This window comes from Chaetomium fimeti (genome assembly GCF_033439085.1).
Source record: "Chaetomium fimeti strain CBS 168.71 chromosome Unknown B0H64scaffold_3, whole genome shotgun sequence".
NCBI lineage: Eukaryota > Fungi > Ascomycota > Sordariomycetes > Sordariales > Chaetomiaceae > Chaetomium > Chaetomium fimeti.
The window spans coordinates 4,500,514-4,625,274 of record NW_026944331.1 but is presented as its reverse complement, the minus strand read 5'-3'; the positions used below and the strand labels follow the sequence as shown (position 1 = coordinate 4,625,274).

General features: G+C 48.8%; 31 protein-coding genes across 31 annotated transcripts; 15 read left to right on the top strand and 16 right to left on the bottom strand.

The window, feature by feature from the left end:
- Nucleotides 1-15,034: 15,034 nt before the first annotated feature.
- Nucleotides 15,035-15,532, bottom strand: B0H64DRAFT_441503 (uncharacterized protein; the record flags this gene model as incomplete). The annotated part of the gene is made up of 1 exon (XM_062806577.1): nucleotides 15,035-15,532. The coding sequence occupies one exon, from the start codon at nucleotides 15,530-15,532 to the stop codon at nucleotides 15,035-15,037; it is 498 nt and encodes a 165-aa protein (XP_062661618.1).
- Nucleotides 15,533-16,187: 655 nt separating this feature from the next.
- B0H64DRAFT_393917 (PLC-like phosphodiesterase) lies at nucleotides 16,188-18,749 on the top strand. The gene is made up of 2 exons (XM_062803673.1): nucleotides 16,188-17,099; nucleotides 17,230-18,749. The coding sequence occupies exons 1-2, from the start codon at nucleotides 16,648-16,650 to the stop codon at nucleotides 18,560-18,562; spliced, it is 1,785 nt and encodes a 594-aa protein (XP_062661617.1). The 5' UTR covers nucleotides 16,188-16,647; the 3' UTR covers nucleotides 18,563-18,749.
- A 98-nt stretch (nucleotides 18,750-18,847) lies between these two features.
- B0H64DRAFT_393915 (YhhN-like protein) lies at nucleotides 18,848-19,664 on the top strand. The gene has a single exon (XM_062803672.1). The coding sequence runs from the start codon at nucleotides 18,943-18,945 to the stop codon at nucleotides 19,630-19,632; it is 690 nt and encodes a 229-aa protein (XP_062661616.1). The 5' UTR covers nucleotides 18,848-18,942; the 3' UTR covers nucleotides 19,633-19,664.
- Nucleotides 19,665-21,488: 1,824 nt separating this feature from the next.
- Nucleotides 21,489-22,389, top strand: B0H64DRAFT_416899 (putative GNAT family acetyltransferase; the record flags this gene model as incomplete). The annotated part of the gene is made up of 3 exons (XM_062805202.1): nucleotides 21,489-21,888; nucleotides 21,977-22,306; nucleotides 22,370-22,389. 3 exons carry the CDS (start codon nucleotides 21,489-21,491, stop codon nucleotides 22,387-22,389), a joined length of 750 nt encoding a protein of 249 aa, XP_062661615.1.
- A 369-nt stretch (nucleotides 22,390-22,758) lies between these two features.
- On the top strand, nucleotides 22,759-24,630 carry B0H64DRAFT_431897 (uncharacterized protein). The gene is made up of 3 exons (XM_062805989.1): nucleotides 22,759-23,737; nucleotides 23,807-24,109; nucleotides 24,170-24,630. The coding sequence occupies exons 1-3, from the start codon at nucleotides 22,889-22,891 to the stop codon at nucleotides 24,332-24,334; spliced, it is 1,317 nt and encodes a 438-aa protein (XP_062661614.1). The 5' UTR covers nucleotides 22,759-22,888; the 3' UTR covers nucleotides 24,335-24,630.
- A 173-nt stretch (nucleotides 24,631-24,803) lies between these two features.
- Nucleotides 24,804-25,700, bottom strand: B0H64DRAFT_321060 (uncharacterized protein; the record flags this gene model as incomplete). The annotated part of the gene is made up of 1 exon (XM_062800488.1): nucleotides 24,804-25,700. A coding segment is annotated over one exon (897 nt), but the record flags the coding sequence as incomplete, so codon positions are not given.
- A 973-nt stretch (nucleotides 25,701-26,673) lies between these two features.
- B0H64DRAFT_340248 (uracil phosphoribosyltransferase-domain-containing protein) lies at nucleotides 26,674-28,855 on the bottom strand (the record flags this gene model as incomplete). Its single annotated transcript, XM_062801226.1, has 1 exon — nucleotides 26,674-28,855. The coding sequence occupies one exon, from the start codon at nucleotides 28,853-28,855 to the stop codon at nucleotides 26,825-26,827; it is 2,031 nt and encodes a 676-aa protein (XP_062661612.1). The 3' UTR covers nucleotides 26,674-26,824.
- Nucleotides 28,856-30,514: 1,659 nt separating this feature from the next.
- Nucleotides 30,515-32,578, top strand: B0H64DRAFT_137634 (amino acid/polyamine transporter I). The gene is made up of 3 exons (XM_062798238.1): nucleotides 30,515-31,275; nucleotides 31,385-32,162; nucleotides 32,226-32,578. Exons 1-3 carry the CDS (start codon nucleotides 30,670-30,672, stop codon nucleotides 32,447-32,449), a joined length of 1,608 nt encoding a protein of 535 aa, XP_062661611.1. The 5' UTR covers nucleotides 30,515-30,669; the 3' UTR covers nucleotides 32,450-32,578.
- Nucleotides 32,579-32,706: 128 nt separating this feature from the next.
- Nucleotides 32,707-34,689, bottom strand: B0H64DRAFT_474098 (uncharacterized protein; the record flags this gene model as incomplete). The annotated part of the gene is made up of 4 exons (XM_062808032.1): nucleotides 34,401-34,689; nucleotides 34,268-34,305; nucleotides 34,013-34,206; nucleotides 32,707-33,948 (listed from the first exon to the last, which is right to left on the bottom strand). Exons 1-4 carry the CDS (start codon nucleotides 34,604-34,606, stop codon nucleotides 32,707-32,709), a joined length of 1,680 nt encoding a protein of 559 aa, XP_062661610.1. The 5' UTR covers nucleotides 34,607-34,689.
- A 651-nt stretch (nucleotides 34,690-35,340) lies between these two features.
- Nucleotides 35,341-36,311, top strand: B0H64DRAFT_137631 (uncharacterized protein). Its single transcript, XM_062798237.1, has 2 exons — nucleotides 35,341-35,768; nucleotides 35,840-36,311. Exons 1-2 carry the CDS (start codon nucleotides 35,531-35,533, stop codon nucleotides 36,073-36,075), a joined length of 474 nt encoding a protein of 157 aa, XP_062661609.1. The 5' UTR covers nucleotides 35,341-35,530; the 3' UTR covers nucleotides 36,076-36,311.
- A 157-nt stretch (nucleotides 36,312-36,468) lies between these two features.
- Nucleotides 36,469-37,337, bottom strand: B0H64DRAFT_358369 (uncharacterized protein; the record flags this gene model as incomplete). The annotated part of the gene is made up of 2 exons (XM_062801644.1): nucleotides 36,469-36,580; nucleotides 36,641-37,337. The coding sequence occupies 2 exons, from the start codon at nucleotides 37,335-37,337 to the stop codon at nucleotides 36,534-36,536; spliced, it is 744 nt and encodes a 247-aa protein (XP_062661608.1). The 3' UTR covers nucleotides 36,469-36,533.
- Nucleotides 37,338-39,719: 2,382 nt separating this feature from the next.
- Nucleotides 39,720-40,263, bottom strand: B0H64DRAFT_441492 (uncharacterized protein; the record flags this gene model as incomplete). The annotated part of the gene is made up of 2 exons (XM_062806576.1): nucleotides 39,720-40,155; nucleotides 40,232-40,263. The coding sequence occupies 2 exons, from the start codon at nucleotides 40,261-40,263 to the stop codon at nucleotides 39,720-39,722; spliced, it is 468 nt and encodes a 155-aa protein (XP_062661607.1).
- Nucleotides 40,264-40,707: 444 nt separating this feature from the next.
- B0H64DRAFT_441491 (uncharacterized protein) lies at nucleotides 40,708-42,062 on the bottom strand (the record flags this gene model as incomplete). Its single annotated transcript, XM_062806575.1, has 3 exons — nucleotides 40,708-40,900; nucleotides 40,968-41,176; nucleotides 41,259-42,062. The coding sequence occupies 3 exons, from the start codon at nucleotides 42,060-42,062 to the stop codon at nucleotides 40,708-40,710; spliced, it is 1,206 nt and encodes a 401-aa protein (XP_062661606.1).
- Nucleotides 42,063-42,717: 655 nt separating this feature from the next.
- On the bottom strand, nucleotides 42,718-46,111 carry B0H64DRAFT_137458 (uncharacterized protein). Its single transcript, XM_062798235.1, has 3 exons — nucleotides 44,433-46,111; nucleotides 44,087-44,370; nucleotides 42,718-44,028 (listed from the first exon to the last, which is right to left on the bottom strand). Exons 1-3 carry the CDS (start codon nucleotides 45,887-45,889, stop codon nucleotides 43,106-43,108), a joined length of 2,664 nt encoding a protein of 887 aa, XP_062661605.1. The 5' UTR covers nucleotides 45,890-46,111; the 3' UTR covers nucleotides 42,718-43,105.
- Nucleotides 46,112-47,565: 1,454 nt separating this feature from the next.
- B0H64DRAFT_373346 (histone-fold-containing protein) lies at nucleotides 47,566-48,398 on the top strand (the record flags this gene model as incomplete). Its single annotated transcript, XM_062802282.1, has 3 exons — nucleotides 47,566-47,676; nucleotides 48,005-48,136; nucleotides 48,210-48,398. 3 exons carry the CDS (start codon nucleotides 47,566-47,568, stop codon nucleotides 48,396-48,398), a joined length of 432 nt encoding a protein of 143 aa, XP_062661604.1.
- A 706-nt stretch (nucleotides 48,399-49,104) lies between these two features.
- Nucleotides 49,105-50,409, bottom strand: B0H64DRAFT_137608 (uncharacterized protein). The gene is made up of 2 exons (XM_062798236.1): nucleotides 50,263-50,409; nucleotides 49,105-50,174 (listed from the first exon to the last, which is right to left on the bottom strand). Exon 2 carries the CDS (start codon nucleotides 50,161-50,163, stop codon nucleotides 49,183-49,185), a length of 981 nt encoding a protein of 326 aa, XP_062661603.1. The 5' UTR covers nucleotides 50,164-50,174; nucleotides 50,263-50,409; the 3' UTR covers nucleotides 49,105-49,182.
- A 1,694-nt stretch (nucleotides 50,410-52,103) lies between these two features.
- Nucleotides 52,104-54,658, top strand: B0H64DRAFT_137441 (uncharacterized protein). The gene is made up of 3 exons (XM_062798234.1): nucleotides 52,104-52,716; nucleotides 52,795-54,289; nucleotides 54,350-54,658. Exons 1-3 carry the CDS (start codon nucleotides 52,354-52,356, stop codon nucleotides 54,403-54,405), a joined length of 1,914 nt encoding a protein of 637 aa, XP_062661602.1. The 5' UTR covers nucleotides 52,104-52,353; the 3' UTR covers nucleotides 54,406-54,658.
- Nucleotides 54,659-55,759: 1,101 nt separating this feature from the next.
- On the bottom strand, nucleotides 55,760-57,240 carry B0H64DRAFT_137436 (uncharacterized protein). Its single transcript, XM_062798233.1, has one exon. The coding sequence runs from the start codon at nucleotides 56,986-56,988 to the stop codon at nucleotides 55,906-55,908; it is 1,083 nt and encodes a 360-aa protein (XP_062661601.1). The 5' UTR covers nucleotides 56,989-57,240; the 3' UTR covers nucleotides 55,760-55,905.
- Nucleotides 57,241-57,289: 49 nt separating this feature from the next.
- Nucleotides 57,290-58,231, top strand: B0H64DRAFT_393885 (uncharacterized protein). Its single transcript, XM_062803671.1, has one exon. The coding sequence runs from the start codon at nucleotides 57,375-57,377 to the stop codon at nucleotides 58,071-58,073; it is 699 nt and encodes a 232-aa protein (XP_062661600.1). The 5' UTR covers nucleotides 57,290-57,374; the 3' UTR covers nucleotides 58,074-58,231.
- A 754-nt stretch (nucleotides 58,232-58,985) lies between these two features.
- Nucleotides 58,986-59,492, bottom strand: B0H64DRAFT_307906 (uncharacterized protein; the record flags this gene model as incomplete). The annotated part of the gene is made up of 2 exons (XM_062800131.1): nucleotides 58,986-59,136; nucleotides 59,287-59,492. Coding segments are annotated over 2 exons (357 nt in total), but the record flags the coding sequence as incomplete, so codon positions are not given.
- A 178-nt stretch (nucleotides 59,493-59,670) lies between these two features.
- B0H64DRAFT_137384 (uncharacterized protein) lies at nucleotides 59,671-61,112 on the top strand. Its single transcript, XM_062798231.1, has 5 exons — nucleotides 59,671-60,198; nucleotides 60,262-60,458; nucleotides 60,536-60,751; nucleotides 60,808-60,986; nucleotides 61,049-61,112. Exons 1-5 carry the CDS (start codon nucleotides 59,785-59,787, stop codon nucleotides 61,090-61,092), a joined length of 1,050 nt encoding a protein of 349 aa, XP_062661598.1. The 5' UTR covers nucleotides 59,671-59,784; the 3' UTR covers nucleotides 61,093-61,112.
- A 1,210-nt stretch (nucleotides 61,113-62,322) lies between these two features.
- Nucleotides 62,323-66,115, bottom strand: B0H64DRAFT_137391 (Sodium/calcium exchanger protein-domain-containing protein). Its single transcript, XM_062798232.1, has 2 exons — nucleotides 65,760-66,115; nucleotides 62,323-65,612 (listed from the first exon to the last, which is right to left on the bottom strand). The coding sequence occupies exons 1-2, from the start codon at nucleotides 65,887-65,889 to the stop codon at nucleotides 62,413-62,415; spliced, it is 3,330 nt and encodes a 1,109-aa protein (XP_062661597.1). The 5' UTR covers nucleotides 65,890-66,115; the 3' UTR covers nucleotides 62,323-62,412.
- Nucleotides 66,116-67,230: 1,115 nt separating this feature from the next.
- B0H64DRAFT_441484 (P-loop containing nucleoside triphosphate hydrolase protein) lies at nucleotides 67,231-68,482 on the top strand (the record flags this gene model as incomplete). Its single annotated transcript, XM_062806574.1, has 2 exons — nucleotides 67,231-67,465; nucleotides 67,548-68,482. The coding sequence occupies 2 exons, from the start codon at nucleotides 67,231-67,233 to the stop codon at nucleotides 68,480-68,482; spliced, it is 1,170 nt and encodes a 389-aa protein (XP_062661596.1).
- A 244-nt stretch (nucleotides 68,483-68,726) lies between these two features.
- Nucleotides 68,727-72,401, bottom strand: B0H64DRAFT_137359 (uncharacterized protein). Its single transcript, XM_062798230.1, has 2 exons — nucleotides 70,340-72,401; nucleotides 68,727-70,271 (listed from the first exon to the last, which is right to left on the bottom strand). The coding sequence occupies exons 1-2, from the start codon at nucleotides 72,260-72,262 to the stop codon at nucleotides 69,090-69,092; spliced, it is 3,105 nt and encodes a 1,034-aa protein (XP_062661595.1). The 5' UTR covers nucleotides 72,263-72,401; the 3' UTR covers nucleotides 68,727-69,089.
- Nucleotides 72,402-73,018: 617 nt separating this feature from the next.
- On the top strand, nucleotides 73,019-74,094 carry B0H64DRAFT_393871 (uncharacterized protein). Its single transcript, XM_062803670.1, has 2 exons — nucleotides 73,019-73,784; nucleotides 73,856-74,094. Exons 1-2 carry the CDS (start codon nucleotides 73,279-73,281, stop codon nucleotides 74,028-74,030), a joined length of 681 nt encoding a protein of 226 aa, XP_062661594.1. The 5' UTR covers nucleotides 73,019-73,278; the 3' UTR covers nucleotides 74,031-74,094.
- Nucleotides 74,095-74,755: 661 nt separating this feature from the next.
- Nucleotides 74,756-75,304, bottom strand: B0H64DRAFT_373339 (bladder cancer-related protein BC10-domain-containing protein; the record flags this gene model as incomplete). The annotated part of the gene is made up of 2 exons (XM_062802281.1): nucleotides 74,756-75,215; nucleotides 75,288-75,304. 2 exons carry the CDS (start codon nucleotides 75,302-75,304, stop codon nucleotides 74,756-74,758), a joined length of 477 nt encoding a protein of 158 aa, XP_062661593.1.
- A 957-nt stretch (nucleotides 75,305-76,261) lies between these two features.
- On the top strand, nucleotides 76,262-82,244 carry B0H64DRAFT_474085 (uncharacterized protein). Its single transcript, XM_062808031.1, has 2 exons — nucleotides 76,262-81,601; nucleotides 81,665-82,244. Exons 1-2 carry the CDS (start codon nucleotides 76,715-76,717, stop codon nucleotides 81,875-81,877), a joined length of 5,100 nt encoding a protein of 1,699 aa, XP_062661592.1. The 5' UTR covers nucleotides 76,262-76,714; the 3' UTR covers nucleotides 81,878-82,244.
- Nucleotides 82,245-84,151: 1,907 nt separating this feature from the next.
- On the top strand, nucleotides 84,152-84,842 carry B0H64DRAFT_318767 (uncharacterized protein; the record flags this gene model as incomplete). The annotated part of the gene is made up of 2 exons (XM_062800406.1): nucleotides 84,152-84,597; nucleotides 84,683-84,842. 2 exons carry the CDS (start codon nucleotides 84,152-84,154, stop codon nucleotides 84,840-84,842), a joined length of 606 nt encoding a protein of 201 aa, XP_062661591.1.
- Nucleotides 84,843-85,223: 381 nt separating this feature from the next.
- On the bottom strand, nucleotides 85,224-86,538 carry B0H64DRAFT_393861 (uncharacterized protein). Its single transcript, XM_062803669.1, has 3 exons — nucleotides 86,219-86,538; nucleotides 86,000-86,144; nucleotides 85,224-85,947 (listed from the first exon to the last, which is right to left on the bottom strand). The coding sequence occupies exons 1-3, from the start codon at nucleotides 86,373-86,375 to the stop codon at nucleotides 85,362-85,364; spliced, it is 888 nt and encodes a 295-aa protein (XP_062661590.1). The 5' UTR covers nucleotides 86,376-86,538; the 3' UTR covers nucleotides 85,224-85,361.
- A 743-nt stretch (nucleotides 86,539-87,281) lies between these two features.
- Nucleotides 87,282-88,782, bottom strand: B0H64DRAFT_458819 (glycoside hydrolase superfamily; the record flags this gene model as incomplete). Its single annotated transcript, XM_062807425.1, has 2 exons — nucleotides 87,282-88,080; nucleotides 88,157-88,782. The coding sequence occupies 2 exons, from the start codon at nucleotides 88,780-88,782 to the stop codon at nucleotides 87,282-87,284; spliced, it is 1,425 nt and encodes a 474-aa protein (XP_062661589.1).
- Nucleotides 88,783-108,615: 19,833 nt separating this feature from the next.
- Nucleotides 108,616-108,912, top strand: B0H64DRAFT_320545 (uncharacterized protein; the record flags this gene model as incomplete). The annotated part of the gene is made up of 1 exon (XM_062800472.1): nucleotides 108,616-108,912. The coding sequence occupies one exon, from the start codon at nucleotides 108,616-108,618 to the stop codon at nucleotides 108,910-108,912; it is 297 nt and encodes a 98-aa protein (XP_062661588.1).
- Between the last annotated feature and the right edge of the window lie 15,849 nt (nucleotides 108,913-124,761).

Genomic DNA, 124,761 nt, shown 5'->3' with positions numbered 1-124,761 from the left:
GGTCAAATTGGAGCAACCCGAGAAGTACGGGGGCGACCAGGAAGCCTTGCCAGGTTGGATCACGGAGATGCGGAACTATCTCGACCACAACTCGCACCAGTTCGCCACTGAGGAATCCAAGACCAGATACGCCGCCACCCGACTCAAGGACAAGGCCCTCAAGTGGTTCACGGGAACACTGAGTGATTTCCTCGGCGGAGCAATCCACAAACCCTTCACCAAAAAGGTCTTCGAGAACTACTCCGAGTTCGAGAGTGAGATTCAGAAGGTGTTCGGCGACAAGGACGAGAAGTTGCACGCCCAGGAACGGCTAGGACGGCTGAAGCAGACTAGGTCAGCCACCGCCTACGCCACGATTTTCCGACAAGACTCCATGAAGGCAGAGATAGACGACGAGGGGCTGATGCACCTGTTCTACGGAGGACTGAAGGAGGAGGTCAAGGACGAGCTCTACAAGGAGAGCCGACCTGACACGCTCGACGAGTACATCGCCATGGCTGTCAAGATTGACGACCGACAGTTCGCCCGCAAACAACAGAAGAAGGGCAGCGAGACTCAGCGATCCGCAGGCTACCACAAACCCAACGACAAAAAGAAACGCCAGCACCAGAGCACGTCGTACGGCACTCACTCGGGACCCATGGACGTCAGCGCTGCCCAGGCACAATGGGCAGGAAAGAGAGATGGTGCCAAGGACAAATCAGGCATCACTTGCTACAATTGCGGCAAGAAGGGTCACTTCAAACGCGACTGCCGCAGCAAGAAAGAGTGGAGACCGGTTCCAGGGAAGGAAGCTGCCACCATCGACCAAAACACGGTCGGAAGAAGAACCCGGTTTCTGGAGGTCGCAGCCGCCAGCTACACGCAGGACGACCTCGAAATCGACATTGACCGAGTCATCGAGCAGGACGATGAACTCACCGACTCGGATCAAGAAGACTTGATGAGCAGCAACCACCAGGAGGGAAATGACACCGCCCATCACGCTTTCATCGAAACGGATGACGAGGGAGAACTGGCTCCCCCGCGGCACATCCGACAAGTCGCTGAGGACTGGGGCATCACCCTGGTTCAGCAAGAGGACGGGCAATGGCGAACCCACGAGGGTGAAGGAGGAGTCAGCCCGAACCTCATTTTTCTGCAACAGAAGGTCCTAAGCCAACGGCAAAGGATCGAGGAGTTGTCAAGAGAGAAAGAAGAACTCGAGCAACTTCTCCAGAGAAGGAACGACCAGTACGGACGACTTTGCGCGGAACTCGATTTCGCCAGGGAACGAGTCCAAGAGATCACCGAGGCCAACAACAGGGCCGGGGATCACGTCGAAAAGACATTAAGAGAGGCACAGGCCTTGCAGGACGACATCCGCCAGGCACTTCCGCACCACACACCGTGGGATGGACCCACCGAAGAGGCGGAAGGATACGAAAACGGAGTACGATACCCCGAGCAACTTTTCGACTACGCACAGGAACAGAATGCGGCGAAAGGAAGAAAACAGCAGAGCTGGGAAGAATACTGGACGCGACATCAGCACATCGTGCGCGCCGGGCGACAAACCTCCGACCTCGAATGGTGGGGTTCCCGGGGCGAGAACAACACGGAGGGATTCCAGTTGTTATCAGAAGACCACGAGCGGGTGGACCCACGAAAAGAGAACCACATCTACCTGCCCTGGTTTCAGTGTATCGCGCACGAATGTCGGTACCATTTCCAGGACAAATTTCGCAACAGTTTCTGGCCCACGAGGGAAGAAAAGGGGATGCAACCCCTACCCATCAGATGGGTATACGACAGCGGCGACGCTCCCGCAAGCATGTTGTGGGACACACAACGCACTCACGAGGGCAGGCTGAGGGTTAAACCCAAGGCAGCCTGGCCCCGACGCTGTCTAACGGGCGTAGGAGTCAACGAATGCCGAAGCGCAGACTGCCTATCACACGCCGACGAGAAAATCTGGGGATATATGGAACAGCAATCCCAGAGGAAGCCACACCAGAGGACAAGAGCGTCCCGAAGGAACGAGAGGCGCCCAACCGAGGCGTGGGTGGCCCAATGGCTCCAAGAACACCAGACGATTGATGCCGCAAGCCAAGGTGCGGACAGGGACGCCTTGAAACACCACGAGAGCTTGGGAAACGGCTCAGGGCCCTCCGAGGGGCCCGGAAATCTCTAACTCCACAACAGCGGAGACAGGCTGCGCAGTACAGGAAGAACTGGCGCAAACAGAAGCCTTACAACGACCTCCCAGCAGACGAACACGAAGTAGCTGCTGTACGAAGCACCAAGCCAGACAACAGGCTCTGGATCACAGCGCGATGGGGGAAGATCGAAGCCCTCGCGTTAGTGGATGGAGGAGCGCAGATGGACCTCATTGCGCCCACATTTGTGAATCAACTCAGAATCCCATGGAGGATCAAGAAGCAACCACACGTCGTCAAGGGACCATTCGACACACAATGGGTACGACGAGAGACAGAACCACTCGACATTGAGGTGGAAGGAAAAACCACCCAAGTGGTGTTCGACATCGTGAACATGGGGCCGAAGAAAGACATGATTCTCGGACGCCCATGGCATGAGGATTACGACCCAGACATCAGTTGGAAGGGAGATGGCCATCTGCGACCGCGGGAACAGCGGGAGCATCCGACCAACTCGATGGGAGAACGCGCAGAACAGGAGCCACGGGAGAGCAGCGGGTCCGAACGAACCCCCTCTACGGGCCCACCGCAGGAAGCAGCCAGTGCAGAACCACGCACTCTGAAATCCGGAAGAAGCGGCACACGACGAAAGAAGCAGGCACGGGAGGAACGAACCATCGCCGTCGTCTCAGTCGACGAGCACGGAATGCTCAAACACGAACAATGGGTCAATCAGCTCGAAGCGGCAAGCATCGAGCTGGCAGCAGAAGAAGTCAGGGAACTCGAAGCAGCGAGCATCGAGCCTGGGAACAACAAGTTCGCGTACTACGAGGGTACAGCGAAGAACGCAAAGACGGGGCAGATCCCAGACGACTACAAGGGGCACCCGGCGTTCACGGCAAAACATCTTGCAGGGCTACCAGACCACGGACCTTGGGATCACGAGATCAAACTCAAGGAAGGAGCCCAGTTGAAGTTTTTCAAGGTGTACCACACCAACGAGAAGCAAGATGCAGAGTTGAGGAGTTATCTCGAAAAGAATCTCGAGATAGGACACATCAGACCATCGACATCTCCAGCAGGCTACCCAGTCCTCTTCGTTCCAAAGAAGGATGGGAAGCTCAGGATGTGTGTGGACTACCGACAGTTGAACAACGAGACGGTGAAGAACCGCTACCCACTGCCACTGATCTCGAGACTCCGAGATCAACTGTCAGGGGCACAATACTTCACGCGCCTCGATCTTCCGACAGCGTACGCCCACATCCGCATCAAGGAAGGAGACGAATGGAAGACGGCTTTTCGGACACCCTACGGGCACTACGAGTACCTCGTCATGCCGTTTGGGTTGACCAACGCACCAGCGACATTTCAAGCCGCTATCGACCACGCAATACGACATTGCCTCGATAAATTTGCAGTCTGTTACTTGGATGACATTCTCATCTACTCCAAGACACTCGAAGAACACAAGAAGCATGTGCAGCAGGTGCTGGATGCACTGCATGAGCACAAGTTGTCAGTCAACAAGGACAAGAGCGAGTTTCATGTCAAAAAGACAGTGTTTCTGGGTTACGAAATCTCCCCAGGATGGGTCAAGATCGAACCCGAGAAACTGGAAGCTGTCAGGACGTGGCCGACACCAACAAACGCCACAGAGGTCAGAGGATTCATCGGATTCGCCAACTTTGTCCGGATGTTCATCAAGAACTTCGGCGACATCGCGAGACCTCTACACGAACTCACGAAGAAGGATGCCACATTCCAGTGGAAGCAGGAGCACGAGCAGGCTTTCCAGCGGATCCGCGATGCGATCATCGCCGACCCGGTGCTCATGCTGCCCGATCCAAGCACGCCTTTCGAAGTCGAGGCTGATGCTTCGGACTTCGCGATCGGAGGACAACTTGGTCAGAGGGACAAGGACGGCAAGCTGCATCCAGTTGCGTTCTTCTCCAAGAAACTCGAAGGACCAAGGCTCAACTACCCGATCCACGACAAGGAGCTTCTCGCAATCATCGAAGCATTTCAGGAATGGAGACCATACCTCAGCGGCACGACACACGAAGTCCAGGTGTACACGGACCACAAGAACTTACGATACTTCACCACCACGAAGGTGCTGAACGGACGACAAACTCGGTGGGCAGAATTTCTGTCCGAATTCAACTTCATGATCCACTACAAGAAAGGCTCAGAGAACGCACGAGCGGACGCCTTGAGTAGGAGAGCGGATCATCACGACAACACGTCTGAAGCCTCACCACCATTGCTACATCAACAGACAGACGGATCGCTACGGCACGCTTCCCAACCGACTGAAGACTACGAGATCGCAGCACTTCAGCGACAGTCGGAAGATCCCGAAGCTAGGCCTCTGCAACCGTTTGTAGAATGCTGTGCGGCCTTCAGGGAACAACGATTGGAACAAGATTTCCAAGGAGTCATCGCGGACGGCGAGCGCGATGCATGGCAAGAAGAGCCAGAATCCAAGATCGCGGGATTGCGACTTGATGGAACGAGACTCTGGTACCACGACAAGGCCTACGTCAGGCTTGGTGACCAAAAGGAGCTCATTCGAAAGATCCACGAGTCGAGACTCGGAGGACACATGGGAATCAGCAAAACAATTGCAAAAGTCAAGCAGAATTACGACTTCCCAGGAATCAAGCAGGCGACAGAAGCAGTCCTAGCAGAGTGCGACCTCTGCGGACGAAGCAAACCAGGACGACACAAACCATATGGGCTGTTGCAACCATTGCCAGTCGCAGAACGACCATGGAGCTCGGTGACGATGGACTTCATCACCAAACTGCCAGTCTCCAAGGACTCAGTAACGGGAGTGGAATACGACAGCATCCTCACAATGGTGGACAGGCTCACCAAGTGGAGTTACTTCCTCCCTTACAAGGAGACATGGTCAGCAGAACAACTCGCAGACGTGATCTATCGCAACATCACCTCGGTCCACGGATGGCCGGAAGAATGGATCACAGACAGAGACACGAAGTTCGCATCAAAGTTTTGGCAAGCTCTGATGACGAAGCTGGGTACGAAGAGTAAGCTTTCGACTGCTTATCACCCACAAACGGACGGACAGACGGAACGACTCAACCAGATCGTTGAACAATACCTACGGTTGTACGTCAACTTCCAGCAGGATGATTGGGTCGAGCTGTTGCCAACGGCACAACTCGCCTACAACACCACCGTCACGGAGACCACGAAGGTCACACCATTCTTCGCGAATTACGGCTACGAAGCAGATTTGCGACAAGGGCCCGAAGTCTCGGTGCCCAGAGCGGCAGTCAAAGCCGACAAAATGAGCTCGCTGCACGCGATGCTCAAGGAGGAACTCGAGTTCGTACGAACCAGGATGAAGAAGTTCTACGACAGAAACAGGCTCGAGGGACCTCGCCTAGAAGAGGGGGGCAAAGTTTACCTCATTTCTCGAAATCTTCACACAAAGCGACCAAGCAGGAAACTCGATTTTCGCAAAATCGGACCGTTCAAGATCGACAAAAAGATTTCGGAGAACAATTACGCACTCGCGTTACCCTCGACAATGCGACTACGGACCAACGTTTTCCACATCTCGCTTCTGGAACCAGCACCCAAGAACGCACGACTCGACAAGGACGCTGAGGCAGAAGACGAAGAGGAGGAGTGGGACGTTGAGGAAGTCCTAGATTCACGCATCACGAAAGGACAGTTGGAGTATTTGGTCAAGTGGCTAGACTTCGGCCCAGAAGACAATTCATGGCAACCAGCTACAAATCTCAACTGCCCCGAGAAACTTCAGGAGTTCCACCAGAGGAACCCGGATCGACCAAAGGAAACCCCGCAGATAAGTCGACCCCGGCGAGGAAGGGGTCGTCCGAAAAGCTAAACACGGTCAACCGGGGGACCAAAAAAAAAAAAAAAAAGAAGGGGAAGAAAGAAGGACGCACCCCTGATCCCAGAAGGGACCGGAGGAGGGGACAGCAACAGCACCCGAAGACGGCTGCGCGCCAGAAACCTCGCGGCGCTCTTGCTCCGCCAACACTTCCCCCTCCTGGTTGAACATCACCAGCGCTCTGTCCTCAAGAGCACGACGCTGGATACGGAGGCGGTCCGCTTTCGCCATCAGCGTGCGGATCGCATCCGCAGTCTCTTGCTCCTCACGATCGAGATTGCGCTTCTCAATCACCATACGCTCGACAGCGGAATCGTGGTAGCCGAATGCGTCACACGAATGGTTACCAACGGACAAGCAATTACCACAGACGTCGGAATTGTCGGTCGCCTTACAAGTTGCAAGTTTCTTTTCTTTGCAACGAGTACACTTCACCATTTCGGTACCAAAGAGCTCGGAGATGCGCGCGCGTGTACGACGGCGTTCAGTGCTGGATTTTTGTTTTCGTTTCGGTTTCCTTATGCCGTCAGTCATGATGAAGGATGGTGTGGAAGGAAAAGGAGGAAGTTGCTAACCAGATTGGATTGAGGACTGTTGGCGCTATTTCAGGAGGTTGGCTGGGGATGCGGCCGACGGGACGTCAGCCCTGGAGGAGGGGCATCGTGTCACGGATATGCCAACATGTGGGGCCCAAGGCACGGGACGCCCCGGGCCAGTCAAACCAATCAGGGATGCAGCAGGGTGATCAGTGAGCTCAGTCGCCAAGCAGACTGAGCACAGTGAGCACCGCGATCCCAATCACCAATCAGGATGAACAGGACGTTCTAAGTGATCAGTGTGATCAGTGTTCAGAGGAACTGAGCACACTGAGCACTCAAGAATTAGACAGGTATATAGTCACTCGTCCTGGAGAGCTCTGGGAGTTCTCCAGTTAGCAATCACAACTACAGTTCGCTACAAGCTCGAGAGCCTACTGTTGAGACAAGTCTTTGTTGTGCACCCTTTGGCTGCACCGAACCTACGCACCCTTGAGAGAATACCTTCGACCGATACTGAACCCTAACAGGACGGGTCCAGAGACAGGTTCGTCACAGAAAGCTCTAGAGGTAAAGACTATTATAGATACTAGCCTAGATGTGACGAACCTGTCTCTGGACCCGTCCTGTTAGGGTTCAGTATCGGTCGAAGGTATTCTCTCAAGGGTGCTTAGGTTCGGTGCAGCCAAAGGGTGCACAACAAAGACTTGTCTCAACAGTAGGCTCTCGAGCTTGTAGCGAACTGTAGTTGTGATTGCTAACTGGAGAACTCCCAGAGCTCTCCAGAACGAGTGACTATATACTATCTAATTTCTGGGTGCTTAGTCTGCTCAGTTGCTGAGCACACTGAGCACACTGCTCACCCTGCTCAGTCGCTGAGCACACTGAGCACACTGCTCCTTGGTCATGTTAATGATTGGTCCGGGGCGCCCCGCGCCCCACTCCTGTGCTTCCAGCTCAGTGGCCGTGACACGATGCCCCCTCTCCGTGGCTGACGTCTCGGCGGCCTAACCCGCTACTTCTCTTCTCTCCGGCAACGCTGGTTCATTCTTCCCTTAGTGAGTATTCCCCTCGTCCCTCGTTGCCCACCATGTCTAACCGAGTGGTTAAGAGCTCGAAACGTGATTCCTCCAGTACCCAACGCCGCAAGGACCTTGCTCGCGACATCTCGTTCTTTGGCATCGACATGCTTCCTTGTTCTTATTGCGAGGCCAACGATCTTAAAGACTGCCGAGCCTTGGATCGTTCCGTCAAGTGCAACAATTGCCTTGAGCTTGGTCGTCCCGATTGCGACGTCCATGGTCTCACGCGCACCTTATCCGCCTCCTTTCGCCGTCAGAAAGAGAAACTGGACAAGGAGGAAGCAGAGGCGAACGCCGTGATCCTCCAGGCCGCTTCTAAGTTAGCGCGCCTTCGGACTCAGCGTCTTGTTCTGTCGGAGCGCTTTCACAAGGCGGCCGCCCGTGAGGAGCGCATCATCGAGGACCAGGAGCGGGAAGAGGCATTGGCCACTCTTGCCCCGCAGCCTGCCGATTCGTCTGGGGCCCAAGAGTCTGTCGTCCTCTCCTTGATATCGTCCTCTGACTGATTGTCCTCTAGGCCCTCCTTCGACGATTGGCTCGCCGGGGTCGATCCTTCTTTGGTGTTTCCTGTGGCCGGTCAGGGTTCCTCTGGTGGAACTCCTGAAGCTTCTCGGGGCAGTTGAGATTCGTAGCTGGTTGCCATGAATTGTCTTCTGGGCCAAAGTCCAGCCACTTAACCAAGTACTCCAACTGTCCTTTCGTGATGCGTGAATCTAGGACTTCCTCAACGTCCCACTCCTCCTCTTCGTCTTCTGCCTCGACGTCCTTGTCGAGTCGTGCGTTCTTGGGCGCTGGTTCCAGAAGCGAGATGTGGAAAACGTTGGTCCGTAGTCGCATTGTCGAGGGTAACGCGAGTGCGTAGTTGTTCTCGGAAATTTTCTTGTCGATCTTGAATGGTCCGACTTTGCGAAAGTCGAGCTTCCTGCTTGGTCGCTTCGTGCGAAGATTTCGAGAAATGAGGTAAACTTTGCCCCCCTCTTCTAGGCGAGGTCCCTCGAGCCTGTTTCTGTCGTAGAACTTCTTCATCCGTGTTCGTACGAATTCGAGTTCTTCCTTGAGCATCGCGTGCAGCGAGCTCATTTTGTCGGCTTTGACTGCCGCTCTGGGCACCGAAACCTCGGGCCCTTGTCGCAAATCTGCTTCGTAGCCGTAATTCGCGAAGAATGGTGTGACCTTCGTGGTCTCCGTGACGGTGGTGTTGTAGGCGAGTTGTGCCGTTGGCAACAGCTCGACCCAGTCATCCTGCTGGAAATTGACGTACAACCGTAGGTATTGTTCGACAACCTGGTTGAGTCGTTCCGTCTGTCCGTCCGTCTGTGGGTGGTAAGCGGTTGAGAGCTTACTTTTCGTACCCAGTCTCGTCATCAGAGCCTGCCAAAACTTTGATGCGAACTTGGTGTCTCTGTCCGTGATCCATTCCTCCGGCCAGCCGTGGACCGAGGTGATGTTGCGGTAGATCACATCTGCGAGTTGTTCTGCTGACCATGTCTCCTTGTAAGGGAGGAAGTAACTCCACTTGGTGAGTCTGTCCACCATCGTGAGGATGCTGTCGTATTCTACTCCCGTTACTGAGTCCTTGGAGGCTGGTAGTTTGGTGATGAAGTCCATCGTCACCGAACTCCATGGTCGTTCTGCAACTGGCAATGGCTGTAGTAGCCCGTACGGCTTGTGTCGTCCTGGCTTGCTCCGCTTGCAGAGGTCGCATTCCGCCCGGACCCCTTCTGCTGTCTGCTTGATTCCTGGGAAGTCGTAGTTCTGCTTGACTTTCGCAATTGTCTTGCTGATTCCCATGTGTCCTCCGAGTCTCGACTCGTGGATCTTTCGAATGAGCTCCTTTTGGTCACCCAGCCTGACATAGGCCTTGTCGTGGTACCAGAGTCTCGTTCCTTCAAGTCGCAATCCCGCGATCTTGGATTCTGGCTCTTCTTGCCATGCATCGCGTTCGTCGTCCGCGATGATTCCTTGGAAGTCTTGTTCCAATCTTTGTTCTCTGAAGGTCGCACAACATTCTACAAACGGCTGCAGAGGCCTGGCTTCGGGATCTTCCGACTGCTGCTGAAGTGCTGCGATCTCGTAGTCTTCAGTCGGTTGGGAAGCGTGCCGTAGCGATCCGTCTGTCTGTTGATGTAGCAATGGTGGTGAGGCTTCAGACGTGTTGTCGTGGTGATCCGCTCTCCTACTCAAGGCATCCGCTCGTGCGTTTTCTGAGCCTTTCTTGTAGTGGATCGTGAAGTTGAATTCGGACAGAAATTCTGCCCACCGAGTTTGTCGTCCGTTCAGCACCTTGGTGGTGGTGAAGTATCGTAAGTTCTTGTGGTCCGTGTACACCTGGACTTCGTGTGTCGTGCCGCTGAGGTATGGTCTCCATTCCTGAAATGCTTCGATGATTGCGAGAAGCTCCTTGTCGTGGATCGGGTAGTTGAGCCTTGGTCCTTCGAGTTTCTTGGAGAAGAACGCAACTGGATGCAGCTTGCCGTCCTTGTCCCTCTGACCAAGTTGTCCTCCGATCGCGAAGTCCGAAGCATCAGCCTCGACTTCGAAAGGCGTGCTTGGATCGGGCAGCATGAGCACCGGGTCGGCGATGATCGCATCGCGGATCCGCTGGAAAGCCTGCTCGTGCTCCTGCTTCCACTGGAATGTGGCATCCTTCTTCGTGAGTTCGTGTAGAGGTCTCGCGATGTCGCCGAAGTTCTTGATGAACATCCGGACAAAGTTGGCGAATCCGATGAATCCTCTGACCTCTGTGGCGTTTGTTGGTGTCGGCCACGTCCTGACAGCTTCCAGTTTCTCGGGTTCGATCTTGACCCATCCTGGGGAGATTTCGTAACCCAGAAACACTGTCTTTTTGACATGAAACTCGCTCTTGTCCTTGTTGACTGACAACTTGTGCTCATGCAGTGCATCCAGCACCTGCTGCACATGCTTCTTGTGTTCTTCGAGTGTCTTGGAGTAGATGAGAATGTCATCCAAGTAACAGACTGCAAATTTATCGAGGCAATGTCGTATTGCGTGGTCGATAGCGGCTTGAAATGTCGCTGGTGCGTTGGTCAACCCAAACGGCATGACGAGGTACTCGTAGTGCCCGTAGGGTGTCCGAAAAGCCGTCTTCCATTCGTCTCCTTCCTTGATGCGGATGTGGGCGTACGCTGTCGGAAGATCGAGGCGCGTGAAGTATTGTGCCCCTGACAGTTGATCTCGGAGTCTCGAGATCAGTGGCAGTGGGTAGCGGTTCTTCACCGTCTCGTTGTTCAACTGTCGGTAGTCCACACACATCCTGAGCTTCCCATCCTTCTTTGGAACGAAGAGGACTGGGTAGCCTGCTGGAGATGTCGATGGTCTGATGTGTCCTATCTCGAGATTCTTTTCGAGATAACTCCTCAACTCTGCATCTTGCTTCTCGTTGGTGTGGTACACCTTGAAAAACTTCAACTGGGCTCCTTCCTTGAGTTTGATCTCGTGATCCCAAGGTCCGTGGTCTGGTAGCCCTGCAAGATGTTTTGCCGTGAACGCCGGGTGCCCCTTGTAGTCGTCTGGGATCTGCCCCGTCTTTGCGTTCTTCGCTGTACCCTCGTAGTACGCGAACTTGTTGTTCCCAGGCTCGATGCTCGCTGCTTCGAGTTCCCTGACTTCTTCTGCTGCCAGCTCGATGCTTGCCGCTTCGAGCTGATTGACCCATTGTTCGTGTTTGAGCATTCCGTGCTCGTCGACTGAGACGACGGCGATGGTTCGTTCCTCCCGTGCCTGCTTCTTTCGTCGTGTGCCGCTTCTTCCGGATTTCAGAGTGCGTGGTTCTGCACTGGCTGCTTCCTGCGGTGGGCCCGTAGAGGGGGTTCGTTCGGACCCGCTGCTCTCCCGTGGCTCCTGTTCTGCGCGTTCTCCCATCGAGTTGGTCGGATGCTCCCGCTGTTCCCGCGGTCGCAGATGGCCATCTCCCTTCCAACTGATGTCTGGGTCGTAATCCTCATGCCATGGGCGTCCGAGAATCATGTCTTTCTTCGGCCCCATGTTCACGATGTCGAACACCACTTGGGTGGTTTTTCCTTCCACCTCAATGTCGAGTGGTTCTGTCTCTCGTCGTACCCATTGTGTGTCGAATGGTCCCTTGACGACGTGTGGTTGCTTCTTGATCCTCCATGGGATTCTGAGTTGATTCACAAATGTGGGCGCAATGAGGTCCATCTGCGCTCCTCCATCCACTAACGCGAGGGCTTCGATCTTCCCCCATCGCGCTGTGATCCAGAGCCTGTTGTCTGGCTTGGTGCTTCGTACAGCAGCTACTTCGTGTTCGTCTGCTGGGAGGTCGTTGTAAGGCTTCTGTTTGCGCCAGTTCTTCCTGTACTGCGCAGCCTGTCTCCGCTGTTGTGGAGTTAGAGATTTCCGGGCCCCTCGGAGGGCCCTGAGCCGTTTCCCAAGCTCTCGTGGTGTTTCAAGGCGTCCCTGTCCGCACCTTGGCTTGCGGCATCAATCGTCTGGTGTTCTTGGAGCCATTGGGCCACCCACGCCTCGGTTGGGCGCCTCTCGTTCCTTCGGGACGCTCTTGTCCTCTGGTGTGGCTTCCTCTGGGATTGCTGTTCCATATATCCCCAGATTTTCTCGTCGGCGTGTGATAGGCAGTCTGCGCTTCGGCATTCGTTGACTCCTACGCCCGTTAGACAGCGTCGGGGCCAGGCTGCCTTGGGTTTAACCCTCAGCCTGCCCTCGTGAGTGCGTTGTGTGTCCCACAACATGCTTGCGGGAGCGTCGCCGCTGTCGTATACCCATCTGATGGGTAGGGGTTGCATCCCCTTTTCTTCCCTCGTGGGCCAGAAACTGTTGCGAAATTTGTCCTGGAAATGGTACCGACATTCGTGCGCGATACACTGAAACCAGGGCAGGTAGATGTGGTTCTCTTTTCGTGGGTCCACCCGCTCGTGGTCTTCTGATAACAACTGGAATCCCTCCGTGTTGTTCTCGCCCCGGGAACCCCACCATTCGAGGTCGGAGGTTTGTCGCCCGGCGCGCACGATGTGCTGATGTCGCGTCCAGTATTCTTCCCAGCTCTGCTGTTTTCTTCCTTTCGCCGCATTCTGTTCCTGTGCGTAGTCGAAAAGTTGCTCGGGGTATCGTACTCCGTTTTCGTATCCTTCCGCCTCTTCGGTGGGTCCATCCCACGGTGTGTGGTGCGGAAGTACCTGGCGGATGTCGTCCTGCAAGGCCTGTGCTTCCCTTAATGTCTTTTCGACGTGATCCCCGGCCCTGTTGTTGGCCTCGGTGATCTCTTGGACTCGTTCCTTCGCAAATTCGAGCTCCGCGCAAAGTTGTCCATACTGGTCGTTCCTTTCCTGGAGTAGTCGTTCGAGCCCTTCTTTCTCTCTTGACAACTCCTCGATCCTTTGCCGTTGGCTTAGGACCCTCTGTTGTAGGAAGATGAGGTTCGGGCTGACTCCTCCTTCACCCTCGTGGGTTCGCCATTGCCCGTCCTCTTGCTGAACCAGGGTGATGCCCCAGTCCTCAGCGACTTGTCGGATGTACCGCGGGGGAGCCAGTTCTCCCTCGTCATCCGTTTCGATGAAAGCGTGATGGGCGGTGTCATTTCCCTCCTGGTGGTTGCTGCTCATCAAGTCTTCTTGATCCGAGTCGGTGAGTTCATCGTCCTGCTCGATGACTCGGTCAATGTCGATTTCGAGGTCGTCCTGCGTGTAGCTGGCGGCTGCGACCTCCAGAAACCGGGTTCTTCTTCCGACCGTGTTTTGGTCGATGGTGGCAGCTTCCTTCCCTGGAACCGGTCTCCACTCTTTCTTGCTGCGGCAGTCGCGTTTGAAGTGACCCTTCTTGCCGCAATTGTAGCAAGTGATGCCTGATTTGTCCTTGGCACCATCTCTCTTTCCTGCCCATTGTGCCTGGGCAGCGCTGACGTCCATGGGTCCCGAGTGAGTGCCGTACGACGTGCTCTGGTGCTGGCGTTTCTTTTTGTCGTTGGGTTTGTGGTAGCCTGCGGATCGCTGAGTCTCGCTGCCCTTCTTCTGTTGTTTGCGGGCGAACTGTCGGTCGTCAATCTTGACAGCCATGGCGATGTACTCGTCGAGCGTGTCAGGTCGGCTCTCCTTGTAGAGCTCGTCCTTGACCTCCTCCTTCAGTCCTCCGTAGAACAGGTGCATCAGCCCCTCGTCGTCTATCTCTGCCTTCATGGAGTCTTGTCGGAAAATCGTGGCGTAGGCGGTGGCTGACCTAGTCTGCTTCAGCCGTCCTAGCCGTTCCTGGGCGTGCAACTTCTCGTCCTTGTCGCCGAACACCTTCTGAATCTCACTCTCGAACTCGGAGTAGTTCTCGAAGACCTTTTTGGTGAAGGGTTTGTGGATTGCTCCGCCGAGGAAATCACTCAGTGTTCCCGTGAACCACTTGAGGGCCTTGTCCTTGAGTCGGGTGGCGGCGTATCTGGTCTTGGATTCCTCAGTGGCGAACTGGTGCGAGTTGTGGTCGAGATAGTTCCGCATCTCCGTGATCCAACCTGGCAAGGCTTCCTGGTCGCCCCCGTACTTCTCGGGTTGCTCCAATTTGACCTTTGTCTTGGCCGGGTCCTTGGTGTGGACCTCGGTCGCCGCAAGTCGGGCTGCCAATGCCGCGTTGCTGGCCTTGGTCTTCGCAAGCTCTTCTTCAGTTTCATCGAGTCGTTCGGTGACTCTCTGAAGTGCGGCCGTGATCTGGCCCGGCGTCGGTTGAGTTGCCATGTCGTTTTACCTTCGAGCCTGAACTGTAACAGATCAAAGGGAGTTAGCAACGTGTGACGAACCTGTCTCTGGACCCGTCCTGTTAGGGTTCAGTATCGGTCGAAGGTATTCTCTCAAGGGTGCTTAGGTTCGGTGCAGCCAAAGGGTGCACAACAAAGACTTGTCTCAACAGTAGGCTCTCGAGCTTGTAGCGAACTGTAGTTGTGATTGCTAACTGGAGAACTCCCAGAGCTCTCCAGAACGAGTGACTATATACTATCTAATTTCTGGGTGCTTAGTCTGCTCAGTTGCTGAGCACACTGAGCACACTGCTCACCCTGCTCAGTCGCTGAGCACACTGAGCACACTGCTCCCCCTGCTCAGTCGCTGAGCGCACTGAGCACACTGCTCCTTGGTCATGTTAATGATTGGTCCGGGGCGCCCCGCGCCCCACTCCTGTGCTTCCAGCTCAGTGGCCGTGACACTAGATATACTACCTCTATGCTTAGAAAGTATCGAAAGGTAGTTCTTATAGTAGCCCAATATAGCTATAATAAGGTTAGTTATATAAGGAACTATTTAATAGTTTATATACTAAACTAGGGTGTTGGGCTCTCTCTAATCAGAGAGATATAGGGTCTGGAATTTCGTATTTCCGTTGCTTCGTTGCGTTTATCCGCCTAGGACGTCCTTGTATTTATCGGGTGGACGGGGCGCAGTACACAACCTCGAGCGCCGTGAGACGCCCGCTCTGAGGATCCATCTTCCTCAGAATGCCCTCGCATCGGTATACAAAACGTATGGGGGTCAATGTGCCGCAGTCGTCCAGCAAGCTCTTCAATGTGATGCTTTGTGGGCTGATGACTGTGGAGAGGTCGACAGGTTCTGTAACCAGGCGATCGCCCGATCCCGCTTGTACCATGACCTTTGCGCTGGTGTAGCGCATGATCTGTGTCTCGTGGATGTTGGTGAATCGACCAGCATCCAACTCGAGCCTGGCCGAATTCGCCACAGTGGTGCCGCTCTCTGCGTCTATGGCCCTGCGAAGCACACGCATGCTGTCCAAAGGCCCGGCCGCCGCATTCGACTTTAACGCCCGGGTCTCGGAGGACTCGACAATCACCGGGTCCAACACGCTGCGACTGATGAGGATGATGAGATACCAAGAAGGATCAAACCGCCCCTGCCACTGCATGCTTCCAACTCAGCCATCAATATGTCGAGAGTCTTCTTCATGATCGCGTATTTCCATTTTCCAACCTTTAAAAACCTCGGGGTCTCGGGTACCGATCCGAGGGAAGAAGCCGCCATTTCCAGCTGCGAGATTGCTTGCAGCAGCGCGCCGTTGAATTCTGAAGCAGCGTGAAGTGGCATTGGGCCAATTCGTCCATCAAGTGCCCCCGGCCCGCCACTCAGCGCAGGAACCTCAGCTGGGTTTCCAATTTCACCCACACGGTCTCCAAGACGGTCACCTTCTTTGCCATATCTTCTTCGGCATGTTTATACGCTCTACATATCGACAAGGCCTTATTCGCGAGCCTGGACGTCGTACGCGTGAGTCCTCAAGACTGGGTAACTGGCGCGGGCCAAACGCGCCAACTCACTTAATGCAACCGTCTGCAACCCCGACAATGGCAAGGATTAGTTCAGCAGACATGATCGTTGGGTCTGGTGATTAATGTGTCAAAGAGAAAGACAGGGGATGTTTGTGGTGCGGGAACTCGATGCGTTCGATGATGTATTGACAACCTGGAACCTATCTCTTTTTGATGTTAATTAGGTATTCATTGCAACTGAAGACGCTCACATACATGCCACATTGTTTGGCTACGCCGTTAATAAAACTGAGACTAAATTGCTATTTTGTGCGGTAGCTGAGCTGGAAAGTGGTATATTACTGCGTTCCAAGCCCATTCATTCAACTTGTCTTGCCACCAGCCGAAGCAAACGGTTGTTGCACACCAAGTACTTCCTTGAAACCCTGGAAATCCTGTTTAATTATGTTCATTATTATTATTTTCGCTCCCTTTTCTTTTGCCTTTTTCACTGCTTCAGCTTCCCCCTTCTCGGCGTGAGCGGGAAAGGGAAACTCCTCCCCGACTCCACCGAAAGGGGTTGGCACCATGGAAGGCATGCGTCTTGTCTTGTCTTAGCCAGGTAGGGAGTTACCCCGCTAAGGATGACTTACCCCTCAATAAATCACGCAGGATTCCAAGATCGACTTCTCTCTCATTATCGCAATCGCTACCTAGGTACTCAAAGGACATCATAACGAGGTTCCCCTCCGAAAGTAGTGGAAGACTTCTCACCATGTCTGAGTCAAACCCCTCGCGGCTGTCGTCGCGCATGTCCAAACTAAACCCCTTCAAATCCAGAGGGAGGCGGGAAAATGATGAGGACGACGCAGGGGAGGAAATTGATGCCGCCACCTTCGCCGGCGGCGGTCTCAGCGCATCAACCGGCATCGCTCATCATCCTCTACGTGTCAGCACTGCCCTTCAATCCTTCCTCTTCCACGAGGGCGTATTGGGTAACGACGATGCCGACGACGCCAAAGGGCCGTTGTTGAAAACCCTTCTCGACAAACCGCTCGTTACGCCGCCAGCCCACCTCGTGGACAGATCGCATCCCCTGCCCGAGTATTTTATCAGCTCCAGTCACAACACGTATTTGATGTCCCATCAGCTTTTCGGCGCATCGTCAGCCGCCGCATATGAAACGACGCTCAAGGCTGGGGCGCGGTGCATCGAGATTGACGCGTGGTGAGTACCTATATCTCGACTGCTTCTGCACTCCAGTCTTACCCCTCCCCCAGCCACCCTCAGCAACGCGTTCGACAAACCAGTAACAAGTTGCGGGAATAGACAAAGATTTTATTAACTATTTTCTCAGGGACAACTCCGATGACGGCATGGAACCAAAGGTGACGCATGGCTACACGCTCGTCTCAAACATTCCCTTTCGAGTAGTGTGTGAGACGGTACGCGATGTCGTCGACCACGAAGAAACGGTCTCGCGAGCCCGGGGGTATGCCCCGGCGCCAATCCTGGTATCACTGGAGAATCACTGTGACCAGAGCGGACAGCTCCGCCTCGTTGATATTATGAAGGAGGTTTGGGGCGACCGGTTGCTCAGCGCCCCGGTTCGCCAAAAAGGCCATGAAGAACAAGAAGGCGGCGATCCCGTCCGGCTCGAAGATCTGGGTTCCAAGATTGCCGTCATTGTTGAGTTCCATCTGCCAGATGAGGTGGACGACTCCAGCGCCTCCTCATCCAGCTCCAGCGACTCTGAGGAGGAGAAGCAAGCGCGTCAGGAGTATAAAACAAAGAAAAACGCTGCGCCACCGCCTATCATCATCCCTGAACTGGCCGAGCTCGGTGTCTATGCGCAATCCGTCAAGCCACGCGATACTTCCTGGTACATCGAGGGCAAAGTCAAGGATGGCCCTCCTGAGCATCATTTGATCAACGTTTCCGAGTCGGGGCTGGCCAAGCATACTGGGGATCACGCGCCGGAGATCGCGCGCCACAATGCCCGTCATCTCATGCGTGTGTACCCTAAAGGAACCCGGATATCATCCCGTAATCTTTCCCCGGTGCCGTTCTGGGCCGTCGGCGCCCAGATTTGCGCTCTCAACTGGCAAACATTCGGCGCGAGCATGCAGATAAACGACGCCCTCTTTGCTGGCACCGCTGGATACGTACTGAAACCCCCCGCTCTTCGCCACGGTGGTAGTGGTGTGCTCTCGTCCCACAGCCGCCGGAAGACGATACGGCTCCACGTTGCCGGTGCCACTGATGTTCCGCTCCCTGCTGATCGTGAAGTTGACGACCTGAAGCCGTACTTGACGTGCACACTCCTCCAACCGGGGACCGGGGCTGAGCTAATCAAAGTCAAGCGGAAAACGGGGATATATCACAAGCGAAACGCCTTGACTCGCTCATTCCTCGGTTCCGTCGGCGGTACCGGTGAAAATCCCGTGGCAACGGACCCAGTATGGGACGAGACCCTCGAATGGGAATTCGATGACAACGAGTTGGTATTCGTCAGGATGCTCATCAAGAGCGATGCGACCTTCTCAAGCAACCCCATTCTAGGCGTCGCCGCGGTTCGCCTGTTATACCTTGATCCCGAAGCTGGCTGGACGTTTGTGCGGATGTTGGATCTCAAAGGTCACGAAACTGGGTGCTCATTACTTGTCAAATTCGACATCCAAGATGCGTAGTAGACTGGGTCGTTCGGGGAGAGTGTAGGTCTAATGGCCGGAAGGATAAGACCAGAACCGAGACGGAGTGAACTGATAGAGCAGGTCTGTATTTGGCTAGAGAAGGAAATAGCTGAAAAAATACGAAGCTTTTCGGGCTTTGTTCCCTAGTACGAGCTTTGACATGTTAATCCCATCTCTCCCTTGATTATCACATGCAGTGCCAAGACGATCCGCAAGGTTTGTTCCTCGGTACCTGTAGTGTATCCTAAATTACCTCCGCTCCTCACTTCCCAACTTGTTCTTCTCCTCCTGCCTCCCACCTCGTCTTCCTCGGTGTACAAGCCTACCTAGGTACCTAGTCGTCCACTTTCACTTTTACACCACATAATCGTCGGACTATGTCTTCTTTACGGGTACCATTTACGGCCGACTCGACCGTGTTGGCTTGCTCCATCGGCGCGAGCATCGTCTACCTCACCATGGTCCGCTCCCCGCCGAGCGGCCTACGCATGATAGTCAAAACGGCCTCGACAGCGCTGCTCTCTGCCCTGGTATTCATCCAAGGTGGGCCGCTTCTCTTGGCTGGAGCGCTGGCGCTAGGATCAGTAGGCGACGCCTTTCTTGCGTGGGACGACGACACTTCTTTCCTCTATGGGCTTGCCAACTTTTTGGTTGCCCACATCTTCTATATTGTTCTGTTCTTCGGGAGGGACACCGACCGATCCGTATTGTTCCAGAGCTTGCTTGGAAGCTGGCGAGCCGTGGCTGCGGGACTTTTGTCCTTGTTGGTCCCCGTCATGATCGCTTTGTTGATGCCGCGGCTCGATACAGCACTCCGACTTCCAGTGGTTCTATACTCGTTTACCATTTTTGTCATGGTCCTTACCGCTCTCACGTCAAACAGCGGCCAGGTCATTTCCGGCAGCCTCATGTTTTCAACCTCAGATGCCATCCTTGCAGCAGATCGGTTTTTGGTTCCCAGTCCCTCGACGCACCGCGCCTGGATGCAACATGCCGTCTGGGTCCTCTATTATTCCGGTCAGTTGCTCATCGCCCTGGGAGTCCTGGTCCCTGGTACGGTATTGTGAGCGGCAAGAGAGGGAGCAAGACCGGCCCGGGGGGGGGGGGGGGGGTATGTCGTTCCAGAAGGGCCCAGGACAATGAAATGCTTCGGCATGCGTCCTTATGAATATGGTATATATTAGCCAATACTACCGCGTAGGCCTTTGGAACCTAGGTATTATGGTAATTTATGTTATCACCCAAGGTCTTGGAGATGTAGTCACGGTCAGCTCTTCAGGCTGCCAGCTGACCACATGAATTGTTGCTGTTCCCATACGCCCCCACCCCTCCTGCCTTGCCCGCTAGAAACCGCATCGCTCACCGCATTCTTCCTCTACCTTACCATTCTTCGCTACAGTTGACACGAAATGTGGGCCATAGCTTCTTTCACAAATAGCGCTCTAACTTCCTTAAAGATTCCCCAAGCACCTAATATGAGCCCCTCTCCCTCTTATTCCGTAAACATTGTTAGTGTTGGCCTGACGTTGTTAGCATGGCTCTCGCTGAGTTATCTTCGGAGACTAGTGCACGGTCTCCTATGTTTGTAAAGACCCTTAAGAGAAGCTGCCTAGGACTTAGGAGGTAGGAGCAAAGTGCCCGTGCGCTTACAGGAGAAGAGACTCTTGAAATTCACACACCTAGTTCTAGTTCGGTTTGACGTGGGGAAAAGCATTAAACGCGGTGCCAATCCCGTTCCATCTAGTGGGCAAAATGACGAGAGATGGTCCAGCTTCACCGGGTGAGGTGCTTCATCGTGAGCGTGACACTCATTCCAGAACATTTAGAACATATCAGGCGGTTCAAACACACGAGAAACGGGAAGGGGGGTCACAGTCTGCCCCATGATGGCCTCTGTGGGCCACCATCAAACCTTTCCGCCGAGTTCATTTTTTACAAGTTCCGCTATTCAGGTCCCAGCTCACGCTACCACTAAACGAGATGCAAAGAAGGGCAAGGTGGAAACGAGGCCGGTGGAGCAAGACCATGGCCTGAACCCTCAGATCCGACATCGGCTCGGGAACGACCGGCTCGGCCAAAGTTCCTTTCGAAGAAGGCCCAGGCCACATGGCAGTCCCGAAATAGAATTCGCGCACATCTTATCTGATCGAGCCCTGGTCCTGTGGGCGGGGGTAGAAGTGGGGTAAACAGGGGATGCCGGATCTGATAACTATAAACGGAGCATCGAAGCGAAACGAGAGCAACTTCAGCATGCCGAGGCCCCCACCAGTCTTGACCACATAGGTATGACAAATTTCACTTCTTCCGGCTTGGCCAGTGAATTCATGTGCAGGCTTAGGTAAAGATAACACCCGATAGCCGGGCTGTCTCCCATTCATCTCAGGCCTGCGTGATAATGTAGATTCGATAGTCTGATTCTAGCCGGTCGGCGGCGGTTTTGGACCGGGGAAACAGAAGTACCGCGGTACCTAGGTGGGTGGGTGCTAAATTCTGCGCCATTTACGACGAAGATGTAGAGACAGAGACGGATACGAGCGAGAATTACTGTGTAAAATGTGCGATGGGCTACGGGACAGGGTTACCCGATGATGCTGCGAGGAACCGGTCCACTCCTCATCTTAGCTGGGCCCGGGTTTGTGGTCAATGGTAAGCTTGTTGCAGATGGGTCGACGCATTGGGTTTGATGTAGGATCCGCCTGACTGGTAGGAGCTGGGTGAACGATGGGCTGCATTCCTTTCTAGGAGCAGTACCCGAACCAACCAACCACCCTGTGATCGGCCATGTCGTTTTCCAAAAAGTCTCAAAACAATTCGAAGGTCCCAAGCTCTCTCCAAGTTCACGGTTCTCATTACCGCACTCCCACGATCCCCTCGATCCATCTGTCCCTTCCGCCATCAACCGCTCCGGTCCAGTCCAGTCAACATGGTCCACGCCGTGCTCCCCGCGCTGATCCCGGACATCCGGAAGATCTACGAGGCCTACTTTGCTTCCTTTGACAACGAGCAGATGGGCAATATTATGTTGGGGATCCTATTCCCGGGCGGGGTCGATTCCGAAGAGTTCCGGGCCGCACATGCGGCGGGCACCCTGGATTGGTGGCACAAGAGCGACACGCAATACACGTACAAATGCGTCGACATGGACACGGCCGAGATTGTGGGTATGGGTCTCATCGACGTGTACATCAAACCCCGAACGGAGGAGGAACGCAAGAACGGGGGCGTTCCGTGGTTGGCGGGCGAGCAGCGGGAGCGGGCCGAGAAGGTGTTGAACCCGCTGTGGGAGGTGCGCGAGAAGCTGTTCGGCGGGCGACCGTATATCTGTGAGTTGGTGTCGGAAACAAATGGAAAAAAGACACACAAAGCCCAACACATCGGACTGTACTAGACACTCGCTAACAGCACCTTCAGATACTCATGTCATCGGCGTCGCGCCAGAGCACCAAGGGAAGAAGGCCGGGGCTGCCATCGTGTCATTCGGAATTGACCTTTGCAACCGCACCGGGCTGCCCATGTACTTTGAAGCCTCTCCGACCTCGGTTAACATGTATGAGAAGTTCGGTTACGAAAGGCTAGACGAGACCATTGTTCACAAAGCGGAGCTGCTCGGTACCGAGAAGGACGTCGTGGTGCCCCTCATGGTGCGGATGCCCAAAAGAGCGGGCGGCATGACCTTTCGCGAGTGGAGGGAGAAAGGGTACCCCGACTTCGGCAAACTCGGCACCCCGGCAGCGACCTCCGGTTTCCCACTTCTCAGCTGGAAGCAATTGTTCAAAATAATGTTGGCCAAACTGGGTTTGCAAGGTTTGTGGCGTCAGAAATAATGAAACGATTTGGGTGGGGGTTTATGGGTTTATTCTCCCAGGGGTAAATAGATACCTTGTGTGTGTGTCTTTTCTTGTCTCGGTACCTATGTAACTGTTACTGGCGCGTGTTCAACCCGACGAGGAGTCACACACGCCAGGACTTGTTCCGGGACTCGCCGGGATCATTTATCAGATCATCAGATATTCCGAAACTGTATTAGCGCCGGGAAAGGTGGAACCCTGAACCCTGTTGTCATGCATGTGAAGAGGGCGCATCAGTCAGCGGAGGGCAACAATATCAGTCAGCGGGGTGTATCAGTCACCGAAACTCGTGTACTAAGCGGCGAGATACTGACTGGCTTGGCTGCCTCCGTGGCCTCGACGCGCGATCACTTGCGTAAGTCGAGCTTGGTCAACTTTGGTTTCGCTTTTGCTTTAACCAGCGTCCTGGAGTGCTGGGCAGACTCATCACTCAATTAAATCTCCCCACCATTTCCTCTGTCAAAAAGCACCAAGCATGGCACTCGAACGCATTAAGAAGGTGGCCCTCTTCACCCGGTTAATCGCCTACGGTTTCCGTATCTATTTCGGAGTCTTGCGTCGCGCCTTGTCAGGCAAGTTTGCTGCACTCACTGCACCGAAGGCAATCCCGCCCGCCGACCCCTCCGAAGTAAAGAATGTGGTGGTTGTCGGCGCCGCCTTCGCCGGCTACATCGCTTCCCACATCCTCGCCTCGTCGCTCCCACGGGATGGCCGGTACCGACTCATTGTCATCGAACCAAACAGTCACTTCAACTTCACATGGGTGCTGCCGCGCTTCTCGGTGATCAGCGGCCACGAGCACAAGGCATTCATCCCCTACTCCCCGTCATTCTTTTCCAAGAGCCCAAAGGGCATGGTTCAGTGGGTACGAGACCGGGTGACAAGTGTGCGGAGCCACAGCGTCGTCCTGCGCAGCGGCGATGAGATTCCCTACGAGTTCCTCATTATTGCGACGGGGTCAACAGTCCCGCACGGGTTACCGTCCCGGATTGGCGCGGAGAACCGGGAAGACGGCATAGAGATTCTCAAGGCGATGCAAGCTCGCATCAAGGCAGCAACCCGAATCGTTGTCGCAGGGGGGGGTGCCGCCGGCGTCGAGCTGGCCACCGATGCCAAAAATCAATATCCGGATAAATCAGTCACTCTCGTGCACTCGCGACAGGCGGTGATGCATCGTTTCGGACCAGGGCTTCAAAAGGGTGCTTTGGACGGCCTGCAGAAACTGGGCGTCGATGTTATCCTCGGCGAGAGAGTCGATCCACAAAGCGTCGACGGCAAGTTCATCACACTCGCCTCCGGGCGCGAGATCGAGTGCGACTGCTTCGTAAGTACCCCTTATGAGGTTTGCCCCCACAGGAAGGAAGGTCGCGTTGGCTGACACAGCAACGGACAGATCAACTGCACGGGTCAAAAGCCGGCATCAGGGTTAATCGAGGACCTCGCGCCCAAGACCATCACCTCGTCTGGCCACATCCGAGTGAAACCGACACTACAGATCGACGATGACTCGCTTCCCAACATTTTCGTATGCGGCGACGTTGCCGATACCAAGGTCGCCAACATGAACTCGAGAATTGCAGGACAACAAGCCGAGATCGCAGCAGACAACATCGTCCTAGCCGCCAGGGGGAAGAAGCCGAGTTATACGTATGAACCGGGGTGGGCCGAGCAAGTCATCAAGTTGACCCTTGGAATGGTGAGCGCGACCTTCCGGTAAACGTCTTGATCCCCCAATACTGACCGTGGTGATGAACAGGGTCATTCTATCACTCACTTTGGGGACGGGAAGTCCGAGTTGTTATTTTCCCACCGGGAAACCGATCCCGCTTTGATGTGCGCCGGGGCTTGGCGATCCCTAGGGGCGAAGCCATTTGAGGACACAGGCGTGTATAGTAGTCCTTCATACGAAGGTACGAAGTAGAGAAGGACCTTATGTAACTCAGGATGATATCCCAAGGCCGTGGCTGGTGGCACCGGCCGACGCGCTTGGCGGGGGGGATGCTAGAGCCTCCCTTTCGTTTTTCCTTCTATTTCCAACTTTCCCCCTTTATCATATAAAGTAGTAGCAGACTTTCTCACCCAACCAGCCTAGCCCAAGCACAGTCGTCGGTAGGTAGTAGTGTAAGTGGATGGCGCTTGGCCTTGTTGTGGAGGGCAGCCGTAACGTGTTTTCCATCATTAGTATCACGCAAAGGCCACAAAATACATTATGCTACTTCCTAGACAAGCGCTGGATGAGTGGTCATTGTACAAGAATGTGAATTCGGTAGGCAGGTATCTTCTCTGTTTCTCATGGGTAGGTAGGTGGTTATCATCCAGTTCCAGTTGGGCATTGTTTATTCACTTGCGCCCCAACGCTTTCCTCTCTGTCATCACAATTGAAGTCCCACTCAAGCAGAGGAACTACCCGTCGCCAGAATATCGCTGCGCCTCTTGAGCCACTCAACCTGTTCCAACTCCAGGATGGATTCCGGCTCTGACCAGCGGCTGAGAAGCTCTGCTGCAAAGTCCTCGAACTTCTTCTGGAGGACCTGGAGGCACGCCGGATGGAGGACTCTCGGCGCGGGAACGCGCCCAGGCTGCAAGCCGTGGATACAGCGAATCGTGTATAGCAAATCGCTAACGGACGAAGGGAAATCCTTGACCTGCGGTGGTATGTTTTCGGCGCCGACCTCCTTGATACGCTCCGAGATATACATGTTTATCGTGATTCCGCATAGTGGGCGATACACCGAGTCACGATCGGAAACGGATCCGATCAGCTCCTCAATGGCGGCGGCCGCCACAGGAGTATACCCGGGAATGGACGAGGGGTCAAATATAGGCTGCCGGCAGGGGTCGTCGTTGTTAAGGTCGTTTATCATCTGACCGAAAAAGTCCAGGGCGGCCTGGATGCCCGCCTCCCGGCGCTTTGCCGCCACGCCAAACAGTCCTGGAAGCGCCGGGAACCTATCGACCGGGCACTTCCGCGCCTCGGCGAGCAACTCCTCCACTATCGCCGCTGATATGTTCGAGTCGTAGACGAGCTTCCGGGTGTAATCCTCCACGCGCCCCACGGCTCCCAGCTGCCAAGCCAGGTTGAGCCGCTCCGCGATCTCGGGATCGATGGCGTCCTGGCCGCCGATGCGAGAGGGCGGGAGGGCGTGGACGAGCCAGTCGGAGACGAAGGGCCGGAGGAGGGGCAGGACGCCGTACTTGTCGGCCGCGGCGACGATCTTGGCCATCTCCGTGCAAACACCGTGCTCGCTGGGGTCGGACCACGTCGGCACCCAGCGCGGCTGCTCGTGGTGGCTGTGGCACCGTGGGCCCCGGCGGCCTTGCGGCGATTGGTCTTCTTGGCGCTTTTGCGGGCCATTGTAGGTCAGTTGGCGGTTGTTTGGAGATGAAGGTGGGATCAGTACGATGATGAGTAGGAGCAAAGACTGACGATCTGAGGAAGTGTGGTCTAGTCTGGTTCTGAGCCTTTTTTTGGTTTGTTGTGGGAGTAATGGAGGGAATTTATATGCGAGGATTCATGAGGGGTCTGATGTTGTTCTGTGTCTTCTTGGGAATCAAGTTTTGGTGCGCAGAACAAGTGTGGCGGCTGTTGTGGTCGTGGACACTTCAGTTGTGTTCCGTTTGCCGTGGGGATTGGAAACTTCCAGTCAGATAATGACGCCTGACCATGGTTTCATCAAGGATCATATGGTTAATGGAATCAACAAACCTGCCGGATAACCAATGGAAATGCCGGCTGTAAACCGGATGCCCGCTTGTTGATTGCCTGACTTTCTGTCGACAGGCTTTCGTCCGATAAGGTCACCGCCCACCACCCACAAGTCCCCCGAATTGAGCCCACATTCATTGATTGTGAACAAACACCGCTTGTAGATTAGGTTCGTTGGGTTGCCGTTCGGCAAAGTCCTTAGCTACCTAGATGCCCCAGCAAACGAAATCGCGGCTATGGAATTTGTGCGGGCAAATACCACCATCTCAGTACCCAAGAGTAGGTGTCAACCTACCTATCTTGATTTTAATTAGGTACGCGGTCCAACTCACTTAATAGTACCGCATATTTACGAGCCACGGCCCGACGGGTCAGCCCATATTCTTATAGCGCAGGTCCCGGGGACGGTACTTTCCTCCACCCCCCCCCCCCCCCCCGGAAATGAAAGGTACCTACCGAAAGGAGCGTGCTGCCGGGGAGGTGATCTGGCTGGGGGCAGGGTCCTTTGGATATGTGTAATCAAGCAATTGATGAGACTATCAACCTATCCCTATCCCAATCTCGCCACCTGGGCGTCCCCCCTAACAAACGAACACCCAGGTCAACAGGCGAGTGCGGCACCCGGCACTACTATCCAAACTAAGAGATGCCACCGACCCCCGCCAGACCCTAGTCATCTCTTTCGCTATGCCAATCACAGCCTCACTAATCGAGATGAGTCGTGTTGAATAACCGATTGCCAGTATCAGTGCCTCCTCGGCCCTGGAACCGATTCTCCGAAAGGCGCAATGCAACCATGCTCAGGGCCCTGTCCGTCTCGAGGATTCGGCCCAGTAGCCCCTCAGGCGCGATCGACTGTGACTGGACGACGCCAGCAATCGCCACAATGGCGATGGTCGCGTCGAGGCTGCGGATCCGCTGCACGAATTCCACTATCGACTTCCCGCTATTCACCACCGAGTCCACCAGCACGACTGTTCGCTGCCCCTTGATGTGCTGAGGTCTCAGCTCGTCCGGCTGCTTCGCGTGAACAAACATGGCGCAGGGCAACGCGTCATTCACTCCCTCGGCCATGGGCTCCCCGCCACGCATCAACGCGACTATGGTCGTCTTATTCTCGTGCCGGACGCGATGCCCCTCCGTACCGTGGCCTTGCACGTGCGGAATATCGTACTGTTCTAAGCCAACGAGATCGGCTAGAAACGATGTTGCCAGGTACCATCCGACCCGCCTATGGACCCTCCGCAGACCGGGACCAGACACTCTCACGTCTCGAGTCGGTGTCATAAGAAGCTTCGTCGCCTTCTGGTCTGTGGCGTGACGGATGCGGTCCTTGGCGCCACGGTGGCGAACCAGCGCTTCGAGGAGCTCCCCATCTGTGAGTCGCACCTGCGGAAGCCTGGTTGTGTCCAACCGCGGTGGTGCATCGCGCGGCAACAGCACCTGGGAAGCTCGGAGACCACGCTCGTCGATAGCGTTCTGCAGGCGCTCATCCATTGATCTACTCCGTGAACACTCGTCTCCCACCACAACAAGAGCCTGGTGGGCTTCATGCATCATCGGAAGATCCAGCGGGCTGTCTCCAACAGCCCAGGTATACAGTCCATGGACGTCACGCATCCGGGCAACCAACGCTCCTTTAACCTCGGCCGTCATGACAAAGCCATCCGGAATGCGGCCGCCGCCGACCACCTGAACGGCCTCGGACAGTCCCACCTTGGCCAACACCATTTCCCAAACGAGGCGCAATCCACATGTCACCACCACTGCCACAATATGACGATGCTTCGCTGCATGCTTCAGGAGGGACAGCATTTCCGGGTGCAGCGTCACAGACGATGCGATAGTCTCGCAAATAGCGTTGAACTCGTCTCGGGAAGTATGCTCTTCGTAAAGAAGCATTGCCTGGCGAAAGGCCGTGTAGGTGTATCCAAGCGGACTGCCGAACAAAGCACTCAAAGAGCCAGCATCTGCGGTCGAGAAAGCCAGGCGAGAAGTAGATTCGGCGATGGCTTCCCAGAACAGGAGCCCTGTGTCATCGGGCGCCAAAGTCTTGTCGGCATCCAGGACCAGTGCCGTCTGCAGCTCGGCGTGCTGCTGTTGATGAGCATCAAGGAGACTGTCAAGGCGGTCTTTGGCGCAGGCAAGGTTGTGCTCTTCGGTGTGCTGGCGGAAGTCTAACATCATCGCCGCAACCGCATCAATGTCCTCAGTTGGGTAGGCCACCGACGTAAACAGGATTCCGTGGTTGCGACAGAGACGGCGCAGCTCCATCTTTTCAGCCTCCTGCCAAGTGTGCAGGTGCTGAACGGAGGCGGGCTCCCGTGCCCGTGAGTCGTCCAGCTCGCGCCATCTTGCCACCGTCTCCGGAAGGGTGTTGAGGTAGATGATGTGTGTGTACGTGTCCAAGTCGCTCTGCGTGTGCACTGTGTGCCCGATCCCGTCCCCTTCGGGCCAGAACATAAAGTGGCCGGCGACAATGGCAGTCCGCCCACTTTCGGCACTTTCCTTTCCGATTGCCTCGATAGCAACCTGGCGCCATCGTGTCTTTTCCTCTTCAGTGGCGCGCTGAAAGTTATCGAGGCCTCCAGGGACAAGTGAGGCGATCACGGCGGATCCGTCAAAGAAGGAGAACTGTGTATCGACCAGCTTGCTCTTCAGATTCCGCAGCAGGGTCGATTTTCCAGCTCCAGGGACGCCATAGAGTCCAATCACAATGGGTTTTGTCCGAGACATGGCAAGGTAAAAGGGGTTGGAATAAGTCAAGATGTGCGAGTAAGTTCTAGGCGCAAGCTGGCTAGCAACGACAAGGTCTTCCTGGTGTCGCGCTTCCCTTCACTTTATACTGCTCTCGTCGCCGGTCTGGTCGCCAGAGCCCCAGGCAGCCTCCCTTCTACGGCGTCGGCGTTTGTCAAACGGATGTTGCTACAGTGTAGGCCTCCCTGCTTCTAGGCAAATCAAGACAACACACCAACAAGTGGGCTGCCGCTTCAGGGGTAACACGATGCCGGGCAACGGCTCAAGAAATTAATCTGCCAATGAGTGAGTCCATGGGCCGTCAGCCTCGTGTCAGCGTAGTACGTAGAAGCGGGAGGTTCTACGTCGGTGAGAACTTAAGCCAACCCGTGGCGTCAATGTCCCCTTGTTCACCATTCACCGTCATCGTGCCACGTCCCGAAAGCCCGATGGTCACACATGGCTCACCCCCGGTCCGTTGAGGCCTACGAGGAAAGGCTCAACTCGCCTATCACTCATCATGAAGTAATTATACTCGAGGCGATATACTGTCGCCCACGGGTTGCCAGACACCATGAGACCAAAGAGGATATGCAGCCACCCAGAGCATATGATTTCCGAAGTGCGCAACGTTGTCAGAATTGATTGTCGTCAAACGGCCACATGTCCAGGACACCACTAATTAGTGGCTTGGTTAAGAGGGAACTCAAGAAGCCTAGCTGGGTCAACGGCCTCGCACAGAGAGAAGGCGGACATGCCAAGACATGGGCATACTAAAAAAAAAAAAAAAAAAAAAAAAAAAAAAACAAGAAATTGCATGTTGTGTGGTTGTTATCTTTTTTTCTCTCGGCCGTTCTTTCTGGGATTTCCTGGCTTGATCCACACACGCGTGCCTCGCCTGCGCGCCTGGCGCGAGTTGGTCTTGCCAAGCAGCACGGGAAGACAGGGGTCAGAGTGGACAACCAAACACGGGTTGCGGCACGACAAAATTGATTTTGTTCATTTCATCACCCCCACACTCAAATGCAAGTCAGCGCGTTGGCGTCCTTGGCCGCTTGAATCCTGGCACCGGACGTTGAAACCGAAAATGGCCGTGCACCGATGACGCAGAAGCGCAGGATCGCAGGCAGGCGATCAGGAGCGCAAGATGGAGAAACAGCACGTGCTGTGTTATTTTTACACGAGTTGGTACTTCGGAGACGAAACCCGCGAGTGGAAGCGATGCTACTGATTGAAGTTTGGGATCTCGAACGGACTGACTGTTTCGACTCGAGTCCGTCCTTCGCAAATCGCGATGCAATCTTCAAAGTGCGTTTGGACCCTTTCGTCCGCGAGTCCAACGTCAACCCTCACACCCTCATCACATGCCACCCCGTCCGTCTCGAGCCCGTTCCCTCACTCGCTCCTCCCCGACCACCCTCTTCTGGACGGGCAATCGGGTGTGGGCTCCCACACGGCTGGGTTCGGGCCAGTCTTGAGCCAGTCTCCAATCGACCCCACTGAAATGCAACAATGAGGGACGAAGCGAGCGAAGCAGCGCCCAAGTCCGATCCTCACCCCTGCCAGCAGGAACCTGTTATCAGTACGTAATTGGTAAAAGAGTGGAGGAGCAGGGCACCATCCTTTGCCTCGGGGGAATTTCTGCATTCAAGGAAACTGGAACAAAACCGAACGGTCGTTGCCTCAAATACATCAGCCCCGGAAGAGGAGAAAAAAAGAAACAAACAAAAAAAAAAGGGAAAAGAAATACACAGTACATATCACATACGGGCCACAACGACCTCCATCACCACTTTTCGCGCCGTTATCCCGCCATGAGCGCCCACGCCGAACCCGCCCCGCCCAGCGCCATTGAGGCGCACGGGTCGTCTGGGCACGAGTCGTCGGACGATGGCGATGCGATGCTCGCAGCCATGGGCTACAAGGCCGAGCTGGTGCGCACACGATCAACCTGGCACGTCGCCTTCATGTCGTTCGTGCTTGCCTCTATCCCCTACGGCCTGGCCACCACACTGTACTATCCTCTGCAGGGGGGTGGGCCAGTCGTCGTCGTCTGGGGTTGGCTGCTCGTCAGTCTCATCATCCTCTGCACCGCCTCGTCCTTGGGCGAGATCACGTCCGTCTACCCGACCGCCGGCGGCGTCTACTACCAGACCTTCATGCTCGCCCCGGCCAACTTCCGGAGGGTTGCCGCCTACATCTGCGGCTGGGCCTATGTCGTCGGCAACATCACCATCACCCTGGCCGTGCAGTTCGGAACCACCCTCTTCTTCGTCGCCTGCGTCAATGTCTTTGAGAAGGAGCCCGACGTGGGCGTGTGGGAGGGCGAGACCTACCAGGTGTTCCTGGTCTTCCTGGCCATCACTCTGTTGTGCAATGCCATCTCTGCTTTGGGCAACCGCTGGCTGCATCTGTTGGATGTAAGCCGCCCCGACCCCCTTGCCCCCCACCCACCCCCATCACCTGTGAAGTCGTGTCTTTGTGTTGGCGTTGCTGCAGTGAATTCCCGGCTGACAGAGACCCTTCTAGACCTTTGCCATTTTCTGGACTTTCGCTGGTCTCCTCGCCATCCTCATCACCGTCTTAGCCGTTGCCAAAGAGGGTAGGCGCCACGCCGATTTCGCCCTCGGCGGCTTCGAGGTCACCTCTGGATGGCCCGCCGGCTGGTCTTTCTGCGTCGGCCTGCTCCACGCTGCTTACGCCACCTCATCGACCGGCATGGTCATCTCCATGTGCGAAGAGGTCCAGCACCCGGCCACCCAGGTGCCCAAAGCCATGGTGATCACCATCATCATCAACACCATCGGCGGCCTGCTGTTCCTCGTGCCCCTCATGTTTGTGCTACCTGACCTTGCCATGCTCGTCGCGCTCCCCTCAGGCCAACCCGTACCCACCATCATCAAGTCCGCCGTGGGCTCCTCGGGCGCCGCTATTGCGCTGCTGATCCCCCTCATGGTGCTCGCCATCCTCTGCGGTGTAGCTTGCACCACGGCCGCCTCGCGCTGCACCTGGGCCTTTGCCCGTGACGGCGCCATCCCGGGCTCCAAGTGGTGGAAGCAGGTGCACCCCAAGCTAGACCTGCCCCTCAACGCCATGATGCTCTCCATGGCCATCCAGATCGTGCTAGGCGTCATCTACTTTGGCTCCTATACCGCGTTCAATGCCTTTTCGGGTGTCGGTGTCATCTCCTTGACCGTGTCCTATGCCGCCCCCATTGCCGTCTCCATGTTGGAGGGGCGCGCCCACGTAAAGGGGGCCAAATTCTCCCTCGGCAAGATCGGCTGGTTTTGCAACACCATCGCCATTGGTACGTACTCCATTCTGCGTTATTTTCTTCCTTCTACTGGTACTTCCTGCTAACGGGATCCAGCCTGGTCGATCCTCGCCGTCCCCCTTTTCTGCATGCCCGCTTACCTCCCCGTCACCGCTGCCAGTGTCAACTACGCCCCCGTCGTGTTTGTCGGCTTCGTTGTCATTGCATTTGCGTGGTACGCCGTCTGGGGCCGCAAGAACTACCGCGGCCCGCCGACAGAGAGTCTCGGAGAAGACCCCACGCAGAGTGAGCATACCGTTGGCGGGCCCAAAAAGGACTAGCAAGGGCTACTTCCTTGTGCCATGTATAATTTCCGCGTATTATGTTTCAACGTATGATAAGTCGCGAGGCGTTTTGGCGTCGCATGTCGCATGTCGAAGGGGTCCATTCAACACACCGCGGGCCCGTTTCCGAGCAGATACCCCCTTTTTTATTCTGGGACCATTCAGGTCAATCAATAGAGTAATAGTATCATACAGAACCCGGAAAACCCATGCCGCTCCCCGCCCTGCTCAGTGGCCCGGTTCCACGACCCCCCCTATGCAACAAGGCCCTTGACCTGCTTGTCTTCGAGTTTGACATCCCTCCAGAAGACGGTTGTCACCAGCGCCCCACCAAGAAGGCACACGCTCGTGATGAGCATGTAGCGCTGGGCATCGGCGTATGCCAATGAGATACCCCTCCGCATCGGACTGCCAACGGCGTACCCGAGCTGCGGGTAGATACTGCTGTAGATGGTTTCGATGGGCGCATCTTCAGGGAGGTGCCGGCGCAAGGCCGCCGGGAACGTGCCCGTCCAGATAGATGCCGAGACTGTGGACCCGACGGCATTACCCACGCTGCCGAAGAGGTCCAGGATGGCCAGGATGGCGGCGATCTGCTGGTGACCGACCGTGGACATCATGGCCAGCTCGACGCAAATCACAATGGGCCCGCCCGCAAAGGCCACAAAGATCTGAGTCATGATAACGTATCCGATGTTGGAGTCGGGATGACGGAACTCAATCATGAGACCAACGCCCAGGATCATGAGCGGCAGGGAAAAGTACAGCGCCGCCCATTTGAAGCGTCTGGTGTACCGGATGAGGAACCCGATGACCAGGGCCGAAAAACACGATCCCACCCGGTAGATGTTGGAGATGTAGGTTGCCTCGGTGATGGTCCGGTTCCACACTACCATGAGCATAGAGTTGAAGTAGCCCCCCCACACGGCCGAGTTAAAGAAGACAAAGCCCAGCCCGATGCCCGAGAGGATCACGTTCCGGTCGGCCAGCAAACGCATCGGGACAAAGTTGACGGGGGCGAGGAAGCATTCGTAGAGCGTAAAGGCGACGATGAGCAGGACGCCGAAGACGATGAGACAGATGATGAGCGGCGACCGCCACTGCTGTTCCTGGTAGGACCAGATGCTCAGGGGCGTGAGAAACATGCCCATGCCAGCCGCGAGCAGGACTATACCGAAGAGGTCAAACTCGATGACGAACTTCTTGACCGAGGCAACGCTAATGCGCTGTTTCTGGGTCGAAATGACGCCCATCTTCTCGGCCCGGTGCTGGTTCCAGAAGAACAATGCGATAAGGGGCACAACCACGACAGGGGTAATGATGGAAAAGACACCAAACCCCCATCTCCAACCAGCGCCCCCCATGAAAGCTTCGGAGAGGGGCCCACCAGCCCATGTTGTGACGATGTAGGGCGATGTCGCGAAGGAGAGCATCAGGCCTCGATTCTTGAGGCTCGACGTGTCGGCAATGAAGACGGTCAAACAATAGCTCACCCCCTGGGCGCTAAAGGTTTTTGTTCTAGTTAGAATGGCACCATATCCGTTGAGATTGAGACCTCACATACCCGACCATAGAAAAGACCTGTGCGGCCGCATATGTCTCGACGTTCTGGCATGCTGCCATCATACAGAAACCGATTACCCAGATAACCAGCATAAGAGTCATACCCTGCGGCCGGCCCCAGATATCGAGGACCTTAGCTAGGGGCAGCTTGGACAGGCCGGCGATAATGCTCGCAAAAATACCCGTCGCAGCTGTCAGGGAGTGCATCGAGAAGGAACTGGTGACGAAGGGCGTGAAGGCGCGTGTCGCAACCTCCTGCAGCGAGGGTGACGAAGTAGATGAGCCATATTCTGCGTAGGTAGGTAGGCAGGTAGCCAAGGATCAGCATCACATCCTGATTTCACCGGCGTACCGCAAGACATTAATGGACGACACGAGCACTCACATCCCATAAGCCGCGACCAGATGCCACTTGGTCCAAACGGAGGCCGCGGCCTCGATGTTTTGAACGCCGGGCTGTACATTGTTCGAAATGCTGTCCGACTTTTCGAGATCTGACTCTCTCGCCGGCAGGGAATCGACTTGAGGGTTCTTGGAGTCGTCCGAGGGGCTAATGGCATCGCCCTCGGGCCGTGATAGAGGCGGTTGCATAGCTAATGTCGATGTTGGGTCACGCACTCAAGCTTCTCTTCAGCCGCAATGGCAGAAGAAGGGACGGGAGAGAAAGGTGAGGGGAAAGGCCGAGGTGACATTGTTCAGGTCTCAAGTGCCCATCCAAGGCCGCCGTCGCACCAACTTCTATAATTAATTACCGGGGGATCTCGGCTCTCCTCGCTCAGTGACAGTCCAACGGCCGCCGTATCCCCCCCATTTACACCCTATCTCCGCCGGTTGCGCAACAACGATGGGGACGGCGGAGACTGGCGTTCGGCAAGTGAGCTCCATGATTCGACCAGGCGAAGACGGGACCAAGGTCGACAAGGGGAGGACGGAATGGGTCTATTCCCGTTCAGGGCAACCCCCCGCGTCCGCGTCGGGTGCGGTGGGGCAGATTGATCTTATCAGATCATCAGACCATCTGATATGGACGCGCCCGGAAAACTCTTCCCCTGGACCCCAATCCCGCCAAGGAGCTGGGCCCGCCCGCAGACCCATTCTCGAGCCATTAAAAGATCCTTTCCATGTGACGGCATAGACGGGGACCAGCCTGTCCCCGTGAGGAACAAGCGAGATCGGCCCATCCTTGTCCCAAGGCTCCCAACACGCACAATACTGCAGAGGGGGAGGGAAGGCAGGGGCGGGGTCGAGGAAGCCCGATGGGAGCAGTTCGGTTCACCCGGTTCGGCTGTCGGTGTGTGCAGGACAGACGTGCACGCATACTGTGTACATATACCAGGAGGGCTTGCCTCTGCAGCAGCAAATATTGGTCCTGGCGTTGCATTGCGTCTCTCGGTCTGAAACAGTTTCGCAGCATCATCAGTTACTCGTCGTGGGCTCGACAGACACTAGACAGAACAAAGCATCCATATCGAGATTGAGAAGCCCCCCGGACGCCGAACTCAACCGCTCGCCAAGATGAAGTGCTTTCCTCTCTTCCTCAGCGCCGTCGCTGTGGTCTGCGCTGCGGCAGACTCACTCAGCACCTACATTCCCAAGTGTGCTGTTGGCTGCTTGACGACGGCTATTGACACCGTCACCTCTTGCAAGGGGCCTGAGGATCTCGAATGCTTCTGCATCGCCGACAACTACCGAGCCATCTACGACAGTGGCGTAGCCTGCGTCCTCCAAGCATGCGGCAACGACGTCTCGGTCGGTAAGTCCTCTTTTCCCGGCATCCAGTCGTCCGAGTGTCATTGTTAGCCAACCTTTCGGTTCTCTCTACAGGCGAGGTTCTACCAGCAGCGGCAAGGATGTGTGAGGAAGTCACCGGGGCCGGCGGCAAACCTGTCACTTCGGTGGGCTCCCTTACCACAAGTGCCACCACCCCTGGGCCAGCGGCCGCGAGCACAACATCGAGCTCACCGAGCCCCAGCACGAGCATCAACTCCAATTCAAGGCTCAGGGCTCACTTCTTTCAGGGTATTGCCCCATTGGTCCTAGGGGTGGCCGTGAACGTCTAAGGGGGGGTTGATAAAAGATGATGTATTCTCGTATAATTTTCAGGGCATGGGAGGTACTCCATGATGGCTCGCCACGGGCGACTACCACTCTCATCGTATTCCAGAATGTTTCATACGCACCCAAGCGCAGACTGAAACCCACCATGGCACATCCACTCAATGAGCCCCGAAACTGCCGAGACTCAGAAGGGGTTCCAAACTCCTCGGACCATTTCATGTTCTCATCTCGTGAAATTTAGCTACCTACCTTGAGCAAGTTGATTGTCCCTGGTTCTTCCATTTAACCCAACCAAGGTTGGCAGGCCCAGCTACCTTAACAGTTTCGGCGACCGAGTTATTACAACGAGCCAGCTTGGCAAGCGTCTGGTTTCCGGAACTCCCTGTTCCCTGAGCCGTAGACGCAAAATCTTGATCAATAGATCGGCCTATCGAATAGACGACTCCCCACCGCTGAATACCTAGTAGTCAGAGACATACGCCTCTCCCCACGGTTGCATCCAGGTGTCTGTCGGAATCAGGTCAGCGTCCATTCTATCCCGGAACGACAAGCAGAAAAGTTACTCACCATAAGTAGAAGCAGGCTTGGTATTACAAAGCCAGACAATGGTCTCGTTTAGACCATACCGCAAGTCGTCCCTTGGAAACTCCTTGACCACGGCAGCGTATTCTTCCTCCGTTATACCCAGTTGAGGGCCATCGAAATCCGTGATAATGCCCTTATGCACTACCTGGACATCCAGTTCCTTGAATAGGGCGATGCTCTGCTGGGTATGCAACGCAATAGCGTCCCAGACCAGCTGCACTCGCCGCTCTTCCCATTGTTTACCGTCCCGGTGGTCTCTGATAAAGTCCCGAGCAGCGATCGCGCCATCAACCTCAAACCGACGGTCGACGCTGACTACGGGCGAGCCATCGTTCCGATCCCAGCCCAAGTCGTGGAGAAGCGCGGCCACCGCATGAACCTCGAGATCGATGGTGGCACGCAGCGTTTCGTTATGATGGATGACGAGTGCGCCGAACAGCCACGAACGCATGATATGTTTGTATGTGAAGTCCTGGCCGTTCTGTCTAGCGAATGCCTCAGCCGCCCGCACAATCGGAGTATCGACGACAGAGACGCCCCCCAAGGTACGTTTCGGATAGGGGCTCAGTCCTCGGCCGCCGAGGAGGTTGCTCGGGATCAGGCTGGCTTGTGAGAGAGAAGACAACAAGCAAGCGGCAAGAATAAGCCGCAAGCTGGAGACGAGGGTGATGGCGAACATGTTGGCGACCTATCGTAAAGGCGGTTGGGGTAAGACGGCGATGGATGGTTGTCGTCAAAGAACACTTCATTGCGAGCATGAAGGGCACGGTCTTAAATAGACATTTAGTCCAGCCAAATCACACATACTCGACAGACCTACAGTTTACCCGTGTGGCATCGGATCTTAGTTTGTACCCGAAGAGCTTCGGAAGTTGGCTTGCCTACCAGCCATGCGGCATGCCTCGTAGTCTCCGAGTTTTCCGGCTTACAGCCGTGAACATTAATAATGCTTGTCGGAGTAAATATTGAACACTGGTTGGTGTCACCTCATCAGTGACTTTGTCGATGTGTTCTAGATTACAAACCGGCATGGTATCGGATTATGAGTCGATTTGCATCTAACGACAGAAGCTGCACTGAGGATAGCATGACGGCTCTAATCACTTACCGCACCAAGGCCAAACACGAGCCGTGTCAGGGCGCAACATGTACAAGGTCCGCATCTCATCACGATAGCCGTTGTTGAACTGACCGTGGCATCCGTCCACATTAAGTACACGGTTACCGAGGTATCTGGGCTACCTAGTCAACAGGCTGACGCCCCCCTTACCGGCTCCGCCGCCGCCGTGGACACGCCCAAGATCGTTGGAAACCTGGTATGGCCGTTAGCGAGAACCACGGGATGCCCTAGCAGACCCGGGGTTTTGCAAAAAGAAATGCCATCAAAAACATAAACTATGGGAGATGGGCAGGCCAACCAACCCAACCGCCTGGCACGTGTGAAGGACAACTGTGCACATCTTCCACACCCAGATAGAGATGTACCTACCTACCCAGTAGGTCGGCCAGCTCCCTCTCTCTTTACACACACGCAACCATATACAGCCATGGCAAAGGCAGTACGAGTCATAGGAGCTTTATCCAACATGGCCTACCCATACGGTCGTGTTATGTCATAATAGAGAGAATGCAAACTACGAAAAGGAGCACAAGCCGTAAACACTAGCATGTAAATTCTGATGATAATTCAACAACATCGCACCGGCTGTCGAAAGTTTAGCTATGTAGCTACATGTTGACTTGTCCTGTCTTCGACTCCTTGTCGCCAAACTCGCCACTAGAAGGGCACCTAGCCAACCGCAGCCTACAAAACCTAGGCCAGTGGGATAAATCGCTCAAGATTGTTGACCCGGTTGACCAAATTCTCCACGTTATCGTGAGTCTCGGAGAGCTTGTCCAGAAGAACCACGTCGTTAGACTCAACGGTGAGAGTCTTTGTACGACCTTGAACCGTCTTGTCATTCTTCTCAAAATGCATATCAAAACGGCTGTCTGCCTGATAAATGGCCTCTCCCAGCGCGACGGTATTGCCGTAGCGTGGGAAAGGTCCAAGGCATTTTTGCCATTGAATTTAAGACTGCAGTTGAAGATGTTGCCTTAAACAAAATGCTCCTTGTTTTCGAGCTTGAGAGGAAGTCGTTCGCTCATGGTGGTGATGCTTTCCCTAATTATCAAGTTAGCATATTATAGACAAACAGGCTTTCTTTTTGAATGACTTATTACCTGTTAGGGTAGTTCGGTTATGGACGGCGATGAAGCAGGTAAAGAGGTGAAGCAACTGGGTAGCTTGGTGCAGTTAGAGAAAGGGAGATTCGTCTGGCGGCACCGGAGCTTTCTCCTTATTGGGAGGTGATTGATTACAGGGTAACTAGCACACGCACATGCCACTTCGGGTTGTACATAAGGAACGTCTTCCCCAGTAGCGAACTCAAAGCTCGTGAAGAGGGGCGCGTGTGCTCGCCGCACATGGTTGCAAACGGGTTTACTGCTTTCGGCAAAGGCTGCATAGGTAGGTAGTAGATCGAACCACCACTGACCCTACTCGAAGGAGTTGAAGATGAAACCCCCACCCTCGTGACAACTTTCGAGTTGTCGGAGGTACCTACGAAATCCCGGCTCTTGGGGTTAGTCCTCTAAACGTGGGCTGCCCGGCCACTGGCGACACCTGATACCCAAGGAGGTCGAGATGAGCAAGCGATGCAGCGAGGAAGACCCCGGCTCTCTAGGTGGGAAAATTGATGACTTGTACTCGGTACTTCTGGGTTACGGGACGCTTGGCCTTTCCTTTTCTTGCTTTTTCTTGTTACTTCTTTTTTAGGAAGAGCTAGGGGTCATCGCTGGCGACGAACAGTGGCCGACTATGTTTGTCTCCCATTCCGATTGTAATGGCAGGTAGTACGGAGTACATTGTTGTTATAACTACAGCCACAACCCTCTTTACTACCAAAACCGCTCCGACCAAGACCCCTCAAGGCCCATGAGTGACGGCCCACGATCTGATCTACCGTAATAATATATCCCTGCTTCAGGCAAGGAAGCCGAGCCCAGGCCAGCAAGTACCCTACCATAACATGAACGGCACTCGCATCCGCCCAGCCGCGTTTGTAGCAATGGAGCTCGAGCTCGTAGGCGCGCCGGTGGTCACGGTGCCGTTGGGGGTAAAGGTAGTCGTGATCGGCTCCGACACCGTCGTGGGACTCGGACCATCAGTGGCACAACCGTCCATGGTGACGATAGCGTAGCTGGTCGAGCACCAGATCCCGTCACACCCTGCTTCGCAGGGGAAGTCAAGGTGAACCGTCGGAACGGGGGTTGGGCATCCACAGGACTGGGTGATAGTAGATACTTCCAGACAGGCTGGGACAACGCAGGTCGTGCAGAGCTCCCGGGTGGCTGTCACCGACGCACAGGCAGGGGCTGTCGGAAGGCTGGGGGTCGGGGTTGTGGTGTTCGGCTCGTCGTCGGGAAAGCTCGACTGGGCGAGGATAACGGGGGCCCTGACCGCAGTGTTAGTCGTGAGAGCTAGGGAACGCCGGGGGGTGTCGTCGAGGTATTGAGGAAAAGAATACCTACAGAAAGGCCACGGCTGTAACAATTGACTTCATGGTATGTTTCTTCCGGTGAATACTTGGAAACTGAGGGCTACACACAGAGAAGGCTGTGTGAGTCTCGTATATTTTCAATCGTCTTTCGTCCATTTATGCATGTCCAAACCTTGGCGTAGCTTACCCTTTGGCGGCCAAAGTTTTGTCCGCACCAGTTTTCTGGGACTTTCTCGGCCTCGGCAGCAGAGATTCCTATGAAGCTCATTCGCTTGGCCAAGCTTCAAGCTCGTATTCAACGTGATTATCTTGACAATGGGGTACCAAAACAAGCCACCGGGTCTCACCAACATGGTTGATGTGACAATGTGACTCAAAAGCCGTCTAGTCCGAAACAGGACGGCCTGTGAATTGAAGAGTTGTGTGAGGTGACTTCGGCGGCAAAGGTCATCGAAAAATACGAGCTTGAAGCCCAAGCGTGTAGGTTTCTATCATCCAATGGAATGATCACATCAGAACCGAGTCTCCGTTTGGCGGGAACATCTGCTCCAACGACTGAGGGCAAGTCCACATGACGAAGGCGGTTGCCAGATAGTGGAACAAACGCTTCCAAACCGGGATGTCGGACCAGTTCCTTTTAGTTGTATCGAAAGCGAGGAAAATCACGAGATTCCCGACAACGTTCATGAGCCGGAAAGCCCTGTGGCATGCCTGTCAGCGTTGTCTGGATGAAATACCGGCGGTGGGGTGGCATAAAGCCGGCCTACATATTCAGGGCAAACATGGCAAGGCTGGCCTGCGTGCTGCTTGGGATTGGACCGCCGCTCGCAGTCGCTATCTCGGAAGCAACGTAGTAGATGGGGGGAACCCAGAGTCCCAGAATGACCAGCTCGAAGCCCAACATGTAGTGGTATTTCCCCCACGTGTGGGAGCAAGCGAGCAGGGCTAAGGGAATCCACAATATAATAAAGCTGGCCTGGCAATAGACGTAACGTTAGCACAGCTGGTCGTTCCCCGTCAAAAAACGAGGCCGCGCTGCGGGAAGCCGGGCAACTGACCACGGTGGGCGCAAACACCAAGATGGCGTGCCGGTAATACCTCCACGCAAGAGCGGCAGCAACAATTCCCAATCCGAGCTGGGTCCAGCCGATCCAGAAGAAGACGAAGAGAACATCATTGTATCGCTTGTAGCAAAATCGATGCATCTCGGCGCATCCAAAGGCGCCCCCATCGATGATGGGTGTGCCGCACCAGCGGCACACCCGGGCGGTGTCGAGATTGGCCAAGTCGATCATCTTGCCCACGCGGACGCGGGGATCGCGGGCCTTCATGGCGCAGGTGATGCAACGGCTGGCCAGGGGATACCCGGGGTCCGCACGGGTTGACCGCAAAAGGTGAGAGCGAAAGGGATCGTACAGCAGGCAGACCTTGCAGTGGCTGAGAAGCTGGGCGTGCAGCTTAACTGGGCCCAAGAGATCGCGTATCTGCTTGGGGTCGGCCAAGGTGCGGAGCCGCTTGCATGTCCTGCGCAGGCGCACGATGTCGGCGAAGGCGAGACGCTCCAGGATCATGAGCCAGATCTCGTGCGGCAAATTGAGAAGATGGCGGGGGCACGGCTCAGGCGCCGGAGGTGGTGATGGTGGTGGTGGTAGCCGGGTCTGGCCCGCATGGGGGTGACCGGTCCTCACTTCGGCAACCACGCCGGCGTCGGGCGGTGGTGCGGGAGTCACATTGGTACCGTATTCTTCCCGCCTAGTCAAGGAAGAGAATGAGTTCCGGACCGTCTCGCGGAAGCCACTGGGTGAGAGACCAATGAGCTCGTGAATAAAAGTGCCACCTTGGGTGGCTGGCTCCGGTGGCATCGGGGCCGACGGTGAGGTCCCGGAAACGGGAGTATTCCCGACGGAGTCGGTCGGCGGCAGTGGCTTTTCTGCGACGGGAATCATAGGGACGAGAGGAGGCGCTATGGCCCGACACTGAAAGAGAGGAGTCGGGTTGCGGGTGAAAACAAGGTAATGAATATGATAATTGATAATGATTGATAATGAGGAGCCGGGAAGCCCCCCCAAACAATGTGGTGGGCAAGGAGGTATGTACGTGTACCCCGTTTTGCGGTCACCAAGGACCGGACACCAACCAGTCCTAGAGTCCTAATTTAATTTTCCAGGTCGCGCGAATACAGGACGCATCGTTAGCCTGGTGTCTGCGGCTGATGGTGAGGGCCTCGCCACTTGCAAGAATCAGGCGGGGCGCAGGCGGTCAGGAACTTGGGCTGCTTCCAGGCTGCCGCCCACTCCGGTTGTTTGCTCGGTTGCAGAAGAGCAGACGGAAAACGCCACCCACCCAATGTTGCACCGTGACGGCTCTTCTCGCGGGTCTAGTCAATGTGTTAGTTAGAGCCAATTACAACAACTCAAAAATATCAGCAATGGATGCTGCCTTATGAAGTTGCTTTTGAGAGGCACTAAATTCTTCACGCGGTCATCAATGCGTTGCCATGACGTCGGGTTACGAAAAAAGCTGCCAACCTCAACAGCCGCACACACGAGGGACCGCAAGGCCTGACAGGGTTCTGGGGTTCAGGCAGCTGTGGTCCGCTCGGGCAACGGTCGGCCGGGCCTCAGGCGGTCGGTCCCCGGACCCACCCGATTTGACCCCACTTCCATCGGGCAGCTCGTCGTGACTTCAAGTCGGGTTGCAGGCCACGCGAGCACCGGGCAACCGATAACTTGCGCGATACAAATAGGTGCCTTAGGTGTATAGACTGTGTAGGTTGTAGGACTATGAAAGTTCCACAGGAAATAACATACGCGTGTACTAAAACAGGCCCCTTTCAAGTTCTAAACGGAAGACACCTCAGGTACCTCCCGTCCTTCGTCACTCCTCGCAATCAACGCATCGACCGTCACATCCATTCGCTGTTCCGGTGAACCAGCTCATATCCATCGTCATCCGGGTCCTGCGTGTTATAATACGTGGTATTTGTGATGGACGGGACCATGCCCTGGTCCGTCGGCGAGAATACCTGGCCCTCCACGCCCTGTATCCCCTGTAACCCGGACGGGAGGGGTCGCAAACAGAGATCATGCATTTGCTGCCCAAACGCCATGGGAGCATAGGAATTCTGTGACCCGGGCGGCATCACAGGCGAGAAATTTGTTGCCCGCTGGCCCGGGAATGCAGTGTCGAGCGCCAACCCCGAGTCGGTCGGTAACAACCGGGGTCGCTGCCCGTGTCCGAGCTGTCCGCCTACCGTGCCAGCTGTGTTTTGATCTTGGCTACCAAACCCCAAATGGACCTGCATCGGCGGTGGGACAGTAACAGGTTGGCCTGCTTGGCCGCCGCCTGTGTGGTTGCCGGAAAAAAAGCCCAGCATCATTCCCCCGAGGCCATCCACGCCGCTGCTGGGGTAACCGCGGGTGGTGGGCGGCAAATATGGCGCGTTTGGTTGTGGCTCCGTCATTAACGGTTTGTCGATGTTTCCAAACATGTTGGTACTGTGAGGAGTAGCAACTGGTGATGAAAGGGTGCTCTCGGAACGTCCTGAGCCCTGTCTTCCGGGGGTAAGCAGTACCGAGCTCCGCCGACTTGCCATCTGTTGTCGCGACGTGTGTATCCGTAACCGTTTGCGACTGCTGGCCGCCCCACCAGAATTCAGTCGGCAAGCCTCGAAAACCGAGTCGATATGGTTCTTGAAAACATCCAACAGGGTCTCGGCGTTTCCAGCCACTCCCAGTCCCTCCTGAATCCGTTCCCGCAGCTGACCCATGGCATAGTCCGTGTTGAGCTGAGCATACACTTCATCCAACTCAGTCGGGGGCACAAAATCTAAAAACACAAGCCGTTAGCTCTCTGACGCGAACGGTGCTGGTAGAATTTGCATTACCGGGCTCGGGGATGTCAGCATCCCCGGGGAACAAGCAACCCCACAGACCCGTCCAGCCGTCAATCTTGCCGTCCGCCTTGCGTTCATTGAGAGCCTCTTCGATCACCGGCGTGATGCCGTCTTCTGGGTCCGCACTGGGCGGCACCGCCTGGGGGTCGCAGATCTGATCCTTGCCGACAGAAATATGTTCATCCAAGGCCTTCTGTGTCCCCATAGCCCGCCGACACCGAGGGCACGTGAAGGGCAAAACCGCCGTCTGCTTATGGAAGTTTTTGACATGGCGCCTACCCCAAGTTAGATGGCGGCCCGATAAGGGCTAAAGCCCGGTGAGGGGTGCGACACTTACTTGAGTTGAGGAACATCCGGGAATGACTGGACAGCACAATTCTGGAAGTCCCGGACATTGAAACGGACCGGATTCCTCTTGCGGAACGGGCAGCTGAAATGCATATCGGCCAACGGTTGCTGGGCTTGCGTAACCTTCTGCCGTTTCCCGCCACCGGGACTGCCGTCGCCAGCACCGCCGCCATGGTCATCCCCAGCGTTGAACCGTTTCCGACTCCCGCCGCCATTGCCCTGACCTCCGCCTCCCCCGCCACCGGAACCGATCCCATCCGCGACGCCCCCGGCCGGCCAAATCGGAACAGCGTTAGTGTTCGTTCTACCCCACGTTGACTCGTCGATGACTATGCCGGTATTGCTAAGACCGCTGTTGAGGACGATGTGGGAGAGCTCGTCCAAGCAGTAGCTAACAGATTCATAGACCGACGAGGCGGTCCCCACGAGCGCAACGTCGTGAAGCTGAACACCGAATGCCTGCTGGAGAACCAAGTCGCAAACCTCGTGAATTATGTTGTCCTGTGGTTTGGGCGTCGACCGCCCACTTCGGTCCTCGCATCGGTCCGATTCCTCGCTACATATTGAGCTGCGCCGCACACGAGGCCCGGGAGTAACAGCGTCTGCTGGCGCTTCAGCTTCTTCGCGCACGCTCTTGCTCGGGGTGGTCTCGCCGGAGGTCGCCGCCTCATCCTCCACTTCGGCATCAGCATCCGTTTCGTTTTGTCGTGCCGCACTCTCCTCGCCAGATGTCACGCCCATCGTGCCGGGGCCAGTCCTTTCTCCATCATGACTGTCCGCGTGTTCTGGGATGGCGTCGTCCGCCGTAATCCAAGGCTCGATGGCCCAGGTCTCTCGGGCGCCCGAAGAGCTCGATTCCACACCAGAAGGCGGTTTGTCCGATGTACCAGGCACCGTGTATTGGCTGAGGCTCGACTTCCTCGAGGCCACTTGTTCCAGACGACGGTGTCGAAGAGTTAACGCATCGGGCGATGAGCTATAGGGTGATGCTCGGGATTTATCTGCCTCGGAGGAAACGGCCGGGACACGAATTGCTGGCCGTTTCTGCAAGGCTATTGGACGAGGGAACAAGCCGCTACGCCGTGGTGACGACGCGTAAATCTCCGCTTCGATGTTGGAGCCTTCGTCAGCGAAGGCGACGTCGGGGCTGTTGAGATCAGTCAAGTCGGTGGCTGTAGACCCCGCGATGGACCAGTCGGTATTGCTTCGCTGCGGGCAAAAGTCGGAGAGGGAACTCTCAGCGGTATCCCGTCTCTCAAGTCGAGCATCCTCGATTATGTCCTTGTCTCGCCTCACAAAGGGCCCGGTCCCCTGGGATGCGAAATGCTTGGGCGCTAGTTGAGGCTCTTCCGTTGCAGAACTTTCAACGCTCTCACCCTGATCTTGCACCGCCGAGGCCGTCCGGTGTCCGGCCGAAGGCGAGGGCGTTCCAGAGGGGCGCTCCATCGACGCGGTTTTCGAGAGCGCGAGGAGAAATCCTGGCTGGTCGGTCGTTTGGTCCACAAAGTGCCCGGTCGGTGGTCCACAAGTTCCGCCAGCAATATCGTCTGAAGACTGCGAGGTCGCCGGATCTGCGAACCACCTGTCGTGAATTTGGTCCGATATAACTACCAGTGCCGTAGCAAGACCAGTGCGCGGACCAGTCGGGACGCAAGCGGCCAACCCCCCTCACCAACAGGCCGAAGGCTGTGGAGGGAGCAACAACAAGGGCAACAAGGGCGTTGGCAGGCTGCCGCCGACCGTTTCAGCGGGGACGCCCCTTTGACCCAGCCTCAAATCAAAGCATCAGACTATTGGCTGCGGTGGCTGCAACTCGAGAGTCTCTGCAAGGCGGCGGCGCTGTTCGGCCTTGCAGCCGATGTTGGTTCCAACGCCATGGAAATCAGGGGCATCATTGGCTCAGATTGAAATTCGGGAGCGCTAAATTGAAAGCATTCAAGCAATCCGCACGGTTGGTTGCGTCACGAACCAGAGGTACGAAGTAACCCAGGGAGGCGGTTGCACAACTGACAACGTCGGGCGCGCCCTAGGCAACCCGCCTCTTGCATCTCATCGGGTTCATCACAGCTGCCAGTGGGTCGCAGAGGGAAAAGAGCCGAGTGCGCGAAGTCAAGAGCTCATGTGGGGCCCAACCTGGGGAATTCCAAAGCCGGGAGGCAGCCGCAGGCAACAATGGGAGCTGGAATGCCACAACCACGGCGGGGCCGCCGCTGGCCAAACCCGGGCGGTTCTTTGAAGCCAATCAATATTTTGTAGCAAGTGTGGCCTGGGCACTGCAGCCACAACCTGTCAGCTGGGGTGGAGCCACATCTGGGCGGGGTTGGCCAGCGGCATTGACGGACTGCGTGACCAAAGCTTCCATCGAGTCGCCTTGGTTTAGCCCAAGAGCAACTTTGAAGCATATTCCCATCGCAACATCCCTCGCCGGAAAAGCCTCTTCCGAGCGGGCGAAGATGGAATCCTGCACATTCCGTCTGAATGACTCGCCAGCCTCATTTCCCTTCCCTCCCTGAGCCCTGGGGCGGTTCTACCGGCCGCACCAACGCAACAGCCCGACCTTGTGCGATGGCCCCTCCCCTGACGCCGCCAAGGCAATCCGGACAATCGCCTTCGGTGCTGCCTCTACGGGAAAAGGAATCATAGCGAGTGGCAAGAGACATCACTCAGAACGCTTGGTAGTAGGATTTTGGAAGATGCCCGCTCTTCGTGTTATACACACGCAGGCTGCTGCTGGGCTGCGCCTGACCGAAGAGTGCCCGGAACTGCGTTCCTGGGCGCTGCCGCCCACCGTACGACACTTCAGGGTGGGGCGCCAAGCTAACAGAGCTTGCTCCGCAGCAGAGGTACCCTCGAGCTCTGGCTCTGCCGCGCAACAGCGACCTTGACCTTGAACAACATCAGCAAGCCATCGGCCTTTTGAATTTTTGCCTCGTCAACACCAACCACCACCGCGACCCGAACCATCCTCAACCATTTACAAACTCCACCACATCAACGCGAAACCCCCGACGTCGCGTCATCAACATCGGATCCGCGCATCACGCAAGATATTTTACAAAAGCATCGTTTCCGACTTTTAAACCCAGCCACCCCGCGCACCATCCACGTGCATATCAACAACAATGGCCGGTGGTAAGGGCAAGTCCTCTGGTGGCAAGAGCTCCGGCGGCAAGACGTCCGGAGTCGACAGCGCGAAGAAGCAGCAAAGTCATTCGGCCCGCGCCGGTCTGCAGGTATGTCCCGTCGCTGTCGAATCTTGCATTCTCCCTGCGCTTGGTGCCGGCGCACTGTCGGTGCACACGAGGAGGTTATTGTCAAAGAGTTGCAACCCCCCCCCCACCACCGCGCGTCTCCCTCCACCCCCCGGGGCGACCGAGTGTTTCTACGACGACTTCCCATCGTGTTATGTCGCGCCGTTGCCATCTATGCGCAACATGCAGCCAGCCGCCCCCAAACACTATGCGACGACGAGTGCCACCGATAAGCCCCGCACGGTCGCCGGCGCATTGCGCACGCAGCCTTTCTTTGTTCCTGGATCGTTGCTAACCCGTTCCATTCCAGTTCCCTTGCGGCCGTGTCAAGCGTTTCCTCAAGCAAAACACGCAAAACAAAATGCGCGTCGGCGCCAAGGCCGCCGTCTATGTTACTGCTGTGTTGGAGTATCTGACCGCCGAAGTGCTTGAACTTGCCGGGGTAGGTCTTGTTTTCGCGCTGCTCCTCCTCCCGCTCCATTCTCGCCTTTTGCTAACACTATGCCCTACCACAGAACGCCGCCAAGGACCTCAAGGTCAAGCGCATCACTCCCCGCCATCTCCAGCTTGCCATCCGTGGCGACGAAGAGCTGGACACCCTCATCCGCGCCACCATCGCTTTCGGAGGTGTCCTTCCCCACATCAATCGCGCCCTTCTCCTCAAGGTCGAGCAGAAGAAGAAGGCCAAGGCGCTGGAGGCATAAGCGATTGAGATGATTGGCACGGAGTTTTTGACAGGAGGAAGACATCTCTTGGTCGCCATTTTTGGCAGCACGGTTTGGTTTGGCTGGACGGTTTGGCAATCGTTTTTCTGTTTGTTTACAACATCGGGTCTTCCCACCATTCGGCCCCTAATTTCCTTTCATGCCGCGACCTGTGCTAGGTTAGGCCTGGCCGTCCGGGGCTAGCTATGCGCGATTGGGCACTTCAATGATGCCCGCGATATCATATCAGAGCAGATGAGGGGGTTCCGGGAAGCAATGGCCGGCGTTGGTCTGGGATGGAATTCGTGCGAGAGAGCAAGAGCGTCGACGATTTTGGCCGTGGGCTCTCCCCCCTACCTGCTGTTGGGGGCTCTGATATCTGTACCAACAGTCTTGTCCTTTCCTGGGCTTATATGACGCCCATGGGTGCCGGTTTGATGCCTCGGGCACCCGCATGACCTGGCCCCGGGAGGCACAAACCTTGACCTCTAGCGGGGCGTTGGGAACCGCACAGCTGCTCACGAAGCAAGACAGGACAATGGGATCCGAGAAGAACAGACAGAGCACAATTACTTTCTTCATTACGTTACTTGGCAGTTATTCGTACAGTATCAAACGTGAAAGCTAGAGCCGTCTGCGTTCGCCTGCGCCGTTGCTATCGAGGATGAGCCTTTTGGGACCTATGTCCATATTGTTACTCAACTCAGCCTCCCGAGATTCGTTTCGGCCTCCTGCTAGTCAATACGAGTTTTGGGGGTCAGATGTTCTCTCTTTTTCCCCGGATCTACCTGTCCCCTTCCATGCTCTCCCGAAGCATACTGCCCCTTCTCGTTCCGTGAGAAGGTTCGGGGTGTGCCACATCCTTCTTCCTCTTCTTATTACTTCCTCCTTCCTCGGCTCGACTTGCTTTTCCCCTTTGCCTCCTACTGGATTCCTGTTTTTCGTCGGACCGGCCGTCGAATGAATGGTCCCCCCCAGAAGAGCGAGCCCTACCCTCAGCCCAGGCCCTGTAGAGACTGCGAACGCACTCGGTAGGGTAGTCACAATGCAGCCAGCAGCTGTACTGTCCAGAGACGTACATTTTCTCCTTGCGGCGATGCGCCCCCTGCTGGGCGAGCCTCGACAGCGGCCGCCACACGGATCTCCGGGTATCACTCTCGTACTGCCTGTAGTCGTCCGTGGTTAGCTCGAACTTGGCAAAGGTATCATGATCCGTAGCCCCTATATCACAGCCTCGTTTCCGCTTCAGGGACCCCTTCGTTTGTTCACAACTTGAGTCCACAGCGGTAATGACGCCGTTCCTCAGTATTCGACTGGCAGCAACAGACCGACGATATGCACCCCACGCAGCCCAGCCGTAGTAATCAAACTCGGCATCACAACTATCCCTCTCCCCGGGGACCCCTCGTTTTATGCGTGCGTTCGTTTGGGGTGCTGTACAAAAGCGGTGACTACAGTACAAGCATCGCCGGGTCACGGCCAGGGGATACTCGGAATCGCACCCGTGACATCTCCAGGTCCATGGGTAAGGGGTGGAGGGCGCCGGCGGCAGGGGCAGCGGTAGCGGTGTTAAACCCGCAGCCCGTAAAGGCTCGGGGCCCTTCGGCAGACTTCTCGGGGTTGTCGAATGTGTAAGGCGTTGTGGCGACAGTGTGTTGTGGTATTCTGTAGCATTAGCCACTGCAGTCGCTAGTTCCGCAAGCATAGCTAACCGGCTAGCTGTACCGCCCTGGGGGTCAGCCTTTGGTGATGTGTTTTCTAGCATCGATTCGGCGCCTACCTAGGTAGGTATGTCAGCGTTGTGAGTCCCTAGAAACTCGGAGCCAGTGGGTCGAATCGAGGGAAAGAGAGGTAAGGTACCTACCTAAGCTAGAATGAAAATGAATAATAAGGATCGCGGTCTACCTCACTTCGGGCTTGTAACACACAACTCGGGAGGCGTTTGGTTTTATCCCCGGCCAATACACACGGCCAGCTTTAGCTTCCGGGTAACAGACATTGCCCTTGTCTTCGTTCCTAGCCAAGCCCATTGTTCGTGTCTTTGTTACCGAAGAAGCCCCTCGGGTGCGCGGAGATACTCACAAAGCGGGCCCCCGAAGTCTGGCTACCTACTACTTCCGATCAAAACAAAGTCCTTTATCCCGGCAAGGAAACGGCTAATAAAGGGGCTTCAACCACAGCATAGCCGGTGACAATGGAAGCCTGCGTGATCTCCATGCTCAGACACATGAACACGGGTCGAGAAGGTAGCAGGTGATTCGGAGTTGAATGCCACTGGCCCGCCTTGCAACTACATGTACTGTCAGGAGGCAGCTAAGTGGTTACCTACCTCGACTTCCTTACTTTCGCGGCTAACCAACTACCTATGAATCAATGGCAATGTGGAACCACAACGGCAAAGACCGTGCACTCATCGACAACGTAACGGATAGTCGTGATCCGTCGGAGTATTCAGGTTGAGTCTCCGTCAGGCCGTAGTTATCAAGAGGCGTCCTTGCAGCGCTCCGTCGACGGCCCGTGCCATGGCTCGTTGAGTCAGGGGTGAAAATGATGTTGATGATGATCGGCTTCGTCGGCCGTTGCTTCTTTCCATTCAATCGAAGTTCTCCAACTGTCGGGTCCCAGTTGATCTTGGCATAACTAAACCGTGTGGGCCGCTCATTCACTGCCCGATTGCAATCCAGAGTCACCTCACTGACGAGTGCAGCCCCCTGCTCGCTGTCAGCCTCGCCGCTGTCATGTGTTATGGTGTAATCTGTACAAGTACACGTACTTGTACTTCGTACATAAATAAAGATCCGTTTTTTTCGTATGCAGGCTTGATATTTGATGTCATCCAATCCTCACCGTTTGTGCCTGGCAGCCTGCCTGCGCTGCTGGGCCCCTGGTTGGCGCGGTGAAAGCCGCAGCCCAATAAAAACATTCAGGCGGCCTGACCTGGCTTCGTCTGAACAAACGAGTTAGCGCTGGTGGGGCAACTGACGGGTGTCGGGTCTCCTCCCGCAAGCGCATCCACGTTTGCCCTTTTTTTAGGGCGCTCGCCATGCCGACGCAAGCAGCAGATGGAGACCGGACGCACGCAACATGAATATCGAACAAAACAGGGTCTTTCTTGCATGCAGCATCGTTGCCCGGCTCAAGTATCTAGGTACTTGGTAGTTAGTGTCTACCGTGTTGATATTATGAATACCATGTTGCCACCGCAACCTCCTTAGGGGGGGGTTCCCCTTTTTAACCTTCGAGCAAAAACTCGGGTGTTCCACACCGAGGGAGCGGCACCATTCCCCCCTGTTCCCCGCTGCCCCGGCTGTGGGCGAGGACTCAACAGTGGGTGGATCTCGCACAAAAAAAGACGTCGCTAGCACCAGACCGCCTCCCGCTTCAGCTCGACGGGTTCGGGCAAGCAGGCGCACCTGCCAGTTCACTTTCTCAGCGCCGCATCGCCTCCAATCCATCCTCTCCCAAACCAAATCAAATCTCCAACCCTCCAACCATCTGGACTTCGGGGGCCTTTACACCACCTCACGACATCCATGAAGCTGCGGACGACGTGATGACCTAGGAACATTTGATACGCACCTGCTCAGCGTCCGCTTTCCCTGTCTCCGCACCCCCTGGGAGACCCCCCTAGCGCTGTACTGTGGAGAGTTTTTGTTGTTCGTCCCTTTTTTTTTTCTCCATCGACGTCTGCAGCCCGGACTTTCTGCATCATCGAAAAACCACGCGCCTCTCCACTCGAAGAATCTGCACTTCGGCTTCCCGCGTCGAGAGGGGGCAGCCGACACTCGACTTCGGATTCAGAGACGGTCACTTTGATCTCAACCTGGAGCAGCCGGCCTTCCGTCTCCCAGAAGCTTCAATCCGCCCTCTCGGCGAAGACGAGTCCGCCCCCGGCCTTGTCCTGGTTCACTGGACCTCGATGCCAGCTGCCTCGAACTCCAGTTAGCCCCCAAATATGAACCAACAGCCCGATCTCTACTTTCCGGCATACGCGATGAGTGCCGCAAACCGGTCCCCCCGCTCTTCGAGGCCGGGCTACAACACCACCACCGGTCATCCCGGCCTCAACCGTTTGGACCAGCGGCAAATGGACCCTGCCGGCCAACCACCCACGGCCCTTTTTACCGCCGATGATCGCTTCGGTTCGTACGATGGCAACGCCTTCAGGCACAACAGAATGCAACCCTCCCCAGGCTTTGTGGCCGACAACTTCATGGGCAATGCTCAGGCTTGGGCGTACAACTCCGGTGCAAGCACCGTGACCGGAGCGCTGGGCGATGGAAGGCTTCGTTCAGGCGCCCGGCGGGCAATCCCCCAGGTTAGCCTCCCACGTGTTGCGCCCCCGAGCTCCCCGTGACCCTGCAGATGAGCCGCTTGCTGACGTCTGCGCATACAGGAGTGGACCATGCCCGAACAGCCCGGCCTCGGAAGCCAGCCCCCTCCCCCCGTCCCTTCTGCTCAGTATCCTGCAGTCGGTAGCTTCAACCCAGCCATGAACATCATGAACGGCGACGGAGCTTTCCCGAGCGAGCGGCACGGTTACCCGACCAACATGTACGACCCTCGCCATGAGCCCAAGGCGTTGGGCAACGACCTGATCCCGACCGCCATCGTTATCAAAAACATCCCCTTCAACGTGAGAAAGGAGATGCTTACGACCATCATGTCCGAACTAGGGCTGCCACAGCCGTACGCATTCAACTACCATTTCGACAACGGCATCTTCCGTGGCCTCGCCTTCGCTAATTTTCAGAACCCGGTCGACACGCAGACTGTTATCGAGCAGTTGAACGGCTACGAGGTCCAGGGCAGGAAGCTGAGGGTCGAGTACAAAAAGATGCTGCCCGAGCACGAAAGAGAGAGGATTGAGCGGGAGAAGCGGGAGAAACGCGGTCAACTCGAGGAGCAGCACCAGCCCATAACTCTCCATTCGCAATCTTCGATGCATTCGCTGAATGCCGCACACACTTCGCGAACTCGGAACTCGCCGTTGCGCAAGTCTCCTGCAGAGGCTCCCGCGAGAAGCGCGGCCCCGAACCCCCATGCGGGTCCTGGGGATGTGGACCTTAACAACCCAGACACACTGAGCTTCTACACCGAGTTGATGCTCTTCAAGAGCGATCCGAGCCGGGAGATCATTGTTTTCCCCAGCACCATCACCCCCCAGCAACGGCGCACTGTCCACATTCTGGCACACAACATGGGTCTCGAACACCGGTCGGTGGGCGAGGGACAACACAGGCAAATCCATGTTATCAAGGACACTGGAGCCGCGCCAGCCATCCACATGCCTCCGGGGGTCTCTGCCGATGCCCACCGCCGGGGCCTGAGCCGCGCCGCCACGATTGACTTTGCCGAGACGCGCGGCAACGTACCCGGCCAGTACAATACTCTAGGCAGACAGGGTCGCCATGGCCCAACCCTAGAACTTCCCGACAGCCCGGATGGTGGTCTGAATGCGCTGCGCGGTGTCAAATCGTTTGCCGACCTCCGGTCCTACACGCCGAGCCCGTCCCTGTCGACCGCGTCCGGATATCCCCAAGGGAGCGTCGCCCATGCGACGAACGTGGCTCAGTATGGCGAGTACAGTGCCAGTCTCGGCCAGCCCAGCGCCCTGACGACGCCGACGACGCCGGGCGCTGCGTCAAATAACGACCCCTCCATGTTGATTGGCGAGTTGGGGTCCCTGAATCTAAACGAGTCATTCAATGGCAACCGGCTTCGACCTAGGGAGACCCCCGGCGCCATCGGAAGCCAGCGCCCTGGCCTAAACGGAACCAGCACCCGGAGCGTGCCCGAGCGCCAGCCTCACGGGCCCAGCGGCGACTGGGGCGAGAAGATTGGTTTTGGGGGACGAGGCCGGACCAATGGCCACATCCAGCGGAGCAGCGGTAAGTGACCACTTAGACAAGTCGGCCTACAGAAACCCACATACTAATCAGTGCGTCTAGACTCGTCCGACAACGGAGTTCGCACGACATCCTCCTCGGCGTCAAGGTTCCAGTAGTGTGGATCCCCGCCGTGCTCCACCCGGCAGCAGCGACAGGAAGCTTTGGCGAAGACGAGGTTTGCATCCGCAAGAGCCAAGGTCCGCGATGCTTCTGGCCCCTTAACGCCGTACGGTCTTGTCCGCCTCCGTTCGTTCGTGTCCTCTTGGTGGATATATGGCTCCCCCCGACCGAAACCACCCGCTAAAGGTGCTCCGACGTTGTCTCAGACGCAGTCGGGTGGCAGTTGGTCAAGCCCAACGTCAGCCGGCCACCGCGCGTTCTCCAATCCCAAACCATACAAAACATTGTAATATCTTTTTTCTTGCTGTTTCCCAAAGCCATCGGCGCTTTTTCCTACCTACTCCAGGCCCGTTTTCCTCCTGGGTCGGGGCGCTGTTTCCCTGCGGGTTCAGAGATATGAACTTGAACGATCAGGGCTTCATCGTCCTCGGTACATCTTTTTGGCCTCTGTTTAACGGACTGTGTGTCGGCCGTTCCCCCCGAGCCGTATTATACACCTTCGATGATGACGACGAGGTACCAACCAAACACACGGATGGAGATGAAGAATTGGGTATCCACATACTTTCTACACCTCGCATGGGCAACCATCTACTGCAACAGCCCGGTTTTGATTCGGCAAACGCTTCTGTCTACCATTGGAAAACCGGCACGACCACGATTGAATGGCCGCCGCCCTCGCCACCTTGATCCGTCCCCGACCCGACCAAGGCCGGTCCATTGAGCGGCGAAAACCGGTAGATTTTGCCAGCAACCCGCCAGGCTTTATGAATGTTACGGTGTTACGATGTCACGTCCTAGATGGCTATGACAACCTCCTCTCGGCGGGCTCTACCACACTTGCCATCCCGCCTCTGGGGAGTAAAAGACGCAACGGCAATGAAGAAAACCATTAATATCACCCACCCACGCGCCATCTTCGGTCCTTCCGTTTCTGCATGAGACGCACCCGCAGTGTTTGGGTCGTGCGTTGAACGCAGCAGTCGGGGGGTTGGAGTGGTGAAGGAGCACCTCTCGGAAGAAAATACAAAAGTTTTTTGTCTTGGTCGACCCACCATATGATTGATTGCATTTGGATGGCTTGTTCTGCGCCGCCGTCTCCGGACCGCACTCGTACTTTATAATATATTTGCTTTTCGACTACTTTGTTTAGTTTTGGACATGGATGCCGCTTCATTGAAATACGCTCTTTGGTGTCTTCCATAAGCCGATGGTGTTTGGTGGTGCCGTCCCGAAGTGTCGTTTCTGTACTCGTCTATCATTTCTACTCTACCGTTGGCGGTTGATAAATCTCTTTCCCCGGTCGTGCTCTGCTAAGATGGTGGGCTGATGTTCAAAGCAAGGAAGTGGGTGTGATCAAGCCGTTAGTTAATAGAAAGGCATTTCTCTTGATGCTGCTGGCGAGCATGTACTTCTTCTGTCCATGGAACATCGGGCTGACCAACTTGGTTTGCGATAAAATACGCATCCCCGCCATCGTGTGCGATTATCACCAGCTATTGGAGGAGCTCTTCTTTCCCAGACGTCTTGAGGGTATCGTGCACCGCCTGCAGCACAATGTGGTGTAGGCTCCTCGGGGCCGCGACGAAGCCAAAGTTGGCCTTGAGCTTTCTCCCCGCCGTCAAGTCGATTTCTTTGCCGTGCACATCCGTGATCATACCTCCGACTTCCTCAAATAGCAACATGGCGCCGGCGTGATCCCATATCTTGGCGTACCGGTCCCTCTTCCTGTACACCCAGACGGTCATGTTGGCAGCGCCGACCGCCAGGGTGGCCCATCTGGGGACCCAGCCCAGCAGGTCGTTGCCCGGAAACGGTACACGAAGCAGCTCGGCTACCCCCTTGTGCACCACATCGACGCCGGAGTCGAGCAGTGCCCAGCAGGTGACCGAGCGAAGGTCCTGAGGTGAGGTCGCGTCATCGGCATGCCGAGGAAGCCTCCGAGGTTGCGCCTCGCCAGGGTCCCCAAACAGCGGCCTAATGTGAGCTCCGTGCCCGCGAACCGCGTACAGAACACAGCCGTTCCCGGTCGGGTCGACGGAGCCGTCGGTTACCGGCGGCGTGACATCCACCGATAAGAGCGGGCAAGCCACGACACTCAAGACCTGACGCCCCGTTTCGAGAAGGGCGATGTTGATGGCATACTGCTCACGGCGGATGAATGTCTTGGTGCCGTCGATGGGGTCAAAGACCCAGATCCTTCCCGGGCCGGGCGTGAGAGTGGTGCAGGAATCAATAACATCGCAGAGGTCGTCGGCGTCGCGGAACACAGTGTTGCCCGCGCACTGCGCGAGAATGGCGAGCACGAGGGATGCTAGCTTCGGGTTCTGCCTCAGCTCATCGGCCGATTCCTCGCCTATGAAGCCATCGTTTGGAAAAGCGTTGCGGAGGGTGCGGGTGAGAAGAGCCTGGATGGCAAAATCGGCGACCGTGACCGGGCTCAGGTCGTCCTTGATTAGATCAAAGGTTCCAGGAGTAGCATCAGCCTGTGCGGCAGCAAGAACTTCGCGGCTAATTTGGGCAGCTGTCTGGGCAACTGCGATAGCCACCTCGAGCTCGTGGCGGTAGGGGCTGTCCATGATAATGGACCAAGTGGTGTGGTCTTGTCACCTTGTCCGTCCCCGGTACCGGAGATGCTCCGTTCAGGGCCTGTTTGCCGGATTTGAGCAGTGCCCCAGGATGCGACGGAGAAAGGGTGATTTGTTTATCAACCTCCCTCCAATACCAGTGATGGAAATTGGTCTGTTGGAAGGGCGGTAACCGAGCTGCCGCCTTGCCTTGTTGCTGAGCTTGCGTCGAGAGACATGTGCGGCCTCCTCCTCCCTCCCTCCTTAGAATTAATTTAACGCCAAGTACCTACGTATCCATACAGAGCCCATACCGACAGCCCCATACCCTTTTGCTCCACAGATCAAACTCCACTAAAGTGTGACAAGCAGAGTCGTACCTTGGCTTGCATCATTGCATGACCCGGGCAAGAAATATGCCGCATACACGGTACACAGTAGAAATCGAACGGCCATCCCATGTGGGTGGTCCTGATCATATCCATATCGTGTCTCTCCCCGTCTCGTCGCCCCTTCCCACATTCCCGGCTTTTCTCCATCTCGAAGCATCAAAAGAAAGTCTATACCTAGATAGTGAGAAAGCAGGGAATATTGTATGTTATTCTGCCCTCGACAATCACCGCAGCTTTACGAATACAGGCAAGCTCGAAACGGTAGTCGGCATTGAGAGGGGGCTTTTGTATTTCGGGGCTGGTAAAAGATGCCGCCTCGATCAAATCCAACATGTCAAGGGTACTTATCTATTCCGTTGTTACATGATCGCTTTCTTACTATTGGGAGTAAAGAGAATGAGAAACGGCCATAATAAGGTCACTGGCTCCGTTCTCAAATGTTTGAATGGGAGTATGGGACGGTCCCTAGGCTTCAGACAGGAACATGCTTCCGAGAGAGGGAGAGAGAGGACGAGGCTACCTACATATGAACTTCCCATCAACGAACAATTAGCCAAGACGAGGAACCCGTCACACCCCCTAGACCCAACATTCCCCCGCTCTCGACTTCACCACACCGGCGTTTTGCAGGCTGCAGCCAAGTTCCCAAGGGGATTAAAGCGTGTGCCTTCGGCTGGTCACGGTCCATGGCCAAGCCCGACGTAAAGTAGAAGTGGCGAAGAAGACATCGCGATATGGATAGATGAAACCCGGTCGCTACGCAGATTTTGGGAGCCCAGGAACATCTGCCGGGCACCGTTCCCAAGTCCGAACACTTGATTTCCAACCATGACTACTAGTCGCATATTGGGCTAACCCGGAGAGCGTATGTAGGAGGAGGAGCCAGCGCTGATCTCGGCGGCACGTTCTGTCTGCGGTCAACACGACAAGTGTCAAGTGAGCCCGAACGTGGTGTATTATTCGGAAACGCCACTAAAGAAGGAGTCTCCCGGGGTCTCGTTCATCTATTCTCTGCCGCGAATTTACAATGCCGGCACAGCCCGCAATCGGCAGATATTCCACCGAGGAATCTGGCAATGTCAGCGATTAACTAGCCCAAGTGAAGGTTTACCGAGCATAGATGATGCGATCATGGTGAAGGGGAAAGAAGGAGGGGGCTTTCCCAGAATCAAGTCAACCAACCGAGCTGTGATAGCATGGCACATGGAAACCAGTCCCCCACGCCTGCCTTCTGTCCATCGCCAGATGATCTTGCTACCCAACCCTGCACACCCCCCCGTAGCAGACCACCAATGCCATGTGGTGGGAATCCACTCAGACTGGCCCCTCGGCATCTGCGTGAGCATGTCTCCGAATTTCACGCATGGTTGCTGGTGGGACAGTCGACTCACAGTTGGCGGCCGCCACAACGCTTTACCGCGAGGCAGTCTGCCGACACGAGAGCTGCCTTGGCTGATGGGCCATATCCTGGAAAGGGCCGAAGCCACCGCCAGTCAACCAACAGTAAGGACACGCGTAGATGACAGCGGACGTGTTTGGGTATTCCGCCGTCCCCGAACCCATGCAGAGCAACCCCGTTCCTCCGCAAACTTCGGCCACCCCAGACTTTTTCAGCCAGGCCTCTTCACAGCTGACAAGCCCCCCACCCCCCTCCACCTCCCCGCGTCCTAAAAGGCCATGAATAGCTGGCTCGGCGCTTGCCTGCTGCGTAGACGTCACTTGGCCGGGCTTTGCCGCTGGGGTTTTCATTAATGAACCATGTGCGCGACTGGGGGCGAGACAGGCGGCGGACGAGGGGTGTGACCTTGGGCAATAATAAGGATATTGGGAGTCTGGGGTGGGATGGCGCTCCTTTTACCCGGGGTGCTCAATAGGGCAGCGTGTACCTTATTGGTATGTGCCAGGGCAAGCTGCCAACCAGCCTGCCGCATCCGGAACTCCGGCAATTGTCACAGATGCAGCAGGGGGTCGTCCAATAACGGCTGGGGCACGCTCAACACCAATCGTTGATATTATACCCAAATGACAGAAGACCTTCGAACTTGTTCCGTAGCATCGGCAGTTGCTGGTTGCCGGGGCGCGTAAACACCCTGCACTTGGCTCGACCGGGTCATCGCTATCCATGGGACTGCGAGTGGAATCAGAGAATGAACTGGGGGAGGGGAACGGATGGGGCGAGACCGACATGTAGTAGTATAAGTGTCCCAGCGCGACATCATCGAGTCTGTCTATTCTTCTCTTCGCCCTTCTTAAAGCCCTCGTCCCCCCACCGGACTCTGTGCAACTTTCCCTCCCCTCAGTTCTCTACCGCGAGGAACAGCTTGTCCTAAAACATCCCAGCGCGTCCCATCCCAGGAGTCGGCGAACGAGCTCGTGACACACCAAGAAGATTAAGATTCGGGGAAAACTCAAGAAGATGCATCAGTGGGCTCCCCTTGCCGCGGCGGCGCTGCTGGCCAACGGCGCCGTTGCACAGTTCAACATGCTGCGGTTCGCCTGCTCCCAGCTCGTTGTCGACCGTGTCGACCCCCTGGTCAACCCTGGTCTCCGTTACACTCCCCATCTCCACCAGATCGTTGGCGGCAACTCCTTCAACCTGACCATGACGCCCGTTGAATATGACCTAGCCGAGCGATCGACGTGCACATCTTGCAGCTTCAACCAGGACAAGTCCAACTACTGGACCGCCGTCATGTTCTTCAAGGCAAAGAACGGCACCTACCACCGCGTACCCCAGGTCGGCAACGGCGGTCCCCAGGGCAAGCTTATCAACAACGGCGGTCTCGATGTCTACTACATTCCCAGTGGTAAAACCACTGCCTTCAAGCCCGTGAGTACATTTATTACAGGGAAGGGTGGATGTGAAACCAGTGACTAACCTTCTTCCCCCTAGGGTTTCCGCATGCTCGCGGGCAACGCTGCCAACACCGACGACAGCAAGGTTTCCAGCGGCAACATCTGCCACCGCTGCTGGACGTCGACAAGCGATACCCCATTTGTTGGTGGCGCCCCTTGCAGCGGCAGCGATACCGTCGCGATTCCCCAAGAAACCCGCTGCAAGATGATCCGCCAGACCATCATCTTCCCGACGTACGCCATCCCACCCCCCCTTTTCCTCTCCTTCCCTTTCTTGGGCCGTGTAAAAGCTGACAAAGGATCACGAACAGATGCTGGGACGGCAAGAATCTCGACACGCCCGATCACAAGTCTCACGTCGCCTATGGCCAAGGTGCCGGTGCCACCGGTGGCGGTGCCTGCCCGTCCACCCATCCCGTCAAGCTGCCCCAGGTCATGTACGAGGTCATGTGGGATGTTAGCAAGTTCTCCGACCAGAGCATCTGGCCCGACTCTGGCGATGCCCTCATGTACAGCATGAACCTTGGGTGAGCTTCGCCCCTGGGCATTATGAACATGGGAAGAAAAAGCTAACTTTAGCCAGTGGCTCTGCCGCCCACGGTGACTACGTCTTTGGCTGGGAGGGCGACACTCTCCAGCGCGCCATGGACAGCGGCTGCAACCTCAACAACGCTTGCCCTGCTGCCGGCCTCACCGCCCAGACGCCCGAGCAGTACAACGCCTGCACCATCAAGCAACAAGCACCCGAGGAAGTCGACGGCTGTAGGTTTTCCCAGCTCGCCCCCCCGACGCAAGAGGATCCTGGTACTAACTAGTCTCAATAGGGCTCAAGGCCATGCCTATGGGCGACGTGGCCCTGAAGGCCTAAGCCGGCACCAGAACTCGACTCGGGTAGCATTGCCCCTGCGTCATGGCATGATACGCTGCCCCGACTGGCCGGCAGTCTTCCAACCGTCCCGTCTAGCCGGTTTTCTTCCAGGACTCCCGGGGAGCGATTTGGTTTCCTTTGGACAGCAGGCGGCTTTACCGGTTGACTTATTATTCTTGTTCCACCATTGTACTCGAGCCATAGTTTTCACCCCCTTGAGTATCATGTCCGTTTTCAGCATCAGAACCAAATTGTACTTGACCAAAGCCTCGTCTGTACCCGTTCCATCGTCAAGAACACTCGTTCTCAACAGATTCTGGTTTTATCTGCGCCACGTTGACGAGTCTGAGCCTTTCGGGTTCTGCATTGCCCCTTTGAACCAAAACCGGGCAAACCGAGCGAAGCCCAACGGAATCCATACACACACATAGTTACACGACCACCAAACTGCCCTGCCTTCACGCCCACCTTGATGTTTGGCATCTTTTTGAAACACAAACCCCACGTGCGTAGACGCCCTCAGTGCGCCGGCTCCGAATAGAAGCGGCCAATACCCAGTTCCACGGACGACCTGTAGCCGGTACCCAGAACTTCTGCCGGGAAAGGCCAAGCCGTGTCAGCGACAAGGTTGTGCCCCAGGTCGCTCTTTAATAACATCCCGCAGCAGGAGTGTCCCCTGGCTCGCCCCTGTTCTGGCCGGCGCGTGCCATTCACAAAAATAAAATGCAACACAATCATGCCGCCCTCTCGTCGATATTCTTGGGCGGATGCCACGTGCTTGGGCAGACCCAGAAAGATCGGCGTCCGGCGACGCTGACCCCGTGCTTCCAGAAGAATGTTGTTCGATTCTGCCTAAATCCTCTCCGCCGCCACCAGCCGCGAGCGGGATGGCTGGACGTCGATCTTGGGGCGAGAAGAGACGCCGGGCTGGGTTTGAGGTACAGACGGTCAATAACGAGATGGTCGATTTTCCACCAGTCATGGCGAAGGTCGGGGGAAGATCCGTCGCACGTAACCTGTCCCTCGGTCTTCGATGTTCGTTCTAGAAAGCTGGACGATAAATTACATACATTCATACACATCCTTGATCGCACCAGCCCCCGCCCACCCACCCAAATCCAGACCATGCCTACCCAGTAAACGAGAGCAATTTGCAGACGGGGCTGCGCCCGCAACCAAGAGTCACTCAGAGTCACTCGTGTGTTCGTGCAAACCAGACACTCGTACCCCCATAATCCCCGGCAATATTGGGCCTCCGGCATACCCGCAACCGGGAACCGAGTGAAGCCATTTGCCAACCGCCAACGCCTGTCGGGTTTATCAAAAGGCGGCCCCAGAAGTACTTCTCCCAACCGTCTTGAAGTTGTAACTCATCCATTGGCCATCCGCCTTCAGTGTGTCGAACCGGCTCACGCCATTGCCGGGGTCTTCCAGACTAGTTTCAAAGCTGCTCAAATAGAAGCCGATAATGACGACCAGGTAGCTGAGGAGGAGAATGCTCCCCTTGAAATAGTTGCTCTTGCCCTCGCCGTACATGTAGCTCAGCAAGAATACGCACAGGATGACTGTCACCATGTCCCACTGGGGGAAGAGCAGGCTGAAAGTGTAGCGGGCCACGTCCTCGGCAGGGACTCCGAGTGGGTTGACAGCCGAGAAAAGCACCAGGGCGGGAACCTGCAGGAGACACACCTGCAGAGCATAGGCGGAACCAATTTCCATGGAAAGTGCAATGTTGCCGTTCATAGCGAACGAGATGGCGTTTAGGAACTCGGTCGTGTTGGGAACTAGTGCAAAAAGGGTGATGCCGAGAAACTTCTCGTCAATGTCGAAGCTCTCGAGCACCACGTCGACTGTGTCAACAAGGATCTCGGCAATGATAGCGTAAAGCACAGTGGCGCCCATTAAAATGACCGAGCTCTTGAGCCGGCTCCAGTTTGGCGCATCGTGGCCGCCGTGGCCGTCTGCCTGCGCGCCCGCTGGCCCTGTGGCGTCGTCCTGGCCCGGCACGATGGCGGCGCTGCGCACCGGCCCCGGGTGGCTCGCCGAAGCGGGCGGGTTGGCGGCCGTCGAGATGGTGCCTGGTGGCCCTCGCCTGGCGCTCTGCACGTTTCTGGCGGCGACGGTCGCAGCGGTCGCCGCAATCTCAGCCACTTGATGAACGAGATTGCTGTTCTCGGCGTCCGTCAGCCCGGGGATGTTGATAGTGGCGCAAGCGGTGTCAGTAGCACCGTAGCTGCTGGGCTTTGGCGGAACCAGGTGAGGGGTGCCGTTGGCTCCGGCCCCGGAGAGAGGTGTGTTCTGCCGTGTCTCCTCGTCGGGTCGCGAGTATTGCCCAACTTGTCGGAGGGACTGGCCAAGTATGCGCTTGTACAGATGCGAGTCTCGAATGTCGACGCCGCTGGCTTCGCCAGCCGGTGGGTTGCCCAGTGGTCGGGGGGTGGCGTGAGGGGTGGCGTGGTCGTCGTGCTTCTTCTCCTCTACCTCAGTGTTCCAGATGACAGCCGCATGCGTGCGGAGCGTGAACCAGAGTCCGATGATGTAAGACATGAACAGCATGGTGGCGGCGAGATAACAGTAAGGACGCACCGCTTCGATGTAGAAGCGGTCGCTGAGCGCAGGCGTCTGGGAGAAATAGCAGCGGCGACAGTCACGCAAAGCCCCCCCGCCGTCGTTGGGCGTGTCAAAGTTGACACAGTCTTGGCAAGTCAGCTCGTGGGTGCCATAGATCTGGTAGAAGAGAGTCGGCCCAAAGGCACCAATGACTGCAAAAAGCAGCATGGTCGAAGTCACGCCGGCCGACCTCGAGTTAAAGCGTTGGGTCTTGCGTTTGATGGCGCCGAAACACATGGACAGGCCTGGCAGGAAGAGGACACCGGCAAAGATGCTGCCGACAATGCTGCCCTCGACGAGCCGGGCCTTGCCCTGCCGGAGGGCGACGCAGTAGAGGAAAACCTCGACGATGGTGGAGAAGAACGCATTGATGGCTGCGCCGAGCCCCATGGATGACTGGGCCGAGATAGACGCTACCGCTTGGCCAATGAAGTAGGCGAGCGGTATGATGGATAGGAGGCCCGACACGAAGAGAAAGGCGGGGGACGTGAGAAAGTTCTCCATGTGCAGGAGCCCATCCAGGACGAGCCAGTCGAAGATGACAAAACCTACGATGGCCATGAGGTTGATCAAGAAGATGTTGGTTCCATCGATGGTGTACTTCCAGTACTTGAGGCCGACAGCTCGATAGGTACAGAGCAGGATGGAAGATTGGGGTGTCGTGGGGGCGCGGGCAGAGGCGATATCGGATTCGAAGGACAGGGCCAGGGGGTGGCGCCGGAGATGGGAAAACAGGAGCATTGTGACTTTGCCCATGGGGATCGTGAACACCAGCAACCAGCAAATGGCCGAGACGACAAATAGCGAGGGCATGATCAGGAAATAGAAGAATGCAAAGAAGATGACGCGGCCGACATTCCACTCCCCGCGGCCGAACAACCTCCGTTTCATGCGAGGGAGTTGATCGTCCAAGGCCTGCCCGCGCCCTCTCCCGAGGAGGCTCTCGGTCTCGTCCGGTTCCGAGTCGAGGCTTCGCCGCGACCGCCCGACAATGGAGCGGTTCCTGTCCGGCCCAAAGAACAACCGGCCATATTCCAGGTCGCCGCTCTGCCACTGTTCGTACTCGCTGATGCTTCGGCCCTCGCCCTCGTCTTCGTCCAGGTAGGCTTCTTGCTGCTCCAGCCCCACAAACTTGCCAAAGGGATAGAAGATGTAACCCGACAGGCCCCACAGGACCTGGCCATACTCCCGCCCGCCGGGCGCGGCGGCGAAGAGGAGGCAGACGATAGCACCGGTGAAGGCAATCAAGGCCATCCACCAACCAAAAGCAAGGGTCCACACAAGGTTGAAGAACAGCAGCCAGGTGCTGACATGGCCGCCGGGTGATGAGTGAATATCGCCCTCGGCATTCTTCTGTACCGAACGGCTCTTCTTGTACAGGGCCGGCTTCCAAAGCCTGATACCGAAAGGGTGTGTCTGATTGATGGCCTGTTGGCGGTCTTTGAGAGTGAAGCTCTCGGCGTCGCTGACGTCCCCGTCATCATCGTCAGGCGTCGCGACGTCCGGGTGCTCTACCTCGGGTGCGTCTCCACCGGACTCTTCCGCCGGGTTGTTGTCGGCCTGTTCGGCCTCCTCTTCGATCCCTTCGCTGACGGGATCCTCGTCGGCGGCGGAAGAGTGGATCCTTACGAGTGCGGGCGGGGCACCAGCTCGTCTTCGTAGTGTGGTCGTGTAACTCTGCTGGCGCTCCGCGGCGTCAGCTTCGACCTCGGCGATGCCATCGTCCACTGAGAACACGCCGCCTCGGTAAGGGGCTTGGGCACTGGAGGAGGCGCGCCGCGCCATGGGCGGTTTGCGAGGACGCGACCGCGCGGCTCCTGGGCCGGTTCGTGGCGTGAGAAGATCGCCCGCTGGCGACAGGCCACCGTCGGAGCGAGAAGGGTTTCCGGGGTTTGGGCTCTGCATGGCGCCTACAGCGGAGAAAGTAGAACATTAGCCAATTCGTTCTCGAGGGTTCCAAAACCACCAGCTGAGAGTAACAACGGGAACGACGGCAACGGAGCTGTGTCCCGAGTGCCAAGAACACAATGCGGAGAACGCGATCGCCCGTTACCCACTTTCTGGTCGCCTCCGTGCAGCATCGACACCATCATCGTCTTGAATGGTGGACATGGATTGCGAAAGCCGTCGCGTGTCGGTCGGAGAGGGGTCGGCCGCCGAATCGCGACCAGGTCCCGGGGATTCCATCACGGATGGCGCGCGAGGATGTGTTTGAAGGGAGTGAGGTGAACGCAGATTTGGTGCTGATGATCTTGCTCGGATAGGTTAAGCTTAACTAGTTGGAGTTCGACCATCAACAACTAGCTAGTTATAAACAAGGGCCGTCGAACGCGGTTGGTGGGACGGATGCAGCGGGTTTTTAGGATGTCATGGCAGTCTCGTCAACCCCGTAACTGCAAATCGGAAATGGGTTTGTTGGTTTAAAAACCGGGGGAAGACAAGGCAGCCACAAAGAGCTGGAAAACGGGGTTGGCGTGGTTGATAAGGCAATCGAAGGTGCGACAGCTTCGCACCTGCGGGACTCGAACCGACGGGACTTCTCGGATACAAGTACAGCAAAACAACATCAATATCCCGTCAAAGGAGCTGGCCAAGCAGAGCGGTGAAACGAGGACGACATCCTTCTCGCTATGTCTCACTTCATCCAGTGTTTGCACCACCACAATGCTGCAGAAGGGTGTTGTTGGGGGTGGGTCGCCAGTGGTCGGATGCGGCACCGCTGCGAATAGGTCGCCTCACGAAACCACCAACACCGGGATGTGCCGCAGCATGTGGCTGCGCCCGTCCCTGCGAGACTGCTGCGCGTGTTGCGCTCCGGGCGGGCCCTCCAGGCTTCTGCTGATCACTCTCCAAGCCTAGGCACTTGGCTGAGCAAGTTACGCTGTGAGACATCCCACAAGTCCCTCCAAACAAGGCGTTGGCGGTCATTTACACACACCTGCATGACGGACCGATGCAGAGCGCTCTCGGCATTGGTACCCTTTAACCTAGAACAGGTATTCGTAGTTTTCTATGTTATTTTTGGTTAGGAACTCGTCGTGACGACGAATACGCCGATGGTCTGTCAGCGCATCGCCGACTTGAAAATGACATCATCGGCCTCTGAGCTGAGGAGCTGACATAATAATCTGAGGAGCCTTTTCCCTCTGGCGCTCTGCTGGACCGTTCCTTTTTCCATCGTGTGAAGAGAGTGGGTGGGGGATGCCGGCGCCAAGTCACGTGCCACGATTTCGCCCAGAGCAAGTCAAGCCTTGGCGTTGGCGACCGGCGCATTGCGTGGACCTGCGCTGCCTTCAAGCCAAGCTGGTCGACGCCCGTTTTGGATTCCACCCGCATCACATTTCCACACACACGGCACCACCCGACATCGACCTTTGTTACACCTCGCGACCCTCGCGACGTCGATCTTGTCCAAGCTTCCAGAGTCACCTCCCGTCCCGCCAGGCTCCTCCCGATACGAGATTCCCACCAGACCCTCCTTCCTACCGAGCACCCCGCAAGACCTCCTCCCACAGCGACGCCGTCACCATGGCGCTCGACAACTACTACCACAACAAGATTGAGGCGATGCAACTCGAGATCCTCAAAGGTCAAGCTGTTCTCCGTCGCCTCGAAGCTCAGCGTAATGACTACAACTCGCGGGTACGCCTGCTCAGAGAAGAGTTGGGCCTGCTGCAACAGCCAGGCTCGTACGTTGGCGAAGTGGTCAAGGTGATGGGCACCAAAAAGGTCTTGGTCAAGGTACATCCCGAGGGGAAATACGGTATGTGCGCCATGCCATTTCCATGGTTTCCTCGAGTTGTGGCCGCCATTTTCGTGTGCTAATGCGATCCGTCCCCCCGCAGTTGTCGATGTCGCCGACTCGGTCGATGTCTCGAAGCTCACAGTCGGCAAACGGGTGACCTTGTTATCTGACTCGTACAAGCTCGAGAAGATCCTGCCCTCGTCAGTCGACCCGCTCGTCTCCCTCATGATGGTCGAGAAGGTGCCCGATAGCACGTACGACATGATCGGCGGCCTGGATCAGCAGATCAAGGAAATCAAGGAAGTCATCGAGCTCGGTCTCAAGCACCCGGAGTTGTTCGAGTCGCTCGGAATTGCGCAGCCCAAAGGCGTGCTGCTCTACGGCCCTCCCGGGACCGGAAAGACCTTGCTGGCCCGCGCTGTGGCTCACCACACCGACTGCAAATTCATCCGTGTTTCGGGTTCCGAGCTGGTGCAGAAGTACATTGGCGAGGGCAGCCGCATGGTGCGCGAGTTGTTTGTCATGGCGCGGGAACACGCGCCAAGTATCATCTTCATGGACGAGATCGATTCCATCGGGTCGTCCCGCGTCGAAGGCTCGTCAGGTGGCGACTCCGAAGTCCAGCGCACCATGTTGGAGCTGCTCAACCAGCTCGACGGCTTCGAGCCGACCAAAAACATCAAGGTCATCATGGCGACAAACCGGCTGGACATCCTCGACCCGGCTCTCCTGCGGCCTGGCCGCATTGACCGCAAGATCGAGTTCCCGCCACCGAGCGTCGAAGCCCGCGCCGACATTCTACGCATCCACAGTCGCAAGATGAACCTGACGCGCGGCATCAACCTGACCAAGATTGCCGAGAAGATGAACGGCTGCTCCGGTGCCGAGCTCAAGGGAGTGTGCACCGAGGCCGGCATGTATGCCCTGCGGGAGAGGCGCGTGCATGTGACACAGGAGGACTTTGAGCTGGCCACCGCCAAGATCTTGAACAAGCACGACGACAAGGAGGTGTCCTTGGCCAAGCTCTGGCGTTAGTGGCGGGAAGAGGCGCTGGTGATGGTTTGGTCATCGTTCAGACTGCGCAACTGCGCTGCTCCATTGCTACCTAACAAAGGCGTCAGTGATTGTCTAGCCGTTAACTGGCAGGCCACACAGCACGTCTTGTACGATACAGGGCAGGGTATAATAAGCATACAATGAGGTGGGGGAACATCACAAGTCAATCGATCCACATTTGCTTCCTCATCATCTTGCCTTGACAGACCCCCGGTTCTGCGCTAGAAATCTATACCAGCCCAATGTCTAACCAACATCCTGAGCATGCACGCCTTCGAATCAATGCTCGGTGAATCCGTCCATCGTTGTTGCTATACGCCACACCGTTATGCATATGTCTAGGTATCCTTTATAAACTTCCCTTTTGATCGGGATGTCGTCTTCGCAAAATAAAATAGAGCAGAATCCCCCCTGTGCAAACCCCGAAACTACACATGGAGTTCCAGAGTTCTCAAGCAGCCATCCCGAACCGTGCCCATAACCCCATAACCCTTCTCCGCTGGATATACCTTTGCCCCCCAACCGCACCCAAAATGAGCATCCACAAACGCTGTCCTGCCGTGATATGAACCCCGCGCGGCGCTTCCTAAAACGCCAGACTCTCGCTTCGGCCTCTCCCCTTTCCGTCGAGTCCCCCGCCTCCGTCTTCTTGAAGCCGCCGCGCCCACTCTAGCACCGTCTCGTAGCACAACACAAACTGTCGCAGACTTTGCACCATGCTCAGCCTCTGGCCACGAAAGTCTTCCACGGTCTGCGCAATTAGGTCCACGGCGTCGTCGTCGAGCCAACTCGTGTTAATGTTCGGCACAGTGCCGTGCTGATCTATTGCTAAACGGTCGGGCTCGGTAGTTCCTTGGCTCATGCTGATGTCCCCGTCCGGATCGTAAACCAGTGGGCCCGGCTGCGCCCGGCGCATGGTCGCATTCGTAGCGTGGCCCAGCACGTGCTGTTTCTGGCGCTTGAGCATGTCGATGACGGTGTCGACCGTACAGAACGCGCCCGTTCGGCCGCAGCCGGCCGAGCAGTGCACCAGCAAGGGGCTAGCGTGCTCCTGCGATTCGGGTCCCTCGTGCCAAGCCAGGGGCATGTTCTCATTATCTGCCCTCTTCAGCCCGGTAGAGGTATCTCGGTCAGAGCCATGGTGCGCAAAGAACGGATTGCTCGCCGCCTCGCCTGTAAAGCCACCCTTTTGTCGCGGCATGGGTGCCGATGTCAAAGCCACGGGGGGCTCACGCGGGAGTACGCTGCGTTGCATGATGTTTGCCAGTTCGACGAGTGCGAGGAGATGACTGGGCTGAGCCGGGGCACCGAAATCGGGCCACGATGGGTAGTGGAGTTGTGTAACTTCGCGAATAGGAGAGAAGGGGTGTGCAGCGTGGCTGAGAGCGAACTTGCGGACGATGACATGGGGCGTCTCTGTCGCTGTTGTTGCCTGTGGGGGGAACGCGAACTGGTTGGCCGTTTGGGCCCCGATATCGAGCGTCGTCGTCGTATTCGCACGCCGCCGGGCCGCGTCGGGTAAGAAATCGGGAAACGATGTCCGTGACGGGCTTGCGGGGCCGTCTGTCGTTGTCATGCCCGTGGTTGGCGGCGGCCTCCGCTTATCAATATCCAGCGATATTTTCTTCTCCGAGAGGACTCGCAACTTTACGGGACCGAAGTCATTCCCTTTCCAGTACGGGTGGCATTTCAACTGGCCCCCCTCCGACTCGGCGGTCAACATGACAATGACGCGTACATCGTTGTCCCAGACAACGGACCAAAAGTCCTACATGATCGAGTCAGCGGCCGCGACGGGAAAGCAACCCATAGAACGAAAGAGCTGCGAGTGCTCACCTCAAACGTAGCGGGCAGTGGGCCCTGGCTCGCAATATATCGCTTGTGGCTCCGTTTCGCTTGGAGGTGGCTCGCGTTCACATAATCACAAACGCCTTCGGGGCGGCCTAGAAGCCTCACTCTTGCGTGTTCAAAGGGTAGGATATCCTTGTACCTGTTTTTCCCTCCCTTTTCGATGCCCGATAGCTGTACTTTGGTGATATTTTCTTGAGCGCCGCTTCGGATATCTGCAGGCCCGACCACCGAATACGCCTCGCGCATGCGCGATTGCTCTGTGCGTTCGATGCGCAGAAAATTGTCCGAGACCTTCTTCCCATGATCCCCAGACTCGGCCGCGTCTCGGAGCCAACGGGGGAGGCTGGCAAGAGCGAGGCCTGCGGGGACACCGATGTCCATTTGGCCGACGCCATCGACCAAATCCTGATTCTGGCGGATGTTGTTGAAGAACGGGCTCGGGTTGTGGTGCGCATTGGGTAAGAGCACCCCGCCAATGACTGGTGGTAGATTAGCGCGTAGGCCGCCAGACACTGGGCCACCTCCGAGCGACAAGCCCGGGGATGGCCCGCCTGAGGATCGATCGATCAAGGCTGGGTATGCTGCAGCGAATGCGTTAAAGCCCCCGCGCAGGATGCCGACAGGCCCCGAGTAGCCCTCGTTAGTGAATTTTTTGATCATATTTATGGCGGAAACAGCGTCTCGCTGGTCGGATGAAGAGGCGTCATACACAACAAGATGACTCGCCTCGCGCCAGCTAGAGAACCTTTCCTGGTCCTGGTCCGCCTGGAAGGTTTGCTGAAGCTTTTGCAGGTTGAAGGTTGCGCGCTTTAGCAAGGTCGTGGGGATGCACAGGTTCAACGCCCCGCGCACCCTCGATTGTGCAAACTGGGGCGAGACTCTGAGGTCCAACAGCAAGAGCTTCGCGTCCCGGTCCTTTTCTAACATGTCTTTAAGTTCCGCCGGAGATATCAAAGCGGGGCCGCCAGTGCCCTGCGCCTGCGGCCCCACGGCCGTGCCGATTTGGCTGAGCGAGCTGGGGGACGGTGATACCGTCTTGCCGCGGGTTATGGGCTGCGGCGACGGCCGGTCATTCGTGTGGGAGGGGGCGAAGTTGGCTCCCGCCCGGTCAGGGGCCGCGAACGGCGACGGTAGTTTGGGTGGGGGTATCTCGTGCCTGCCCATGCTCGGAAAGAAAGGCGGGTTCAGCGAAACAGCAGAGCTGCGCTTGGAATCTGCAGATACATACGCAGAATCTTCTTGGAGGCTGTCGGCGTCCTTGTCAAGTTTGCTTCCAGGGGGGTCCCCCAAGCCAAAAGATCCGGTAGCGAGACGGGGCCGCGGAAACGGAATATCCGAGCTATCGCCCCCTTGGGTGTGCCATCTCGGGGGGCGTGGCCGCTGCAGAGCAGACGGCGTCGAGGCCGGCGGGGTGTGCGCGCCTCCCGTTGAAACACCGAAGTGAGAAGCCGATAAGCTAAACGCAGCCCTGGAGCGGTTTGCATCGATCTGCCTCCGGAAGGCCTCGAACTCGGGGTTCGCATCCAAGGGAAGCTGCTTGGGGATCGCTGCAGAGAACGACTTGACCGAGGATGACGGCGAGCTCCAATTCTCGCGCGGTACCAGGCACGAATCACGCGGGTCGGCGGCGGGGTCGGCGGCCAGTCCGAAGTAGTTCGGACTCGAGGTTCGGGCATCTTGAACGGCGCCTCGGGCGGCTCCGGGGGAGAGCTTGGGGGGGAGCGGCTGGCCAACCGAGGGCGGAGGCCGCGGGGACGACATGGGAGAAGTTGTAGACTTGTTGTTGATGTACGACTGGGAATTGGAGCGGGAATGGGGGAGCCCCTGGGGGCTCACTGCGGACACCGGCGCTGGTGTCGTCATTGTATAATAGGAGGGTCGGTCGGTCACTCGGTGCTCGGGAGGCATAGTGGCGGTATCAAGGGCGGTGGCGGGACCGATGGGGCGATGCAGCAGCGCGTTCAGCAAGCACAATCCCCAGTCCTATGCTGGCGTGGTGATCGCGGGAGTAGTGTGCTGAGCGCAGCCCGTCATGAAGCCGCCATGTTGAGTCCAAGGTCGCAAGGTTGGGAATTCGAGTTGGGTGACGTAGGTGTTCCGAATTCGCCTCGCTGCGCAACGCCTGGTGGGTCCTAGCCTCTGAGAATGTCGCGATCGGAATGAGGGTTTCTGTTTGCTGGTTCCTCGATGCAGCCTCGTCGTCGGGGGTGTAAGATATGGACAGCCTTTTCTCGGACGGCGGATGTTGGGGCTTTCTTGGACTGGCCTCTTGAAACGACGACAGAGCCGGATCGTGTGGGGTTCGTCCTTACACAGTCGACCCGGGTGGAGCAGGGAAAAGAGACCCCGGTCCGTGATTGCCGGGAGTCTCGGCGAGTCGCCGCGGGGTATGGACGGTTGGATGGCGGCACGGCAAACGACAACTGAAGTCGAACCTCTCAAGCCAACAACTTTTGGGGGACGCAATTCGTAAATCAGGCCTGTCGTCAATTCTGGTTGTTGGAAAAGAAACAAGAGGCGGGTTTCAGGAACAAAGGAAAACAGGGGACCAGATGGAACGGAGCATGGACACGAGGTTAGGTAATTGGGATGGTGGGGGTTCCGAAGCGCTGAAAGTCGGACGATCACCAGCAGGCGATCAGAAACGGTGGCAAGACCAGCTTAGGGGGGGGGGGGGGGGGGGGTGCTCGACCACGTCAGGGGCCTGGCCTTGTTGAGGGGAAATTGAGGTTCAAGTTCAGTTGTGTAAACTGCTCAGGCTGCTCGATTTCCATCCTCACCGACAGGACGTTCGTGCCTTCCAGGTTCGTGACGGCGGGCGGGAATCACGGCAAAGACACAATTGGGAAAGGAAGGGCGCCCCTGTCGCACGGTGGAATCCCTGAAGAAAACAGTGAAAATAGGGGCAGCAATGGGCCGGGTTGATGTCAAGATACGCAGGGGAGCGGGTTCCTCAAAGATTCCAGGCTTCTGAGAAGGGGAATGATCTGCCGGTCCAGAAATGGCACTTTTTAACTGCCTGGGGCTGTTGGCCCACAGTGACCTCACTGGCGGGCTCACTGGGTCCCATTTTCAACGAAATTAATGACATCCCACAAGAAGAGTCCAGGGAGCGCAAAACCTCGTCAAAGGCAAGGTTGGCCGTACGTTGTGGGTTCGAAGAAGCTCCCAAGTGGTATAACTCCTGTCGTCTCCGAACACGAATCAGGGTCGCTCGGCATGAATCGGGCTGCGACAATGGCGTCGCCGCTGCACTTGGAAGGCCAAGTCGAACAACGGGTACAAGTGGGGCAGCCCTTGCATCCGTGTCAGCGGTGTCGTCATTGTGTGCGCCAAGTGTACTGCGTACAATGCAACTCCGAGTCCACGAAGTTTGCTCGGGGTTGCCGCTTCGAGATATTCAAGACGAGTTCATACCATGGAAGAACTGCTATATATGAATTCCTCGCATGTCAGCACATCAGCGTGAGAAGGTAGGTAGTTATGCGAAATGCGTCACACCTGTAGTTATCCCGGGCTACCTCTGGGCCTCGTTACCAGGGCTCACGAGACGACGACCAACGATCAAGGCCGCATCTGCTTGGCAACTCCTTTTGAAGGACTCCCGCAGATTCATGTGCACGAGACTCCTCGCAGCCAGCGGCAGAAAGCTCCTACACAGTACTGTACACAGTAGAGTTACTCAGACACTCTTGTCCCGCAAGGATCGCACCATGCCAGAAGTCCTTGGCCTTGGAACATCGGGGCGTTCGAGACCCGAAAAGACCGTCTCATCGCGTATGCACCTCATCTTTTATTGGGATTCTGGCTCGTCGGTTGGTCAGTTCTCCGTCTTGATCGGTTTCGGGGTCCCACACAACCATCTCGCGCTCCACTCCGTACTCCTTGCACTGAAAGTCGATCTCGGAACATCAACGCCGACATATTTCTGTCACGATTCGTTTGGATCTGGAGCATTGACCGCGACGAGTGACTCGCTACCCACGGCTACCCGACGCTGTCACTCGAGAGAATATCCGTGTGAACCATGTTAGGTCCTCTCAAGCGCAGGATGAGTTACTCCGCTCCAAGGTTGCCCAAGCGTTCGCCCCAGATTCCTGCATGTCGTGAGCCCAGCTCCAAGGGTGACAAGAGGTGAACACCGTAATTCCAGGAGAGAAAAGACCAATCTGAGAAGTTCGACACCGCAACAACAAACGAGACAACGCGGCCAGGAACGGAGTAAAAATGTTGTCTCGCTGTATCTATGCTCCAACCATCTTCGCAAACAAGCCAGATAAACCTCCCAAACGCCGTTTGATGCATATCCGTGGCCGTGCCAGCCTTGCCGCAAGACAGCGAATTCAGGCTCGCCAAGCCAACGGCCACGAGATCAAAATGTCGCCAAACCAGTTTCCTTCACTATAAGCGAATGTAAAGGTCTAGGCAGTCAATCCGCCATTCCCTCCGCCCAAGAAGACTTCGCAGCCATTCCAGCCCGAGCCCCGTCCACTCAACCCTCGTCCGCGCAATCTGCTCCGTGGCAGCAGTCGCCAATGCCCCAGCTGTCGTGTTGAACATCTCAGTAGCTACAGCCGAGGCGGTGGCATTCAGGTCCTCGGCTGCCGTGGAGTTGGTCGCCGCTTCAGCTTTCCACCCTGGAATGGGCAGGTATATGTAGCTCGCCGCGGGTCGTGGTTGAAACCAGTTGCTGCCGAGGTCGAGGAAACATCGGTCGGACCAGTTGCAGGAGGTCAAGAAGAGGATGAGGAGGAGGAACGAGCAGTAGAAGCACGGCCGGTTGAGGAAATAGGTGCACAGAAAGAAGAGGAATATGAAGGCCGGCGATGCATTTGTCGGGATAAAGAGGAGCGGAAGCCAACTGCGAGGGCATGATCAGTCAGTACCTAATCGCCACGGTCGGCTTTCGTTGGGGAGGGGAGGATAATCCTACCTGCGAAGGCAGAACATGATGAATCGCCGGACTCCGCAGGCTCGAGCCAAACGAGGCGCTGGGGGCACCGCACTCTCATGTGATGTCGACAAGAACGCCGAGTGAGTAAAAATATTGGCCAGCGAACCGAAACGCGGTCGGAGCCGTGGGTTTGCAATCGGTCTAGCCTCGGAAAAGTGTGCGATAGTATTGTCTTCTGATAGGCGCCGTATACAGATAACGTGGGGGATCCCGAACGCCGTCCGAGTGCTCGTTCTGAGGTAGAAAGTTGGATTGAGGTTACTTGAACACAATGCGTTCCTCAATTTGGTTGTGGCGGAAGAGGCTCGGCGATTTTTTGACCGAGGCGCTTACCTAAGCCAATACCAGCTCTCTGCGTCTCCCACGAGCACTCTGTAACTGAGCGTGCTGAGGTACCAAATATCAGCGCCTATCGCTCGCTCATCGGAAGCGCCTCCAAGCAACGGCTTCCTCCTATACCTAACCGAGAGAAAATTCACACGCCATGGAGCCATTATATCTGAATCCATAACCACGTACCTGGGTAGGTACTTGGTACCGAAGGACGACTTTTACACACACGGCAGTCAACCTCCCGTCTGACGCGGGGCAGGCCGACAACAACACATCCCGACTGGAGGTCCCTTCTGTTTCTTGGCGAGCCCCAGGGCTTCGCGCCCCAGTCCGCATCGATGACCACTGCAGTCCATACGGTAGTTACCTATTCATATTACTTCGTCGCCCTTGCCTTTTCTCCTGCATCTCTCCTCCAAATCCAGACAAATGCTGCTGTTGGAAAGGTGATGACGGAAATTAAAAGGATAAAAGAAGAGAGCCCTGTTTCTGCGGCCGCATGCGATTTTGCAGAGTCCAGGTTTCCTGCGAGTCTCCCATTGGACCCCACCGTTCCTCTCCCCACGCCCTGCCTGGTTCTGCCACGCGCCACAGCGACGGACACGTGTAGCCGCTACCCTGGGCACGGACCATGAAATGCTCCCAGCCGCCTCGACCGCCTGCAATATAATTTTCTGAAGCACTCAACCACCCACGCAACAAGCAGGCCTGGCAAACAAACCAACGCCCTTTCTCGGCAACACCGCTGCTTTTGTGCAGAACCTGCGGTTGTCTCTGCCGAACGCAGCAGCGCCGCCGGACTCGTTGTTGTTTTTTTGCTTTACGATATCGACCGCCGAGTGGTTAATGGTCGTGTGTGTTTTGCCTTGCAGCCGCTGTTTCTGCATTTTCGGGGTTGGCCCTTGCGCAAGGTCCTCATTCTCCGTCAGTTGTTCCGTCATCGCCTCTCAACCTCATTCTCCCCACGCGACCTGCCCGGGTGAAACAACGGTGCTACCAACTGGTGCTGCGCTCTTGAACATCGCGCCGTCCTACAGTGATCCAAAACCCCGATCGCGACAACGACCGTTACCATGTCTAACTACGGCATGCCTGGCGGCGGTGGCGCTGCTGGCGCTGGCGACTCGGACGCAAACCCAAAGTTCGAATCGCTGCTCGCGCAGCTCCGCCTCCAGTCGTCGCCCAGCCCTGGCCCTAGCGCAGGTTCTGCGCCCGAATATTCCGGCCAGTTCAACTACCACCACGGCAGCCAGTCCTTTTATGGTCATCATTCAAATTCTGACTCGCCTAACCTACCGAGCCATGCTCAGAACGCCATGGATTCGCCCGCGTTTCTGCCCGAAGCTCCCACGCCGCCCGTCGGTTTTGGCCACTCCCAGTTCCCCCCGGGAATGATGAATCAGATGGGTGCCGCTCGCGGTGGCGGGGCTGGCGGGGGGGACGGCCGGACCGCGCATTTGCTGAACCTACTCAAGTACAACAGCCAGAATGGCCCTGCGAACCCGCACCAACCGTCATCTCGAGAGCTGCCAATGAATTTTGCGCCAGCGCCAATCGCACCTCCCGTCATCCACGCGCCCGCTCCGGCCGCCGCCGATCCCACAGGCTTGCTCGCTGCCCTTATGAAGGGCAACTTACAGTCCGATTCCGGCAAGCCCGAGCCCAGCCCACCGTCCTGGAATCAGGCCGAGCCCCCGTCCGGCACGCAACAATACCTGCTTAACCTCCTTAACAGGCCAAAGCCCAGCCAGCACGACGGGGCGGACCCCGCAGAATCCAGCCTACTGACCCCGCCACCTGCTACCGATGACCCAAAGGACAACGAGAGCTCGCATGGCGGCCGCTCCGCCGAGCCGACCCTTGTGGGCACCCTAGCCTCGCGCTCCGAGTTCGATTTCGAGCCCAAGAACACCGAGTCTCCGCCCCCCAAGTTTGACTCGACCCCGCATTCACAGCACTCGCAGCAGTCCAGCTCAAGGCAGCCCGGTATTCTTGGCTACTCGGACCATTTCGACGGCCTCTCAGCGTCGTCTCCAGTCCATCGGACACCGAAATCTTCCACCACCCCCGGAGCTTCCGGTTCGGCTGCTGGCAGCAGCCACCCTGCTCCTGTTCCGACCCAGATCCTGAAGAACCCCGAACCTACCCAACCGTCGCATGAACAGAAGCGTCCAGCCAGCGACCGCGGCTCGATCGACAGTCCCGAGCACGCCAGGCGCAAACTTGAGCACCCCGTGTCCCCGCTGTCGCAGGCCCACGCCGCCTGGTCTGCTGGCAACACTGTTTCGCCTGTGTCAAACCTCGGCGGCGCTTCGCCCCATGCAGCAGCTCCCCTTGCCGGTCGGGCCCCCAGTGAAGAGAAGAAAGAGAGTGTGGCGGACGCCGTCAGCGGGCTTGCCGAGCAGGCCGACCGAGAAGCCAGGGAGGCGTTGACCCGGGCTGAACAAGAGCAGGCCGAAGTTGACACGGCCCATATCCCAGAGCACGCGGCTAGCGCTAGAAATGAGGAAGGATCCTCTCACTCGGCTCGAACCGCCTCTCCGGCTACCAACAAGGAGCGCGCTGAGGAAGAGGACAAGGCCTTCCTCGACTCTTCGCTGGCGCAAGACTTCGCCCAGGAGCCCAGGGACAGTGGAGATGACACAGCACCGGCGGCTCAGGGCCCTGTAGCTGACAGCTGGGAGAGCGCCGAGGCCGAGGAGATCGTGGTGATCGAAGAGACGGCCGCCCCTGTCAAGGTGTACAACTTCCCCATGAAGCCCTGGATCACCATCAGCCTGCAAGAGATCAACGAGTCTCGCCCGGTGTTCCGTGAGGAGGCTATTCTCGACATCGCACGCCTCAAGAAAGACTTCGATCAAATTGACCGTAACCTGGTTTCGGCCTCCGAGACCTACATGGCCTACGGAATGTCCAAGGCTGGCGGCCTTCGGGTAATCAGACAAGAGGACGGCAAAGACGCCAAGCTCTTCACCGACACCAAGGATCGTATCTTCAACGTCGCCATCTCAACCTCGCCATCCCACCACCATCCGAAGGAGGCTATCATCGGCACCGGCGTCAGCGGAACGGTGTACTGGGTTCAGCTCAAAAACGGCGACCGGGACCACCTAGAGGACACCCATCCGGAGCAATACGGCTTTGCGCTTCCCCCCATCTCGGCTCAGGAGGGCGGCGATGCTCCCGGCGGTGTTCTCAAGACGCGCGCTCGGCCCTCTGCCATGCACCCCGACTTCTTCGCCGTCGGCAGGGGCAAGTCAATCAACATTGTCTGGCCCGCTTTCGTGTTCGAGAACGACCTCTTCAAGAACGGGCACGACCGCGTTGTCGATACCGAGAAGCTCCTGAAGCAGTGTTCGCTGAAGATCAACACCGGTAAGGCTGGTAAGGACTTCACTTTCAGCCAGGACGATACGCTCGTTGTCTCATTGGACAAGTCTGGGCGGGTGAAGTTCTGGGATGTCCGCGACTTGACGGCCATCAAGGAGGGTTCAGACCCTCTGCATCCCATGCCGGCGCGGACATCGCTGGAGGTCAAGGAGCCGCTCATGACCCTGACTACCACGCCCGAGGGCGAAAAGGCGTGGCCTACCTCAGTGTTGCTGCTGGATAAGTTCCGACCGTACCAGAAGCGTGCCGCCTTGAGGTACATGATTGTGGGCATGAAGCAGAACCACACCCTCCAGCTTTGGGATCTCGCGCTGGGCAAGCCGGTGCAGGAGTTCAACTTCCCGCACAACAAGGAGTCCGACGCTGTATGCAGCGTCATGTACCACGCGCCTTCCAGCATGATTATCGTCGGCCATCCTACCCGCAACTCGATTTACTTCCTCCACCTCTCGGCTCCTAAATATTCGCTGAAGAACCTATCACAAGTCGACTACATCCAGCGACTCGTCGCTCAGGATCCGTCAATCCCGCAGCCTGAGTCAACTGCCGTCATTAGTGGTATTCGGGAGTACTCGTTGGCCAACAAAGGCATGCTACGCAGCCTCAACATCCTCGAAAACCCCGCGGCCTCAGGCGATGGGGACGAGCCGACGCTCTTCGAGCTGTATGCCATGCATTCCAAGGGTGTCACCTGTCTGTTCATCAAGCAGTCCGAGCTGGGTTGGACGAAGGATAACAAGGTACTTGCTTCCGCCGATGCTGTGGAGGCTGGTCTGGCCAAAATCTCGAAGCTGGTAGCCCCGCCTCCGCCCCAGGCCGCTGAGGCACCGCATACCAACATGACCGGCGATGCTCTCGCAGCCCCGCAGATTCGGATCGCCACCCGCGGCGCCAAGGACGTCGTGCCTAAGATTGCGTCGCCCCAGGTCGACGAAAAGAAGGGTTCAGAATCCATGACTCCGCCAAAGTTTGAGCGAAAGGACGAGGTTGAGACACCTGGGCCTGCCCCGGAGAAGAATGAGAAGAAGGGTCGGAAGAAGAAGGCCACTGCTGCTGCTGCCGCCGCCGCCGCTGCTGCTGCTGCGGCTAGCGACCACCCGGCTTCAAATGGCACTATGGAAATCAATCGGGCGCCCTCGCAAACCAAGGGCAACAAACCTTCCCGCCACGCTGATGCTACTTCGGACGCGGCGTCAAGCAAACCATCCGCCGATCTCGCATTCACTTCCAATCCGGCTTTCCAAGAGCAACTCGACGCCGTGGTTGGCAAAATGGAGTCGCGCATTGTTTCCAACCTCTCCGGGCGCTTCGACGCCGTCTTCAACGAGATTCTGAAGCAAATGCAGAGCTTTCAGGACAACCGCGACTCGGCCTTTGCCAGCAATCAGTCAGCGCTGCTGCAGATGGTGGCAGACGTCCTCAATGACAACACCGAGGCGGTCCTGAAGAACCTGATCATCACTGAGATCAACAATAACGTCATCCCGTCCGTTCGCAGCGCTATCGACAGCTCGGTGTCCGAGCAGCTTAGCGCCAAGTCGACCGCCCAGGTCAATGCCGTACAAAGGGAAATCCAGAGGCTCCTTCCCAGCGCTGTCAACCAGGCCATGCTGAAGCCAGACTTCATCAAGCCAGTTTCGGACAAGGTTTCGCATAACGTCAATGCCCAACTGGAGGGCCAAATTGCCAAGTCGCTCAGTGCTCTCACGCCCGCCATTGCCAATACGACGGCTCAAAGTGTGCATCAACGCATCGTTGAAGATGTCGGTAGCCGGATCAGCGATGCCTTTGAGCAACTTGACGAACGCCGCCGCAATGAAGACGCCAAGCTCGACCGGCTCATTGCCCAGACGGAGGACCTCTCCAGTGCGATCTCGTCCTTGGCCGCGTCTCACACGCAGATGCAGCACGACCTTGCCGCCCTTAAGCAACAGATGCACGACCAAAGCCGCGAGAGGGCCTCGACCGCCGAAGAACACGCGCGCAGCCACACTCATTCCCACAGTGCCGCTGGCTCCCACGGCCTACCCAGCGCTAGTTCTCGAGAATTGGTCAACTACCCATCCCAGCACCAGCAGCACCAGCAGCACCAGCAGCACCAGCAGCAACACCAGCAGCAGCACCAATCCCCCGCGCACCAGCAGCCAGTGCAAGCCCCGTACTCGCACCAACAGCAACAACAACAGCAGCAGCAGCAGCATCAGCAGCAGCATCAGCCTCGATTCGGCAATCAGGAGGGTCAGGTTGTGTTCGCCCCACTCAGCCGTGAAGAGCGCCAAAAGCTGGAGCTTGATAATTTAGTTGAGGTGATCGATGGCCTGATGCGATCTTCCAACTACGACGAGGCAATGCTGCGCTGGCTACAGTCGGGTGACAAGGCGGAGGAGATCTTCCAGCAGGTGCTCTCTAGCTACAACCCAATCTTCGTGCAGGATCTCCAGCCTCTTCTCTTACTCTCGGTCGGCGCCACCGTCTCGGTTGACCTGAGTCGCAGCTCGCAGAAGCTGATGAAGAAGGTTAACCTCTTAGAGGTCGTGGTCTATGCATTCAACCAGAACCTAGGGACCTTGGTACGTTTCCTCCTTTCCTCTTCGCATTTGACACACGTACTAACCCATCCGCTCGTGTTACAGGATGATCAAGTCCGGGAAGTCACACCCAAAATCATGACGCTCCTAAAAACGCGGATCGAACAGCTCTTCCTCGAGATCAGCCGCATCGCGCCGCACGATCCAGCGCTGAAGACGCTTTCCAACATGAGTCAGGTTGCCGGACGCGTTGCCGAGAACGTGCAAATGCGCCACAGCTCTATGCACGCACCCGGCCACATGGGCGCTCCCTACTAAATAATGACAACAACCACTAAATGGTAATGGGCAATATGCCTCTCGGGGCGGTCACGGTGGCTAGTATTGATTGATACCCCGGGCGAGCGCGGCGGTTCTCGGGTGGCAGCTTGGGACATTCGGGGTAGGGTGGCTAGTTTCATTACGTCGGCTGGTATTTTTCTTTCCTTGGTGGTGTCCGTGGGCCGGTTTTTTTGCGCGTCGGGCAACTACACCCCGAAAGGAACGCGGGTTCTGCCCGCCATCTTGCTCGTTGGTTGGTAAACTGGACTTCCGGCATCACGCTAAGGTGTCTGGAGGGTCTGGGGGGTCTGGCGCGCTGTGAATTTTCGTGTATGTACAAATACTATGCTTTGGTTTTCAGATGACACAACCGGCCTCGTGATTCCAGTCTTCGTTGGCATTTGCTCCCGAGTCGAAACGCAAACCGCGGTTAAGTTCTCCCTAGCAGCTTGAGCAGTTCTCTATGGACATCAGGTCTCCCCCGAGATAAGATGATCAATTAATCTGTACATCGTACTCAACCGTCTAAAATGCAGCCGGGACGGGGGGTCGTTGGTTGGTACCCTCCTCGCACGACCACCATAATCCGACCCGGTCAGCAAACGAAATGGCATTCATTCATCACGCCCGGTTCGCCACCAACGCTACCCCTCCGAACCGACATTGTATATGAGAAGCCATGAAAATGGCGGTATTTACAAGCCGCGAAATGTTGGCGACGCCGGCAAGGACACTCTCCCAACTTCCCTTCGTCCCGGTCGAGCGAGGGCAGCGAGGAAAAGAATGATCACGAAACGGAGCCATCAACCTGGATTGGCGTCAGCCTCGGTGTTGGCGGCGGGTAGGCTGAGCTGGACACCAGCGCTTCGGTCAAACCGCTCTACATGGCCCCAGCAATGGAACGGGTCGCTATGGCTGACCGACTACACAGCCTACGAGACCTTGAAGGAAAAGGCTATTGTGGTAAGGGACAAGGTGCTCCGGCTTGATTGCAAAGCATTCCTGTGGGATAACTATTCTTATCAGGGCTGTTGAGTTTGTTGTTCATAACGCGGGCGGTATCGGCGCACAGCGGCTCGGTTTGGTAGCCTAGGGGCATGATGATAAAGAGCCCATGCTCGCTCACGAGGCTAAAGAGCCGCTACCCATATTCATGCTACCCCTAATCGAGGGGTATGAGCTCAACAACAAGCTATGGGTGGCCGGTGGTGGTCTGGGATGAGGAGACCTACGACCACCTAGTGAGGCCAGTAGTCGGGGCAGAAACAGAGAAGATAATAGCCTAACCGATTCAGAAAATGAAGGATTGCCGGCACGGCAGCCCAACCGCCGTGAGATCAGGTGGCTGGGAAAATGACTAGAGCATGGTGAGATCACGTTGGATATTCATTGTCATTGTCGAGGCTGGGAAACGGGATCAGTCACCAGTCCGCATGCAAATAAATGTATTCGGAGCAAGACACACTCTCTGGCAAATAATGGGAACAAGAAAGATGTTGCGTGTTTGTTGTACAGCAACGATGGATTGTGCTGTGCATAGGTGAGGTAGGTAGGTATTATTAGTGCCCGAATAGAATAGCGGCGAAGTCGCCACGTGCTACGCTGCTGCAGTAGTGTTGAAATAAGCAAAGAGTTGTCCAAGGCAGGGTCGCTTTCTCGCCTATCCTGTCCTCCAATCCTCTCTGACACGCAAACCCGGCACCGGGAAGCTTTGTCTTGATCGAGTTGAACTTTGTGCGCTTCGGCTTCCGAAATGCAGGGCGTGAAGACCCGGCTTTCTTCGGGAGCACCCAATGCCGACTTGATTTGACTGGCGGTCCCTAGAAGGCGACCGACACGAGGGCGAGAAGGTATGTTTCCAAGACCGGCCGCTGGCGATTCGGTAGTTAGATCTTTCAGTGTGTGCTGGACTGCAAAGCCATCCCTTACCAACCGTGTTCCATGGGATCTGGGCTCGGCCCTCGAGGTACGGGGATGTCGAAGACGCCGGTGACAAGAGCGACTCCCCCAATCAGAGTGGTTTGTTAAGACCGCTACTGCAAAGCATGCCACACCCTCTCGTCAATACGAGCGTGTGGCTTGCTCCAGGCGCTTGGCAGCCACGGAATCGACTCTCTCTCGCATGACATGAGCAACACTACAAGGTTCATTGTTCGACTATAAACCCCCGTCCTGCCGCTCTTCCGAATAAAAGACTCTCTCCCCTTAGTACTTAATAGCTCGGACGGAACACTGCTGCTCCACATAACCGACACGCTCGTTTCCAGCATCATGACAAAACTCACTCCCCTCGTTGTGGGTTTCCTCATCACCCTCGCCTACTCTACGCCCCTTGATGCCCGAACTGGTGGCAGCGATGACGGACCTGGCTGCGAACCGAAGCCGCCACGCGATGGCAAGTGCTGGGAGGACATTCTCGGCCTGGATTGGACGGTTCACGGTTTTGACTACCATGCCTCATACACCTTCACCAACCCCGCGCACCAGAACTCGTGGGGATATGTCAACTTCAACTTGACCAACACCGTTGTCTCCTACACGGCCGTCTGTGCCGCCTCTAGCAGCCAGCTCTCCGACTTTTTCTACGGGACCGTCGAATACTCCTGCAGTCTGCCCGCCAGTGCCCCCGCCGGCGCCTCTGTGAGGTTCCGCTTTAGCCGCCCATCTGGGCAACTCGATATCACCGAGTCCATTATATGCAGCGAGGAGAAGGCAACGTATGCTTCCTGGAGACCTGTGTTCCAGTTCCATCTCTGCGTGTGTAGCCAGTGCAATCAGCTAACGGCCATTTGTGTGGAACAGAGGAACATTTGTGGTGACGGGCTTAAGTGATCTCGATCTGACGTGCACCGACACGACCACCGTGACCCCGGACTGGAAGCCGGGGCAGATATATAGCCAGCGCCTCATTACATGCGCACCTGTTGACGTAACCTTTCAGCCTTCCCAGGTTGTTGGGTGATGATGTGTGCCGGGAATGCGAACGGTAGGTACCTAGGTAGTGTTTGGTTTGGTCCGGTGAAAGTGGGTTGTTACTATTCGGTCAAGATTGCGAGAAGGATTCGCGTACCATCTAGCTGAATCAGTCCCCTAGCATTAGCAGACCGCGAAGTTACGAGGCCGGGTGTTGAGTATGTACATACAATTCTCAGCCCGTACGTATGTGGCTGTCATATATAATTGCACACACCGCCACCGTGGTCCGGTCCCCATCCCGGTTCGTAGTTGTTATTCTTTTGATTTTCATCCCTGTCTTTTAGTGTGCCGCAGTCAAGGTGCAAGCCAGTCAGCATTGATTACATGTCAGCGTTCCACAGGGAGTCGGCATGAGGCTTAAATCTGAGGCCTTTCGCAAGCCTTATCATTTCTTCTCACACCCTCGTGGCCGATCTCAGCTAGGCAGCATGGCTGCCATGATTTCTGCCATGGCTACAAACGCTATATTGACGTGTGTGCTGTGCTAATAAACCCGGAGCCTATTTCACCAACTGTCTTCCCTTTTGATCTCATACCCTCTAGTCCCATTGGGACTATTAACGGGAAGGGAGTCTAGTTCTAACGTGCGATAGTCCGCAAGCTCCGCGATAGCAGTGATGCCGGCGGGTTCGCTTTTCACTGTCGTTGGGGACACTGTACTTTGCATCGTCGCTGATTCAAAGTCTGGGCTGCCGACGTGACTCTGAGGGATTTCTTCCTCCAACTCCCTCCTCCCTTTTCGCCTCCCTAGCCAAAAGGCCAGGAAGGCAGCGAGAGCAACCGCGGCGACGGGCCCGATCACCGCGCCGGCGATCCAAGCCTGTGAGGTCGGAGAACTCGGTTGCGATGTGTTGGCCGACTCGCGAGCGCCCGTCTCAACCGGCGTCGATGGGATGGCCGAGGGTGTAGTCCCCGTGCTAATAGTACTCGAACCCGGCGACGGTGTGGGCGTAGTTCCCACCACGATTTCCCGATACACGGTGGAGGCATTGAAGCCAGGCTGCACGCAGCCGACTGCCGACCAGCTCAAAGCGGCGGAAGGGTAGCTTTGGTAGATGGTCATGGTGTAGCAGTTGGGGATGTTGGTGGCGCTGGGAATGGGTCAGACTCTCTACCATCATTGGCCTGCTCGAGTAAGCTCACCAGACATAGGTCGAGCCGTCCATCCTCGTCGCCGTTCCAGCGTTACATTCTGTAAAAAACTGACAGTCCTCGCCGGCCACACAGCACGCTGCCCACGTGCTGTGAGTGGTATGTGTCGAGCCGGGGACACATGACCATGTTCCCACTGCGCGCGCCCCGCGTCAGCCGCCAGAAGAGAGCGTGGAGGGGGTGTGGTGAGGTAAATCAAGTGTCACTCACCCGAGCTGGGGGCAGTCGTCACAAACCCCTGGAACTCTGTCGGCGTCGCGTCGTCCGGGAATCTAAACGTCTGCGCGGAAACAACACTGGGCTGAACAAGCATGGCTACGGCGAAAAGGCAGCTCCCGAGCGGGAAGAGACGCCATGAGAAGCCCATGATAACGACGAGTATACTTCGTACAGGTTAGGTATTCTTTGCGGGACAAGTCGTCGCCACGACCACGACGAGAAGGGAAAAGGGGAGGAGGGGAATATGAAACGCGCTTCCTGGGACTGTGCCGCAATTCACGGTTAAAGCTCAGACCACACTCGGCGGCACATGGATCCCATTTCAGACGCGAGAGATCGCCCCGGAAATTAGCTCGTCGGTTTAAGGATTTTTAGTTCCTTGGTTGGCCGTCTCCACACACACAGCACCGACTCCTCTTCCCAAGCGGTCGCTCGGTTTGGTTCCGTTAAATCCTTCACCGTGTTCCTGCACCTTCATGTCGCGATGGCACGCACAGCACCATCCAGCTCTTAAGCATTACTGTATTGTAGACTCCAAGCCCAACTGTATGGGATCCCACGCAATTTATCTAGTATCTTGGGAACCGCCGTAATACCCAGCAGAGCCCCCTTTCTCTTCCCTAGCTACTCAGGTAGGTAGCCTGGAGGCATTAGTTGGCTGGTAGGTACTTAGGTAGGTAGGTAGTTGGTAACAACCTCTACCGTCTTTTTAGGCACAACTTGGCGCGCGGGTAAGCACATGTTCCGGGAAAGACCCGAAACCAAGGGGGGAAGGGGACTGGGGGGAGGTATCGTTATTGGATGTATCTACAAAGTTAAGCTTGGGAGTCTGTCAAATGTACTCTGTCATGTCATTGTGTCTCGGGAGAGTGGTTCTTTTAACCCGGGCGGTATGTTCCTGTCGAGACATACCGATACTAGAATTGCTGGTCGGGTTCGCAGTCGATCCCATAAAACAGGGCCGACACAATTCACATGTTATCCGTTGTAGGGGGCTGCTACCGGTATGTATGGCTGCTAGTACCTATGTGCGTGCGCTGACATCTCAACAAATTCAAACCTTGGCCGCGGCGGCAGGGCGCAACACAAATGTGACCATGCTCCTCGACGGTACGTTGCCCGAGACCTTCCCAGTAGCATCCACTGTGGCCGCGATGGGATTACAGTCCCTCGTGTTGTCCGTCACCCATGCCGTAGCATTGGTAGCCACGAAGTCGCCACCGCCAACAGTGATGGTCACGGCCCGTTCACCACCACTGTTGATGACCTGCACCGACACCATCCCGTCCACGTTACGGAAAGCCGTTGTCCTCACGCCGCTGCCCGAAGCACCCACACGCACCGCGCCAGGCCTCACAAAGCGACTCCAGTTCGCCATCGCCCACAGTCGCTTGGACGGATCGACCTGCTTGTTGACGACGCGGATCATCTTACTGTTGGTGTTGCTGCTGCGGTCCTGGCCGCCGATCCAGTACAGGTACGCCGACACGTTGGCGCCTGTGATGGCCGAGTAGATGTGGTTGGCCCACGTCATGCCCTCCCCCGCGCCGCCGTTGGAGTACCACGCCGACGTCCACGCGCCGTTGTTGTCAGCGGCCTCCGTCATCCACGTCTTGAGTTTGGTCGACAGCTGGGAAGTGGCGCTGGATGTGTAGCTGTGTCCCGTCACCGTACCGAGCATGGATTGCGTGCTACCCATCTGGCTTAACATGCTGTTCATCGTGGTCCATCCCATCGTGTCACAGCAGTTTATGATGACGGAACCGAGATCGTTGTTGTCGAGGGTCGGCCGGAGGACTTTGATAAAGTCGGCGGCCTGGGATCCGGAAGACCGCATCGATGCGTACGAGGTCCTGTGTGCGTGCGTCAGCGGCGAATGGCTGTGATGGGGGGTGGTGGTACGCCGGAATCGTCAGAGACACAACTTACGTGTAATCGGGTTCGTTGAGAAAACCAAGGTGGGTGATAGAGATGTTGGCGGCGGCGTAGTACTTAACGTACTGCATCAGGTAATTGGCAAACGCCTGCTTCCAGTCTCCGCTAGAGCAGCTAGCTCCCGACACGCCACACAGGCTGCCGCCGTTGGCATCGTTCCCGTTCGTCTTCATGTATCCTGGCGCACTCCAAGCGTTGGCGTAAAACGTCTTGACACCGTATGTGTGCGCCGCCTCGGTTGACACCCACAGCTGACCGTTGTCGGAACCGTCCCAGACGTATTTGGGTTCGGCATTGGGGCCGCCGGGGTTCCTCGGCTGGATCGACACCATGTGGTCGTCGCTCATGTCCGGGGAGGATCCGATTCCGTTTCGTAGGATACTCAGTCCAGCGCCTTTGTCCATACTGAACATCAAATCCAAGAATTTCCGCTGTTCCGTCTCGGAGAGTCGCTTCATCGTCACGGCGCGCTGGAAGGCTTCCGAGGTGCCGAAGCCGTCCATGGTTTGATATGTCTTCCCGAGGTCAACTGTGATGCCCGTGGCTTGACGGGGCTCGACAGTCGATGTCGCCATCCCCGGCGCGAGACCGAGGGGGGCTACCAGAAGGTGTGGACGCATTGTGACGAGCCTATTACCAGGAACGAAGCATGTCGATCTGAGGCACGAAGACAGTCAACAACACCAGGTCACCGTTGATGTATAAATATATCCAGGGCGCCCTCCGGGACGCGTTGCCCTCCGACCGCATATGGTACTTGTTTATATTGCCTTCATCACCACCGAGAGTATGCCCAACCCAGAATCATGACCGCTAGTATCTACGTGTGGCCTGAATATTCTCCGTCAATTTTTCCGTGGCTTGGCACTTTCGTGTTGTCGTACTCGACGGCAGCATCGAACAGGGGCTCTCCACGTTTTCTGCAACCTCGGGAATTTTCCATGCCAACAGGGAGAGGCTGCCAGGCACTAGGAATGCGGGGTGAAGACACCCTGTCTCACTCTGGAAGAGGACGTGTGGTTGGAAGGAGTTTTTTATGTCCGTCCGCTTTGATATAGGGTGTCGTTCCACGCCTATGATGCAATAGACGACGTGACAATGGACTTGGCACCTAAGATGGTAGACCGGATCGATAATTCCGCCAATTCACGAAGACTGTTGTCCCTGTAAAGGCTGCTGGAAGGGCCCACGTCTCCCATCGCGCCAAAGCAGGGACCGTCGTTCATGTCCGAAGGTTGTCCGAAGATAACGGCTAAACTAAATGGTCGCTCAGGTACACCAGCGTTGGTGCTTAAGCGGCTAATATAGCATGCAACCCTCGCCGTTTTCTCCCGTACTATGTATAGACTTGGCCAGCTATATATTCCTTCAAATGTAGGGCCGAGACAATACCACTATAGCTACGTTCTTTACCTTGCCCCTCCGTATGATGCTCCCAACGTCAATCGGGGGGCCTAGTACGGCAAGGCTTGTATTCTTTTGTTTTTTCCCCTATGGCTGTTCCTCGACACTCACTTGTTTGTAGGCGGGGAGGGGCATGGATCTCACAGAACGAGACTCGGTAAAAAACGACGGGGTCAAGATGAAACCGAATCAGCGTCCCGCTGCTGATTTCCTATGTATCAAAAGACTCAAATTCGTTCACGGTCCCTGCCGCGTGCCGTTGTGTCATCCAGGCAGGCGGTCAGTGGAAAGCGATATGAAAGCTCAATGGGCCATTCTCAAACACTGCTACTTGGTTACGTCCCGACCGAGGAAGAGAAGACAGGACTTGGAGCAGAGAAGACAGGTGGCAGATATACAGGTTGATAGGCGGAAAGGTTACTCCTACCGGCATACCTATTTCAGCCATACTAATCAAGCGGTTGCTACGAGGTACAAGCATCACAGACGCCCGTGGATTGTCTTCTTTATTACCAGTGTTGAGCTAGATGTAACATAACGTGGGCCGTATAGACTGTTACATAGAGCAAGAATTGCCCTGATGCTACCATAGACTTACCTGTGAAGTTACGCGGTGCTAGGACGGTGTTACCTCACTGTGCATGCCCGTTCTGCCACGAGCTATTCAGGAATACCCCATAGAGCTCATGGTTCATATAGGCTTCTACGGCCGAATCACCGGTTTTCTTCCAGCCGTAGAGCCAAGGTACGCTCTTCTCCCACTGACGTACACATGTAGAAACTCCCCTGGAACTTTTTGGATGTATCGGCAAGTCTAGTCAAACATACCTATAACACTCGATCACTCTCTGCACGCCCTAATATGGTTGATACATGGTCCACGCGCGGCCAAAGTCGAGGACCTGCCCGCCGAGGCAGCTGCCAATGTGGATATTGCGGATAAGGATAGCATTCTTCGCTTCAACATTGTAAAGGGGTTAAAACTAGGTGTGGGCCCGGGGAGTACCTGTGGGTACCCGGACTAGTTGGACCTAGAAGGACTATGCGTCGATTTGAGTAACCTGGATAGACTCGTAGGTTGTTGTAAGTCCAGCCTGAACATAGAGCAACCTGGAACTTAGCGGTTTGTAGGTGGGCTTTACCCAGCCGATTCCGAGAGCTAACTATGCCTAGTTTAGGTGTAGTTATGCGGGTTGTATTATATTAAGGTTATATGAAATAAAATAGCCTAGTAGCTTAGAGCTGTGAACAGATAAATCTCTGAAGCTAGTAGAACTATAGTGGGTGTAGTTAACATTGGAAGTGCTTTACAAAAAGAAAACGATGAATAAGTGAAAGAATAATGAAAAACAGAAAGAAGAAAGAAAATAAGGAAGAAAAGGGTAAGGAAAGAAAGGAAGAGGATAAGGGAAAAAGGAAAGAAAAGAAAAGAAAAAGAAAGGAAAAAATAAAAGAATTAAAAAGATAATAAAAAGAAAGGAGTTATACCTCTCTAGGTTTTAGTATATAGAATATACTACTATATGATTTTTTAGATATTTATAAGCACCTAAGTAATTAATATAATTATTATATTAATAAATACACTTTATTTAGCTTTACAGAGCTTAGAAACCACTAGTTATTAATTAGATACTAATGTTTTTATATATAATAATATATAATAAACCTCTTATATATAAAGCTCTAAAGGGGTTAAAGTATATAAGTTATTAGTAAAGATACTAGATTTAATATAGCCGAATATTATATAATTAAGATATATTAATAGTAGTTACTAAGCTTATTATCATGGAACGACCTAAGGGGCAGCCCGGGGCGGCCACAGCTGAAGGCGCAGAACGCCGACAGCCAATCGCTAAAAGAACCAATAGGAACGGTTATTACCGGCTGTTAGTGATAATGGAAGATTATCACCAGCTGTTAGTGATAATGGAAGATTATCACCAGTTGTCAGTAACAACGGAGGATTATCACTATGAGGACGGTGATACTAGATAGTATATAGTCACTCGTTCTGGAGAGCTCTGGGAGTTCTCCAGTTAGCAATTACAACTACAGTTCGCTACAAGCTCGAGAGCCTACTGTTGAGACAAGTCTTTGTTGTGCACCCTTTGGCTGCACCGAACCTAAGTACCCTTGAGAGGATACCTTCAACCGATACTAAACCCTAACAGGACGGGTCCAGAGACAGGTTCGTTACACTTATAGTAAACTATACTTATAATTACCAACTATAGAGCTCTCAGAGACTTCTAGAATTAGTAACTATATACTATCTAAATATAAGCTAGCTCTTTATAACTCTTAGAGAACCTTATAGAGCTAGACTCTATATAGAGATTTAGGAGCTTATTTATTATCGGATAAAGCCCTAGGTTATCTGTAGCAAATGAAAGGAGAAAATATAGTTAAAGGACTATATTATATTATAAGGCTTAGTAAGGAGGTTTTTAAGTATAGATAAGCTTGATGTTAGGGATTAGTTCTAGTAATCTTCTAGATCTAATATATAATTAGAAAGAGAGGTCTTAGCTAGGAATAGAGGTTATCTTTGCTAGTAAATTGCCCTAGTTATATAGCCTCTATATATATCTAAGTATTTCTTTTAGTTGTTTTTTAAAGACTTTAATTCCTAGTTAGGAGCCTCTAATTAGTTTTAATGCTTTTTCTTACCTTACTAGAGGAGATACCACTAATCCTTAGCTAAAGTAATAGTAAAAAGTTAACAAAGAAGTTATCTTCTAAACTCAACAATTATAAGAAGTACTTTAATATACTATTTTCAACTTTATTAAATTCTTTCCTTTAATCCATAATAAAGATTTACTAGAGATCCTAAACAATTTACTACCAAATTCAACTAGATCTTTTTTATACTCTATTAAATAGATAACTAACATTAGAGCTATTAGTATAGCTATAATAGAAGCCTTTCCCTAGGGAAGTAATATACTACTAGGATAATATAGAATCTCTTTAAAACCTAGATATAAATATACATATAAGATTAGGCCAAGTAAACTTCTATAATTGTAAAATACTATAATAATACTTAGTAATAAGAACACTAATTATTTACAAACTTCTATTATTATTTAAGGTTCCTAGATAACCTTTTTGCTTTATAATATAATAATAGCAATACTCTTTTATTTTATATAAAGGTTTTAGCCTTAATTAACCAATATATCTTCTATATACCCGAAAATTATAAAGGGATAGTTTAATTGGTAACTTAGGTATAACAGATTTAACAAATAAAAGTACTAGTGGATTATTACCTATACTTTATTTATTTATTATTATCCTAATATTAATATAATAGTAAAGTATATTATTTCTTATTATATAGGTGAGGAAATACTTGTTTTTATAACGATGTTTCTTATTATACTCCTATATCTAAATACGATATAAATAAATATCGAAATACTACTACTTCCTCAAATTTCGAGGTAGGAAGTATCCTATAATATTATATTTATAATAGTAATAAATATTTAGCTATATATATAGATTAAATATAAACTTACTAAACTAAGTATTAGGGTACTAATGATAAGAATACTATAGCTTCTAGACTAACTAGTTATAAAGGAGATAGTAGATATTTATAATAAACTCTAATATTATAAATATATTTCTTCTAGAGGATTAGACTTATTAAACTTTATATATTAAATATATTATATACTTATATATATCTCCTTCCTTACTAATTTAGATATATATATAGAAATTAATATTATAGATATTTATTTCATTAAATACTATAAAATATAGTAGATTAGAATTAATTTACTCTAAATCTCCTTTAGATTCTTATTATATAAAGGTTGTTTAGTATGTCTCAAGTATTATTATCTATTACTAATTATTATAATGAAATCTAAAATATATCCATTCTTATATAAGTATCTAAAGGGAAATCTAGTAAAAAGGAGATTAAGATTCTCTAAAAGCTATATATAGCTAGTCTAGTTCTTTGTATCCTTAAGAATACTAGGGCTCTATACTTATATATAGACTACTAGAGACTTAATAAGATTATAGGAAAGGGTTACTAGCTTTTATCTCTAGTTTTAGAAATTCTAGATAGAGCTTTAGTAGGAAGGTTCTTTATTAAGTTAGATATATAATATATTTACTAGTAAATTCGAATATAAAAAGACAATAAATAAAAGATAGTACTTTCTACTCATTATAAACTATTTAAATGTCTTATTCTATACCTTTTAGATAACTAATATTATAATAACCAAAAGAAAGCACTTCTATATAACCAAAACACCAGTACAGAGCCGCACACACTGTAAAAACATAAACCGATAATAGAATCGTTTTCACAAGGGCTAATTACCTCTAGGAACGATGCTGCATAATGGCATACACAGCAGTGAAGCGGCGCAGCCGATAGTGGTTAACGGAGATATAGGTGGGCTCGTATTGAGCTGCTACTACACCCTTACCAACCTTAGCAATAAACCGCCGACCGTACTGTATAATAACGACGATACTGCTATAACTTAGATATAGGTAGGAGAAGATATCTATAAAGAGAAGGTTAGATAATTTATAGTTAAAGTAATAAAAATAAATAACTTTATAGAGGTTACTAAGGATTAAAATAAATAGATCTATAATATTTTTACAATAGTAGTTGCTATTAGATTATTGAGGATTTCTAGTATTAAGCTAGTATATATAATAAAGAATAATTTTAAAGAGATTAAATAGGTATTTTAGGATATTTAAAGAAAGGGGGGGATTATAGTAGGACCCTAGATCTAATAGTTCTATATAGATATTATAGATAGTTATAATATTAGTAATATTAATTATAGTAGTTAGCTAGCTATAGAACTATTAATAGTTTAGAAATATATATTAATAAGATTTATAAAGTAGATTATAGTCTATATCTAAAATATTTCTATTAACTTTAATAAATAAATAACTAAAGAAATAGTTTAAATAATTAATATAGCTATAGCTAGGAGTAAGTAGGATAAAGGCTATATAGAGGCTCTTTAATAGTAATATAATGGTTATATTTAAAGAAAAGGAGTAGAACTAATATATAGAAAACTAGAGATAGGTTATAAAAATATTTAGATTAGAGGTAATAATTACCTTTAATATAATCCTAATTATTATATAAAGGATTTTACAGATAAGTATTAATAGGACTAATATAGAAATACTAAAGAAGTAGCTATCTACTATAAATATAGGTATAAAGATTATAAACGTTAAACTCTATAGAAGGAGATAGGTAAAGAATACCTAGTTTAGAAGGCTATTATTTAAAGTTCTTTTACTAGATTATATAAACTACTTTACTAATAGACCCTTCTTTTAAAAAGAGAGAATATACTATTATAAGCCGTATAAACTTATAGTAAATATACTATAGTATTTTATCTATTATTAGTTTAGCTACTTTATAGAAACCTATAAAAATGGAAAGATTTATAGAAGATATAATAGTAATAGATATAAAGGGTTAAAATTTAAAGAGAATATATATCTAGTAAATATAAACCTAGACTTTATCTGCTATAAACCCTATAGAGATTAAGAGAGAGGCTACTTTACCTTTTTAAAGGACTATCTATAAGTATTAAGATAGTAGAAAAGGGTCTTTAGAGTTTACTATAAATGGCCCTAGTCTTTTATAGCTATATACAGAGAAGAGGCTAGAGAGATAATAGAGTAAAATATTAAAGTTAAAGCCTCCCTCTCTCTAATAATAGGTATAGCTATACTACTATAGAATGAAGGCCCTAGCTAGAGGTTAGGCTATAGAGGGTTTATAGAGGTCCGACCAAAGAGGAGTAGCTAGAATAGGAGAGATACTATATTAAGTACCTAAAGGAGATCTCTTAAATACCCCCTAAAGTAGAGACCCTAATATAGAGGCCTCTTAATAGTAGTAATATTTAATAGGACTCTAGAGGTCTATAGTTTTACTATAGAAAATAGGACTATAATTAGCTTAATAGATATAGATATTACCTCCTTTTAATTAAAGAATAGAGGATTCTTTATTAGAATATTATAAAATTATATAAAAGGATAAGAGATATAATAAAGTAGGAGGAATACTATAATATTCTAGTAATTTAAAAGTCTAGAATAGAGGTAAATAGAAACCTATACTATCTAATAGATTATAGATATTAGGTAGTAATAAACATAGGTAAAGGAATAATATTAATATATATTAGTAAAGAATATATTAAAAGGGGCTAGAAGTTTAAAAGAAGGGATAACTATATAGTAGTAATATTCTATAATAAAACTAAAGAGATATTAATAATATAGTTAGTATATTTACTAGGCTAAAGGTTTAAGGAGTTATATAACTAGTAAGAGATACCCTTTAAAGAACTTATAGAGAGATAGCTATAAAGCTATAATATAGTTATAAGAAATATAAACCTCTATTACCTAGTATAGAATATAGAGAGTAGGAGGAGCTAAAGAATAGACCTATTCTTTAACCTAGTAGATATCTAAGAGGCTCGTACTTTTAATATTCTAAAGTAAGGTTACTTACTATAATAGTATAATAAAGGAGAAGCGAAATAATACTATTAACTATATATAGGCTATATAGACCGTTATAATAGAGTATTAGAGAGTAGGTAATCTATACTTTAAAGGGTTAGACTATATCCTATAATAGATTTCAGTTTATAGGGAGAGATAGAGAGGAAAGTATAGTAAGATTATTAAAGACTAGAGCTAGAAACTAATAAATAGGGAATAGGTTAGGGAGCTTATAGTAATAAATATAGCTATTCTAGAGAAGGTCTACTATAAGGAGGAGGTAGAGCCTCTCTTTAATAAACTAATTACAGAATTAATAGAAATACTAAATAAGATAGTTTTATAGAGAAAGTATAGTTATAGAAGATAGACTATCTAATAAAATAATAAGATAAAGGTAGCTATATAGAGGGTTAAAAGGGTCTATTAAAGCTAGAGGATTGTAAGGGTATAATAGTAATATAAAGAACTTAAAAAAGTATAGAGATCGGCTATTAGGTAATTATAAATAAAGTATTAGAAATAGGGTATCTATAAAGTATTAGCTAACCTTTAAAAACTATAGACTATTAAGAGATAGATAAGGCTCTATAGCTATATTATAGCGGTATTACTAAAGATCCCTCCTCTAATAGAGGAGAATAGAAGTGTTATAAGAATATATAAAGAAAAGTCTAAAACGTTTATTAATGGATTCTTCCTTAATATTATATTAGAGGAGGATCTAGAACTATAGATATATAGTAGTAGGTTTAATAAAGAGTATAAGTTTCTATATTAAGGAGTTACTAGTAAGGAAATTAAAAAGATATTAGTAAGGATAGTAAATAATAAGGTATTTAGAGATAACTAGATTTTAAATAGGTTTCTAAAAGTATATAGTACATCCTTCTATACAGTATTAGCAGCTTTTATAAAGGTAAGTTTTATATATAGTATAGTATCTTCCTATAATAGTTCTAAAAGGGGAGAGTAGTAGTATTTAGAAAGTTAAATAAAACTAAAGAGTAATAGTAGATAGTAGGAGCTTAGAGGTTAATCTCCCTTTTAAATAGTATTAAAAACGTTATTAAAATAATAGTTACTAAAGAGCTCTTCTAAAACATAGAGAAATAAGGTTAGCTCTTTAAAGGGTAGATAGAGAACTATAGTAGATATTTTATATAGAGTTTGTAATAAGGGTGATTATAGATACTATATATAAGGTTTAGAGGTATAAGGTAAATATCTCTCTCCTCTAGCTAGATTTTAAATGGGCCTTTAACTATATTTGCTATAGCTAGTTTATAAAGACCTTTATAGAGATAGAACTCCTATAGTAGACCTTCTAAGAGATTAACTTATTTATAATAAGAAGGTTAATAATATTTTAGTTTAATAATACCTCTTTAGAAAGATATAAGGTAATTATTAAAGTTCTATAGAGGTTACCTCTTTTACTAATCCTCTTCCTTCTATTTATCTCTATACTTTATAAGAGGTTTAAAGATATTAAATAGGTAATGATTATCCTATCTGTAAACTGCTAGACCAGCTGCTAAAATACCAACCTTCAGATCCGTTAATCTGTTAGAATCTGGGAGGATGAGCTACAAACTCTAGCAACATTAATTAACTTCTATAAATAAGCTACTCTCTCTCTATCTAGAGGAAGATATATACAGTTATTCACTATCTTATTCTATAGTTACAGTACAAACTTAAGGTTAGAAAACTGGTAATTATATTATCTATCCCCCTTTAAAAATAAGGCATACCCCTAACTTTCTAATATATAACAAAAACGTAACCTAGAAATGGAAAAATAAAGACCTCCTTTCTCTAAACAGATATATCCTAGCCTACCTATAATAAGGGTATACCCTAGATTATACTTCCCTTTCAAACTTGCTATCTGCTCTAGTAGTAAGTTTATAATTTAATAAAAGTAGAAAAGAAAATATAAAGTAGACTCTCTCCCTAATTATCCCGTTACTTATTCTGTTATATAAGGCGATTGCTATACCTACCTCTGGAGCTACATACTAGGTATAGTCTCTCCAAAGCTCCCCCATCCTTATACCGATTATATTGTTTTTTATAACGTTCCTAGGCTATAGACTCGATAGTCTAGCCTCTCTAACCTTCTCTAAACAGAGGTTCTATATAAGTTCTTAGTAACCTATAATAATTAAATAATAGCTATAGTTAAGGTATAGGTAGCAGGGACGGTATAGGAGTAATGCTTAGATTGTTATCTCTAACGATAATACTAGTATTACTTATATTAATATCCTCTTATTAATCTTAAACCTTAGTAGTATTAATAGGCTCTATATTAGTCTAGCTAGAAGGTAATACTATTATAAGCTATATGTAGTTCCAGAATATAGTATCGGCTAGAGGTACCCTTAGTATTAAAAACTCTAAACTATAAAGGTCTCTAGCTAATATAGCTCTAGGAGTCTTCAGTATTATTAGTAGCTATATAGTTACCGGCCTATATTTAGGTATAGAAGGTTAAGAAGGTAGATATAATAGTACTAGTAACTATTCCTATAGAACTATACCGATTAAAGTTAGTAGTAGTATTACTTTTTATAAGGGTATATTAAAAGTATTAATACTAAATAGTTTACCTATTAATATTTTATTTATCCTTAGGGAGGTACCTATCCTTTAACCAAACATAGTATAATATAAGTCCTACTAGAGGTATATTATATACTTCCGGGCTTAGGGCAGAGTAAGACCTTAGTAGTATCAGGTCTTGTTAAACTTAATATCCTTAATAGCATTATAGAATAGGCGGCCCCAATACTCTTAGAATAAAATACAAGTATAGTTAGTAGTTTATAACCTATATTCCTAAACTCCTAACTATACTATAACCGGTATAATCCTTATAAGCTAAAGACCTTCTTTATAATAGTCTAGAGTATTCTTTAGGAATAGCCCGATCTTAGTAGTAAGGAACTATTTATTAAAGAGCCGGTCTAACTATTTATTAGAATTAAAGTAGAATATAGTATTCTCTACCTAGTTATAGATAGCTAAAGCCTAATATCCAGTATACTAGTAGTAGAGGAAAACCTACTATTTCTTATATTTAAGCTAATACCTTAAATTAGCCCTATAGAGCTATACAATCCCTATATCCAGACTATTTGATATACTATCTAGATAGATAAAAACTTACTCTTTATATATATAAAGAGTAAAGTATAGTAGATTGAATATATAGAACTGCTTAAGCTTGTATTGCCTATAAATATAACTCTCTATATTAAAAAATATAGCTATAATATTATAGAAGGGGGTACTACAGTATAGAGATATAGGGTTGCTAGTCGGCCTATACTAGCTAGGAAATAGGAACTAGACTATCTCTCTATTTATAGCTAGGTTCAGAGAGGCAAGCTAGTCTAGATATCTTATAATAACCTCTACTAGATAGTTGATAGTAGGTTATATTTATAGAATAAGCTTCTATAAAAACTTACTAAGATATATATAAGTAGTGAAATTAACCTTCTACTTATAGAGAAACCTCTTATAGACTATCTGGTCCGAAACTCCTATAAGTAAGAGATTAGGGTTATCCTTAAAATAATACTTATTACTATATAGGTTAGGCGAGATTTCTATTAGCTCTACTAGATATATATACTTACTTATCTATATAGTATTTTTATATAGTATTGTAGCTGTTAGTTATAAGGCTGGCTATCTAACTAGAGGGTAATAATAATTATTAGAAATATAAAGGGTTTAAAATTAGGATTAGATAGATAGTAGTCTTCTTATTAAGAAGTAATAGTTATAATATTAGAGAAAGGAATTAAAGCTATAGAAGATATAAGAAATAACCCTCTTGATAGACTATTAGTTTATAGCTAACTTCCTATTCTTTCTTACTTCTAAAATCTATAGGAAGGATCCTTTTTATAAAGCTAATGTAAATTCTTATTCCTAAGATAGGGTTTTATATAAAAGCTTTCCTACAATAGGAGGTTGTTATTCCTCTCCCTCTTCCACTTCTTCTTCTATCTCTCAACTATAACCTTCTCTACATTTCTGTTTCTTTACCTTCGCCCTCTATTCAGATATATCTCGGTCTGGTTTTCCACTTCCCTTTCGAATTTATAGTTAGGCTCCTACCCTTAAATTCGTAACTGCTAGAATATCTTCTAATAAAGAGGATAGTCTATAGAACTAGGCTTATACCCTGTTTAAACATTTAACTAATTGCTCTATTAACTTAATAGTTACTTTAAATTCTAATAATACCGCTCTGTAGTAATATATTTAGATCCAGTATATATAGAGTAAGGATCTCTATATACCGGTTAATACCAGCCTTATTAACGAGGTTAAGCCTATATTACCTAACTATAAGTTTATTCTTTACTATAGTATTTTAAGAATCCGGTTTATTAAGTATTTTAGCTATATTTCTATACTCTATCTATAGTAGGAGCTTACTCTTAATACTAGTTTCTATACTAGTTTCTAATATAAGTTTAGCTATTCTAATACTCTAATAAGTCGGTATTTTAAGGATTCTATTAAATAGATAATAGCTGCCTTCTAGCCTATATATATTAAGGTTTATAATTGTAGTCTATTTAGGTACTAGCTGTTCTACTTTACTTAATAGAGAAACTAGGCTCTGGCTCTATTTATATAGACCTTTATAGAATAGTAGATAAATTTAACTAAGGTCTATCTAGATAATATAGCTAATCCTTCCTATTAGGAATAAAGTACTTTATAGAAAGTATAAATCTTTATATTAGCAGTTAACTTTAGAGCTATCTATACACTTAGAGGATCCTAAAGACATTAAGCTAATATATATTATTTAACCCTTTATTAATTATATCTTTTTACCTAACATTCTTAACAATAGATATAGTAACTCTATCTAGATAGAGAAGAAAGGTAAGAATTCTTAGGATAGGATTTCTTTTAGTAATATTAGTTATCTTACTTATCTACTGAAAGCTTGGGGGTTGCTAGTATAGGAGTATAAATACCCTTTAGCTCTAAACTTTTAGATAGCTAGATTATCGATTTAACCAGATTAGGAAACTGCTATTTCGGACTAGGTAGCCTGTTATAACCGATACTACAAGTAGGCTAAAAAGGTTTAGATATAGGATTAGAGGGCTTATAAAAGATAGGAGAAAAAGTAATAATAGGTTTATAAAGAGTATAATAGGAGCTGTTAATAAATAACTGGGTATTCTTTATAGTATATTAGGTAGTAAAAGACAGTATTCTATATAATCTTATATATAATTCGAAATCTTACCTTTTTCTTTACTATTTATAATTATATTACCGCTTACTATATTGGTTTCTTTACTATAAATCCGAATCTTCTATACTAATACTTAGCCTCTAAGCTACTAGAGACCTTAGCCCTATCCAGTTCCTAAACTAATACTACCTATCCTCTATCTAGATAGCTCTTACTCTTATAATCTTTAGAAACAAAAAGAAATATAAGGTTTTAATACTATACCTTCCAGTAGTTAAGCAATCTTCGGAATAGCATTATATCTTCTTAATAGGAACGGAAATACGGAAATCTTCGAAATACTAGATAAAAGAAAACCTATAGTAGTATTTTAAGCCGATCTACCTATCTAGATATATAATTAAAAGCTAAATAGAAAGTATAAACATTTCGCTATAGGATAGTTGCTAAGCTGGTACCTAAAAGAGCTCTGGAGACTCTATAAGCCTATAGGGTTAATATCTTATTCTATATCCTTAAGAAGATACTACTAGCATTATAAGGGTAGAAAGCCTAGATATTTCATCATAGGGAGGTTACTAGGTAGGTACCTAAAAGAGCTTTAGATACTCTATAATCCTATAGAATTATTATTAAGTAATAGTTTAAAAGAGCTCTAGATACTCTATAAGCCTATAGAGTTAATATCTTATTCTATATCTTTAAGATAATACTACTAGTATTATAAGAGGGTCTTAGTAACTGCTACTCTCTAGAGGTTATAACCTATAATCTTTTAATACCCTTAAAGATATTAAAATCCTATTATAGTCCGTTTGGAATTAGGTAGGCTATGGTCTCCTAGAACTTATAATAAATTATAGTAAGAATTATTCTAGACCTCTCTATATATAACAAGTTAGACTAGGAATTTAGGATCTCGTTATAGCTTCTTAACCCTAACTCCGATCTTAAATAATAGATAACTAGTAGTAGCTTTAAAGCTAATCTATCTATTTAGAAATAAGGAAATTACAATATTAGAAAAGAAAATAAAGAAAATAGGGTATTACTATCCTTTCGGCTTCCCTCAGGGAGGTTTAATAACCAGCTCTTACTTCCACTTCCCTTTTAAGTGGACTTCCGCTATATCCTTACTATCCGCTCAACGGGCACTTTCTTAGAGGACTTCCCTCTCAATTAGGGTCTTAGCTTAGCCCTATATAACTATATAGCAACCTTCTCCCTCTTCTTTCTTCTCTACTTTAGGCTCCTCCTTAGATCTTTCTATATTAGTAGTTCCTTCTAGGTTAAAATCAAAGGATGTTATAGGTATAATATTCTACCTATCTTCCTCTAGCTAGACTCCTTTAAATGTAAAGAACTTTGTACTTCTATTAGAGGGGTAGGGTATTAGAATTATATTACTATCTAATATCTTAAGTAAGTAGGTATTATAGTATTTAATCTTATATACTTTATATAACCTTTCCTATCGGTATTCCAGCTTATAGATAGAACTTATATCCATCTTTCTAATTATATTATAGATAAGGATAAGATCTTTAGTATTAATTTAGATATCCTTGATATAGAATTAATAATAATTCTAGTTATTTCTTTAAATAGTATCCTTCTCTCTTAATACTATAATATACTCTACTATAATTTCGAAGTTATTATATATATCCTAGAGAACCTATGTATAAAGGAGAAACAATTACTAATAGGCTGTTTTCTACTCTTCCTCTATCTATCCAGGGGTTATGAAGTCCTAGTTAATAATCTGCTATAATAGGATAGTATTCTCGATCAGGTTAATAGGATTATAATTATATATTATAAAGAACGGTAAACAGCCTTATAGCAGCCTCTTAGAATTTATCCAATCTATATAAAGTATATATAGTAGTAATACTCTCTAGCCTTTATTTATTATATTAACTATTTTTACTAGTACTAATATAATAGGAATATAGCCCTATTTATTAATACTGTTAGTATATAAGTTATAAGGTAAGATAATAACTTATTGAATCTTTATATATTAAAGGAGTTCTTTAACCTCTCCTTTAAACTCTAATCCTCTATCTATTACTATATAAAATAGCAGTTCATAGTAAAGAAAGATATAGAGTTATATAAAGTAATAGATAGATATAGCTTTCCTATTAGATATAATTACTACCGCTATAAATCTAGTAAGGTTATTATAAACTTCGAGTAAAAGATACTTTATCCCTTTCTATATAGAGAGTATAAACTGGATATCTAGGTACTATTTTACTGTTAGTTATAGCAAAGGGTAAGTCTATCTAGTAACCTCCTAGAAATACTTTACATTATAGGCCTAGCACTCTAGGTATATATAGATCCAGTCTATAACATTAATATATATACCCTTCTAATAGTAATACTATATAATATACTAGTAGGTAGTATTATATCCTTAGTATCCTATTTTATTATAATAGGTATTGAAAGTATATCCCTAGTCTTATTTATTATCGATAACTTACTACCCTTCTCCTACTTTAGTATAGAGAAATAGGTAGCTGTTTTTATAGAAGTATTTAAATACCTCCTTCTTAAACTAGTAACGGTACTATAGTTCGATATATATAGGTTCGGCCATTCTTATAATATACTTAGTAATCTCCTATAAATATTCTAAATACCCTTCCCTAGGAAGTGGCTGGAGGTTCTGAGCTAGTACCGAGATTCGGATAGTATAGATTTATATATCTATCTAGTTATTAATATATTCTTTAATAGCCTTCTCTCTCTAATTAGATAGACCTAGAGGTTTTTATAAAATATATTAGCTATAGATTTCTTTAAGCTAGGAATATACTTAACCTCTAAGTTAAATAGTTAGATCTATATAATCTATCTTATTATAAGAGCTCCTAGAATATTGCTTATAATACCCTTTAATTGGTAAACTAGGATTAGGGTATCTATTTTAACTATAAAATAAACTCCGAATAGATATTAGTAGAATTATCTAAATATATAGACTAATCCTCTAAGCTTACATTTGGTTATATTGTATCTCCTTTTAGTAGAAGACTAGATTCTACTCTTAAACCGGTATAGATAGTATTTTCCATTAGAACTAACTTATTCGATAATAGTACTATATCCTTTAAAGCTAGTATCCACTATAAGGAAAACCATACTATATTAAGGGTTACCGAATATAAATATCGCTAAGACTAGTACTTTAGTAATTATCTATCGGAGCTTATCTATAGTAGTTTGCTCTAGCTCCCTCTATAACCAATTAGAGTCCTTTTTATTAGACTATATAGCGGTATAGCGATAATAGCAAAGCCTTAGATCTAAATCTAGTAGTACCTAACTATACCTATAAAGACTTAGATATAGTTAATATTCTTATTGGTAGTCTACTTACAGATTTTTATAACTTTCTTAGGGTAAGGAAGATAGCCCTCCTCTATATAGAGGTATCTAAGGAGTATTACTTACTTTTAGTATTACTAAGACTTTTTAGCTATAATAGTAGCTCTAGCTAGCTTAGTATTAAGTAATATTATATTTAGAGTTTACAGAGTATACAATTCTATTTCTTTTTCTACAGTTATTAAAGTAACTTCTTTTTACGGTAATTGTAACCGCAGCCTTCTAACCAGAAGGCTATATATACAGATATATTGATTCTATAGTTGTAGGATCTGTAGTATTGAAGATTATTCTCTGAGCCAATTCCTTGCTTATACAACATTGACATTACAATATACGAATAGTATATAACCTACAGCAAGTATTTAGTGGTGTATATAGTTTTGAGGTATATTGCTACTTTACTATAGAAGTAGTATCTTTAAAGTAATGCTATATATACTATTAATAGATAATTTTAAGATACTATTTCTAACCTTACTTATTTAATACTTATACTATTTTATAAGTTAGAGAATCTATTAGAAGTTAGGAATTAAGTTCTAGATATTAAAGCAATAGATATATAAAATAATTAATATTACTATAGCTATGTAATATATTATTATAGTTAAGGTTAATGCCCTAGCAAAAGGGTTTGCTAAGGTATTAGACTTTAATTATTATTATATAAATAGTAAAGAGCTAGGATATCTTTATAATATCCCTAATAGGGGTATAGCCTATATACCTATTTAAGCTATATCTTTTAATAACCTTAACCTCTACTAACCTTAACCCTTTAAGCTATCTCTTTATAGAGCTTCGAAAATAGTTATCTCTGAACTAGTTAGTTTTCCTTTACCTTTACTATTATTCTAAGTAGTTCTAATAGTAGGGATTTTATAATTACCTGTTAAATAGCTATAGAAACTTAAAAAGAATAGCAAGTTTAGCTTATAATTATAGCCCTCTATACTAGTAAAGTTCCTTATATTTATTAAACTACTAATCTTCTCAATATAGTATAGCTAACCTTCTAGACCTAGTACTCTAGAAAGTACTTATTATATTCTATAGTTACCTACTACAATTACTAGCTCTATAAGCTATATCTCCTCTATATTTATATTTTACTACTTTTCTTTAACTATTTCTAACAGTTTAGCTATAACTACCTGCTTTTTCTATATCTTCTACTATTAATACTACTTTATAGATATCTTTATTTCTAATGTATTAAGGCCTGTTCAAATGGTATAATTATAGTAATTCTAGTACAGTATACTCCTAACCTTACTGAAATTAGGTAGCTTAAGTAGGTATATAGTGTAAAGTACTATTAGAGATATTATATTAGTTAATAATATCTCGAAGTATATTTAAGTTAACTCTATATAACCTAGTTATAATTAAAGAATTAACTATAAAGCTTATAGTAATTCTAGTTAAGATATACTATATAATTAGAAGTGTTTCAAATAACCTATAAGTCTAGTAGTGTATTTAAGGTTTAGTTATATACATATAGTATATATAGTACTACTCCTTAATACTTTAACTAATATTTAACAAATAGTGCTTCTTTTATATTTGAATATATTAATAGCTTTAGAGGAACCTATAAATATAGTAAATTAATACTATTACTATATAAGTCCTTATTTAACTAATAGTTTTGTAAAACCACAAAGTTTATTATATTAAAGAAATCCCTTTTATATATACTTTATTCTAATTTCAGAGATCTAGAATAGGTTACTGTTTAATTATTAGGTAATTGTAAATTACTTAACGTATTAGATTATATTCTTACAGCATTTTAAGTACTTCTATAAGAGGTTATTACGAGTTAGAAGTATAGGCTCCTTTAAGGTTTACTAAACCTTTAACAATTATTTAGAGTATTATTAAAAGTAGTAAATAATGTTTAATATACTCTTTATCTTCTAAAGCTTCTAATACTTCTAGAACTACTTTAATAGTAACTATTCTATTCTTAATATCGAAGTTTATAGTATCTTTCTAATAATTCTACTATACTCTTTCTATATTATCCTAGATAGTAACTGAGTTATTTAAACCTTTTCAATAATATATTATTATAAGTGTTTTACTTTACTCTAATATTTAATATTATTATTACTATTATATTGTAAGCCCTGTTAGTGTGTGTACTATAGAGCCTTACCTACCTGAATCTCAATATTACTATTAACTATCTTTAATACCTTTTATAATATTGTTTACCTCTATTATAATATTAGTCTATCTATATAATATCCTTTGTTTTAATAATATAAAGGATATTAAACTTACTATTAAAACAGCTATTCTATATATATATAATGAAATATATATTCTAATCCCCTTCTATAGATGCATTATAATACTACTATTAACCTACTATAAATAACTAGACTTCTACTATCTACTTCTATAGCCTATATTACATAGGGTAAAAAGCTAAGATATACCTCTCCAATACTCTGGCTATATTCAACCTTTCTATATATAAATCCTTTACCTTCCTAACCTTTATCGATATCTAGAAGGCCTAGAAAGAAATATATAATACTCTATTAAAGTAGACCCTCTACTCTCTTTCTATAAAATACTCCTGTTTTTATTACTCAATATTCCTCTAGATATATCCTATCTAATAATAGTATATGCTATGTAATAAAGATCCTCTTATTATATATATTATTTATTTATCTCTGATCCTTTAGTTTAGATATTATATTTCCTATAATCTCTAGCCTCTCTATAGAGAACTATCTATAATAGTATCTACTAGATAAGGTAGTTACTAATACCGGTTCAACTACTCCTTTCATTACCTCTCTTAACAGTATTACTATAGTTAATCTATAGCCTATCTTTAACTACTTTAACAAGTTTAATAGAACCATTATTTCTCTAATATAAGAGTTTACTACTATCTAAACTATTAACTAGTAGCTTCTAACTATTAACTAGAAGTTTATCTAATTTGTTTCTATAGTTATAGTCTAGATAGAATCTCTACTACTCTACTATAGTACCTCTAATAACTAATCTTTAGATATACCTAGTTTAAAATTATAAGTTTAATAGCTTTATAAAGGTCTATACCTAGAACTACTTCAGTACCTACCTAAATAGTATATACCCCTCTTTCCTTCTATATATATTATAAAGGATAAGAAAAGGGATACTTTAACCACTTTAAAGTAGGTCTGGTCTATAAGGGTATTACTATAGTAGTAGATGGGGAAAATATTGAAATATATATTATAGAGGAAGAGGATATTAAGATAAAGGACAAGTAGTAGGATAGCTATAGAGAGATATATAAACGAGAGGTTAAAACTATAGGTTTCTAATATAATATTACTATAATATTATAATAGCATCCTCTAGTTAAAATATTTAATCTAGTAAGATATTCCTTCTAATTATATTATCCTTTTATAAATATAGTCTCTAGTATCCTATAGCTACCTTTCTCTATTACTCTACTTTATATTTAGCTCTCTATTTTTGAGCTACCTCTCTCTCTAGCTCTAGTATAAATCGGAACTTATTTAGCCTCCTTAGGTCTAGAACCTACCCTATTATCCTAGCAACCTTCTTAGCAGTATCAAACTACTCTAATAGCTCCTTTAGGTTATCTAGCTAGGGTTAGAGCCTTTTAACGGTCTTGCTATACTCTAGTACTAGATATTCAAATATCTCCTAAATTATACTATAATAAAGTGGGTGTCAGAAAGTGTTGTCACATTTCCCCACCTCCCCCACAGAACGCGTCGCGCATCGCGTGCTCCATTTTCCACCTATCTTCTTCCAACTACTACAACTTCGTCAATTTCAATCCAAAATGCGAGCTTTCAGGATAGAATTGTCGCCTAATATCCGGTCTATATCGGGCAACCGACGGGAGCTTACAAAAGAAGAGAGGGCCTCTATTATTACGGGCCGAAAACTCGGGGTTATACGAAAAGTTCTGGCATACAATTTCCGATGCAGCGAAGCGACTATTACCTGTACAGTTAAACGCTTCAACACCTACCAAACAGTTGAATCCCTCCTTTGGAGTAGCCGGCCAGTAAAGCCTATAGCTATAGAAGTTAGATATATTACTAGGCTGATTAAACAAAGGCTGATTATCTGTTAGGTAGCCCTCTGTAAGGGGGGGGGCCTCTAGGGTCTCTTATAATACCCTCTATTAAGTCTTTAGTCCAGAATTTCGTTGTAAATAGTAGTTAATTAAACGGATTACCTTCGATTCTAAAAAAGCAGCTACCTAGCTTACCTATAGAAAAGCTCTATAAGGAAAAGATATAGTAGTTTTTAAGGTATCCTATCTAGTATAAATAGTATTAATAGGCTCTACTAATAGCTTTTTTTTAGGGGGCCTACTTAGATAAATCTTCGGTCTAAATAGTACTATATACTCTAAATAGCTAGGCTTTTCGAAGGCCTAAGGATAAATATAACAAAGCCCTAGTTAATATCTAGGCCTACATTAAAGCCGAGATTACAATTATAGTATAGGGGTATATCTAGAAAGGGGGGAGGTCCCTACTAGTTATTATAACTAGGGACCTCTAAGCTAAACGCTAGGGCTACTTAGCTAACAGTTATATTTAGGCCCTAGAGGAAGGCCTTAAACTGTTTTACCGGCCTAGTACCTTTTTTTTACAAGATAATACTAGGGTATATATAGTTGTAAAGATAAAAGAATAGCTAGAGAGCTAGGGTATCTAGGTTCAAGACTACCCTCCTTACAGCCTAGACCTTAACCCCATTAAGCACATTTAGAAGGCTATAAAAGGTATTTTATATCGGGACTTCCCGGACCTATACCTCCTGAAAAACGACGACATAAATACTGCAGTTATAGAGGATACCCTGAAGGTTGTATAGGAGAGGGTACCGCAGGGGTTTATCGACGGCCTTATCGATTCAATGCCTAGGCGGTTGGAGGCCCTAGTGCGGGCACGTAGGTGGTATACCAAATATTGAAGCCCTGTTTAAGAGCTTCATTTTCCTATATTTAGCTAGCAAATTACAGTTATTTTGACCGAGTTGTGGCTGTTGGAATGGGTGTGGGTGGTGGTGTAGGTAGGTGCCAAGATTGTAATGTAATAACACTTATTGACACCCACTTTAGTATAGTAGCATTAGTATATTAGAGACTTACTATATAAAGTGAAATACCCTTAGTTTAATCTTTACTATTCTTACTTATATAAAGAGGTTATCTTTTACTTTTAATAGGTTCTATATCTAATCCTTTAACCTATAATTGACTATAATAGATATATTAAGTTATATAGTTATATTAGCTACTTAGAAACCTTCTATAGGCTTCTAGTAATAGCTCTAACCATTTCCTTTTCTTAATATTCTATCTATTCTCTCTTTATTACTTTCCCTATCTAGCTTTTAAACTACTTTTTACAGCTCAGTACCAGCTTATCTAGCTCTAGCTCTAGTACTCTTTCTTCTAGTCTCAATTTATAAGTAGCCTATTTCTATATATATCTCTTCTTCTATTTATTTAACCTCTTTTCAGCTAAAGCTAGTATTATCTTAGCTACTATCTATTAGAGCTTCCCTCTCTCTCCTCTATATCTCCTCTTTAAGATTCTAGTAATAGTAGTAAGAACTTAAAATATTAGTTTTACATTACTTAATATTCTAATATAGTTTTTAAAGGTAAGTGGTTTCTTATTAGAATATAGGTTAATAAATAGCTTTTTATTTTAAAGCTCTAGATTAATATAACTTAATATATTATTATTATTATTACTCTTATTACGCTTAGTACTAAGTATATACAGTCCTTTAACAAGTATATTGGTAGGAAAAACTATACTGAAGCTGGACGAAAACCCCTATATCTTTACTACAGCTCTACCGCTACATTATAGTATAACTAAAAGTTTAAGAAAGTAATCTAGTCCTATAATATCAAGGATTATATAAGTTCTCTAAAGGATAGTTATACTATTACTACTAACTATTTCTAGTATTTTCTATACTACTATTTATTTATACTATAATATTAGTTTATCTAAATAGTACCCTCTCTATAGTAATATAGAGGATATTAAATACTCTATCAAAGCGGCTATTCTATATATATATATAGTTAAGTATAAGCTCTAATCTCCCTCTATAGGCCTATTATAATACTGCTACTAACCTATTATAGATAACTAGATCTCTACTATTTACTTCTATAGCTTATATTATAAAGGCTAGAAGACCGAAATATATCTCTCTAATACCCTTACTATATATAAGTTCTTTACTTTCTTAATTCTCATTAATAGTATTGAGATTTAGAAGGAGGTATATAGTATACTATTAAAGAAGAACCTCTATACCCCCTTTATAGAGTACTTTTATACCTACTACTCTATATTTCTATAGACCTATATTATCTAATATTAATATACTATATATAATAAGGATCCCCTTACTATAGATACTATATATTTTTAAATCTTTAGCCTAGATATTACCTTTCCTATAGTCTTTAATATCTCTATATAGGACTATCTATAATAGTATCCTCTAAATAAGATAGATATTATTACTGGTTCTATCGGTTCTACTACTTACTTATCTATTCCCTTTAATAGTATTACTATAGCTAATCTATAGTCTATCTTTAACCGATTTAACAAGGTTAATATAATCTTCAACTCTTTAATACTAGAGCTTAATATAGCTAAAGCTACTAATAAGAGGCTTATAACTACTAATAAAAAGCTTATCTACTTTATCCCTAGGATTATAGCCTAGATAGGCTCTCTACTAACTCTCTTCTAATCCTCTATAATATCTCTACTAACTAGCCTCTAGATATATCTACTCTAGGGCTCTAGCTTTAACAACTTTATAAAGGTTTATATTAAAAATACCTTTAATGCCTATCTAAATAGTATATCTCTAAAGAAGAAAGAGGATAAAGATACCCTCCCCTCTTAGATATAGGTTTATAAGGATAGTATAGTAGAGGCCAGAGAAGAGGGTATTAAAGTAGATATTAAAGAGGAGAAGGAAAATAAGAAGTAGAGGTAGAGAAAGAGATAGAGAGAGGTAGTATATATATATAAATTAGTATTAGAGCTCCCTATTATAGGCCCTTTATAGTCCTATATTAGGGAATCCTAGTTAAATAAAATATTTCCCCCTACTATATTATTATCTATAAATATACTTTAATTCTCTTATACTCCTTTACTACTCTATATTAATATTATCTATATACTCCTCTATTACTTCTCTCTCTAGCTCTAATACTAATTAGAACTTATTAAGCTAATTAAAGTCTAATATCTACCTAAATATTCAGTCTATCTTATTAATAATATCTAGCTATTCTAATAGCTTTTTATAGTTATTAAACTATAGCTAGAGCCTCTCTATAACCCTACTATAGTCTAGAACCAGATATTTAAATATCTCCTTAACCTTACTATAACGGTATAGCGGTATTACTATATCTAGAACTTTCTATAGAAAAAGAAATATCTTTAGTCTAATCTTTCTAGTCTTTACCTATATAAAGAGACTACTCCTTACCTTTAAAAGACCCTATTCTAAATCCCTTAACCTATAGCAGCCTATTACCGATATATTAAACTATATAGTTATATCGGCTAGCTTAAAGGCTCTCTATAGGTTTCTAGCAGTAGCTATAGCTACCTCTCCTTTCTAATATCCTATCTACTCCCTCCTTATCATCTCCTCTATCTAACCTTTAAGTTACTTTCTATAGTTCGGTACTACCTTACTCTCCTCTAGTTCCAATACCATCTCCTCTAACCTTAACTTAAGGGGGGCCTATTCCAGTACCTACCTCTTTCTCTACTTACCGGACCCCTTCTCTATTAGGGCCTCTGCTGCTTTACCTACCTCCTGCTAGAGCCTCCCTCTCCTACCTCTATACCTCCTTCTCAGTATCGCTATAATAGTTGCTGGGACCTAGCGGATTAGCTTCGCTTCCTCTAATATCTATATATAGTCCTCGAAGGCTATGAGCCTCTTATTGAGATAGAGGTTAATCAGTAGGCAATAGGTCTCAGTTCCAAGGTTCTAGATAGGTATAGCCTTATAGGCCCGGTAATTATACTATAGTTATTAAGGGAAACTAGTAAATAAATTAACTAAGTAATAAGCTGGACTTTCTAGTCTTAAAGCTGTTTAAGATCTTAGCTAAGAAAGGAGCTTCCTATCTCTTAAACCTATCCGATATCTAGATAATATATCCGGTCTTCTTACCTAATAAACTAAAGAAGGCTCCGAGTAACCTACTCCTAAAGTAAGTTCCTACCCTATTACTGTTAGAGGAAATCGATAGAGAGCTGGAATACTAAGTGGAAAAACTGATAGGCTCTCGATTAATAAGAGGGAAGCTAGAGTATATAGCTATATAGATAGCCTCTAACGAGGATCTGGTCTAGTACCTAGTAGGAAACTATAAAAATACCTTAATAGTAGTTCGGAAGTTCTATAAGGAGTTCCTAGAGGTAGTAGACCCTCCGAAACAACTAGTATAATAGGAAAAGGCATACCTTAAGGAACTAGATAAAGAAGATTATCTAGAAGATAACTTTCTAGAGTTATAGATAAAAGAAGGACCGATATAATTATAAAGAAGGTATAAGTTATAAGGATATAACTCTCTTCTTTTAGAGAGGGGATAGTATAATAGCCTAGTATAGTTATAATAAGGTTAGTTATATAATAAACTATATAACAGTTTATATATAGACTCTACTATAGGACTAGAGGATCTACCTTTAGGTATATCTATGTCTAGAGTATCTACTCTCATTTACTAAATATCAGAATAGGCTCCTTATTAATTAGCTAGAGCAGCTCTAACCCTATATACCTATAAGAGTAACGGTAATAGTAACCGATAGGTACTAAGGGTCCCTATATTTATAAAGGATTGCTTTTTCTCCTCTAGAACTATACTTAGTTTAGCTCTTTACTTTTACTTATATTTTCGTTATTAGGTATAACCTTTAACCTCATCCTAGTTCATTTATATATACTGTAATACTTATTGATTTAATGTCTAGGTAGTTAGAGGCACTAGTATAGGGATATAGGTAGTATACTAAATATTAAAGCTCTATTTACGAGCTTTACTTTCCTATAACTATAGTAGTTTTAACTAAGTTATAGCTATTAGAATAAGAGTGCTAGCTATATAGGTAGGTGCTAAGATTGGAATATAATAATACTTTCTAATACTTACTTTATTATACCGAATCCTAACATTTAAAGACTAATAGGTTATAACTTTAATCTATAATTTACAACCCTTAATAGAGAATATCTAATATAAAACTAGATAATATTACTATATAATTATAGTTATAATAATAATATAATTTAGAAAGTATATTTCCTAAGCTAAAACTAACATAGAGTTTTATATTTAGTTATTTAGTATATATATTACAAATATAACTATTTAAGAATATAAGTATATATAGTCCTTTATTAGGTAAGCTTTATAATATTCATTTATTTAGTACTTTACTAATATATATATATATATATATATATATTATATCCTCTCTAATATGCCTTTATATATATATCTAGGTTTAGGAATACTTTACTGGCTAGAGCCTATGTAGTCTTACCCTACTATAACTTATAAGCTTGAGAAATACTATATATAGCCTTCTAATTAGAATATCTTTCTTAACCTAGAACTTATCAATCTAGCTATTAAAAAGGCTAGCCTCTTTAAATAAACTTACTATTATACTAATGTTATTAAGAAGTTTATATATACTATACTATGTATAGGGGACTTTTTATTGTTATTATTCTTGAGGATTTAGAAAGAATATATAGATAATTCTAAAAAGTAAATTCTAATATTAATTAATTATATTTCTTCTATATTATAAAGCTTCTTAAAAAGGGTATCTCAGTAAATAGAGTAATTGGTGAAAGATAGTCTTTTTGGATACAATACATAGTATACTAGACCTTCCTAAATTTATTTATTCTTAAATAGAAGGTCTAGCTTATAGATTAGTTCGCTGTAATATTATAGAGCCTTAGAAGCTTCATTGATTCTGAAAATGAAGTAAAAGAAAAAGAAGGTTTACCTACTTTTAACTAGAAGAAGCATAAGGTTAAAAAAGAACAGAAATAAAGAAGGCAAAGGAAAAGTAAAGAACTTATTTTTAAAGGATATTTAGAATTAAAGTATATTTTATCCTAATAATATTTATAGAAGGACTTATATTATATTTCTATACCTTTTATATAATAGTATTTTACTATAGTTAATAATAATATAAAGACCTAGACCTATACTCTAACTAGGCTTAGAGGGAAAGTATAGGGGTATATCTTTATAACAGTAAGGGATACCTACTTAAAGGCTATATATAGTATAACCTTATACAAGGCCCTAACTCTCTATACTCAAACTAGGGTAGGGAGGCTCTGCTAGAGATGAAGTATAAATATACTAGATATATTATAGTTTACTTTAATATAAATAATTGAGAACTAATTAATTAATAATCTATAGATTGCTAATACTATAATCGGTAATATTATAAATATACTAAAGTATATTAAGGTAGCTTATAAGATATATATTGAAGAGGTTAAAGAGCTATTAGATAAGGATAGTAGTAGCTTTAATTTAGGTAGGATTTACTACTTCTTTACTAAACCTATTTATATTAAAGTTACTTATATAGTAAACTAACTTGTTACTACCTTTAAGTCTATTAAAGCTATATATTATTGTTACTATATTATATTAAATAAGAAGAAGCCTACTCCTATAAACTATTTATATATATTTTACTTATAATATTATACTAATTTACTCTTAAAGAGATATGCTATAACTATAACTAGCTACTTAAGTTCTATACTAATCTCGCTATTACTTTGTTTCTATATCTAACTCCTTTATATAAGAAGAGGGATACTAAGGTAGGTAGTTTATACTATATAACCTAGTAGTTTAGTAATATTTCTATAGGAGTTTAATAACCGTTTATATAATCAGAAGCTTGTAATTATATACCATTTCTATTATAGAGATAATAGATTCTTACTTACAATATAGTAAAGATTTAATAATTTAATATATCTCTACTCTTTATAAAGGTCTAGCTAGGTAAACAATAGGAAGATAAGTCTATTATAGAATTTATAGAGGAGTATTAGAGTATAGTACTAAATAGTTAGTCCTATTATCTACTAGGGAGTATTCTAATAGTATTATAAAGATAGTCGATCTATTTCCTCTAGCAAAGACCCTTTAAAGTAATAGATAAGTATATTTACATTATTATATATTATGTATTTATATAGGATTCAGTAGTAATTTACCTTTATATTATTATCTTAGTAAGATTCCTATTTATATTATACTTCCTCTCTTTCTCTTCTTCTATTCTCCCTCTTTAGAAAAATAATTAATTAGTTTTCGTATATTCTCTATATCCTCTTCTAAAACCTATTGGTTAAACTGTAAGAACTATCCTTCCCATTTAATACCAAAGAGTGTTTTACTATTAACTTACTTCTCTTCCTTTACTTCTTCTACTTCCCATTCTTTATTATCTTCTAAATTAGATATATATATCTACTATTTATCCTTCTAATTATATAAATACCAGAGTTTAAGTAACGCGATAGCAAATACAGTATATAAATAAGAATATAGATTAGATAAAGTAAAGTAATATATTAGAGAGTTAATATATTCGAATATATGAAAAGTACTAATGAATTGAAATATAAAATTAATATATTAGAGAGTTAATATATTCGAATATATGAAAAGTACTAATGAATTGAAATATAAAATTATATAATATTGTTATCTTAAAATTATATATAAATATAAGAATAAGCTATTTCTTATAAAGCTCTCATTCCTAATATTCTATAATAGAATATTATTTCTAGTTTGCTACTACTTCTAACTAATATTATTTAAATTATCTTCAGTGTTTATTAAGTTAGTTAAGTCTTTCTTATATATTTAGGTAATACTCTCTATTCTAAAACGTTCTACCCTGAATATATCGGGAAGTATTTAGGTTATATCTTATTAGTATTTGAAAAGCGGTAAGGTAGGTTATTATATTAAATATTATTGTAAATCAACTCTGCTTCTAGAAGGATAGTAGCTTAAATAATAGAGTTCTCAGATATATAATAATGAAGATATTATATAAATATCTAGTTAATATATTCTGTTTATCTATTAGTATAGGGGTAACATACTATAGAAAGGTTTCGGTAAATCTTATTTAAATAATATAGATTACTTTAGAATTAGAAAGGAATATACTATATACTATACTTAAGCTGGATTTCTCTATGTAGGAGTTTAGTAAGTTCCTAACTTTTAATTATTATATTAATAGTAAAGAACTAGAATATCTTAGTATAATAGTTAATAATAACTAGGATTATATCTCAATTAAATCTATCTAATCTAATTATAGTTAGTTTTCTAACTATAAAATCTATTATAATTTCTCTCTAAGGATATTAAAGAATCGAGAGCAAGTTGAGATTACTATAAGTTAAGTATCTTTAAAGCTTATTAGTCACTTATATTAAAGTAGCAATATACCTCAAAAACACACACACTACCAAACACTTACAGTATGTTATATACTATATGTACCTTGTAATGCTAATGTTATATCAGGGAGGAATTGGCTCGGAGAACAATTTTCAACACTACAGCTCCTACAACTATGGAATTAATGGACCTACATACATAGCCTTCTGGTTAGAAGGCCGCAGTCACAATTACCGCAAAAAGGAGTTACATTAACAAGTATAGAAAAAGAAATGGAATTGCATGTCCTATAAACCCTGAGAGGGCTTAACTAAATATAAGGACGCCCTAGGTGGATAAATATAACAAAGAAACAGAAAAGCAAAATTCCAGAACCTATATCCCTCTAGTTAGAGAGAGCTCGTTGCCCTAGTTTAAGATAAAAGGTTATAATGAATTAATAGTATAGATTCCCTTAAGTTTTACTTTATCTTTAACATATATTTATAATATTGTTAGAGGTAGTAAGCTATATTTAATAACCTCTTAATCCTCTAAATCTCTTAGAACTATCTCTATTATAACTTCTCTTAAATAGTACCTAGACTAATAATATTCTGCTACTAAATCTACTTTACTACTTCTAGTTATTCTAAATAGTAGATAATTAAGCTATTTTTCTAGTAGATATCTTATCTTTATATTTAGATCTTTTTAATAGTTTATTAATAGAGTTTTACTTCCTAGCTCAATATTAAATAGTAAAGTTAAATCTAATAAATATATATATTACTAGGTTTATCTACTATTTAGATAATATTACTTTATAAACCCTTAGAGGTTATTATAGTTTTAAACAACTATAATCTTATTATAACTTCCTTTTAACTAGTATTATTAATATTTAAGCTTTAATAATTACTATTACCCTATAGCTAGGGGTACTATAGTTCTTAGTTACTCTAGAAAGCTTAATAGACTAGAATATAATAGTGTAATTTCGGTAATTAGCTACCTTTTAAGAGAGGATTACCCTTGTTATCAAGTCTAATATATCGATTTTAATAAGAATAGGTCTTTTAGGATTAGAATATTGTAAAGGGAGTATATATTGGAAAGTATTCTTAAGTTAGTAGAAAGCTACTTATAGTTTATTATTAAACTAAAGATCTTTAAATTTCTTTCTATTCTCTATTCCTTTTATTAGGTTTATTAAAGAAGTATAATTTATAAATAATTATAAATAAACTTTTAGTAAGAATTATAAACTTCTAAAATAGTTCTATATCTTAGAACATTTAATGTTTAAACTATTCTTAGATAGTATAAATACACTATAGATCTCTAGTAATTCTGTAAATACTTATAATATACTCTAAACATTCTATTTAATGTTTATAAAAGGAGTATGTACTAAGTTCATAGTAGAGTTATATCTATCTTAAGTAAGTAAATGCCTAGTAAATATATTCTATATAGTCTTCTTATACTTTCAAGAAAATTAGAATATTACTAAGGTAAATAATATAAATCTTATCTAATAATTATCTTAAAGTTTAGTAAATATAGCTTTAAAAAGTAGCTATAGTATTAGTCAATCTAAAAGGTATAGCTAGATATTTAAATAGTCTATAATAAATATAGAAAGCTATTTTCTATTAGTCTCCTTTTTCGATCTGAATCTAGTAGTAAATATCCTTAACATTTAGCTTAGTAAAGAACTTAGCCTCTAAAGCTCTATCTAGAATTTCTGAAATTAGGATAAAGGGTAGTAGTTCTTTACTATAATCTTATTAAATCTCCGGTAATCTATATACAAGTATAGACTTCTATCTTCCTTAGAGATAAATAGAATTAGGCTGCTTTTAGAAGGTCTTATCCTCCGTTTTACTAGACTTTCCTTGAGATACTTATCTAAATAGGGCTAATGGAGGGTATAGTTCCTAGTTATAACTTAACTTTATAATTAGTAGGTTTAGAGAAAGGTAAAATACCTGAATTGTTAGATATGTCTATTATATCTCTAAACTTTAATAGTTTATTAAAGACTTCTTTACCTTTTTACTATAGTTTCTCTTCTTCTTTATTAGAGAAACGAGATATAGATATATCTAGATGAATTAACACTATAAAATATATTCCTCTTTCTTATAATACTCTATAAACCTTTCAGAACTAGTTAACTTAACTATATTAGTTTCTTAGATAAACTATTAACTTTATATTTAAAGAAATAAGAGACTTTCTAGTTTATTAAATATAGGTATCTCTAGAATTATTACCGAATATCCTATAATATTCTATTAAACTATAGTATAAGGTATTTATACTTTTCGAATTTAACTATAATAGTTAGTAAGAGATAATAGTATTCAAGAAATACTAAAGACTTTTATAAAATAAGAACCTATACAGTAAACATAGGATATATCTCTCCTAATTTATTATAGTTTATATCTCCTAATAAAAGAAATATCTATAACATTTAATTCGGTATAAGTATTTTAATTAATAAGAAAAGAGGTATTAATATAGGTATATAATATCTCTAAATAAAGTTATATATAAGTTTAGTCCTCTAAAAGAGAAGTCTCTATAATATTACTATAAGTGCCTGCTATTTCCCTAGTAGTTAGTATAGGAAAGTATAGTATCTTCGTTATTAGTACCCTTAGATTTAGTTTAAAGACTTTCACTTTTATAAATATAGAATACTCCCTATCTTAAAATCTAAGGCATTGTAGTATTCCGATATTAACTATTATTTAACTTAGATATTATAACGAACCTGTCTCTAGACCCGTCCTGTTAGGGTTCAGTATCGGTCGAAGGTATTCTCTTAAGGGTGCTTAGGTTCGGTGCAGCCAAAGGGTGTACAACAAAGACTTATCTCAACAGTAGGCTCTCGAGCTTATAGCGAACTGTAGTTGTAATTGCTAACTAGAGAACTCCCAGAGCTCTCCAGAACGAGTGACTATATACTATCTAAGTCCCTGGGCTCTAAGCAGCTCCCAAGAGCTTACTAGAGCCAGCGGCTTTCGGGGGCTCTTGAGAGCCCTTAGGAGCAGCTTCTAACTAACCGCCCTTCTAAGCTCTTAGGTGCTCCTTGGAGCACCCTGTAATTGGTTCGTTAAATAATTAGCCCAGGGTATCCTGTACCCCTAAGGTCCTACTTATTAGGTTATTCGTAATACAATACCCCTCTTCTAGGGTTAATATCCTATCAACTATATCTCTTAACCTTCCTCCTAAAGTAGCGCCAACAGCCCCCTAGTCTAACCTAATTAGTAGTTTTCCCCTTCCTCCCTACTCTTACCCTCATTATAACTAATAGTATAAAGAAACGAAAACTTAGGAGTAGAACGAGTACCGAACGCTGCATCCGTCTCGCTAGAACTACTTCTTCCTTCCTAATACCTATATATTCTCATTACCTTAAAAAAGGGCTGGACTATAGTATCTCCAGCACCTCCAAATACTATAGTCCCTATAACCTTTTTAACTACCTATCCTACAACGTCTAGAGGATTAATCCTAGTACTTATATATACACTCCTAATTACTAGTACTAAGCTTCTTTTAATTATTCCTAGTCCGAGCGTTTATAACGAAGAAGAATAAACTAGATCTTAAAGAGGAGGAGACGCTAACCAAGTTACTATATCTTCGCAAGTAAAAACGCGCCTTAGAGGAGCGCGTATAGAAAGCCGTATCTTATAAACTATAGGATATCTCGGAGTTAGAGCAGAAAGAGGCCTCTTCCGTTCTAATCCCCTTATCCACTACCAACACTCCGTCTACCAGCTCCTCGGATACTAATCCCCTCCCATTTAATCCCTCCTAGGTCTAAAAGTTTATTCCTATCTTAGCTTTCTCCTAGTTCTACCGCTAACCGTACTTTTAGCTTTTCCTTAGACAACCCTTTCTTTACTAGGGTCGACCTTTCTATAGAGTTTCCTTCGGTTAATCCAGGTTCCTTTAGTAGAACTCCTAAAGTTTCTTAGGGTAGTTGAGATTTATAGCTGATTACTATAAATTATCTTCTAGACCAAAGTCTAGCTATTTAATTAAATACTTTAACTATCCTTCTATAATATATAAATCTAGAACTTCCTTAATATTCTATTCCTCCTCTTTATTTTCTACCTCGATATTATTACCGAATTATATATTCTTAGGTATAGGTTCTAGAAGTAAGATATAGAAAACGTTAGTCTATAATTATATTATCAAGGGTAATATAAGTATATAGTTATTCTCTGAAATCTTTTTATTAATTTTAAACGGTCCAACTTTACAAAAGTCGAACTTCCTATTTAATTACTTTATATAAAGATTTCGAGAAATAAGGTAAACTTTACTCCTCTCCTCTAAGTAAGGTCCCTCAAGCCTATTTCTATTATAGAACTTCTTTATCTATATTTATACAAATTCGAGTTCTTCCTTAAGTATCGCATATAGCAAGCTCATTTTATCGGCTTTAACTGCTGCTCTAGGTACCGAAACCTTAGGCCCTTATCGTAAATCTACTTTATAGCTGAAATTTACAAAGAATAGTATAACCTTAGTAGTCTCTATAACGGTAGTATTATAGGCAAGTTATACTATTGGTAATAGCTTAACTTAATCGTCCTATTAGAAATTAATATATAACTATAGGTATTGTTTAACAATCTAGTTAAGTTATTCTATCTATCTGTTTATCTATAGGTAATAAGTAGTTAAAAGCTTACTTTTTATACCTAGTTTTACTATCAGAGCTTACTAAAACTTTAATATGAATTTTATATCTCTATTTATAATTTATTCCTCCGGCTATCTATAAACTAAAGTAATATTGTAGTAGATTATATCTGTAAGTTGTTCTACTAACTATATTTCCTTATAAGGGAGGAAGTAACTCTATTTAATAAGTCTATCTACCATTATAAGGATGCTGTTATATTCTACTTCCGTTACTAAGTTCTTAGATATTAGTAGCTTAGTAATGAAGTCTATTGTTACCGAACTCTATAGTCGTTCTACAACTGGTAATAGCTATAGTAGCCCGTACGGCTTATATTATCCTAGTTTGCTTCGCTTACAGATATTACATTCCACTAGAACTGCTTTTGTTATCTGCTTAATTCCTAAGAAGTTGTAATTCTGCTTAACTTTTGCAATTATTTTACTAATTCCTATATATCCTCCGAGTCTTAACTCGTAGATCTTCCGAATAAGCTCCTTTTAGTTACTAAGCCTAATGTAGGCCTTATCGCGGTACCAGAGTCTTGTTCCTTTAAGTTATAACCCTACGATCTTAAGTTCCGGCTCTTCTTACTATACATTGCGCTAATCATCTGTAATAACTCCCTAGAAGTCTTATTCCAATCTTTATTCTCTAAAGGCTATATAGTATTCTATAAACAGTTGTAGAGGCCTAGCTTTGGGATCTTCTAACTACTACTAAAGTATTGCGATCTCGTAGTCTTTAGTTAGTTAGGAAGTATACTATAGCAATCTATCTATCTATTAATATAGTAATAGTAGTAAGGCTTTAGATATATTATTGTAGTAATCTGCCCTTCTATTTAAGGTATCTACTTATGTGTTTTCTAAGCTTTTCTTATAGTAGATTGTAAAGTTAAATTCGGATAGAAATTCTGCCTACCGAGTTTATTATCCGTTTAGTACCTTTATAATAGTAAAGTATTGTAGGTTCTTATAGTCTATATATATCTGAACTTTATATATTATACTACTAAGATATAGTCTCTATTCCTAGAATACTTTAATAATTGTAAGAAGCTCTTTATTATAGATTAGGTAGTTAAGCCTTAATCCTTTAAATTTCTTAAAGAAGAATATAATTAAATAAAGCTTATTATTCTTATCCCTTTAATTAAGTTATTCTCCGATTATAAAGTCCGAAGTATTAGCCTTAACTTCGAAAGGTATACTTAGATTAGGTAATATAAGTATCGGGTCGGCGATAATTATATTACAGATCTACTAGAAAGCCTACTTATACTCCCACCTCTATTGGAATATAGTATCCTTCTTAGTAAGTTTGTATAGAGGTCTTACAAAGTTGCTAAAATTCTTAATAAATATTCTAATAAAGTTGGTAAATCCGATGAATCCTCTAACCTCTATAGCGTTTATCGGTGTTAGCTACATCTTAATAGCTTCTAGTTTCTCAGGTTCGATCTTGACCTATCCCGGGGAGATTTCGTAACCCAGAAACACTATCTTTTTAATATAAAACTCGCTCTTATCCTTATTAACTAACAGTTTGTACTCGTATAATATATCTAGCACCTACTATATATATTTCTTATATTCTTCGAATATCTTAGAGTAGATAAAAATATTATCTAAGTAATAGACTATAAATTTATCGAAGTAGTATTAAATTATATAGTCGATAGTGGTTTAAAATATTACTGGTATATTGGTTAACCTAAACGGTATAATAAGATACTTATAGTACCTATAGAGTATTCGAAAAGCCGTTTTCTATTTATTTCCTTCTTTAATATAGATATAGGTATATACTATTGGAAGATCGAAATATATAAAGTATTATACCCCTAATAGCTAGTCTCGAAGCTTTAAGATCAGTAGTAGTAGGTAGCAGTTCTTTACTATTTCACTATTTAACTATCGGTAGTCTATATACATTCTAAACTTCCTATCCTTTTTTAGAATAAAGAGGACTAGGTAGCTTACTAGAGATATCGATGGTCTAATATATCCTATCTCGAAGTTCTTTTCGAGATAGCTCTTTAACTCTATATCTTACTTCTCGTTAGTATAGTATACCTTGAAAAACTTCAACTAAACTCCTTCCTTAAATCTGATTTCATAATCCTAAGGTCCATAGTCTAATAGCCCTATAAAATATTTTACTATAAATACCGGGTACCCTCTATAGTTATCTAGGATCTACCCTATCTTTATACTCTTTGCTATACCTTCGTAGTACGCAAACTTATTATTCCTAGGCTCGATATTTACTACTTCGAATTCCCTAACTTCTTTAGCTGCTAGCTTAATATTTACTACTTCGAACTAATTAACCTATTATTTGTATTTAAGTATTCCGTACTCGTTAATTGAGACGACGGCGATGGTTCGTTCCTCCTATACCTGCTTCTTTCGTTATATACTGCTTCTTCCGAACTCTAGAATATGTAGTTCTATATTAGCTGCTTCCTACGGTAGGCCTGTAGAGGGGGTTTGTTCTAACCTGCTGCTCTCCTATAGCTCCTATTCTATATATTCTCTTATTAAGTTAGTCGGATGTTCCTACTATTCCTATAGTTACAGATAGCCATCTCCCTTCTAACTAATATCTAGGTTATATTTCTTATGCTATAGGTACCTGAGAATTATGTTTTTCTTCGGCCCTATATTTACGATGTTGAATACTACTTAGATGGTTTT

What these genes read in the sequence shown, in the direction of transcription:
- B0H64DRAFT_137391 (XM_062798232.1), bottom strand. Translation starts at nt 65,889, where the DNA reads ATGGAATCCCCGGGACCTGGTCGCGATTCGGCGGCCGACCCCTCTCCG. An exon ending in TGCACGGAGGCGACCAGAAA is followed by an intron (nt 65,613 to 65,759) that starts GTGGGTAACGGG and finishes TCTCCGCTGTAG; the next exon opens with GCGCCATGCAGAGCCCAAAC.
- B0H64DRAFT_137458 (XM_062798235.1), bottom strand. Translation starts at nt 45,889, where the DNA reads ATGGAGCGCCCCTCTGGAACGCCCTCGCCTTCGGCCGGACACCGGACG. An exon ending in CCGGATGTTCCTCAACTCAA is followed by an intron (nt 44,371 to 44,432) that starts GTAAGTGTCGCA and finishes AACTTGGGGTAG; the next exon opens with GCGCCATGTCAAAAACTTCC. An exon ending in TGCTGACATCCCCGAGCCCG is followed by an intron (nt 44,029 to 44,086) that starts GTAATGCAAATT and finishes TTGTGTTTTTAG; the next exon opens with ATTTTGTGCCCCCGACTGAG.
- B0H64DRAFT_137436 (XM_062798233.1), bottom strand. Translation starts at nt 56,988, where the DNA reads ATGGACAGCCCCTACCGCCACGAGCTCGAGGTGGCTATCGCAGTTGCC.
- B0H64DRAFT_137634 (XM_062798238.1), top strand. Translation starts at nt 30,670, where the DNA reads ATGAGCGCCCACGCCGAACCCGCCCCGCCCAGCGCCATTGAGGCGCAC. An exon ending in GCTGGCTGCATCTGTTGGAT is followed by an intron (nt 31,276 to 31,384) that starts GTAAGCCGCCCC and finishes AGACCCTTCTAG; the next exon opens with ACCTTTGCCATTTTCTGGAC. An exon ending in TTGCAACACCATCGCCATTG is followed by an intron (nt 32,163 to 32,225) that starts GTACGTACTCCA and finishes AACGGGATCCAG; the next exon opens with CCTGGTCGATCCTCGCCGTC.
- B0H64DRAFT_393885 (XM_062803671.1), top strand. Translation starts at nt 57,375, where the DNA reads ATGACCCGGGCAAGAAATATGCCGCATACACGGTACACAGTAGAAATC.
- B0H64DRAFT_393917 (XM_062803673.1), top strand. Translation starts at nt 16,648, where the DNA reads ATGTCTGAGTCAAACCCCTCGCGGCTGTCGTCGCGCATGTCCAAACTA. An exon ending in TGCATCGAGATTGACGCGTG is followed by an intron (nt 17,100 to 17,229) that starts GTGAGTACCTAT and finishes CTATTTTCTCAG; the next exon opens with GGACAACTCCGATGACGGCA.
- B0H64DRAFT_393915 (XM_062803672.1), top strand. Translation starts at nt 18,943, where the DNA reads ATGTCTTCTTTACGGGTACCATTTACGGCCGACTCGACCGTGTTGGCT.
- B0H64DRAFT_393871 (XM_062803670.1), top strand. Translation starts at nt 73,279, where the DNA reads ATGTCAAGATACGCAGGGGAGCGGGTTCCTCAAAGATTCCAGGCTTCT. An exon ending in TTCATACCATGGAAGAACTG is followed by an intron (nt 73,785 to 73,855) that starts CTATATATGAAT and finishes AATGCGTCACAC; the next exon opens with CTGTAGTTATCCCGGGCTAC.
- B0H64DRAFT_137631 (XM_062798237.1), top strand. Translation starts at nt 35,531, where the DNA reads ATGAAGTGCTTTCCTCTCTTCCTCAGCGCCGTCGCTGTGGTCTGCGCT. An exon ending in CGGCAACGACGTCTCGGTCG is followed by an intron (nt 35,769 to 35,839) that starts GTAAGTCCTCTT and finishes TTCTCTCTACAG; the next exon opens with GCGAGGTTCTACCAGCAGCG.
- B0H64DRAFT_474085 (XM_062808031.1), top strand. Translation starts at nt 76,715, where the DNA reads ATGTCTAACTACGGCATGCCTGGCGGCGGTGGCGCTGCTGGCGCTGGC. An exon ending in ACCAGAACCTAGGGACCTTG is followed by an intron (nt 81,602 to 81,664) that starts GTACGTTTCCTC and finishes CTCGTGTTACAG; the next exon opens with GATGATCAAGTCCGGGAAGT.
- B0H64DRAFT_137359 (XM_062798230.1), bottom strand. Translation starts at nt 72,262, where the DNA reads ATGCCTCCCGAGCACCGAGTGACCGACCGACCCTCCTATTATACAATG. An exon ending in CACTGCCCGCTACGTTTGAG is followed by an intron (nt 70,272 to 70,339) that starts GTGAGCACTCGC and finishes TCGATCATGTAG; the next exon opens with GACTTTTGGTCCGTTGTCTG.
- B0H64DRAFT_137608 (XM_062798236.1), bottom strand. Translation starts at nt 50,163, where the DNA reads ATGCTAGAAAACACATCACCAAAGGCTGACCCCCAGGGCGGTACAGCT.
- B0H64DRAFT_137384 (XM_062798231.1), top strand. Translation starts at nt 59,785, where the DNA reads ATGCATCAGTGGGCTCCCCTTGCCGCGGCGGCGCTGCTGGCCAACGGC. An exon ending in AAACCACTGCCTTCAAGCCC is followed by an intron (nt 60,199 to 60,261) that starts GTGAGTACATTT and finishes TCTTCCCCCTAG; the next exon opens with GGTTTCCGCATGCTCGCGGG. An exon ending in ACCCGAGGAAGTCGACGGCT is followed by an intron (nt 60,987 to 61,048) that starts GTAGGTTTTCCC and finishes TAGTCTCAATAG; the next exon opens with GGCTCAAGGCCATGCCTATG.
- B0H64DRAFT_137441 (XM_062798234.1), top strand. Translation starts at nt 52,354, where the DNA reads ATGAACCAACAGCCCGATCTCTACTTTCCGGCATACGCGATGAGTGCC. An exon ending in CCCGGCGGGCAATCCCCCAG is followed by an intron (nt 52,717 to 52,794) that starts GTTAGCCTCCCA and finishes CTGCGCATACAG; the next exon opens with GAGTGGACCATGCCCGAACA. An exon ending in CCACATCCAGCGGAGCAGCG is followed by an intron (nt 54,290 to 54,349) that starts GTAAGTGACCAC and finishes CAGTGCGTCTAG; the next exon opens with ACTCGTCCGACAACGGAGTT.
- B0H64DRAFT_393861 (XM_062803669.1), bottom strand. Translation starts at nt 86,375, where the DNA reads ATGGGCTTCTCATGGCGTCTCTTCCCGCTCGGGAGCTGCCTTTTCGCC. An exon ending in GACGACTGCCCCCAGCTCGG is followed by an intron (nt 86,145 to 86,218) that starts GTGAGTGACACT and finishes GGGCGCGCGCAG; the next exon opens with TGGGAACATGGTCATGTGTC. An exon ending in GACGGCTCGACCTATGTCTG is followed by an intron (nt 85,948 to 85,999) that starts GTGAGCTTACTC and finishes ACCCATTCCCAG; the next exon opens with CGCCACCAACATCCCCAACT.
- B0H64DRAFT_431897 (XM_062805989.1), top strand. Translation starts at nt 22,889, where the DNA reads ATGGCACTCGAACGCATTAAGAAGGTGGCCCTCTTCACCCGGTTAATC. An exon ending in AGATCGAGTGCGACTGCTTC is followed by an intron (nt 23,738 to 23,806) that starts GTAAGTACCCCT and finishes AGCAACGGACAG; the next exon opens with ATCAACTGCACGGGTCAAAA. An exon ending in TCAAGTTGACCCTTGGAATG is followed by an intron (nt 24,110 to 24,169) that starts GTGAGCGCGACC and finishes GGTGATGAACAG; the next exon opens with GGTCATTCTATCACTCACTT.